This window comes from Tachypleus tridentatus, chromosome 8 (genome assembly GCF_004210375.1).
Source record: "Tachypleus tridentatus isolate NWPU-2018 chromosome 8, ASM421037v1, whole genome shotgun sequence".
Classification (NCBI taxonomy): Eukaryota; Metazoa; Arthropoda; class Merostomata; order Xiphosura; family Limulidae; genus Tachypleus; species Tachypleus tridentatus.
The window spans coordinates 24,299,817-24,418,204 of NC_134832.1; the positions used below are offsets into that span (position 1 = coordinate 24,299,817).

At 32.6% G+C, this 118,388-nt stretch overlaps 2 protein-coding genes across 4 annotated transcripts; one reads left to right on the forward strand and one right to left on the reverse strand.

The window, feature by feature from the left end:
* Window positions 1-463: 463 nt before the first annotated feature.
* Window positions 464-82,226, forward strand: LOC143258685 (uncharacterized). Of its 2 annotated transcripts, none has more exons than XM_076518099.1 (18): window positions 464-613; window positions 13,825-13,900; window positions 30,261-30,375; window positions 40,995-41,186; window positions 42,053-42,131; window positions 43,274-43,410; window positions 44,542-44,645; window positions 49,341-49,505; window positions 55,914-56,123; window positions 56,953-57,030; window positions 57,446-57,534; window positions 58,954-59,346; window positions 60,160-60,205; window positions 62,454-62,567; window positions 64,437-64,639; window positions 66,272-66,668; window positions 73,903-74,077; window positions 78,960-82,226. In XM_076518099.1, exons 2-18 carry the CDS (start codon window positions 13,847-13,849, stop codon window positions 79,142-79,144), a joined length of 2,736 nt encoding a protein of 911 aa, XP_076374214.1. In that variant the 5' UTR covers window positions 464-613; window positions 13,825-13,846; the 3' UTR covers window positions 79,145-82,226. The 2 variants fall into 2 exon arrangements, with proteins under 2 accessions (XP_076374214.1, XP_076374215.1); XM_076518100.1 differs by lacking the exon at window positions 78,960-82,226 and adding an exon at window positions 78,419-78,558.
* Window positions 82,227-82,436: 210 nt separating this feature from the next.
* LOC143258687 (tumor necrosis factor receptor superfamily member 16-like) lies at window positions 82,437-107,334 on the reverse strand. 2 transcript variants are annotated; one of them, XM_076518101.1, is made up of 5 exons: window positions 107,143-107,334; window positions 98,096-98,585; window positions 86,148-86,459; window positions 85,322-85,438; window positions 82,437-83,537 (listed from the first exon to the last, which is right to left on the reverse strand). In XM_076518101.1, the coding sequence occupies exons 1-5, from the start codon at window positions 107,185-107,187 to the stop codon at window positions 83,419-83,421; spliced, it is 1,083 nt and encodes a 360-aa protein (XP_076374216.1). In that variant the 5' UTR covers window positions 107,188-107,334; the 3' UTR covers window positions 82,437-83,418. The 2 variants fall into 2 exon arrangements, with proteins under 2 accessions (XP_076374216.1, XP_076374217.1); XM_076518102.1 differs by lacking the exon at window positions 86,148-86,459 and having other exon boundaries at window positions 83,269-83,537.
* Window positions 107,335-118,388: the final 11,054 nt, after the last annotated feature.

Consider the following 118,388-nt stretch of genomic DNA (forward strand, 5'->3'; position numbering starts at 1 on the left):
GAACATGAAAACTAATACTATTAATAAAACCCACGTCACAATCACAGTGACTTAAGAGACATTTATGTAAGAATGTTAACTTTATGAAATATTTCTGATCATCTGATTAAAAAAGGAAACATGAAGTTAAACTTTCACTTTAAAATGTATAAGCACTTTCGTGAATTCGAAAGTACTGTAGCTGTATATCTCAAAAATAACCTGTGCTTGGCAAGTTCGCAATATGCTGGTCGTGATTTCGAATCTCGTCACCAAACATATTCACTGTTTTAGAGGTTGGTGGCTATAATGTGACGGTCAATTCAGGTTTTAGTTAGTAAATGAATAATCCCAACCTTAGGCTCTAATCCATTGCTTCTAAATTAGAGATGGTTAGCGCAGATATGTCCTCTAGTAGTTGTACACGAAATTCAACAAACACACACATACAAATAAACAATTTAAGGCCTAAATAATGTTGTATATAGATAGCGCTACAGTAGTAGCATGCAGCCGGGTGTACTGGTAGTGCGTGAGATTGTGGTATTGACCGTGACTCGTGAAGTTCAGTTCACGTAGCGGTACAAAGTTAAAATCAAATTTTCCAAAAAATAACGAAGATCATCATCTTCAGGTAACCTTAAGATGCATATTTTTTTATCCTTATGTTTGTTTTAAATTGTTATCTTATATTTTAATTAGACTTGTAAATGCTGTTTTTTTAGGCTTAGCAGTACTAGGTGCTAACGTAAGACATAAGGGTCCATGTTACTTTAATATGAATGTTGTATAAATCATGTACTGTTGCACGTTCGCATCCAGTTATGTGGATTTGTTAGGCCTAACTGAGTGAAATGTCTCGTTAATTTTATATTATGTTACTATTAGTAATGATACTATCCCAGTAGTGCATGTAAAATTGATTGAAGTGTAGGCTTAGAAGCGTATATTGGTCGCCATATTTTTCAATATTTTGTCTAATTCCGCAGATTGCGTCATTATATACTCCTTTTTAGTACTAATATTGAGTAATAACTTATGATTTGAAATAAAAGTGGTATTTTATTTAAAACATTTTTTTGAAAATATTTATAATTATTCAAATTGATTACATCAGGCAATCTTCTAAACTCTTCTGTAGATAGGAAATTTAGCAGTTGTTAACATTAATAATTAGAATAAACTGGAACAACCTTCATTGGTAATGCTGTGGTACTTTTTATTCAGATTGTGAGAATTTTCTTAAGGTAGTACCTTCAAGTCTTGACTTAAAACTGTGAGAGAGAAGGAATGTCTAATAATATTAATGAGTTCTAGAGAATTAGTTTCTGGCCACAAAAGCATGTGATTGTAAAATCACAGTTACGAATATATAAATCTCGCATAACCAAGATGTTAATTATTGTACACTAAAGAACAAATAAAAATGTCTACGGCCCTAACATATGCTAAATTTGCATGATTTATGCCATAGCAACTGTACTCTTACTAGTTGGAAATCCACTTTAAGAACATTGCAATGATTGCTAAACCCATTGCTCACTACTTTTTCATTTATCAGTGAATGAATGTTAAAACCAAAACTAACGTGTTGTTGGTTCCTATTCACGAAATAAATAAGAATCAGTGACACATCAGACAACAGCTCTCTTCATGTTCTACTTTGGTCTGGACATTTTTATTAGATCCAAAAGCATTTACTCTTCAAAAACACACAAAGAAAACCATTTAGTGTGAATGCAGAAACCAGTGTATAAATGTCAGCCTAATTCAAACTGACATCATGTTAAAAAATGATGAATGAGGATTGTAAACAGCCTGGAAACAATTTTTTTTATTCCATATTATCAGGCATAAATAACTTGGTCTTAACAGCAGTTTACTCTGCATAATATTGTTGGGTGTGGCTACAACTGTGTGCTACAATAATCCATGATAAAAGTGTATAAATGATGTATCAGTTACATTATGATATGATGTAGAATGGGTTGTTGTTACTACTGTTAAATATTCAATCACAGTATTTCAAGTTTACAACTATTGTAATCATTGAAAGCTTTCCTATTCTTTCAGAGGAATATGGGTAGGCTCATACTTGATTATAAATACATGGTTCTTGTCAGTTTTCATTACAGTTACTTATATGCAATGAATACACATGCATGAGTCTAACATTGATGCACTTTATTGGACTACATTTTGTTTTGCCATGTGTGTTCTGTAGTAACAAGTTACTAGGTCAAGCAATAAATTGCTGATATTTTGTTGACATTATTCTACTAGGAAGGTAGCAGGGACCAAAAGGCCATGTTACTAGTATGAGTTTTAGTTATTTTTGATTAACTCTTGCAGTGGGCCATGAATCAAAGGTTATGTCATCATGCTGTTGACTTGCATTAAAAATTTTATTTAACTGCTATTTTATTAATTTATTTCAATAAGTTTCAAAATTTGATATTGTACTTTAATTAAATTTTTAATTTAAAAGTAAATATTAAAAGGAACACATCTAAATATAGGTTTTTGTGAGCTGTGATATGTTGAATGTAACACTGGTACAGTTTAGATGTTTGTGATGTAAAAATATTGTGTATAAAGTTTCATATGAATTAGAAACATTACCAATGCTGACATGCTAGAATATAAATAATAACCTCCTATCTTTTCTCTTTGTTGAGATATCTGTTTTCAAATATAGTTGCATCATCTCTTTCTTTTGAGACAAACCTCCATGCTGATGAGTTGTCTTTAGCCTGTTTAAAATTTCATATTTTTTTGATCAAAATACAGCTTTGTTACTAAACTTAGTAAATTATAATGGAATTCTGTGGTACTGATACAATAATTTAAGATTTTTTTTAAATTCAGATGTACACCCTTGTGCAAATTAATTGAAACCAGACGGAAAATTACTATTTTTTTCAATTTTTTTGCATTTTATTTCTGAGAATCCACATATTACTCGCAAATTAATACATGATATGACCACCTTTATTTTTCAAAAGATCATTAATCCGCTTTGGCATCGAGTCCACGAGTTGACTGCAATCTTTACTAATTTTTGGATTGCGGTACTACACCTCAATTAGTTTATCTTTTGTAGTACAGTCTTTTCCCTGAAGTCTTTCTTTACAAATTGCCCAAAGATTTTCAATAGGATTTAAGTCTGGAGAGTTTCCAGGGCAGTCCAGCACCTTTATTCATGTTGTAGTCGTAAAATTCTTCACAAGTTTCGATGTGTGGCATGGAGCCAGATCCATCTGAAAATCTTTTTTTCAATTCTGGAATGACTTTTCTCTGCAAAACTTTGATGTACTGTGGTCCTCCCGTCATACCTTCTATGATATGTAAGCCTTCAACGCCATAGTAACTGAAAAAGCCCCAAAACATCTTCAAGGGATATTTCATGAACTGATTGATGTGAGACTTGAAGTTTCTCACCTGGAGATCTGTGAACATGCAGACTTCTTTGACCCTGTATAAAGAAATGAGTCTCGTCACTGAATAACACCTTCCTCCATTGTTCTTGCGTCCAGTTCTTGTATTTCAGACCCCATTGATACTATTTTTTCTTCATTGAGTTGGTAAGAAGTTGTTATTTGACTGGTCTCCTTGCCCTTCTAACGCAATTTTGAATGACGTAATATTCCTCAAAATTTCGTCGTATATCCCAAAAATAGATTGACTGTACTGCAAAACACAGCTAATGATGCCGTTTGTGTGAAAAAATAACTATTAAAAAAATCAGCGGGTCCAGTGAGCCTACACTGGCAGCCATGCTGAAAATATTGTAAAATGACCATTTGTTTCAATTAATTTGCACAAGGGTGTATATACCAAACCTAAAAAAGTTTTTGTTTTACATTCTTCACACGTGAAATTTTTTAGGCTTAGCAAACTGTGATAAACAGGAACTGAATAAAAGGATCATAACTGGAAGAGATAATTGTTTGATTTATTTTTTATTTACTGACCTATTTTTTAAGAAAAATAAGTTTAAGAACTTGTTTGTAAATAGTAATATATACATGTATAGTACGTGAGTGTATTTTACAAAACACAGATGCACTAAAACACAGGTAAGACAGATCACTTTGGAAAGACGAAAGGTCAGTTTTATATTATTTTGTATAGTAACATGAGTACATGTGTACTACATAATTCTGACTTCTGTGTTGTTAGTTAGGTGTGGCTAGAAGGTCAATATAAAGAAAAGTGTGTGTGTTTATATGAATATATATATTGTTACGAGATTTAAGCTATTTGTACTAAACATTTCTGTTTTCATGTTATAATCTGTAGTCATTCTAGAATGAAAAAAGCATAATTTATATTTATTTTCTTAATTTTTTTTATGGTGGTTATAAGGTCAGTCAAATTTAAAGACCCATGTTGTTAGGGTAGAGAGAATAACAGACAAAATATAGTCTTACTGAAAACAAATGTTTGAAACATTTAGGATGAGCTAACAGATTACAAAAATTATATTTGAGATTTTGGGGACAAAGAATAGTTTTTTTATCATAACATGAATCACTTTGTGCTTTGCACAAAACAAATTGACTATTTTCACAAACAAATCTTTGGTAAAAATACTTCATGAAAAAAAAATTGATTTTTTGTGTACAAAAAAGTTGCAATCTTTCCTAAAAGTTTATTAAAATTTGTGAAGATACAGATAATGCACCAAAAATTACTGTATAAATACTTACTTTTATTTATTATACCAAGCCTGTTACAAAAGGGTTAATGATGAATATCATTATTGACCTTGCAGTGTAAATCTACTAATTTGTCATTGTAGAATCCAATCGTGTCAGTTTTCATTGTTTAGAAATCATTGAAACCTTTAATAATAGTAATATTTGATGGGAGTGGGAATTTATATACATTAACCATATCCAGTATTTATGCTACAGATGAGGATACAAGTATTCGTCTCTATAGCTTGTAATGAATTTTATTTAACCATAAATTTATCTTGGTAATTGGATTTATGATTTTAAGGTAATCAATGACAAACATTTATAGTCCTGGATCATTATTTCCATTATTTGATAAATCCCAGTGTTATATATATCTTGCTTTCATTCACAGTTTATATAATTTCACTTGTTTGTAATGTATTCAAGCTTTTATTAATTTAAAAAGAAGTAAACTGTTTTATGTTTTAAATTAATGGTAGTTCTTTGGCATTTACTGATAATCATTTTTGTAGTGTATAAGTATAGAAACAAAGTTAATGCTATCTAAAAAAGGTATTTTGCTTATTATTATTAGTTCACAATGTCTTTATCCTATTGATAAAATATTGTCACTCTTGTTACTTTGAATAAAGGAACCTCTGATCAGTTTAGATATATGTTAAGTGTTGTTTGTATACATTTAATATTTTAAAAAGTCATGTATATGTTGTTTTATCTATTAGTTTTCCATTCCATGTGTTTTAATTAGAAAATTCTCCAGATACTGAGACTAATGATTTTGTTTTAGTGTGGTCAAGATTTTAATTTTTTAAAGTAGGTGGTTAAAACATAAGCTTTGTTTGTCCTTTTGAAAATGACAGATTTTTTCATGACAAATGCCAATTTCTGTCTAACTGAGGTATAAATGTATTTAGATTTTCTCAGTATACTTGCAGCAATTGAGTGTAGTTTATGGACAATTTTAAAATAAACACCAGATTTACTCTAAATCTCTAAAAATAATTCATACAAACAAGATATTACCACGCAAAAAAAAATTAATTCCATAGATTAATCAGAATGACAAGCATGGTTGGCAAAAAGTAGTATACTTTTATGTTTTGTTAGTTTTATTTTTTGTGCCTTATTATGCTAATGTTATTGTACAAGTCATTAAGAGAAATATTAAATTGACACATAACTGTACAAAGCATTGACAAATATTTCACCATATACAGTGTCCTGTGTATATTTAAGTTTTTACTAATGTCAATTTAACTCTTTAAAATAGCTCACTATAATATATATTTGCACGTTACCTGTTTAAACTGTAACTTCTGATGCATTGTGTATCTTTACAAACTGATAGATTTTTAGTAAATATTGAATGTTTTGTACACAAAAAGTCAGGTTTTTTTTAATGAAGTAATTTTACTAAAGATTTGTTAAAATATCAAATTGTTTCATCTAGTCTGAGTGTGAAGTAATTTTCATGTTATGATTAAAAACTATTCTTTGTCAAATAAATCTCGCATATTTATGTAATCTATAAACTCTCCTAAATACATTTCAAACATTTGTTTTAAGTTAGACTACATTTTCTCTGTTATTTTCTCTACATTAACAGTGTGGGTCTTTCAATTTGACTGACCTTGTAATCACCAAACAAAAAGAAAATAGAATGTTTTTTTCATTCTAGAACAGGGGTCACCAAACGGCCCTCAAGGTCATTTTGCCCGGCCCGCCAGCAGCTAGCCGCTTGGAAATAAAAAGTGACATTTCATCAAATGTCTGACTGTCACAACAAAATAAATCACATCGATGCTTGCTTTAAGCTGGCAACACAAGATGTTATGATAAAAAGAAACAAAGCTGTCAGGTACATTTTTAACCAATAGGAAAATTCTTCTTTCGTCCTTGCTGCCCGTGTATTCATATCGAGGCACATATCGATGAAAGCATTAAAATTCTGCAAACAAGTATAGACTTAACCCTCATCTTATCATCCTATTTGAATCCATGAAACATGTTTTTGAATCTCTTCACGAGAAAGTTTGCTGAAAATGAATCTGTCGCTCGTACAAGTTACAAAATAGTGCATAGGATGGCAGAGTGATGAAAACCTTTTACTGATGGCAACTTCATCAAAGAGTGTATGATGGAAGCAGCAAATGAGCTTTGTCCTGAAAAAGCCAATTTCTTTGAAAGTATCAGCCTTTCAGAAACTTCAGTTGTATGGAGAGCAGAAGAACTTGGAGAGAGCATCACATTACAGATATGCCAAAAAGCTAGAAACTTCCTGTGGTATTCTCTGGCACTGAATGAGTATACTGATCTCTCCACTATGTCACAACTTCTCATGTTCATTCGTGGAGTTAATTTGGACTTTCAGATCACGGAAGAGCTGGCATCAGTTTGCAGCATGCACGGAAGGACAACTGGAGAAGACATTTTCATGGAAGTGCATAAAACTTTACAAGACTATTACCTTCAGTGGAATCAGCTTAGAGGTGTAACAGTTGATGGAGGAAAAAACATGGCTGGAGTAAAGAAGGGTCTGATGGGGCTGATCAGGAAATAGTTGGAAGATCTTCAACTCCCATGCACTCTGTTCATACACTGCATCATACATTAGCAAGCACTCTGTGGAAAAGACTTAGATATTTCATTTCTGCAGTGAACTTCATTCAGGGTCATGCACTTAATCATTGCCAGTTCAAGGCAATTCTTGAAGAAATTAATTCAGATTTCTGCGACTTGCCTTATCATGTAGCAGTGAGGTGGTTCAGCTGCGGTAAAGTCTTGCCTCGTTTTTATAAGCTAAGTAGAGAAATAGATGTATTTCTTATCGAGAAATATAGGGCCAATCCACTTCTTTCAGATCCAACCTGGTTGTCAAAGTTGTCATTTTTGGTCTTTGATCTCTATAGAATAATTAAAGGATTTCGGAGAAAGCTGTCATTGTTTGAAGCACATTTGGAAGGAGGAAACCTCATTTTCAATGTTTCAATGAGTTTCATGCTGGAATCACAGAAGATGTCAACCTGGAGTTTCAGAAAAAAATTATTGGTGATTTAAATAAGCTTTTTTAGAGAGATTTTCAGATCTCGACAGAATCGAAAGTGACATTCTCCTTTTTTCATAATCCTTTTGATTGTCATTGATGATGTGCCAGTGGAACTTCAGCTGGAGGTCATCGATTTGCAAGGAATTGACTTATAGAAAGCAAAATACAGAGAGGGTTAACTTATTGAATTTTACAGCTGCATACCTGAAGATGATTTTCCAAAGCTGAAGCAGTTCGCATCTGGTGTGGTATCAGTGTTCGGAACAACTTATGTCTGTGAACAAGCATTTTCAAAAATGAAGTATGTGAAGTTGGTACATCGATCAAGGTTGACTGATGAACATTTGAAAGCAATTCTAATGATTGGATGCAGCAATTCAAAACCGAACATTGAAGATAGTTTCAAAGCTAAACGCCAATTTCTTAGGTCTCACTAACATTTTTTCGGCTTAGTGAAATTCATATATGTACTCACTATGTGTGATGTGACAACTGTTTTTGCTAATGTCACCTTCTTTGATAACCTTTTGGTAAATAAAAATGTTGGTTGTATTTCTGTTTGTTTTTTATCATATATGTGTATTGCATGCTACTCCCACATGGCTAATGTGGCATCCTAAACTTCATGTTAAGTCTTTTACAGAGAGCTTTGGTTCAAACTTATGAGTATTGAACATAATGATCATGCACCCCAAGCATGTAATCTGGCCCCCTGTGAAAAAAGTTTGGTGACCCATGTTCTAGAATGTCTGCAGATTATAACATGATAAATGTTTAGTCCAAATAGCTTAAGTCTCATAATGCTACATATCTTTTTTTTTTTCTTTTAATTATACTGACTTTCCAGTCATGTCTAGCTATTATTAAAGAATTTGCATGTACACTTATTACTGTATCCAGTAATATAAAATTGACTTTTAGTCTTTAAAAAGTGACTGTTTTGGCTGTGTTTTAGTGGACTAGTAATATTTTGTAATATACAGTCGCTTTCAATTTTTATACGTTATATATTATTACTATGTAGAAACATGGTATTAAACTTATTTTTTGAAATATTGAGCAATAAATAAAGAAGTAAAGCAAACAATGTTCTGTTCTGCTTGTGACATTTGAACTTGGTTGATTTAGATTGTTAAGCGTTTTGATATTTTGCATGTGAATGATAGGAAACAAAATGTATCTTTTTAGATTCTATATGTTTAAGAGGTTTTAACAGATTACAGTGGCTGATAAAACCACCAAGAGGACATTCTGAGTGTTGATTGGTTATTCACATTTCATATTTAAGTAAGAGTATATGAGGGACTGTTTCCATAAATGGTGTGTTTGATTTAGTACATAAACCATATCTCAGTAAAAGAAAAAGATAAGAGGTTCTTATTTTATATTTTAGCATGTTAATATTAGTAATCTGATTTTTTAATTTGTACAAAAATATATGTATGTTGACATCACCAACATCTAATTGGAAAAAGTGTTGCATTCAACATATGTAACTCACAAAAATCAATATTCAGGTGTGTTCTTTTTAGTTTTAAATTAAGAAAGTAACTAAGGTATAATACCAAAAATTGAATTATAATTTACAGTTTGATCCCAGACTTATTGATGTAAATTCATAAAGTAGTAGTTCAATAAAATTGAGTGAAGTCAAGAAAAGCAATGACATGGCCTTTGACCTGTGACCTGTTGCAATAGGGCTAATAATAGAGATAAAAGCCTTGCATATTTTCTCCCAGATAGTTTATTTTAATTAGAGATTAAACCTCCGTCAGTATGTAACTTTTTCTTGAACATGTTCTAATGACAAGTTAAAATATGAACAAGCCAACTTGTACCTCATTAACTGCTGAGCATATATCACTAAGCCAATAAATAGACCTTTGCTTCTAATTCCATGAATTGTCATAATCTATTACCTCAGAGCATTCTGACCGTTCAGTACTTGAAATTATGATCAATTAATGCCACAAAAATAATCATTTAATCCAAATTAGTGTTTCCAGGTATTGTTTTCAATTATTCCAGTCATTCAGTAATCAAAATATTTTGATCATAATTTTTATCATTATTTTTGATAAATTCAGCCTAACTAATAAATGTATTGACTTACAAAAATAACCAACCAATTAAAATTACAGTTTCCAATCATTAATATATTAAATTCTTATTGTTCAAGTAGTTGGAGAGTGCACTAGTATTTTCTATGTAATAATGCTATATTTAATCAACACACAAAGCATTTATATTTTCTTCTCTACAGGTCTACAGAAGCTAGGTATGAAGAGCTACGTGATATGGTTACTTCATATCTGGTGTATATGCCAATTTTCAATTATCCATACCTCCCAGTGGCACAGTGGTATGTCTGCTGACTTGCACTGCTAGAAACTGGGTTTTGATATCCTTGGTAGGCAGAGTACAGATTACCCATTGTGTAGCTTTGTGTTTAATTCTAAACAAACGAACAAATCAATTATCCAGTGCATTTCTGTGCCAAAACAGATATCTCTTATTTTCATTCATCATAATCTTTCTTCAACAGGTCTAGTACCTACCAACTTTTTGCAATATTTATAAGTTAATCATTTGATAGAGCCACACAGTCTTCATATTCTCTAACCATATATTTTATTATTTTTATATTAAAAGTTTAAAACAAAAAAAAATTGATTCCAGCATAAATGATTTTATTACCCATTGAAGTTAACTTTCATAGAGAAATTACTAGTCGGTAGTAGTTGAACATTAGATGACTGTAACATATAGAATACTCACTACTCCGTATACTATATATGGTGTATTTAAGGAGCCAACTGTTTTATTAATATGAAGTAAAGGAGTAGAAAAAAATTAACACATATAGTTGATCAGAAGCTAGATACGAAGCAAAGATCTCCCTGGCAAAAGAAACAATCAGAATTTCTGATTGTAAAATCTTTATTGTCAATTAGTCATAAAAATAGTATTCCAAAGTTAACTAAAGGAAAGGCATAATACTAAAAACTGATATTCTTTTTACGATAAAGTGGGAAACCCAGTAATGAGGGGATTGTATTCTCTATGTGAAGTTAAGACAGTCTGCTGTATCATCATTAGCTGAACAAGTAATGTCCATTTCCATCCCTATTGTATTTGGCTTCTTTATTTTAAGTTCAGTAGCCAGCCCTACACATCTTTTTAATTTAGTGATAAAGTTTGTTTTGTTTTTTTTAAACTTGTAAAAACAGATGCTAACAACAGTACGTTTGTTGTTAAGCACAAAGCTATGAAATGGGCAATCTGTGCTCTGCCCTCAACAACTATCAAAACTAGACTTTTAATGTTTTGCTTTCCAACTAGCTTGAAAGGCAAATCAATTAATGAACCTGATGATTAACAGATTCCACTAATTGCCCAGCATTATCAACAGAGCAAAGATTCACACACATTGTTAGACAACTAATATTGTTACACAACCTCAACAGTATTGTATACCTTGTTGTTACAGATGAAGAAATGACAAAAGAAGGAAAAAAATATAATGGGTGCAGTAAGGTTGATTTAAAGAACTAATGGAAATGGGCTGTGCATGTAGCTACCTTAAGGTATTTTGATAATTGGTGGACATTAAGAACAATGGAATGCCAATTAAGATAGGGAAAGATATAAGGGAAGGCAAAAGAGGGATGATATAAAGGTAGAAGTAGGAATCATATGAACATATGTTGGACAGTACTGGCCTGGTCAGACAGAGCTTCATCCAACAAAGAATGACTGGTGCTTAGATAGATAGATGTGCCTTGTAGTTTTCAATTACTTTTAAGTTTCCTTAGTTGACTGCTGCAGTTCTACCTAACTAATAACTTTTGAAATAACTAGAAACCTTATGTATGATCATCACAATTTTTAAAGAATTATATTAATTTCAGATCCAAAAAAAACAAACTAATGAGAACACAGAGAGAAAATATTTATAATATACATCACAGTACTATATTTGTAGTTCTGATTGACAGAAATATTTAGTAATGGGACCCAAAATATCATTCAAAATAACCTTGACTATATGAGTCACAACGGATAATATGTGACTGGCTGTCTTTAATGGTAGATTCGTGCCTATTTCATGCACAGCAGTTAAGCTTAAGACATCCATTCTGTTATGTTGTTGCCATTTGAATTTGCATTTTTCTGTCTTTTGATTGATAGATTTTAAGCAACAACTTATGAAAAATGTGGTTAGAAACAGCAATTTGTTTTTGTGTTCATGCTAAATATGGAAATGGGAAAATTCTGAAACATTCGTGATCTTTATTCTGTCAACAATTTTATGATTTCAAATTTGCACTAAATAAGTCTGGAGCTTACATGTGCTAACACTATCATTCCAACAATTATCATTTGATACCTGTTTATCTGGAGATGTAGTACATACTTCAAGGCCTTTTACTTATGTATATTGCCAAATCAGTGGATTTCCCATTTCACAACAAATATTTTCTGGAGGCAATTTTTGACAAAACTGAGGTGATATAGTAGCATGACTTCTTGCTGTAAGTAAATAAAAATGGAAGAGATGGATTTTCAATGACCTTTTCAGGACTTTTAGATAAAAAGGCATCAATTTTATTAGAATTATATGATTTTCCAACATGTTCATGGCATTTGTATATCCATTCTAAAGTTTTCATATCCAAACAAAAGCTGGCTAAATAATTGGCATTCTTTTTAATAAAATTAATTTCAAAATAGCCAGTGAACTTTGCTGGACAGTAAATCCTAATGAGAACCATGGTGGCTTACAAACATTGAGAGAAAAATATATTTATATTGTGTTGTGCCGGTAGTGCAGAAAGATGGAAATTTTGCAATTTTTAATTGCATGTTCCCTTGAAAACACCACAAGACATTGTGGCATGCCTGTGACAAAAATTTGTATGGGTAAGCTTATGTGTTACCAAAAGTCTTTCTGATGCTTATGCTTTGAGTAATAAAATAATTCATTTTATTTTTGACCAGAAGGTGAAGGTCAAAGTGCATGTCAGGACTTTTACAAAGCTTGGTACAAAATTTAATTAGATTACTTTATTACAAATGTATGTCAAGAAACTTGACATCAAAACATAGTTTATAATTCAGTTTTTAATCATTGTGTAAATTTCAGTGTTTTGAATTGAAAAAAGATTTAAACAAGTTCTTGATTGCCACATTATTTTATGAATTCTTCACTTTAGTTTTTTTATTCTTTTATATGAGTTTTAAAATGTTCAGTTAGATAACAAACAATAGATACTAAAAGATCAGAATTTAAAATAAGAACCTCTCACCTTTTATTACCCATATTAGCCATCTTGAGATACATTTTTACTTCATGTGGGTTTCTTATCACAAAAAATCTCCCACCTTCACTTTATAAGATTTCAATAAATTTGTAACACCATCCATAAAAGTTCCTTCTAACTTTAGAATTTCTAAAATATTTACTTGTACTTGTCAGTGATAAATATGTATAACCAATAGAGAGATGATTGTGTAAACTACATATTCAGCTTCCCCAGCACAACATGCATTAGTATAAGCAGGAAAAATAATTCAACACAATGTCTCAGATTTAGGACAGTTTTTTTTTTATTGTGATTTAAATTTTAAATGCATCAGTGCATGATTTGAAATTGAAGGGTTTTTTGACAGTGGAAATAAGGCTGATATACAGTGCCAAAATTGGCTAAGATAAAATCTTGAAACCCATCAGTATACATTGTGTGTGTGTTTTTATGTTTTTTAAATTTAAAATTATGTATTGTTGGATCAGGTTTACAATTTAAGAAGTTTGGCCAAGAAAAAAAAATCCATTTAAGATACAAAGTAAGATTATGCATACAGACTGTCTTAGAAGCTGTTTCTTTCCTGATATGCTCAAATATAAAATTTTGTGGTATTTTGGAAAAGGTGTTGAAAATTGTAAATATATATCAGAAAAATGTGCATTATCTTCTATAGCTATGAGACAAAGTAAATGCTTACATTCATCTCACTGATAGGTTTATTAAAAGACCTATCATAAATTAACTGATCTAAGCTTTAAAGCAAAAGTTTGTGTTTCATTTGTAGTAAGAAACAAACCAGCAACTCCATGACCTCTGATCCTGGAGACACCAGAGAAGTGACTGTGGAGTTGAACAATATTGTAAGTGAATCATTCTTTATTTACAAAATAGGAAATAGTTTTTCATAAATAATGTTCTAAAATATTTCTGTAAAAATAGTTGCTAACACAGATTGTATTGTATGTGTTTGTTAAAACCTTCTGAGTCAACAAAAGCTTGAAATTAACATTTTTGATGTGTCCATTAACCCTTTTGCAATGAACTCAGTAATAATGTACACAAGTTTGTGTACACATTTACATATATTAAGTATTTGTACTATAACTTTTGAGACATCATGTGTATCATCACAACATTTGGTAGACTTTTAATAAAGATTACAAGTATTTTGTACAGAAAAATCTGATTTTTTAATGAAATATTTTTACTAAAGATTTGTTTGTGAAAATAGTCTATTTCATTACTTGTCTGAGTGCAAAGTGATTTCATGTTAGGATTAAAAAAAACTAGTCTTCATCCCAGAAATCTCAAATATTAACTGTGTAATCTCCAAAACCTGAATACATTTCAAATGTTTGTTTTCAGTAAGACTATATTTTATTCTTTTTTCTTGCTGAGATGATTACAAATTACAACACAAAAATACAAGTTTAATATAAGTAGGTTAAGTCTTGTAATGCTATATATTTACATATGTTTTTTAATTTTTACTATATTGACCTTCCAGTTACGCCTAGTGAACATTACCAGGGATGCCAACCATTACAATTTTGGTCTATACATTACGACTATACGCTTATACAAACAAATATTACGACTTGTTGCAACTCCCAAATTATTATATAGGCCTATACAATAAAGTGATAAATTGTTCCCCCAGGGCTTGAAAGGGGTGAAAAGAAAATTTCTAGTGAGATACTAATAAATTTTGATAATGGCTACTTGCGATAATCATGTTTGTGCTTGAAATAATAAAAAATATTTGTATCTCTGGCGTCTACCAATAGTTTGAGTGTGGTGCTTCTCCATACTGGGTATGTGGGGGAATCCATAGTTACGTCATCAGTGCTTGTCATCCAATCAGCGCTCGCGTAGATGGGTATTTCTTGTTTTCTAAGAGGCATAGAAACACCAATGCGATTGTTCACAAGATGAAAAAAAGAGGCCTCATTCACCAGATTTGTCTTGTTTCTGGCAAATCTAAAAGGACTGAAACTGTGAATCAAAAATTTAGGAAAGAGTATAGTGCAAAATATGCGGTCATTGCATCAAAAGTCAGTGACAGTCTTGCGTTTTGTACAGTTTGTCACATCGATTTTTCTGTGAAGCATGGCGGGATAAACGATTGTTCCACGTACAAAATCGGCATCTCACCAACAAAAGGCTGAGGCAAAGACAAAAATGATGCAGATAATGACATTTATGAATAAGAATTCAGAATATAAACCATAAATGCAGAAGTGATGTTCACACAATTCGCCATTGCTCATAACTTACCCCTAGCTGTAGCCAATCATGCAGGACATCTATTGAGAAAAATGTTCCCAGACTCTGATATAGCAAAAAAATATGGCTGTGCTAGAACCAAAACTACAGCCATTGCACAAATGTTGGGTTGTGAAGATGACAAGATGATTTCAAGCATACTTACTAACAGTGTTTACAGTTTAGCCACAGATGGATCCACAGACATGGATGACTCATGTCTCCAGTCATGAATGAGCTATTTATAGCAGTAGTAAATAATAATAGTTATAATAATAAACAGCTTAGAGACATTGGTCAGGCCTAGTAGCTGCAAATGATAAAGGGTTCTGTCTACAAATCATTATGTCAGTTATTTGAAATAGCTGGCATCTCTGCATTACATAACTTAAATTGACGTGGTACATGTGCACTCGTTACTTATCCAGTAATATAAAACAGACCTTTAGTCTTCCCTGTTTTGGCTGTGTTTTAGAGGATTAATGTATTTTGTAGTATACAGTCACATTTCAGTTATTATACATACATATGTATGTATGTATATAGATTACTACTATTTAGAAATCTATTATTAAACTTGTTTTTCTTAAAATATAGAACAAGAAATCAAGAAGTAAAGCAAACAAGTATATCTTTTTGCTATGCCTTTGAACTTGGTTGCTGCTGGACATAGGTTGCTTAGCCTTTTAAAATTTTGCACATGGATAATATAAAACAAAAGGTTTTTTCAGGTTTTATATATACAGTTGAATAACCAATAAAGCATAAATACCTTCTTGAAATCTTAGTTCAAAAGAATGTGGTTCCATTTTCACAGATTAAAATGGTTGAGAAAACTGTTATGGGACATTCTAAATTGTGACTGGTTATTTACATGCCATATTGAAGTAAGTGTTTGAGGGACTATTTTCAGAAATGGAAAGAGATGAATTGGGCCACTATGTTTGATTCAGTACATAAGCCATATCTCAGCAAAGTAAAATGATATGAGGTTCTTATTTTACATTCTAGCTTTTTAATATTAATAGTTTGAGTTTCTAATTTGTACAAAACTATAGACTTGGTATTTTGACATAAATATCTAATTTTAAAAAGTGCTGCATTTAACATACCATGCGATTTACTAAAACATACATTTAGGTATATTATTGTAATTTACTCTTAAATTACAAATTAACTCATATATATGCAATATTTAAGCATGAATTAAAATCTACAATTTAATTCCAAACTTATTAAAATAAATTTATAAAATAGTAGTACAATAAAATTTTGAATACAAGTCAACAAACGCAATGACGTGGCCTTTGACTGACGACATGTTACTGAAGGTTAAACGAGAATTTTGTATGTGTGGATTTCTGGTTAACTTTAGGGATTTGATTAAAAAGTGATAATTGACAGTTTTTGCTGTTGGAAAAATATTTAAACACTACATTATATAAGATATAGTTTCACATTTTTCAGTAAAATACGTTTAATAGCAAATTCAAGAAAGACGCACGGAATGCAACTAAACAAAATACTACTAAAAGTTAAAAAAGCCAACACAATTTCAAAAACACTTTATTCCTACATATGCAAGACCGACTCACATACACCACAAATATATGGCATCCCGAAACCTCATAAACCAGATTGTCCATTACAACCAATAATGTCCATATATGAATCATTTAATTACAATCTTGGTAAATATATAGCATGGGCATTCTCCAAATATGTAACATCAGCCAGCTCATTTGATCTGAAACTCTTTTAATTTCTAGTCTAACCTTAATCAACTAATCGTGAAGCCTTAATGGCCAGTTTCGATGTCATATCCCTTTTTACAGAAGTCCCAACTGCTGAAGCCTGCAAGATAGCCTTAGAACTCTATATCCAAGACCCTAACCCATCAATAGACATTCCCAGCAACCAATTAGCACACCTCATAGAATTCATCATGATGAAGACAAACTTCATGTTCAACAACCACAACTATATACAAACAAATGGTCTAAGCATGGACAACCCAGTATCACTAGTTCTAGCCAATATTTTTATGACACAAGTTGAAACACAAGCAATTAACACAACATTACATCCACCACTATACTGGTTTAGATATGTAGACGACACGATTGCGGGATTCACATCTACAGAACACACACTTAATTTTTTCAATCACATTAACTCTATACATTCTAACATTAAATTCACATGTGAACAGGAAGAAAGCAATCATATATCATTTCTTAACCTCAAAATTACAAGAACTGATACACAGTTTAAAACGGGAATCCACTGAAAAATCACCCATACTGGACTACACATTCCTTGGGACTCAGCACATGAAACAAAACAAAAACTCAACATTACTAAGAAACCAAATAAACACAGCCTTAAAACTATGCTCACCAGATAAAATTACCGATGAATTAGACAAAATAAAACAATACTTCATCAACATCAGTAAGTTTCCTCCATAACTGTAGAAAACTGTAGTGTGGTATTCTGAGGTGAAATTAATTTTTGCACAAGTATTAGGTGGTCTATTTATAGTGGGAGGAGTGATTAGGAAAATTGTTTGGTAAATCTGAATTTAGCTGAATGATTGAGTTTTAAACTAAGATAATAAATCAACTAGACATGATATAAAGGGAAATGCAATATTTATTGTATTTCTTAACCCTTTTGTTATGGGTCCAAGATCAAAGGATATGTTATCGCATTTGCTGTCTTAGTTGAAAAGTTTATTCAACTACTGTTTTATGAATTTATGAAATATTGTGTCAAAGTGTAGGTTGTAAGTCCAGCAAAAAAGAAAAAAAGTGAAATATACTTTCCTTAATGCATAGCACTTATCATGATGTATGGGTGAGGCAGCAAGATGGTTTGGGGTTGCTTTTCAGATGTGGCAACAGGTGGTATTTTTAAAATAGATGGAATGACGGACCAGTACAAGTACCACCAGAAACTGATCCATGATGGTATACTCAATTGTTTGCATATTACTGGTAAAGGATTCTACTACCGAAAAGATAATTATCCCGAACACTTGTTCATTTCATGTGGAAATTACTTTGGTCAGAAAGAAGCTGCTGGAATCATTCAACTGATGCAATTGTCCCCACTGAGTCACAACCTCAATCCAGTTGAGCAGATCTGAGATTTGATAAATCAAAAACTTAATAAATCAAAATTTACTTCCAAATAAACTTTATGGGAGTGTGTTAGATACATTTGGAGTAAACTCTCAAAGGACACTGATTAAATATTTTGCAACAATGCCTGAAAGACTGTCTGCAATTATGAAAGCAAAAGGGACACACAAAATATTAATTGTTTAGTGAACTTTAGCACTTCATCTGAGTTTCTGTTGTACTAACTATGAAGATTAATAAAATCTTGATGTTTCACCTGTGTAACATTCTTGATCTGCAGAACTACTGTTCTCTGAGGTATAATTTCATTTTGCCTTTTATAGGTTTTTGAGGCAGTTTGTCTTCACATTCTGTGAAAGGAATTTGGTTGATGATAAATTGAAGGCTATATTTTTCTCCCACTTCTATTCTTGAATTGTGTAAAAAAGCATTTGAGTATGCCTTTGTATCTGTTTGCATGTAACATATCTCAGAAATTTTAATTCTGTTTAATTTCTAGTTTCGTACTATAAAGAATGTGAATGAAATAATTAGAAAAATCATGTTTAAAATATTCTAATAGATTTAAGAACTACAAAGTTTTTCTTTAGCACTTAACAATGGATGTATGTTAGAAAGGGAAATAGACATTGTGATACAGTATTTGTTTTTTTTACTTTTTATATGTTAACAAGAAAAATAATTTTATATTAATAACAACCAGAAAGGTTGGTGAGATAAAATATTGATAGTTGTTTATGCAAGATAAATTAAGGCCTGTATCAGAAAATGGTAGGTAAATATGATTGTAGAAAATAAATAAAAATATATTTCTTCATGATAAGAAACTCACTTGAAATAAAAATGTATCAGAATAGCTGGTGTGGGTATTAACACTTTTATTGGTAATGTTTTGACTTTTCTAGGTTATCTTCAGAAGAAAATATATTTCTGTAATTTATTAAATTTTCACAATAACTGGTTTTATTTCGATCTGTCTAAAATAGTAGAATTTTTATGTGAAATTAAGACTGACAAAATCATTAACAAAACCTTAAGCCTCATTTATTGTTGGAGACTGTCTTCATTGAGCTTATTTTAACCTGATCTAATCACTTAAGTTCTCATATGAGCATGACAAAATAAATTGAAATGTGCCCTACAGTACAGGACTAGCCTTAATACTGCATTCCAACATTTATCTTAGTTACATTAGCATTAGCCTAACATCAGTGTAAATTGTAATACCCTTATTGTATGAGGCATGAGACTATAAATTTACTACCTTGTTTTTAATAGATTATTTTGAGTTTTAAGTCTGAAAACATGGGTAGGCTAACTTGAATTCTAAACTGTCTCTATTGTAAAATAATTATAATAATGTTGATTTAAACAGCTTTTACTATTACTTATTAACAAAGTATTTATAAGGATGAAGTTAACCATAAGATATTTGTAACTGTTGTTTCTTATATTTACTTACAATTTCTTCTCTTCTGCACATTTCCACATGTTTTAAAGCAGTACTCGTATTTAAAATCCAAAAATGTTTTCCATCAGTAACACACACACACACCTTGAGATTAGGCAGGGGTTTGTCCTTCTTTTGCCTGCTAATGAACATATTGGAAATGGCTACCCTTTTCCAACACTGAAATTGGAAAAATGTCAAGTTCGGGTTTTGATGCAGTATACAAGAAAAATGTTAGTGCATTGATAATTTATAAAAATTACCTAAATAGTTTATTTATAATAGTATTAATTTATTATAAGTGCAAAGTACTTGCTAGTTGACACAACTGTGGTGATTTCAGTTACACTTCAGTCATATGGATTTTAGAAATACATAAGCTGAGAACAAAGAAATGTGTCTAAATTAAAATAAACAAAAGTAGACTAAATTAGGGATGGTATAAAAAATAACAGTTAAATAGCCCATGGTACAGTTACAACCATTGCATGCTTTTGACCTTATTGTGAATAACAGATGAGCAAAAAAACTGCAAGAAGACACTGTAACTTGCATCTTGCAGTAAATTATGTTAAAGTGGAGACTAATATTTATTGCAGTAAATTCGTACATTAAAACCATAATGGGTAATAATTTTGTAGAACATGAAATCTAAGGAAAAATATGCAGTGAGAACACCTAGACTTAAAATATATACATAGTTTTACTGTGTTTGTTGTTGAGCTTGAAGTAAGAATAAAGAGTAAAAGATTATCATTTTCTAAGAAATAATCTAGATTCCAGAATTGTCTTGCATGAAGGCTTAAATGTGTTCAGATTTTTTTTTTTTTAACTTGTGTACTTTGATTATGGAAATTAATATTCAACTCAGTTTCATTGGTGAACTAATCATTTTGTTTTTGACCAGCCACACACTTAACCCTGTTAATAAATTTATAGTGGACATTTTCTTCAGGGTATTGTGTTGCCACTCAACTTGTAATCTGATAGTCATGAGTTCAAATCTCTATCACTCCAGTCATGAGGGCTTAATGGCTGCTAATTCATATTCATAACAAGCTATTCAAATCATTTTTATTTTGACAAGCATGAGATGTATTTCAAAACTTAAGTTTACAGTGTTGAATAATTGGGAAATAATTGAGGCAATGAACCATAAAACTGGTTTACATTACTACTCAACCATGCGTTTTTACAGAACTTATTTTGGAAAGGGTTTGTTTAAGCATGCAGATCTAGCACATAACATATAACATTGTTACAGTAGAAATAACTGTTAATTGCATCTTTTTCTAACTAGTTTAAAATGTATCTGTAAATTTTGTAAATTTACTTGGTACTCTGTATATATCAGGTCATCCCTTAAGTTCAGAAAGAGAAAGGATTTCAAATGTTTTTAATGTTATTTAATTAATGTATGTTCCATTATTACTGATTACTTCCTTCTGAATGCTACTTCTATAAAATTCTTGGGGTTTGGAGAAAAAGAATGTAGAAAGGGTAGGTTTGACATCTTCATGTGTTCCAAGCTCTTTTCCATCAAGATAGTTCTGAAAACTTTGGAATATATGATAATCAGATGGACCAAGGTCTGGAGAATAAGGAGGATGTGGAAGTTTTTCCCAGTCTATCTCTTCAATCTTTGCAGATGTGATTCTTGCTGTACGAGGTCGTGTATTATCCTGATGTAACACAACACTTTCACAATTGATCAAAGCAGGCCTCTTTTTCATTTAGTACAACATTTAAGCTCTCTAACTGTTGACAATGGAAGTCTGATTTAATTGTTACATTGAGTAACACCAACAATATCTCACCAAATGCTTAACAGTTCTTTGCTAGGGTGGAGGTCCATATTGGGCTGTGCTTTAGCCAGTTTACCTGTACTGAGCAGCACTTAATATTTTTATAATATATCCATTTTTCATCTTCAGTAAGTAAACTGTACAAAAAAGGTGATTTACATTCACAAGAGTGCAGAGAAGTGCAAATGTCCACTCTTGCACTAAGATTGACTTCTGTCAAATCATGGGAAGCCAATTTTCCAAGTTTTGACACCTTTTGAAGCTGTTGCAGATGACAGTGAACTGTTGAATGGGTTGAATTAAGCTTCTGTGGTAGTTTTTCAACTGTTAAAGCACAATCTTCATCAAGTACAGCCAGCAGCAAGTCATCATTAAACTCAACAAGACGACATGAATGTGGCTCATCACTTAGTCAACTGTAGTCACCTGATCTGAATTTCTGAAACCACTTTTGACATTTTTTTCATTGAGAAACTCTGCATAAAAAAAAAAACTTGAATGTTTTGTGTAGTTTCTGTTGCGTTGTTGCCTTTTGTAAACTCATAAAGCATTATATGCCTAATGTACTCCCCAGACACATTCATCGTTATAAGGGTTTATTTGGTTAATGATCTGAAAAAATGGAGTTTGGTTAGTTTCTTTTATTTGTCTGAACATTTTTATACACGTCCCACTACATATTTTAGTTATTAAAGCCTTCTACAAAGATAGAAATGATGATGTATTTTCTGTATTAAATTTTCGGACATTACTTATAGGATGACCTGATACTTATCCTTGCAAATTATACAATGAAAGGTCATAAGTATTTTCTAATTCATTTGCTTAGGTAAAGATTACATACAGTAATGCATATCTCATGAAAGCTTGTACTAATTTTACCTTGTCTTTGTTTACTCCCTGTGGCAGGGTAAGCCCATCTCAGGAGGGGAGGGACAGATATTGTGCATATTTATAATAAGTGTTAGTAGGTTAATTTTGAAACAACATTCATATCTACTACCATTTTTAAGATACGTAAAATATTCTTTCTTTCCCTTTCTGCTGTTCATTCTCTTAGTATTTTTACATATAATTCAAGTACAATAAGATATATTTTGGTCCATCTAACCTGTCCTGTCCATTTTTCTAAATTGTGAAAAAATAAGACACTTAAACCAGCTTTTATTATTCAAATATTTATCAAGCCTTCCCTTAAACTCCATTAATCCTATCTCTACTGCCTTTGTGGATTTCACCCACTACATGATCCTTAAGTTTTAAACCCATTTGTATAGCTCTCCTACATCTTTCATTGGAGGATTTTGTATATTTCAAGGAAGGAATCTTGTATTTATCATATTATCAGAATGGATCAGGCATCACTAGTTTTGTTTACAGTATTAGACTACCATATGATGAAAAGCCAAAAAGGAAGTTAGTGGGTTTGCATTGCAAGAACAATCAAATAGCATGGGCATAAAATGAATATTTTTGGTCTGTAATGCTAGTCAGGGGAGTTTTTTTGAATAATCCTACTTGCAGAGTGCATTGCAATCATTTACAGTGACAAAACCTTTGCACAACTTAATATTTGAAATTTTTGTTAATTATTGAATGAAAATTACTGGCAAAAGTAAGTGAAAAAGTAATGCACAGCAAGTATGTGACTCAATCTCATCAGACTTGCAAAAAACTGAGGCAAGGTGATTAGCTGATTGATAATTGGTGGTCTTCTGTCTTATGAGGGAGAGTTAAATATTCATTTAATGTAGCAGGGTGGTCATAATTGGGTTACATGTACTCATCCTGATCAGCTCCCTGTGACTGTAAAATTCGGTGTAATGAATATGCCTTTTGTGTAGAGAGCCTAATAGTTTGGAGAGCTCCATTGAAACAGTGAATTGGCCATGATCATTACCAGTTATTTGTATTTAGGTAGTATAGGCCTCAAGTTTCATTGACATGTGAACTAAAAGTGAAGCAACAATTTGCAGTTAGGACATTTAAGCTTAGAACTAAGCATAAACTTAAATGCTGTTAAAATTTATACCAGTTAGTCCAGTAGTAGATTCCAAAATTTGCTCTGATTTATTTAACTCACAATGTTTGATGATCAAAAAGTAATCTTGCAAGGGTAAACATTTCTCCAAAATTGATAATTGTACAGGCAAGATTTTTTGGAATTTGAGAGCAGATATGGACCAGGTCTGGTTGAGAAAAATTATAACTGGAGCCAAATGAAGAGGAATAGAGGTCTGTAAATGAGGAAGCCCAGAGTAGGGTGACAAATGTCAAACTGTGAATAAATCCCAATGAATATCTGGGGGTACAGAGACCATTTTGTTGATAGTACAAAACTTATTCAGAAAAGTGGTTAACCGACAAGAATGAATCTCCTGGCAAATGATGAAAATGGGCAAAGTTGTTTATAGATGATGTCCAAAAGCAAAAAAATAGACCATGGAAAAGCTTGAGTGGAACATAACCAATTTAATCACTGGAAGGAGCACGAATGGGAACATGTCCAACAAAGAGAAAGTTGAGCACATTGATGGAGGGTATATACTATTCAAACTCACAAACATCAGTAGATCTGCCCTTATGAGAAATGTACCTTAGTCTGAGTGAAAAGCATTGAAGATGTGGTACATCTTGTTTGAGAGGTAAGGAAAGTAGGATGAGCATTGTCCAACCACTGTGACAATTCCTAGAGGAGATGCTTAAAGGAAATAAAAAGAGGACAGAAAACACAAAAAAGATGTCTGCTATAGAAAATGCATGAGGGTATGCTCCAAATATAAGAATTCAAGAGAAGTTAGATTCACCATCAGGTAAAGATTATTTCATGCAAATTTATAAGAAGTGTAAAATCTGGGGATCAGATAAGCCAGGGGTCACCAAACTTTTTTCACAGGGGTCAGATTACTTGAGAAGTGTGGGCTGCATGATCATAATGTTCAATACTCATAAATTAGAACCAAAGCTCTCTGTAAAAGACTTAACACTAAGTTTCGGAGGCCAAATTAGCTATGTTGGAGTAGCATGCAATACACACATGTAACAAAAAACAAACAGAATACAACCAACATTTTTATTTACCAAAAGGTTATCAAAGAAGGTGACATTAGCAAAAACAACTGTCACATCACACATAGTGAGTACATGTATGAATGTCACTAAGCCTCAAAAAAGTTAGTGAGATTTATGAAATTGGCATGTGGCTTTCAAAATATCTCCAATGTTTAGCTTTGAATTGCTGCATCCAATCATTAGAATTGCTTTCAAATGCTCATCAGTCAACCTTGATCGATGTACCGACTTCACATACTTCATTTTTAAAAATGCTTGTTCAAGACATTAGTTGTTCCAAACACTAATGCCATACCATATGCAAACTGCTTCAGCTTTGGAAAATCATCTTCAGGTATGCAACTGTAAAATTCAATAAGTTAACCCTCTCTGTATTTTGCTTTCAACAAGTCAATTCCTTGTAAATCGATGACCTCCAGCTGAAGTTCCACTGGCACGTCATCAATGACACAATCAAAAGGATTCTGAAAAAAGGAGAATGTCACTTTTGATTCTGTCGAGATTTGAAAATCTCTCTAAAAATGCTTATTTAAATCACCAATAATTTTTTTCTGAAACTCCAGGTTGACATCTTCTGTGATTCCAGCGTGAAACTCATTGAAACACTGAAAATGAGAGAGGTTTCCTCCTTCCAAATGTGCTTCAAACAATGACAGCTTTCTCCGAAATCCTTTAATGATTTGATAGAGATCACAGACAAGGTTATTCTTCCCCTGAAGTTTCAAGTTCAATTCATTCATGTGGGATGTGATGTCAACCAAAAATGACAACCAGGTTGGATCCAACAAAAATGGATCGGCTGTATATTTCTCGATAAGAAATAGATCTATTTCTCTTCTCAGCTTATAAAAATGAGACAAGACTGTACCACAGCTGAACCACCTCACCTTCGTGTGATAAGGCAAGTCGCAGAAATCCGAATCAATTTCTTCAAGAAATGCCTTGAACTGGTGATGATTAAGTGCATGACCTCGAATGAAGTTCACTGCAGAAATGACTGGTTTCAGTACGCAAGAAATATCTAAGACTTTTCCATAGAGTGCTTGCTAATGTATGATGCACTGTGTGAACAGAGCACTTGGGAGTTGAAGATGTTCCAACTGTTTCCTGATCAGCCCCACCAGACCCTTTTTTACTCCAGCCATGTTTTTTCCTCCATTAACTGTTACACCTCTAAGCTGATTCCACTGAAGGTTATAGTCTTGCAAAGTTTTATGCACTTTCTCGTGAAGAGATTCAAAAACATGTTTCATGGATTCAAATAGGATGATAGGATGAGGGTTAAGTCTGTACTTGTTTTCAAATTCCTTATGCTTTCATAGATGCGTGCCTCGATATGAATAAACAGGCAGCAAGAAAGAAGAATTTTCCTATTGGTTAAAAATGCACCTGACAGCCTTGTTTCTTTTTATCATAACATCTTGTGTTTGGCAGCTTAAAGTGACCATCAGTGTGATTTATTTTGTTATGACAGTCGGACATTTGATGAAATGCCACTTTTTATTTCCAAGCAGCTAGCAGCTGGCGGGCTGGACAAAATTACCTCGAGGGCCGTAGTTTGGTGACCCCTGAGATAAGCTATAGTTCATAAGCAAAGAAGATAGGCTCAACTTCAGTTGACATCTCCAGTTTCTCCATAATCTGGCTTTCAGTGTAGCAATCTCTGCTTATCAACATTCTGGAGATGTCCACAGCTTTTTGGAATTGCCAGAATCATCAGTTTTAGACATGTTATCTCAGGACAATCCATTTTTAAACTTCTATGGTTGTTTCTTGTATCAGCCACCAGAGAGACATCCACTTTCAAGGCTGGTACTTTACCTTCCTTCTTATCATTACCTCTTCCTTTTGTTTCAGCCTTTTTTTTTACATTTATGTGGTTGTGGTCTGTCTTTCTCAAATGTACAAGAGCACTGAACATCCTCCATATTTTCTCTTTCACCACTTGGGTAGTGGATCAACGTTCTATGCTAAAGATATATCGTACTCTTATTTGATTGAAACTCAACTATGGATCACTGGTCTATGGCTATGCCAGATCATCTGCCTTAAAGATGCTAGACCGTATTCATCATCAAGGACTTCAGCTCTGCACTGGGGCATTCTGCACTTCCGTAGTTCACAGCTTATACACAGTCTCATGAACCTTCTTTTCACCTCTACCATTTGCAACTGTCTTTACTATATGCTTCAAAACTTTGATCCCTACCAAAGTATCCCACCAAGGAAGGAAAACACAATCCCAGGTGGGATGCTTTGGTAAGGACCAGTGGATACATCAATGTTATCCAAGGACAGGCCCATCCCACCATGGCTTCTTACAGTCCCCAAATGTGACCTATCTTTAAGTCATCTGAGAAAAGCAGACACTTCTGATTGGAAATACTGTCTGTTATTTGCTGAACATCTTTTGAACCATCCTTCCACTCCTATTTATACAGATGGTTCAAAATAAGGTGACTGTGTGGGCTGAGCCATGGTTTGTTGTGGTTTGGTGGTTGCGTGCAGTATCCCCTCTACAGCTTCTGTATTTACTGCTGAATTGTGTGCCATTTCTCTTGCCCTGGATCACATAGAAGCTAAGCAGTATTCAAAATGCACTATTTATACTGACTCGCCTAGTTCTCTACTGGCTCTGGAATTGCTTTACGTTAGTTCACACCCTGTTCTCGCTGATATTTGAAACCGACTGGTCCATTTATCTTTAACATCTATTTTTTCCATCATTTCTGGATACCTGGCCACATTGGTATTCATGGGAATAAGCTCCCCAATGCTGCAGCAAAATCTATCTGCTCTGGCACTGTCACTGCTGTGCTTGTTTGATACATAACTATGGTCTTGTATTCAAGGCTTGGCTCCTTGCCATTTGGCAATTGACTTTGAATGAGCAACATGATGACAAGCTTTTCCAAATAAAACCCTATATTGGACTTTGGCCATTTTGCTTCCATAATGATTGGAAAGATGAAGTTGTTCTAACTAGACTATGCATTGGTCACAGTTTTTTAACTCATCATTTTCTTTTATCTGGAACTGATGCACCATTGTGTAGTCTGTGTGACACTCAGGTCACAGTAAACCACATTTTTCTTTCTTGCTATTGTTATGACTGTCAACGACAATGACATTTTCACCATATTCTGTCCCAAGGTTTATCCATAATGTTAGATGGTGTTATTGGTGACGGTGATATTGTCTACCTTGGAAATGTTTTTAGTTTTTTAAAAGCCATCAATCTTTTTAATGTTATTTAAGTTTTTTAATTTATACATTTGACCTTTTTTTAATGAGATTCCCTTTTAAGAATCACAGTCCATCTTGTTCGATTTGCAATTTGAAAATTGCTGTAAAGTCAAATAACTCGAAACCAGGAATTGAAAGGCCAACTTCACGTGACTAAAGCTGTTGTTCAAACTACCTGTTAGTCATCCTGGCAAGTTATTATTAAAATTTTGCTACAAGTCTTTTAAAACTTTTATTACCTTTTGAAAATGGCCATAATGTCAAATAACTCAGAACCAGGACTGGAAAGACCAACTTCAGGTGAATGACAGTGGTTTTTTACTTACCTGTTAGTTTTACTGGTGAGTTATGATAATTACAGTTATGCTACAGAAAGTCCTCTACAACTTGTATTACTGTAGTTTTTTTTAATGTTGTAGACTAGATGTAAACATAGGTTTTATGCCTTTTTTAACTTTTGTTTTATTTTACTTTAATTTCCTACTTTAACTTTTTACTGGATTTTTGGCACAGATAGCTTAGCTGCTTTGTGCCATAAAACACCAATATCAACCAACCAACCTGTCTTTCTCACTTTTGACATTCATGACTTCTCCTACTCCCATCCTCTATATCTGATTACTATTTTCTTCCAATCACTTGGGTCATCAGTTGTTCCATTCTAACCATTTTTTATGTCCAGTTAATTTTTTTAACACACATTTGGTTGATTTGACAGACTGTGTGACTGCTTTGACTTATTTAAAGTCTATAGTTATGATACTATTAACATTTATTATAGTGTGTATATCTTCACAAAATTTGGCAGTGTTTCGGTAAACATTACAAGTCTTTCACATACAAAAAATCATTTTGTTTGTGAAGTATTTTTAATAAAGAAGATTTGTTTGTAAATATAATGAGTATTGTTTTTGTCAAGTGTTGTGAAAAGTGACTTTCATATTAAAATTAGAAATATTTTTCTTCATCTCAGATTTCACTTGCATAATCTTTAGTACCTCTTAATATATTTTAAATGTTTATTTTCAGTGAAATTTTATATTTTGTTATTTTCTCTACTAGAACTGTGTACAATATTGGCCAGAAAAAAATCTAAAGAAACCTAAGATTGTAAAATGAAAACTACATATATCCTGAGTAGTTTTAAACTCACAACAGTGTGCATTTGTTTTTACTTACATTTTATTGCCATTTGGTTGCTCTTTCACTCATGTCTAAATACTATTTGGGCCATTAATAGTTGCAAATCACTTGTGGAAGGTGGAGTTCACGTTACCTTATTGAATTACATAACCCATGAATTGCTCATGTGCGTGTGTATTGTGAAACATTTTTATTGTATTTATTTATTTTCCCTAATCTAACCTTAATTAACTTAGAGATTCCTATTTTTACATTTCAGTTGCTTTTATAATAATAAATAAATAAATACTGTCATTTATTCAGTATTTATTTATATATAAAATCTGAATTTTATATTCAGATCATGTTGCAATGATCTTGGCAACATCATTCTTGTGTGTGTGTGTGTGTGTGTGTGTGTGTGTGTGTGTGCATGTGTAAATATGTATCTAAACCTCAAACTTCCTGCACTGAAACACAAATACAGCTGTATTCATCTTGCATGATGGTCAGATAGAAGAGCTAGATATTTATTATGATTTAGTGAAGAGTTAATTTTCAGGCTGATTAATTTATTACATTCAAGTAATTGATTATTCTCACATGAGCACTGGACAGTTGGATAAATGAAAAAAGTGATCATCAGAAACTTTTATTTTGATTAGTTTATTAGTTTTATAAGCCATGACACTACTCAATAAAACTAAATAACCTTGAATTAATTTAAAATAAATTGGAGAAATAATAATGGCAATATTTTTTTTATTATTTGGATAGTTGAAGTAATCAAAAACAGTAATAGTCAAAAACACTAATTTTGATTAATCAGTTATTTTACATAACACTAATTAATGTAATTGCTAATAGATAATCATATTTATTAGTTGGCTCTGTCATCAGTGTTTAATCTTTAATCATCACTACTATTAATAATCACAGAACTTATGAACCCTTTATAAAGCACAGCAAAAAGTTGATTTTTAAATTATTTGTATGCATTTTATCCTGAAGTAAAAATATGCTTATTTTAAAATTATGACCAGTGTTTTGTACAGTACTATTTACTGAATAATTTGCAATGTATATACTTGCTTTTTTTCCCTTTCATACACAGGCTAAACCTGATGACCCTAGCTTGAATCCTGATGCTGATATCTTTTGTAGCAAGACAGAAACCAACTCACAAAATACCTGCACAGTCCAAACATTAGATGAAAGGAGTGATGAAGGTAAGTGAATAGTATGTTCTTAGTTCAGAAAAGTGGATGTCATGTTATAACATGGTTAAAAATATGGTTATTTATGAATGTTGTTTTGAAATAACTTTTCTGTTGGTGAGTTTAATTAAATATTTGGTTAGCCATTTTTCGGTCATTCATACTGGTTTTTTTTCTTTATGTTGTCATTAAAACATTTTACATTGAGATTTTATTCCTGTATTCTAGTGTAGATGACAATAAAGTATACTTTAAAATTAATTCACCAAATTATTTTACATGGCTGGAACTTTATTGTGTGGATTTCTTTTCATAGTTTGGAACTTTGAAATGAATGATATCTACATGAAAATAGTTGGTCTCTGTGTCTGAGTATCTTTCTTTTTCTTTAGTAAAAAAAATTACTTGGCATGTTAGTCAAGATATTAAGACAAGATTTTTTGTACAACTTTACTAAATTTTTTCATTTTTTTAGTATTTTATATTACATAAGTTAAAGTATCAAAATATACATGAATATGCCCTTTTAGTAACATCTGTAAAAAAAAAAAAGACTTCTTGGAAAAACTGATTTATTTGAATGAATTTATTTGCAACATAAAATATGTGGAATATCATTTGATTCCTAAGTGCCAAAATTTAGTACATTTTATTTTAAAAATATGGAATATGTAAAAGGAAAGTAATTTGGAAAGAGAGGAGCTTAAATTATAACATTGTGAATGCATCAAAGTATTAACATTTCTTCTCTTTGATTCAGAAAATATTTCATCCATTTGTAATTCTTTCAAACTTTGCAATATTTTTTCCTTTGTTAATTTTATATTCACTTGGTTGTATGATAAAACTTATTTTAACAACATTTATTCCCTGCATAAAAAATGATCTAATTCACTTATAAGAGCTGGGCAACTTTATTTATTTCCTGTTAGCAGCAATTGTTTTAGTGTGTCATAAATTTATCAATTAATGTTATGAAAATAATAAACTAATCAAAATTACAGTCAACAATAATTCCAACCCCTTAAGTTATTGAAATATTGTTTGTTTATCAAGTGTAAAGCTAAATAATTGGTTGAGGTGGATATCATTATTTAATAGTCTCTGGCTCGATTCTCATTGACACTAAACTTACTTGCTTTGGTTTTCTTGTTAAGCTATTGAGGCTGCCTTCTGCTCTCATTAAGTTTGAACTACTGATTAGAAGGAATGCAACTGGCAGTCAGCACTCACCACCAGCTTTCTGGTTACTTAAGTGTTAAATAAAGTGTAAATCTATGTCTGTGTTTTTACAGTGTTACATTTCTAATTTATAATCAAATAACTGTATTCTTTAACATTGTATAAGCAGGTGCAGACCTGAGGGAGGAGCCCATGAGATCTGTGCTCCTCCATCCATTTTTTTTTATCCCCTGGAAATTAATAACTGTATTTTTCATATTGTATAAGTTGGTACAGATTAATTTATGTTGTATAAGTTGTAAATCTCAAGTAAGGGAGTTGCAACCTTCCCAATTTTTTCAGGAATTAAGTTTATTCTTTTTGTGTTTTATAAGTAGACATTGATTTAGTGACTGGGGGTGAAACAAGCCAGTCTCTACTATCAGCAGTCATTTTGTTTCTGAAGTTTATTATTATTTAATGTTTAAGTATATCTTGGTCAGGTACAAGCAGTTTATGTAAATTAAGGAATATATATTCACATTTCACACAGTAGGAAACAAAGCTACATAACGAGAATTTGCTTATGGCTTAATATAACTGTCTTGTTGATATTTAGCTCTTTGTTTGAAATTATGGTACTTTTAATCGATATACTTTGCTCTTATGAAGTTTGCAATGTTTATAACATGCATCTCTTATTATTTTTACTAAATAAAATCTTCAAAAATGTACTCTACCTCCATCTCCCACTATATCTATTATTAGACTGTCAGGGTTTCTTCCTTTCCTCATCTAAGCATTGGTCTGATTCTTTATTGCTACCTCCAGTCTTTTATACCCAGTTAATTGCCCTTAGTGATATTTATCTCATGACACTCTCTGCATACCTCAGTGTGCCAGTGTCACACTGGTACAGTGTGTCCTGGTACTATATATGAGCACCTCATTCAGATAATTCTGTCACATTTTCTTGACAAAGCATTAACTCTTGTTTCTCTGTACTACAGTCATTGAGATGTTTTGAGTGTTCTTTGTGCAATTTATTTGATTTTCTTAAGAAATTCATTTGGCAAGGCAATATATGGCATGAAATTCCATTTTAATATTTTTGACATGAAGGCAAATCAGGTCTCTCTTATCCCACCTTTAATATCTAGTGTTACTCAACAGTCTAGGTTTGGTGGAGGAGGAGAGTCACTGACTGCATTTGAGGGTGATTCTGGACATTCTGGAGAAAATGCATAATTGCTTGTTCCTGAAGGCAAATCAGGTCTCTTAACTTATCTGTGATATGTAACGCCACTCAACAGCCAAGGATGTTTTGGGGATGAGAGTCATTGTCAGTTGAGGTGTCTGTGATCTTATTCTTAGTGAGATGGAGACGTATTTAGTTTGTTGGTGTTCCTCTGAGAGGCTCTGAGGCTGCAATTGAGGGTGATTGTGAACATTCTGAAAAAAATGTACAACTGCCTGTTCCTGTGCTCTTTTATTTTTTTGGCTTTTTAGTATGTCACTTTGAGATAAGCTGCCTCAGGCTCTTCTTCAGTTGGTTCATCAAGCATGTGATTTTTTAGGTCTCTCTCTCTCCCTTTCCCTCCTCAGTTGTTTTTGAGTCTGCAGCTTACTTGATGGCTGAAAGGTGTAGGAGCAAATACTTAACTTCTCTCTATCTACTAACATGTGGTTCATGCAGGAAGTTTACTGCTCAGTCACATGAAGGAATGGCTACAATACATTTGCCATGGTTGTTGTAACTACATGCTTAAGCTTGCCACTGCCAGGTTAAAGCATATTCTGACTCAAAGAATATCTCTGCTCCTGGAAGTTAGGGATTCTAGAGTGGAATATATAGGTAACCTAAATTTATCAATGTCCCCTAGTGGGACAGTGGTAAGCCTACCTACATACAATTCTAAAAACCAACATGTTTTCCTGAAACTTTGTTGAAAGACTTTCATGATTGCCAAGACCAATAATAATGAGGTAGAATTCTTCACATTGGCCCCTCACTCTGCTGGTACCCAGAATAGATTCTGTCCATATTCAAGGGTTTCTCTTCTTGGTCAGAATGCCATTAGTGGTGTCAGTGACTACTGTATGCCATTGGGGTCTGGAGGCTCAGCTCTGAAAATATCTACATGTGTGGTAGGTAAACCTTAACCATTGATCTGTTGCACTACATACTTGTCAGGATTTAATCATTCAATTCACATCTTTATCACAGTTAGCCACCCAAGTTGGATTTTGGAATCTGTTTCTAGGGCTATCAAATTTTGGTTGGTTTTCGGGTAGAGATAAAGCTGTACCAGTTCTTATAAGGTTTTATTCCCATTGGTTTTGTTGGGTCCATTAAGACAGGAGTTTAGTATTCAGCCATTGATCTAGATTTTCCAGGGTTCACCAGTGACTTATTCTTCACTCTGTGTTGGAATTTTTTATTAGGATTTTTGATGTCAAAGTTTGATATATTTGTTCCCTATTTGCACATTGTCAGAGTGGCAGTATGTCATAACTATCAGCATTTTTTGTTCACAATGGTCAGGTTTAGAGTTTTTATCTTCAGATTAGCATTGGCACCAAATGGGTTATGCCAAATCTTGCAAGCTTTTTCCCTAGCCTAGTGCACATGCTGTTCCATAGGTGATTAGTCACTTCTGTCACCTTTTTGTCAGTTGTCAAAATGGCTTCATTATCACATCTGTGACATCTTTTCTCCCTCTAATTCAAAATGTTATTAGTCTGTGTATTTTTTAATCACATATTTCAGTCAGGCTCAGCTGACTTTCATCAGGGTCCATGCTATAGAACAGGAAGTCTGACTCTTACTTCTTTTACTAGATGGAGCAGGGGTTCCCAACCGGTAGGTCGCGAAGCCTTGGCAGGGGAGTCGCGTAGCCTTGTTAGAAATAGCTTGGGATAACATTAATTTTATTTCATCAATTACATTTTCATGCTCTTACATTTTTTTTTGTTTCGGTGCAAAGCAAAACGTGCTACATTAGTTCAATGTCATTAGGTGATATTATGGGTGTATGTATGCGTGCCTATGAGTGAATGTGCCTGTGTGAATGTGTACGTGTCTGCAACTGTATGTATGTGTGTACTAGTGAGTAGCGAGTATGTGAGTGCATGTACGTATGCTTGTGTGTCTGTATAGCTGTGATTAAGTGTGTGTGTGCTCGCTGTCGACACGTTAGTCACATGTCCGTTGATGATTGCTGGATGACGAATCGTGCAACTGGCCACGCTCCCTTCCCTCCCAATACTTACCCCATCATTACTCTACCTGCACCCCCCACAAGTAGTCAGTGTAAGATCTACAGTTGCCAAAGCGTTCATTATTCAACAATTTTATTTTATTTTAACAAGGAGATAAGTAAGCAGTAGAGGTGAGTTGTGTCCATGGCTAAATGGGGCAGAATGCTACCTCAACATTGGCTTCACCACTGTGCTCGCCAACGATGGCATCGAGAAACTACAGTGTGTTTTGTGCCATGTTGTCCTGAGTGCAGAGTCAATGAAACCATCAAAACTCAAGCGTCATCTCGAGACGAAACATCCAGAACACGCAAAGAAGGGTTTGGATTTCTTCAAATGACATGAACGGTGTCTTAAAAGCCAAAGAATCGATAGAAATGGGTCGTTTCAGCAGCAGAGTGCAGCCGTAGTGGAAGCTTCATATGAGATTTCATTCGAAATTGCTAAACAAAAAAAGCCTCAAACAATTGGAGAAACACTTCTTAAACCCTGCATGATGAAAGCAGTAAATCTTATTCTTGGAGAAGCCAGTGCAAAGGAGATGCAGCAAGTATCCCTGTCAAATAATACTATACAGAGGTGCATTTCTAAAATGTCTATGGATGTGAAGGAACAGGTTTTGACTGAAATCAAGGGTTCCCCTTTGTTCTCCTTTCAGCTCGACGAGTCAACAGATGTAAGTTCATGTTCTCAGTTGCTTGTCTTCGTGAGATACATTATTCAGGTGACATCAAAGACGAATTCATATTCTGCCGTGCACTTGAAACCACAACAAAAGCTGATGATGTCATGGAAAAAGTTTCAACTTTTTTTCAAGATGAAGATCTTCAATGGGAAAACGTGTGTGGGGTTTGTACGGATGGGGCACCGGCTATGCTGGGATCAAAATCAGGATTCCAGTCGAGAGTGAAGAAGCTAGCACCTCAAGCAAAGGGCATCCACTGCATGATTGACCAATATGCTCTCTCCAGTAAGACTCTCCCTGTCTCTCTGCAGGAAGTGCTTGAATCTGTAATCAAAATTGTAAATTATGTGAAGACTCGAGCACTCAACACTCGCCTATTCAAAGAACTATGCAAAGACATGAATGCTGACCACGAAGTCCTTCTCTTCTACACAGCAGTACGTTGGTTGTCGAAAGGAAACGTTATTAATCGTGTCTTTGAAATGAAAGATGAAATAAAGGTATTCCTGGAGACTCAAGAAAGGAAAGATCTTGTAGCTCACTTCGAAAATGAAGCATGGAATAAAAGGGTTGCGTACCTAGCCGACATTTTTGACCAGCTGAACAAGTTCAATTTGAAGCTTCAAGGAAGGGAAATGCATGTTCTCCTTTTTCAAGATAGTCTTCGGGTCTTTGTTTCCAAACTGCAGAACTGGCGTCGGTAAACCAATTTTGGAAACATCACTATGTTTGAAATACTTTGTGGAGTGATGGATGAGTCTCAGATCCAACTGGATCAGTTCCTCAAGGATGAGATTGCCGAACATCTTCAGTCTCTAGAAAAGGAAGTCGAGCGTTACTTCCCTGAGCTATTACAGGAACAGGAGGCCCTGGTAAGGAACCCATTTTGTACTGAACTTGATGTATCCAGCATCCCAGATGATATCCAAGATGAATTTCTGGATCTAAGGAACAACTCTTCAGCTCGTGATCTCTTCAAGGTGAAATCCGTGACTCAGTTCTGGTGCGCTATGTATCAGTCATACTCCAAAGTCAGCATGATAGCTTTACGTGTCCTTGTTCCATTTGCTTCTACCTACTTGTGTGAGGCAGGATTTTCCACTCTTGTCAATATAAAAACAAAGAATAGGAACAGATTGGATGTTGGAGATGACATGAGACTGGCTCTAACAAATGCTCGGCCATGAATTTCAAAGCTTGCTGCTGAAATACAACATCAGGCATCTCACTAGCTGGGTTAGATAGCTGTTCAAACAATTGTTAATATTATTTTAAGAAATATATGTTCTTTTTGTGAATTCAGGTTGGACCAATGTGATTTAATTTGCTAATAAATAATTACAGAATTTTTAAATATTTTTTTTAGATGTTTCTTTCCCTCTCCTTCACATAAAATAAAAAAAAAATTAAGCTGCTGATAGTAAGCCCTAAGTAGGGGGTCACATGGGTTTCAAACTTTTAGGTAAGGGGTCACGAGTGCCAAAAGGTAGGGAACCTCTGACATGGAGGGTTCTTTATCTTTTGGGTTTGTGGGCATCAGTTAAATATCCCAAGCCTTTAGGATGAGCACATAAAAGGTCCTATCAGTGGTCTCTATGTGACCAGTAGATCATAAACACCAATTCACTGGATTTCCAGTTTCCTTATTCAGGATCATTCTCTTTGATCTCAAAAGGTTGTTAGATCAAGACAGTACTAAGATATGGGTTCCTTTGTTGTAACGTTATCCACAAGCTCATCTCTTCTCTAATGCCTTTTCTTCAGAGGTGATGTGCATATCTCCACAGTCAGGAATTCGAGGGTCTATGCATGGATGGCAAGGATTCTCTACTAAATGTTTTAGACCTTCTTGCTCTTCTTGCCTTATGGTCTGGGCTTATTAAGGTGAAAATCATCATGTATTACTCCAACAAATCCAGGATGCTGTTTTGTACCATTCATCAAGTGGGCACTTGGTAAAGACTGTTTTCAAACCTAGAATCTCCTTTCTCAGGACCACTCTTATCATATCTTCCTATTAGCATGCCATGTTCTACAGGTGATAAGTACAGTACCAGATCAGTTGTCTTAACCCAAAAAGAATAGATGCTGCATCACAAGGTTTTTTGTTGGTTTGGTTCTCATTTTGAAACACTAATGATTGGTGGGTTGGACACTCGCTGGAACATCCAACCACAGGCAATTTGGTCACCAGCACCTCACTCTCGGGCTTTGGCAATGGAAAACTTTCATCACGACAGGACAGAATTATAACTTGGGGCCTTCCTTCCATTCTATATGTTACTCAGGGTACTGACTATAACTTGTTCCATCCCATTGTTGGTTCCTGTTGATAGTACCAGATTGACAGGTACATCCAGTTTCTGCATCTGTGATATCTTCAGGAGTGTCCACCTCCTTCACTTTCTTCTTGGCCATCTCTGTGGAGACAGCCATGATCTGGCAGAGCACATCCAGCTATCCAGACACTCAAGCAATGGTCCACTGAGAGGAGGTTGAACCCACTTTGATCAGATGTGTGAACTATAACTTTTTTTTTTTTTTTTTGGCAGGGCTATTTTTAATAAGGGTTTTGTATCTTCCACGGTCACTCTTTATAAAATTTCCTTTCTGGCTTCCTCAAGTTCTTTTAGGTCTTCTGTCAGAAATGACCAATGCAGTTACCTAACTGGTTTATTAAATATTAATGTGGCATTACATGCCCTTTCTCAACACCCGTTTGAGAACTTAGCCTCATGTCCCATGTTTCTCCTTTTCCTGAAGGTTTACTTTTCACTTTTGCTGACATATAGATGTTGCAGATTGTAGTGGTTTGTGCTGATTGTGTATAGTTTGCTTTATCATTCCATTTTTGTCTTCAGATCAATTCTTTTTCCCTTTTCACCAGTTCATTTTATCACTATTTCTCATGTTTGTGGCTGATCAGATTTCAATCATTTATGTCCAGTGAAAGTCTTGAAGGTTGTTTTGCATATAGTAATGCCTTTAGAGATGCTAGACAATGATTTTTTTTTCACTTGGATCATTCATTTTCCCAAGATTTATCTCAAGTTACATTGATGAGGTGGGTATGACATTGATCCACGTTACCTATTCTGGATTTTCTTTGAAAGCAAAAGAGACTTCTGGAGTCATGTCTAATCAGATTTGTCTCATTTTTATGTCCTTAGCAGCCTTTGTGAATTGCTTGCTAGAGGACATTGTGCACACTGATATGTGGATCTCCTCCCAATACATTTATATCACATTATTTAAATGATCTGGCAATATCTTCATCTAAGGGTTTTCAAATACCTTCTGTAGCTATCTTAACTGGGTGTGCTTGTGTTAAACCAGTTCTATACTAAAAATTGTTAATTCAATATACTTTATCTAGGTTGCAATGGTCTGTAGAAATAACCTATTCCATAAGACAATCTAGAGGTTAATAGAATAATATTACTATACTATTCTGGACTGCCATTATCATAAGTAAAGTGTAAGAGGATCATGTCCTTCCTTACTGATCATTGGATTAAATAAATTGGAGTGAGTTAACCTTTAAAAATTTAATGAACTCATAATTCTAAACTATGAGTGGTTCCATCCTGGGTCCTTATTTGATCACAGTTTTTCCACATACTCTCAGAGACAAGAAAAGGTTAGTTTGCTGATTGGTTTGGAGTGAAGATTGGTGTTCATAATTCCAGACTGGATGAGTTCTGTTTTTTCAGGTTGAGTATGGCATACATATCTTGTCATTCTGAACCTGGGATATTGTCTTCTGGCTTTTTAAGGTTGAGAAGAAGGTTTGTCCACATTGGTGTTACTTACATTCTTGTCGTGATTCCAGTGGCTCAGAATGCACCACTCTGTGGCACTTACGAGTGTATTTATATATATTGCAGTCCAATTACCCTAACCACCAATTTGAAATACAGACCATGGCCCTATAATACCAACCCTGAGCAGACTCTACTGTCTGGTTTGGGCCTAACTAATAGTGATGTTAAATTAGGTAAAATTCTGCTCATAGTACATGAATTAAGTTTGGAGTGAAGAGCGTACCTGGTTTGGATGTAGTATGGTTCACCCACTAGGATACCAATATTTTATTAACACCACCATGTTCTATGCAGATATTGTCTGTATGATAATGCCCTCACTGGCATATTCACCTTATCAGTCTGGGATTCTAGCTGGAGTGTAAGAGGAGGTAAGTATGCTTTAGAAGTTAACATTTTCTTAAATTGAAAATGTATTTCAAATAATATTTACCTCCTTTCACACTTTCTACTCAGAGCTGGTGGTAGAGACTTTGGATTGAATCGATCTCATAGTGATAATATTACCTGAATGAGGTGCTTTATGTACAGTACCAGGATTGAGGGTGCATTGATGTAGGTGGAGACTATCACCAGATAAATATTTCTAAGAGTAATTAAGTAGGATATAAAAGATTGGACAGAGGAAAAAATCAGACCAATGCCTAGATGAGCAAAGGAAAAAACATTGGCTGTTGAGATTAGGTAAGTATTATTGGAAATATATTTTTGATCTAAGAAATGTTAACATTCATCAATAACATAAGTTTATTTAGTTTTACTGTTTGGTGATTTAAGTTGGTGAGTACAAAATATTTTAATGACTCAAGTTTTACTGAATATTATTTTTGTGTTTATTCTGTTTAAAGAATGTGCATAAATAAATTGACTGGTTGGCTGTTTGATTATTTTGTAATTGCATTATGATTGTTTTAAACAAAAACATTATTACCATTATTGTTAACAGGAAATATTTGATATGAGAAAAAAGGCAATTCCAACATTATTTAAAAACAAAGAATTTGAATGAAAATAGGAGGATTAATACCATGTTAAAATAATTTAATGGGTAGAGAATGTTATAACTATAGTTAGAAATTAATCAAAATTTTTATTAATCAATTATTGGAATATTTGAGAATGGTAATAATTGAAACACTAATGTCAATTAGCTGATTATGTTTCTGATAGTCAATTTAATTTTAATTTTGATTAATCTGTTGTTGGAGTAAAAAAAACAGTGGTTATTAGAAACACTTATGATTAATTAATCTGATCACAGTTTTGACTTATCATTTAGTTTACAGAAACTTATCAAAGTCATCATTGCTCATAGTTAATCAATTATATTAATTTTTCAATTCATCTATATCTATTGGTGATTAAAAGGTATTTGGATTGGATAAAATCTAACTTGACTTGTACTACTGGTAAAAATGTACTTTATTTGCCTTTATGTTCATAAAGTTTGGTCATTGATGCATCTTCATTTAATAAATATTTAGTAATAAGAATAGAAATGTGAACTTTTGTAAGATTTTAAAAACACATGTACATTTGAGGAAAACATATATTAACTGTAATGTTGTGTGTTTTCTTTATAATAGAGCAACCATGGTCTGTTTTATAAATTGTGAGTGGTAGAAATAATTGTGTGATAAAAACATCGCAGTAAACTTTACAGCTACTCCTGATATTTGATACTTACTGTTTTGTTACAGACAGAAAGTATTTTAGTGTCAGTCAGGATACTGAATTTGAAGTAAACCAGAAAGATGATGTAAACAATTTTTTTATTCATAACGACTTCGAAAATATGAATTGCACGACTTCTGTAGCCAGTACCACCACTTTTAGCAGAATGGACCATTCTCACCAGGATCAGACATTTGATTCACCATACATACTTTCTGGTGAGAAGTACTTTCTGTAGGTAGACATTATAAAATTAAGTTAATTAAGTAGGTGTGTAATCAATTTGATTTGGCCAAACTATTCTATATTGTATTCCCAAATTGACTTGTTTGATATAATTCTGTATTTATTTTATATTCAAATCAGGTATATATACCTCTTAAATAATATAAGCCTAATCTCTTTCTCTGCCAACAACCACATAACCTTTGAAGCTGAAAGGCCTTGATGCAATGGATCACAGTCAAAATTATACACTCTTCCACCTTTCGTGTAACTTACTGTACAAGTGCCAGGGAAACTACACAAATTCAGCCTTCCTCTCACAAGCCAGGATTTTATCATTGACATTGATGCTGTAAACTTTGATGCTTCATTTGTTTTGCTCATAGATTCTTTAACTCTTTTCATTGTGGGTATTTTGGCGTACAGTATTACAGAGGCAAGTACACGTAACTTAGGAATAAAATAAATTTCTGGCAGGTATTTAACTCTGAAATGTATTACCACACACCTTCCCACAACCACAACTTAATGTGTTATAACTGTGCAGTTGCAAAAAAGTGAAATATGAAATATGGCAGGAAAACTGAACGTGTAGCTCTGGCATTTGTGAAGTAAGTCATATGGAAAGTGGAAGAATGGATAACTTTGAGTAAGATGACATATGCATTTCATCAAGGACATTCAGAATCAAAGTTCTGTGGTAGCTGACCAAAAGGCTTAACAAGAAAGGCTTACAGTATTTAGAAGGTAACTACTTGGACATCAGTTTCATTTAAAATTGTAAAAATTAAATAAAATTACATACAGAAAAATGTTGTTTTCTTGATAAAGGAAGTGATGATACTTTTTTTCTTTTTAGGTTCTCAGACAGAAGGAACTCCAGCTTTACAAGAGCTGAAGACTATGTTGCAGAGACAGTTGGAGTATTATTTCTCAAGGTAAGTGGAATAGTACTCAACTCTTGGAAAAAGAAATTTTCCATTTTCACTTGTTGAGGAATATAATTTTATGATTTATTCTGTCATTTGTACAAGAAATTTTATTGCTTAACATTTGCTTCACCACTGAAAAACAAGTGTCCCTGTACCAGGATTTAATGTTTTATATTCATGAATTTGTACCATAGAAGATGACTATGTGGAAAGATTGTTAACAGAAGTTAAAATATGTTCAATTAAATTGTTTGATTAAATAATTTTAAAAAAAATTCTCAGAAAATGAAGCCTTTACTGAATGTAAAATTTTTTGGTTTATGTATACTTTGAAATAAAAGAAAAGTACAATATTGAAGAAGGAATTATGATTACTGGTTAAAATTTTAAACTTTTTGCCCAGATTTACTAGTTTTTTATTACTGTAATGTTTTCAAACTGATTTTTGTCACTTATTTCATGTCTAGTTTAAAGTAATCTTTTTTGGGAACATTTAAGGTCTAATTTTTGCTGAAAAGAGTGAAGTTTGAGAGAGTTTTCTAAGTTGTTAACAGATTAATAATTACAGCTTTGGGTTTTGTATTATAATGCAGCTGTTTGTTGTTACTGAGGTTGTTAGTTTATACAACAAATGATAAATGTTTTGAAACTCATGTTAATGTACATATTTTGTAGGCACACATTCAAAAACTGTACAGTTTATAAAGAGTTAATAAATGGTTTCACAAGCAAGTACAAGAATGCTGTAAGAGAAATATGGTTTTGAACTTGCATAGTTGGCAGGCTTTATTATTCTTTATAGTTAAACTGCATAGACATCTTGATTTATATTTTTCTTTTAAGTAGTGATTATTTCAAGTTTTAATTTACATTTATTTGGTTTTTATCTTTAAATGTAAATAAGTTTTTGGGAATTTAATGAAAATCAAGTATGGTTTGCTATTATGTTTTTAACAGTTTTCCTATTTCTTCAGGCTGTTTTATGAAAGGATTGTTTAGTTCAAAGTAATGTCAGTGGGTGATTTCTTTTATCTCTCTCGCTTTCCATTAATGGATGTGTGTGTGTGTATATATATATATATATATATATATATATATGTGTGTGTGTGTGTGTGTTTGTATCAACATATCATTCAATTGCATTACAGAGAAAACCTGGCTCATGATACTTTTCTCGTGTCACAAATGGATAGCGATCAGTATGTCCCAATCATAACTGTTGCTAACTTTAATCAAGTGAGGCGTCTCACAAAGGACTTGAAACTTATTGTGGATGTGTTGAGAGGTGGGTTCTTTATAAGAGTATCTATTTATAATAATAAGACTTTTGTTTATTACACCTTTCTTAAAACCTGTTTGCAAAACAACTGAAACTAACTTTTACAAAATTTTTAAAATTATGATAAATCTTTTAAAGATGTAGATTATTAATCAATCTAAAGTTATATAAGAGAATATTATCTGTAATTTATTAAATGAACATTAAGAAATAATTCATAAAGTAATTATACTTTTTATTGTCTAATTTTCTTGTTCATATCAGATGTTTCCTGATTTAAATGTCTTAAGAGTTATTTCAGTGAAAACATTATTTTTTTTACTTTTCTAAAATATATTGGCTTTAGTATTTTTATGTTAGCACATTGTTTTTTTGTTTTTTCTCAGCATAAGTAATTTTTTTTATTACATTGTATTAGAGTGATCCATTAGAATCCTACATAAACTGTTTTGTTTAGAGTTAAATATTTCTAGATACCTTTTCACACTGGATGATCAACATTTGTTACCTTTATGTAGAAGACTGTTGTTTCTTGTCTCATAGACTTGCTCACATAAAAGCACACCAAATAAGAAGTATTACTCCTTGAATTCTTTGACAACAAATAATATTCCTTGTTCTACTTAATATCTACTTTACATGTATATTGTGAAGGTAGTTCCAAGTTAGTGTTTATTGATGGAGTTTTGGTTAGGTGAGTTCAATTCTCTCAAGAGCTTGGACATAAAATATAAATTCACTCATTCAGCTGTGACATGCGAAAGTGAAATTGGTTTGAACCTATGAGATTGTAATTCAAAGAAAAACTTCTAAATCAGTTTTTGTTATACACTCGTGATTAAAAGATGTGGGAGATATATTTGATTTTTAATTATTATGAAGCTTTTTATCTTATAATGAAGTAAAGCATTGTTAGATATGTACAAAGCTTTAGTTCTATAATATCTTGCATGGTCATCATTCAATATGTTAATGAATTAGCTTAAAACCTTTACTTTGAAAAAAAAAGTCATTTAAGTTTAAGTGCAGAATACAGTGCTATGAAAAATATTACTTTTTATTGTGACCTCATGAAAAACTCATTAAACTACTATAATTAAAGCAAGCTATAAATAAGTTTCACATTTTGAAAACTAGAATCACCAAATGTAGAAGTTGATGAAGCTGGTGAGAAGGTTCGTCCAAATTACAAATGCTGTGTTTTGATTCTTCGTGAAATACCTGAAAATACTGCAATTAAGGTAATGCATGTGATAAAATGATTTAAGGCTATCTTTACTTGATCCACATAACTCTTAAAAAATTGTTCAGAATTTGGAATGCTTAAAACTACCTTCGGACTACTTAATTTTATTTCATAAGCTCATGCATATATGCTTATTAAAAATATAGAAATTTTAAAATAATTATGAATTTGTTATACATTAATGTACGTAACTAACCCATTCACTATGGGTTACAGGTCAAAGGCCATGTCATCGCATTACTTGACTTGCATTCGAAATTTTATTGAACTACTGTTTCATGAATTTATCAATTTGTAATTATAATTCAAACTTTAATATTATATATATTAGTTAATTTCTTAATTTAAAAATAAGTAGTAAAAGAACAATCTAAATATAGATTTTAGTGAGTAACGTGGTACATTTAATGCAACATTGTTTAAAATTAGATGTTTGTGATGTCAAAATATTAAGTTCATAATTTTGTACAAATTAGAAACTCAAATTACTAATATTGACAAGCTAGAATATAAAATAATAACCTCATCTTTTTATTTTGTTGACATGTGTCTTATGTACTGAATCAAACATGGTGGCCCCATTCAACTTTTTCAATTTTGTGAAATGGTCCCTCATATACTCTTACTGCAGTGTATGATATGTGAATAACCAATCAACAGCTTAGAATGTCCCCCTTAGTGGTTTAATCTTTGTAAAGGCTACCGTATCCTTTTGATCCAAGACATTAATGATGTAGGTTGTGTCTTTAGTCTGCTCAAAGTTTCATATTTTTTAAAACTTAAATATATCTTAGTTACTAAGCTTAATAAATTATAGTGGAATTCCATCAGTGTAGCTACTTATGACTTAAAATCTTACTGAAAACAAACATTTTAAACATATTTAGGAGGTTCTTGAGATTACACAAATAATATTTGAGATTTTGGGGGCAAAGAGTAGTTTTTTTTTCACAACCTGAAATCACTTTGCACTCAGATTAGTAACAAAAAAGACTATTTTCACAAACAAATCTGTAATAAAATATTTCATTAAAAATGTGATTTTTTTGTTTATAATATACTTGTAATCTTTACTAAAAGTTTACTAAATTTTGTGAAGATACACATGCTGTATCAAAAGTTATAATGCAAATACATAATGTCTATAAATATGTAGATGAATTTGTGTAAATATACTGAGCCTGTAATGAAAGGGTTAATTATTACATGAAGCTGTCAGTTGTTACTTGAAATAAATATTTTCCAATATGACACCTTACTTTCACTCGTATATTAGCTTTTTTTTTTTATTGTTATCACCCTCTATATGCTCAATTTTCATTCACCACTTGCCTTCATACTTCCACATGCTTTGCCATTATACTGTTGTACTGTAGCATGCAACAACCCTCCACCAATAGCAGTACAACACACACTAGTGCAGCTGACACCCTGTATGCTGTAGAACCTATTCTTCATTTCTTGATTTAGCACTCAATCATTTGGTTGCATCTCTTGCCACTCTTCGTCTCATTTTTGCAATATTTTTAAATCTAATTTGTATTTCAATTTTTTGCAATTCATTATAAATTAAATTTCTTTTGTGAATTTTTCTTTTCCAAACCATAGTTTTGCAATCAAGGAGGTTCACTTGCAGTGTGTAATCCACTTGTTTTATTGTGAGGAATTCATGAGTTAATGCTACTACAACTGCTATCTATGTCACTGTGGCTTGTGGTTTATTGTTATTGGCTGAAAAGGTTTTGATCTTCATCCATCAGAAGTTGGAATCTTTCATGCAGTCTTAGGATTCTTCTGAACCTTAAACCAGTTTTCCCCTGCCTTAAGGATGCTGGACAGGATAATGAAGATTTGGACAGTCTTTTGTTTTTTTGTCCCTTTTCTATGCAGTCTTGACAACACCTGTTGATATGCCCCAACATTTATCTACTTTTCTGAACTTGGTGACACAGGAATATTATGTTTTGTATTTTTCTGCTGTGTCTTGTAACTCTTTTTCCATTTACACAACTCCCTTTCAACAATTTGGTTTGTTTTTTTTCCAATCTTCTGATATTTGGGTCCATGTTGATCAGTTATGTTTGTGGATCAGGATGCCTCTAAGTCTCATGGGTTGGCTTATCACTGCTCTACAGATCTTTTCCTTGACTTTCAGCAGTTGGATTCATTAATCCCTGTTTATAGTGTGGACTCTGAGACATCAGTTACTTTTTCACAAGCTCAATTCTCCTGCCTTTGTTTTATCCTCATAACTCTCCATTGCTTCCTCTCTTAAAGCTATCCATCATTCCCTTGAGGGATTTTCAGTGGATATACCTTTTCCCTCTTTTTCACCATGTTGGTGCATCTGTTTTCACCAGACCTTTCCCTTCACACTTAACTCCTTGGTTTTTAGGATATTTTGCCCATGTATGTCTTCCCCCTCCTTAATGTATTCATGTATGTATTCATAATTCTCAGTCATTACTGTTGAGATGGAGTGTTCCACAGTACTGTTTTTAGGTTCATCCTTACGGTGTATTGCATCATAAGTATTCCCATTCTAGACCGTACACTCATGTACTAGCACGAGTAAAGTAGGGAAGAAATGGTTGCTTATCCCTGACTAGATTAAGGTTTGGGCTGCTTCTAAAAATAAACTTCTGTGGTCATCCATTGCACTTTCTTCAGTGTTAGTCCTCTGGACTTCTCAAAACTCTTCCCTTCCACCTTCAATTGGAGTATGTGAGTCTTTGCCACTTATGTGTTTTTAGCAGCTGGGGTGGTGAATAATGGAGGTTTCTGCCTGTGTGGGCTCAGTTCTACTCAGTTGAGAGTAGGGTAGTGGTGTTCTGCCACTGTAGATGGAATCTACTCTCCTTCTACCATGGACCTGATGAATAATTTCAGACGTTGAGTGGTTTTTAACCATTTGAAGCCAGCATATGCATCTTGTTTCTACTGATACATGTATGTCAGTTTCTGTATGTGCTGGTTGGAGGTGGACTTTGTAAACATATGGTTGAGCTGGGATTCTCCTTTTAGTGTGGACTGGATGATATGTTCCCAATGCTGCATCATTTCTAACTGGAGTTGACTTTCCACATTGAATTTCACCTCCACACTATTGCCAGAGATGTTGGATTTCCAGGTTACTGGTGTTGGTTGTGTACTAGGTCTGCACTTATGTTTCGGCTTGGGTTCTCAGAACAGAAGTCTCCTTTCCCTTCTTACTCTTGGGCTTGAGTACTTGGGCTTGAACTGTCCTCCTGTTGTGTCCTGGACAACCCATTCCCAGTACCACAACTGTTGGACTGGAATTAATCCACCAATTACAATCCAACGTGTCTAGGTTGCCTGTGTGATTATTACATATGCTCAATTATCTGCCTATTTGGTGATATATTAATTCATTTTGCGTTAGAAATGTAGTTGGTTCAGATGTGGTGCAGTCTCCCATGTATGTTTCCTCTGTGACCTCTTCTTTGAGGTGTCACATTCCATGGGTTCTCTTCATATGCTCTTTGGAGGGTGCTCTTCTTGGTAATTTTGCACTAGTCTTTCTTCTACATCAGATTCTAGCTGTTATGTGAGAGGATATAAGGTATTGTATTGAAAATTATAATTTTCATATGCTGACAATGGTATTTCTTGTAGCTATTATTCTTCTCTTACACTTCCTACCTTTCTTCCTCTGTGCTGTAGAACCCAATCTTTATTTGATACTTCTTTGGTGCCTAATCTCAACATGTAGATTGGGTTCTACAACATAAAGGAAGTCAGCTGCAACAGGAGGGTTGTTACATAGTTATTTACATGCTACAGCACAGCAGTACCATGTCAGAATATGTGGAGGTAAGTGAAAGTATCAAGGCTAGTGATGAGCAAAAACTGCACATATATGTGGGCAGTGATAATCAAGAAAACCAATTATATGAGATGTAAATATCAATCAGTAATACATTTTCAATGTAGGAAAATAATTTTGCTTGTATATTTAAGAAACACTACAATCAAGATCAAAATTCCAAATTTTCACCAAAAGGTGTGAGAGGCCACAGTTTTAGATAGAAGTACATGAACAGTACACTTTCACACTTTTCGTTTTGCCAAATCTATTTGTTTTGTTTATTTCTCAGGGTTAGCTCTTATAATAAACAAATGTACTTTGACTCAGTTAATCAGTACTACATAAAATTATACCTGTTTTTCTTTAACCATTAAAATTCTCAAAAAAGTTTGATAAAAAAAACTTGTGATTTCTTGGAAAAAACACCCTTTTTAAAAGTCACTGATTTATAATACTCCAACATTATTTATAAGAAGAAAACAAATTTAAATTTTTGGAATGCTACAAAAAAAAGTATTTAGAATAATAAAGATCTACACTTTAATGAATTTATTTAATTTGTAAGGATAGATATTAAGTCTAGAATATCATAATTTATTTCAAATCAGTTGTTAAAATGATTATTACAAATAACTGTTGTAAAAATAAAGATGAATATTGCAAGTCTGTCATGCTATAAAAGAAGCAGCATTTAGGTTATACTGAAACTAATTTCTTATTTTCCTAATATTATTGCAGTAGATTTATTATGAATAAATGTAGATTGTTTAATGTATCTATTATATTATGAGAATCTTAATTTCAAACTTTATTTTTTTATTTTTTGAATTAATCCTTATGCTGTGTGTTATGCATTCACAGGATATTGAGGCTTTATTTAGTGGCACAGAGTGTCCTAAGTTTGCAAAGTGCGAGTTTGTCCACAATGATAGCTGGTATGTAACATTTGATTCTGATGAAGATGTACAAAAGGCGTATCGCTATCTTAGGGAGGAGGTCCGCACTTTTCAGGGTAAACCAATCATGGTGAGTTGAGTACTATTTATATGATCTGTAGATGCTTATGCATGGTTTTTAAACATTTGTAAACAAATATTTTAGAAAAAATTCTCATGTCATATAATTATTTCCTAATGATTATGAAGTTACTATACTTTCCTGTGTTTGATAAGTGAAGTTAGAATTTGTTGCATTTAAAACAAATTCATTTGTGTATTTGTAAAACAAAATTACCAAAATACCAGTGATCCATTAAAGAATCTTGGAAACGAGAGTTTTAAACATCAATTTACATTTGGCAGCTTGCCAATCATGCAAAAACAAAATTTTTTGAAATTCATATTTTGGTTAGAAAATTGTGATGTAAAAATACAGTTCAAAATGTTTTAATCAAATAATCTGTAATTGAAACTTTTAATAAAAGTAAGTTAAATATAAGACTTGTATATTAAGTTTGAAAGTGTTTAAACTGTTTAAACCTTGACAAGAGCTTTTAGAAAAATAATGCATTTAATTTTTTTTTCTGTTATTTCTGATAAAAATTCATTGTTCAATTTAATTAATTGCACTCATCCTCTGAATAGTTTGTATGCAGGGTGATTTTCATTTTGAGTACACAAATATTTCATTATCTTTTCACATTTCATTTGCGTAATATCCAGAACCCCCTAAATGGTAATTTTTTATATTTTATTTTCCAATTTGTCTACCATGTTACTTTAGCTATTATCATCATCATACAGTGCAATGGTTGCTTAAACTAAAGAAATAGAAATATATACAAACCTTTTAATAATTTATTGAATAATCTTAAAACATTTTCTTTGAGTCATATGAATAGTTTTGTCTTTACCTTTTCATTTGTAATTTATTTTATTTTAATTTTATTTTATTTTAAAATGTTTTATTTTACTTTCCTGTGCGTTACTCTTGATGATTTATATTAACACATCAAAGTGGACCTGTAAGCAACAGAATGGTATGAATGGCAAAGATAGCACAGCCTTGTGCAAAATCTTTTTATACATGCATAGTAATAAAGTTTTGCAGGAGGAGGAAAAGTTTGGATTATTTTATGAAAATTAAACCTTTCAAATGTGAATTTTGAAACAAATAATGTGTATTTAAAATATGAAAGTAAAACCTGAATACATTTTGACTATCTCTTTAATTCTAAGATATTTAAATAAGAAACAGCTAAATACTATCATGAATGAAGCAGCTAATAATAGTACAAGTAGTTACATCTATCCAAGAATGACAACTTGGCACCAATTTCAAAATAACTGTTATTAGATTATAGTGCAAAATGAGCTTTTAATGAATAAAAACATGCCAGTGTTGAACGTTCGTGTAATTTTTAAAACTATTATAAAACTATAATTAGACTATAATAGGTGGGTGTGGCTCCTGTCAGGGGTTGACAAAATTTTTCTTGTTTCAATTGCAGTACAGCAAAATGCTTTGAACCATATGTGTCAAAAGGACAAGTAAGCGACATTTTCATCTAGACTTTCATGAACTTGACTATTGCCTTATATTTCAAGCTATGCTTCACCAAATTTTGACATTATTTATACCTTGTATATAATGTGATACAAACCTGAAAAATACTATTGCTTCCAATATCTCTTTTGAAATAAAATTTTGGACTATAATATACTTGAATTATAATAATTTCATTAAAATATGTTGATAGTAAGGTAGTTTAAGTATTCAATATAACTAAGTGACATGACTAGAAAGGAGTTGAAAAATATGTCATTGTTGAAGGGTTAATTCTGAGGTTGTTATGAAAACATTTGGAAGTTTAAAGAATGATAAACTTCCTGGGCTAGATAATATTTACCCAAAGGTTTTGGTTGAAGGAGGTTGTTGATTGAATATTGCAACAAAATCTCCTGTCCCCCACTACTGCTTTCGTCTTCTGTTTTGTTTCTTATACTTCCAGTGCTACAGTAATAATTTGGTTGCTATTAAAACTGCTTCATTTCTACCTTATATTTTTTCCACATCTTATTTTTTCTTCATTATTCTAATTCTCACCACTGTCTAGTCCTTGTTTAAAGCTGCTTTTACAGTTGAATTAATAACCCTAGCAAACAAATCAACATCTAGTCTGTTGAAATGTAAACAATCAGTTTTACAAAGCACAAGTTTCTCATTAAATTATATCAAAAATTCAACCAACCAATGTTTTTATCTTTACATATTAACACTATTTCAATGGATCTTTCTATGTTCAAGGATAAATAGGCATGTCATCAGATTTGTAGAATTTCATTCAATATTTTATTGGTCAACTCTCATGAATGTGTGTCAATAAGTATGGTACCAAATTGAAGATTATAATTCAAATTTTAGTACTATACATTAGTTAACTTCTTATTCTGAAAGTGAATATTAAATAAAAATTCATAACTTGATTTTTGTGTGCCACATGATATGTTGAATGCAACTATGATCCAAGTAACATGTTTGTGATGTTCAAATACAAAGTCTAGCATTTATTTCAAATTAGAAACTCAAATATCAGATCATTACAACCTAGATATTATGTTTAGCAAATCAACCAAACTGGTCCAGCTCACTTTTTCCATTTCTGTAAATACTTGCTTATGTACACCTACATCTGTGCAACTATTTTGTATGTAAAACTAATTAAAAGCTCAGAATGTCCCCCATGTGGTTTTCTCAGCTTCTGCAAAGTGTTTGAGGGATTTTTTTTTTTTTTCATGGTAAAATTGAAGCAGAAAGGTAAGAGAATTTGGAGCTAAATATATTGCATTTTCTTAGACCCAAATACAGCCTAGCTACTAAGCATGGTAAATTAAAATGGAATTCTGTGGTTTTAATACTTTATAATTTTTTGTTAATTCAAAATCTACAAAATTTTGTGAAGATATACCTATGATATTAAAAGTTATAGCATGAAAATTATGACAAGCACAAAATGGTTTTGAGGATAGTCGATGCAATCAGGCCCATAGCGGGAGAAATTAACATGAGTCTTATATTCAACTGTAATGACCTAAGTATAATTTCATCCAACAATTAAGTCTTTGCAGTATTCCTGGTAGAATTAAGCTATTATAGCTCTTTTCTTTGAATGCTTTTATCAGTGGCTTGTACTTCTCTAGCCTTTCACTACATCTTATATGTGCAATACAGAGATTGCATCAGTGCTAGCACCCTTAACTATCCCACTTACCTTCCCAATTATTTCCTTTCCTCCTGACCTTGAATAACATAACCTAATTCTTTTCTCTCTTTTTGCACCACAGACTATTCCACCCATGTTCTGTACTAAAGAATTAAATACAATAATTTGTTTGTTTCATTCCCTTTCCTATCTACAACTACACTAGTTTCTCATCTGGACAAGCCAGTGGCTAAAATCTGTTAATTTAAAAAATATATATATTGTAGAAAAAAGAACACATCAGGTACCTTGAATAAACTTCAAATTAAAACAACTCTCCAAGTATGAAAAGAAAAGTTAGCCCATTGTATTTAATCAAAATAATAAATATATACATTGATGTGTTGCTATATGGTGACCAGTGTCTGTTATGACTTTTAATTTTTTTCTAATCGCTAACAATTTTTTTTTATTTTACATTTTGATCGTTAATTTTGCTATCATGCTCAGAGAAGTACTGAGAGGGACTGTTTTTGTGTTTGTAGTGGACCTTTTTGATAAGAAAGGTTGGTGATCTGTCTGCTTATCTGGAGTATCCCATTGGGACTTGAATGCTTTAACCCTTTCCCCTACTGTTGCATTTCATCTCTCTTCAACTAGAGCAGGACATATATGCAAATAACATACAGTAACTCTGAGAGCTCCTCACAAAATCTCAAAATTTTGTTGAAGTTTATAAGTATTTTGTACATAAAGAATGACATCATTTTAATTATGCCTTTCTAGTAAAAATATTATTTATCTACTGTAACTATTTGCACTTAAACTGTTAAAATAGTTTGAGGGTCAGGTAATTTTTCATTTTAAGTATAGAATACATTTCTTTATCTTGTAGTTTCCTTAGAATTTTCCAAATTAATATTAAGGTGTTTTGGTAAATATCTTATTTTTTATTTTACCTACCACATCACTAACTTTAGCTATTATTGTCAACATGAAATGAAATTATTAAAATTAAAATTTTTTATAGAATATTTTTAAATATATTGCTTTGGCTACATTTATAATTTCATGTCTTTTCCTCTTATAGTTAATGTCCAATGTTTTATTTTCCTTTCTTGTCCTTTATCTTTTTTTTTCCCATCTAAACATAAGTCAATGTTGCTTTTGGAACATAATTATAGTATCTTTAGTAGAGATGCATTAGCCTTAAGCAAAATTATTTTCTGCAAGTGCCTTGAGAACTGACATAAAGTGTGTTATGTATTAAAAAAAGTTTAAATCTTTCAATTATGCATTTTAAGACATTACTACTATATAATTAACTAAAATATAAAAGTAATAATTAAATACAGTTTAAACTGCATCTCTAACTAATATATTTTTGTAAGAAACAACCAAGTGATATGGTCAGTCAAACAGCCAACAATACTACAGTTTGTTGCATGTATTTTGTGACCATAGTTGCACACTACTTTCATAATAACCATTATTAGATAATAATGTAAAATGAGCTCTTTCATATAGTCTAGATGTACATCTACACAACTACCATTGTATTATTGAAAATAGAGAGTTCCAAAGTAGAAAATTTTCATAGCTTGTTGGTCACATAACAATACATCTGAAGTTTTAAGTAGCTTTATAAAGGTTTGATTTGAAGTAAAGGACTTAAAAGGTAGTTAACATAAAACTTTTAATCATAATAAACACATTGCTCCACACAGTGGTAATAAAGGAGTTTAAATTTTGAATGTGACACAATAATTTGTGCAGAAAAGTGTTTAATTCTTTCCACACGTGCTCAGTGAAATTTGCTAACTGCATGATCAATTTGTACTTGTTCAAAATTGTTTTAGTTTTGATATTACTAACTTTTAATATAGTATGTGTATCTTCAGAAAATTTGGCAACGTTTTTCATTCTGCTTATTCCTGTAACACTTTTAGCTTACTTACCTCTTCCCTTTTTGCATTCAAGACAAAAAAAATATATCATGGTTGAGACAAGATGTTGTCTCCCACAGGTGTGCCGTAATAAAGCTCCTGCCATTGGACATTATGCTTTGTGAAATTTCCCTTTGGGTCCATTCTGAAAGGAATTCAACTATTTTTAGTTTTGCTTAGGCCCCTCCACGAATTTAACATGGAAATCTAGTTATTGTGTGGGAAGGTCAGGTTTGGTTTAAGAAACTACACTTCTGATAGATATCTGCATACATTTCCACCTGTTCTCCATATATTTTTTTTCCTGCTTCCTCTAAGAATGAAGTGTTTTGTCTCTTTTAGTGCAGATGTTTAAGTTATTGTTATATTAGACAAATAAAAGCATATGGTTTTGAAAACTGACATGAAAGCTGAGGATATGTGGTTAGGGTATATATTTATTGTGGGTTGTAAAAATGTATTTATCTCCCACTACAGCTGTAAATCGGACCTTGGAATTTATTGTAGATTACATCTAGGATAAGTCAATATAATTGATATAATACTGTAGCTATAGAAACTAAAACAAAACATATAATGTAGATGCATTACATGACATAGAAATGAAGATTGAGAACATATTTAAATATTTTATTTTGAAATTAAGAAATTAAAACCCTTGATAATAGAAAAATATGAATTATAACCTACACTCTGATATTGATTTTATTGACCCATATTTATAATAGTTATTTAGTTAGATTTATAATGTAACTGTGTGAAAATAGAAAAGTGACATTTATAGAAGAGACATGTCTGGGTTTAGAGGGTTAATCAATACAAACTAGAAATGTGATTAAACGTATGTCTATGTTTGTTGATTAACAGTTTCTTTTATTAACAAGCTTAATGTCACTTATATGGAGTTTAGTGTTAGATAATCTTTGTGATCACGAATAGAAAAAGTGCATGGATTTTTATCATCTGGGATTTAGAACAGCTGTTATGAAGTAATCAATTTGTTAAATGATTGTATAGGCTACTAACCAATGACATCATTTGATATCTGATCACTACAGTCTTTCTTTAAATAATTATTAATTTGATATGTTTTAATGCTATTACTAAAAAAAATGAGCAATGTATCCAGTTAGCTTCAAACATTTTTCTTTTGAAACTTTTATAAGATTATCATTTTGTTGCAGTATTTACAGGAAGAAGCAATTTGATGGAAATAATTTGTGTGTGTGTGTGTTTTGAGGACCTATTGCATTGTTCTTTCCTTCAGTACATTGTCTCAGAAGAATCTAACTCTATTTCAAATTTATTAACAAAATTAAAAGTAAAAATGGTTCTCTGATTTTATAGGCAAGAATCAAGGCCAAACCAATCACACGGGCACCACTTATCCCACATTATAAGAATGGCTTGAGATATCAAAACCCTATAATTCCTTCTGTTAGTGGTCAGCAAGAGCCTGCCACACCTATTCAACAGCAGCAGCAGCAGTGGACAGAACAAACACAACAAGGGTTACCTTATACCAATGAACCTTCTGTTCCTTATGGCAACCAACAGGTTAGTCTATCATCTTCAGAATATGACCCCAAATTGGTTTTAAACCATTTAAATAAAAAGTAATGTAAAATGAAACAGAAACTGTTAATTTTTTAAAAATTAACCCATGGTCAGCATTTTTGTGCACTTCAATGTTGGTAGAATATAAAATAGGTAAATGGGCATATAAAACTGTTCTCAAAAATCTTTTATATATATAAATGAATTACAAACATTGATATATATGTTTTTATGGATATAAGGGTTGAAAGTAAGGTGTAAACATTTTGTTTTTATGATAATTATAAAAAGTATTTATATTTCTAAGTTTCTTAAAGAATTGAAAGGAATGTGAGTGAAGTTTCTACTAGAAAATTTTAGTTAATGGTAGGCAGCCTAAGTATGTTAGTTAAAAGAAAATTGCATTGTTAACAATGATCTCCATGAAGTTGTGGCTGAACATGTTAGTAACGAAAGTTGTATGAAGATTCTTGTTAAAGCAAGCTAATTAAAGTCTTGTTGAAGTTTTTGGTAGCAGTAGGTTAAAAGAAGGTATATATGAAAATCTTTGTAAATATAGATTGAATAAAGTTTTTCCTGAAAATATTAAATAAAATAGTAATTTTTGAAGAGTTATATATTGTATAGAAAAAAACATTTCAAGGCCCAAAGATTAGCATTTTAGTTTTGTGCTTGTTTTAAAATTTGTTCATTTGTATGTGTGTGCAAGATCTCCTAATATGTTTTATAACTGCACACTTGTAGGCTTGGCTTTAAGTGTTTGTACTAGATGTTCTGTTGTAAAATGTTTTTTTTTTTACAAGCTGTAAAATAATTTCTTTCCCATTAGGTCTTCCCTCCATTTTATCCTCCTACAATGCTTCAAGCTTGTGCTCCTGCAACACCATCAACATTTGAATTTGGAACAGTAAGTAGGAAAAGTTTTTTTTTCTAATTGTTAGTATTCTGACATGACACTAACTGTGTACCTGAATATTTTCTTGACAAATGCTCAAGGACTTTAGAATTGTAATATTTCATTTTTTTAGACCTGAAAAATTAATCTGCTTTACAACACAACTGTTTGTTCTTTTGGGTATTTGCCTATAATTTTAGATAGTTGTAGAGGAGGCAGCAGTTAAAACTTGCAGACTAGGATAAGTTTTGATTCCTATTTGATAAAGGCAGTCTTTCAAACTGTAATCTTCAGTTGATAATTTAAAATTGAATTAGTAATTGCATCCAAAGATTATTCATCTATTCTTTTCTTGAAGTAAACATTCTACAGTTGTATCAAATATACAAGAGAATATGTTTAAAGATTACTTTCATGTGTCTTGTAGATATTCTTGATGAATGGCTTGCCTCCACAAGCAGTTTTCAAGTCTCTGAATGGAAATGGGCATCATGGATTACATGTTTCTCCAGGAAGGTACATAAACTGTTGTTTTCATATTAATTTGCCATCACCTTTACCAAATGTTTTTTCTATCACTTTCAGTTTTTTAGTCACAAAATTGTAAAATAATTTATACATTGGTGAATTGTTAAGACTTGTAGGGGTTAGTATTTCTTTATTGTTGTAATTAAATATATATTAGCAAATTTTATATATATACATTTATTTATATTCATAATTTCAGAAGTCACATTCTGAACTTTTAAAGGAGATGATGTAGGACATAAATTTTACATTTGTTAACTATATTGAAAAATTTGAATTACAAAAAAACTAGTTATTGCAAATAACATTATTATTAACTTGTATGCCTTAAAGGATGAGAGTACAATGCAGGCAGAGCACTTTCAAAAGAACACATTTTTCTGTAACTCTTTCTGGATCTGTGAATATATTTAAGGTGTTGAAAAACATCTGCATATCAATTTTTAACCTTCAACTAAAAGTAACGAATCTAATGCTGTTTGAACACTTTTTAATTCAAAAATATTTTACAATAGCTATGCTGTAACGTTTATTTAATATAATTCACAAGCAAAAATTTAAAACAAATGTTCATGTTTTTATTTCTGTGCAGCTCTGAAGGAGTCTTGCCTGTAAAAATTATACTTGTCTGTTTCTTTTCTAAACATTGGAGAGAAAGGCTTTAAATGCAGTGAAAAATCATCTTGTGATTATACTAATTACTTGATTTTCAAGCATTCATCTTGTCTTTCTGCTTAGTTTTTTATATACTAGTCTTGGTTGTCATAGTTTTTGATGTCACAGTGAGTGATTTGATCATTATTAATGAGAGACAGCTTTTGAAATAGCTATAAAGAAAGTTTAAATATAATTTGATAGAGCAAGAAATATTTTCAGATCATAGTAGGGAAGGTAAAGTTTCTGGTTAAATGGGAAAAGTACTAGCTTAAATTCTTATAGCATCCAGTAGGAATTTCTGGAGACTTGGGAAAAATAACACAATTGTTTTTTTGTGTAGTTTCTATAGACATTCTTTTCATTTATGAAACTTTTGCATATTATTGTATCTAATAGAAAAGTATATGAATTTTATCTTATGAGGTTTGGTTAGTGTGGTAGGTACTGACTACTAAAATTTTTTTGTTGAATGTTATATTTATGTTTACTGTGTTCAAACTTACCTGAGGAAACTGGCTGGTTAAGTATTATAATATATATGAAATAGAAACTTTACTGTTGTAATTAATACTAAAATAAGTTTTCATAATTCAATTTTTACAAGATCATTGTATGATTATTGCATATTTGAAAGATTAAAATAAAATGGTAACTATGTGGTTAATAGTTAATTATGTTCATTTACAAGTTAGGAGATGGTCATATTTTATCATAAAAAGTTTAAGTGCTTTTCATATGTTTTTCTTTAAGGAGTCACAAACCTCAGATATATCGGAACCAACACAAACACAACTCATTAGGCTTAGAACAGAAGGAAGCCATTCCATTTGTGCCAAGTCCTCCACATGGAGCTGCTCCAATGTTGAACCGTGGGATCAGTGGATTTGGTTATCTTCCATACCCTTATGGCAACCCTTATGGTCTAGGAATGGATATGCAAGACTTCTTTTCATATTCTAAGCGGTACTCACACCATAACAAGCAAGGATTAGGGAATTTGAATCCTTCCTCTTCAAATTATGGTGCAAAAATGTCAAATAGGTCTTCAAGTGGAATCAAAGAATCCATAGATCCCAAAATAACAAACCAAACTAAGTCTTCAGCTGATCTCCAAGGAAAAGATTCATTAGCAAAGCAACAAAGGTATGTGCTGTGTTCATTTACTTACTTACCTAATATTTATTTAGTAAGTTGACAGCTTACAAGGATGAGGAAAGGGTACTTTAAACAAGTGTCAGAAATAACAGGGGCAAATTACTTTTTTCCATGAACTCGTTCTGTAGGACTGATGCACTATTTGAGCCAGTTAGTTAATTTTCATGCAAAAGTAGAGTAATTGCTGTACTAAAAATATACAAGCAGATTTTTGCATCATGGTTCCTTATGCTGTCACCAAATATAATGAAAGATGCAATAATTAGGGCCATAATTCTGTTTTAAAGTCTTCATTGCTGCAAATTATTTTCACTCAATACTATTGAACATTTTTTTCTATTTCATCTGTAATACTGTTTTTTAGAATACTTACAGACCTCTTGGGGTCTGTAGACCATATATTGAGAATGTAGGTGTAAATGTATCATTTCAAAGTGATATCTTTGTTAAAATTTGAAGTTTATTTAATTGTTTGTATGTATGTGTGTGTGTGTGTGTGTGTGTGTGTTCTTAGTTTAAATACACAAGATTTAGTTTAGTATTGTTTTTCTTCCCTTTATTACATATTATAGTTAAATTTCATAGTATTATAATGTACAGGTTAGACAAAGTGAGTTAAAGTTTTGATTTGTTATTGAGTGTTTGTATATTTCTACTTTGTTAATGTTTATGTAGTGAAATACATTATTATAATTTTTCTCATTTTCATAACAGATTAAGTTTCAGGTTGTTTGTGGCTTACACTCAGCAGTTGGGAAACCAAAACAGTTAAATGTTACTTGTTTGGATTTACCTTTTCAGAAACCATCCTAGGAGAAAAAGAAAAGAGGAAATGAACACAAAATCTGTAAGTTGCAGTTCTTTTCTGTGTTTGTAATTTCTTTAATTACGTTGACAAAAGTTCTACAATATATGTGTATATAGTAAAAGATTAATTCAGCATGGTAGTTAACTGGTAGTAATGTTAACTGTTCTTAAAGAATTATATTATTTATAAAATGTTTAACATGTGAACTGTGTGAAACATATGCAACATTATACCATATGCTAAACATGGTTTGTAATTATTGCACCACACATACAATGTTATACTGTGCACTAAGCATGGTCAGTAATTGTTGTACTGCAAATTCAGTGTTATACCTTGTGCTAAACACAGTCTGTAGTTGTTGTATCACACATGTAATGTTTTATCATGAATGTGTTAGACATATCAAACATAGTAAATGCTAGAGTAAATATATATATATATATATTTCGTAGTGATGGCAGATATATCAGTTTACAAATTGTATAGAGTTACAGTAATGTGAATTTCCTAGGTGCATCTGTCTTAATATTGAGGTTGTAAAATATATTACAAAACATGACTTTAAAGTAACTATATTGTCATTGTTTGACAGAATTTGGATATAATTTGATTCAACATTTTTTGATATTTTAAATATTCTATAGAATAGTAATGTTTTGTGATTGTGTTTTTATTATTGTAGAAATTGAACAATATTTGTGAACTTTAAACTTTAAATTCTTCTAAGAAAAACTAATAGTAATAACAAAAAACACAAATTCAGTGTTAGAATACTACTCAAAGTTAGTGTCTTCTTTAACTTTAAATAGGTTTATCATTAAAACCTAAAATGAATTATGAAATTTATCAAAAATTACAATAATAAATATTGCTATAAATGTAAAAAAATGGAAATAAAAAGGTTTCAATTTCCTACCTACTGATTCTGCCTTTTGTAGTGTAATGCAAAATATTTCAACGATGTATATTAATTTTTAAAAGTCATGGAATAGTATGACTTGGCTGTGGTTTCGCTAGATAGTGGATAGGGACAGTGGGAATCTCGTTAATCCATTCATGCGCGTCACTAATAGATGACGAGGCATTTGGCTACCTTAAGAGAGTCATAGTCAAAATCTTACAATACTGTCTAATGTGTCACCATAACATATTTTTTTTAAGAAAATGTTTTTTGTAAATCCACAAAATTGCTATTTTTGTAAACCATTCATCCACTTTTATATATTTCAAAGATGCTTGTAATTTTCATCTGTATGATGATTAAAAAAATTCATCTCTTTATACAAACTTATCAGAGAAAATTTATAAAAAAAACAATTACATAAGGTAAAATGCATGATCTGTGGTAAGCTTGCATACAGGAGATTTTTTTTTTTACTCATCATGTGGGAAATAATCATGATATTTGGTGAGTTTGTAGAAAGGAAATATTTGTCTTTATTCAACACACAGAAGGATATTCATGATCTTTTGTGATTATACAAGGATGAGAGCATATGCTTTCTAGTCCTTTCTTTTACCAGTGTTGGTGGTCTGTGTGATCATTGTTGCTCTACAGTGCATTTCTACTACAGGACGCATTTGTCCAATATATAGGTTCTTACTTTCTTTTAAAAGTCCATCAACCATGAATTAACATTAACTTCCAAAGATGAATTTGATAGAGTAGTAGATACAAAAGTTAATGAGAGAGATCTGTAAATGGGGTAGACTGAATTCTCATCTGTAATTTGCATTTTGCAAAAAGAACTGGCATTCTCATTTAGACATGTGGCAGAATTTTTGCCTTATTGGCATTCATTCTGCATGTAAATGGTATTTCTTTGCAAGTGTAATAGAGTCAACATTAAGTGAAATTATCTGTTTCTTCAAAATTATAATATTTATTGCTTTGAATGTTATAAGAACAAAAGAGAAGATCTTCACATCGGAAAGTACTCTAGTTGAGCCTACAAGAAGAGTTTAATTTTAGATTTTGTTATTTACATTTTTAAACTGACACACTTCAAGTGAATTACCACAGAGATGGCTTGGGACAGAGTAACTGCAATTGCAGATTGTTACCCTAAATTATAAATAACCTTTTGTGGTAATTATGATAGTTGACATAATCTGGTTTGGGTTACTTTTTAAGTGTTGTATTAACAGGACTGTTCAAGTTTAGGTTCTTGCAACCTAAAATTTTACTGTTTATTGTAGTTACAATAACAGTAAGATGCAAGACAATGTTGTTTCGCTAACATACTGATTTGACTGTTTACGTAGTCTCCTTGTATTTAAACAGGAACCCAGAGGAGGAAGTAATGGCTCTAAAGGTCCTGACAGTAAAGATATCAAACCTGATTCAGCTAAGTTTGATCTAGAACCTGCTTCTTTCCCTCCTCTTCCAGGCTCACAAGTAAGACTTCTGTTTGTGCAGTGTTTTCAAATAATAATGCTGCTGTTGTAATTAATTGTAAGTTTTTAAAAACATCTAATATGCCAATGAACATGGTAAATTTCAACCCATTACTTAGTTCCATTGCAAAATGACTGTATTGAAAATAATCATAACACTTTTTTCATATCCAGTCAATATTTTAAACTTATTTTACAATGTTTAAAACAGGTAATTAATAAGTAATAATACTTACTGAGATGACTTTTTGTATCTTACCTATAGATTTTATTATTTAGATGGTGTCAAGAAATTCATTCATTCGTTCTGTTTTCAACTGTTATCATAAAATTGCATTCACCAAGCAAATAGCACTAGCCTCTTGTTTTCTTCAAAATTGTAAAAATAGATGGCATTGTACAATAGTAGTATTAGTAAGAATAACCAAAGTTTTGAATACTTTTTTGAGGGAACATGCATCCATGGAAATCAACTTTCATGTTTTTATTTCATAATTTCATATTGTTATGGTATTAAAATAAACAAACTTTGAAACTTTTCATTCATTATTGTTGTAACTGTCAGTTCACAAGGAAAAGATACAAGTCTAATTTCTTGAGGTTTTGCAATATGTATATTGAAGTTTATGTTTATAGGTATAAACTCTGCTTCATGTGTGTACTCTTAACCCTCACTACAGGCAGGTGTGCATGTGTTACTTCTTAAAGAGTTGCATTCATACTTTAATTAAACAACTTTATAATCATGATACACAAATAAACTCAGCATAAAATTTGATATTATATAAATTTTAAGTTCTTAATTTTATAATAGTGTTTTAAAAATCCTTGACTGTCTCCTAATATGAGAATTGTGACATTTGCTAAGAACCCTCTCTTTCTAATTTATATTCCACCTCTTCAAGAAGTATGAAGTTTAATGTAAATTACTCATTATTATGTTTTTACAGCTTTCAGTTGCTTTTTATTACAAAGCTATAAACAGAAAATTGAACTTCTCTTGGTATACCTATCTATAACATTCTCTTTCAGAAATAGCCAGTAGTTCTGTTTGACATTTAATACTACATTATTTTTAACCAATAGAAATCTATCAAATGACTTATTAAATCATGTTTGTACAGAGATTTGTTTATTTCATTTCCAATTCAAACTTCATTCTCACAGGAAATGCAATGATGAACTTGGTTGAATTTTTAATGGGTCTTACAGCATGCTTAGAAAGCAAAAACAATTAGGATAGATATAGGATATTGTCTGTTTTTTACAGATGGTTAATTTTTGTTCTTAAGTGCATTATTTAAGCAAAAATCAAATGTACTAGTACCATTAGTACTAAAAAAAACAACAAGGTTAAGTTCCATTGACAGTGAACAGCAAAAAAAGGAGGCCTGAGTAAATATTCCTCGTTTTACATATCTACTCTTTATTAATTCAGTTAATTGAAAGGGAATTAATCATCTGATTGACTAATACTTGGAAAAAAGTTTATAAATTCATCATTTCTACACTTAGTGTTTAGAGACATCTAAAAACTGTACTGTGTTTATACATTTATTACTGTTGTTTACTTATTGCAATAAAAATACATGCTCAGTAAACTTCCCTGGTTGTGCTTCAGATTTTGTGTTAAAAAAAAGGAGTGGCTATCATTTTTTGAAAATTTTAATAATTAGGGAAACACTAAAGAAAGTTAATGCTTGATGAGGATATTTTGTGGTAAGTGAAAAGTTTTGACAGCAAATAGATGACATTTTATGTTAATCAGTTATGTGTAATACATCTTACAATTTCCTTTTTACATCTCTACACATGAATATTTTTAACAGGTTTTACTTGATTACTGAAGTTGTGTTTTTAAAACTTTCAGGACTCTGCTGTTTCTGATTCTGATTTGTTTGAAAGTCGACTTTCAGATGTAGTTAAAGGTACATCGAAGCTCTCCAGTGGTGACAGCAGAATCCAAGTAGAGGGAGTATCTGACCAGACATCTGCTGTTATAGAAGATAGTCACAGCTTAGCAAATGGAGATCTAAGTCAAGCGATACTAACTCCACCAGCTTCTCCTGTCATGTAATGATCTTAATTATTAATCTTAAGATGGTGTTTTGTGATCTGCTCAGTTTTTATTTCATTCAACACAAATATTATTGTATTTGTGATAGAATTTGTTGAAAAGTGTAAGATGAAAAAGATTTGAAAGAACAAGTCTTATTTATGATGTTCTGTCATCTTGCTTTTTAATACAAACAATGTTTAGAATTTATCAATATTATAGTTCTTCCCAAAGCTTTTATCATGATACCATGGCTTTTACCTTTTACTGTTAATCAAATTTTTCATATTTGTAGGCTGAAGAGGTAAACATTTTATGTGTATTAAAAGAAAAGCATTGATTAAAGTTTGAATATTAATTTTTTTTTTTCAGTAAAAAGAAACTAAGTCAGGCCATTATTGTCAAATTGAAAGAAAAGTGTTACAGTATAGATGAAAATTCTTATTACTTCAAAAACGTATTACAAAAACTAAATACTTTTCTTTTTTTCCACCTGACTTTTGTTGTGAAGCTTATAGCAACTCCAAGTTGCATATATTCATGGTAACTCCTTGGTTCTCAGGCACACTGATATTCGTAAGGTAGTACATGTATCTCAAAATACAGGTTCCAGAAATGAACCTAGGCATCAAAGAAGATATAAGCACACAAGGATACACATGAAACAATACCTTTATTTATATAAATAGAAATTATATATGCAGGTTCCTGGCTTAATGGTTGACTTCTAGTTCATTATGTAACTGTACTAGATGTTGAGGTGAGGATTCGGATTCGGAAAATGTCTGCACTGTACAAGAACCAAAACAAAAATATTGAAATACCACAAATTCAAATCAAACCAGAGTCTTAATGAGGTATTCCACAACATTTAGATTCCATTCAATTGTTGTTCTAAATCACATATACAAAAGATAAAACTTTTAAATCCATATTAATTCAAGGGAGCAAATTCAGAAGTACATTGAAGTAAGCATAAGATTTATGAAAAACTATTGTAGACAGTAACTTTTATCTCAGCAAGAGGATTAGTGCAAATTTATTTCTCTGGTTTACCAGGAAGGTAATAAATTGATGTAGTACACCTTAAAATCTAGAAACAGTTCAGCACAGCTTAACTGTGATATGTTCTGTTAATTATAGAATAGCAAAATATGTTAATATTGCAATATATTTGACTATTCAGGCATATCCTAAATGTGTTGTACTTTTTTTTTTTTTTTTTTTAGAATAATTATAATACAGAATTTAACATTGTTACTAATTACATCTCATTTCAATATTACAGATAATAAACCACAAAATGTTGTAATATTTGATAATTTAATAATGCTGAACTATATGAGATGTGTTTTAGGGTAAAGTCATGTTAGTTATAGCTTCTTTATATGCTGAATAATATCTGTTAAATTGAATATTAGCAATTCCAGAATGACTGGACCAGGCTTTAAATTTCACAGTTGTAGTTACACTTACTCAGTAAGGGAAGTGATTTTGATATCTAAATGTTTTTTATATGCCAATGTTATACATTAATATAACTTGCAGCTGGTGAATGTAGTAGTACTTAACATTTAAGAATATGTGTAAAATCATTTAGTAAAGTGTTTGGTTTGCTGTTAATTATTGTTTATTTGTGTATCTCCTAGAGATGAGAGGCCACTTAGCTGTAACAGTTTAGCTGAAGGTGTGTGTCCTCCACATCCTGAGCCAAAACAGGCAACTCCAGATGCACTCAGTACTCATGCTGAAATAGAAACCAAACCTCAGTCAATTGTTATTCATAACAGTATTAATACAAACAGAACTGTTTCTGTGAGTGTGGTGAGCAGTGTTCACACAGTGTCCCCAAACCTCACTGGTAGCCTTAGTAGCTCAACTTCAACTACATGTTCCTCACCTTTGCCTACTGTTGTTTCTTTAGCTCCCACAAAGACTATGAGTATACCAATCATAACTAATCAGTCAGTTCCAATGTCCAAACAACAGGGATTCTCCCAGCAGGAAAGTACAAGTTCTTTGGTCAATGGAAATATTGAAGTTACTGTAAGTGCCTAAACATACCTTTTAACAAGAATTTTTTTTCAATTTAAAGGCTTTAGTTCCTTTTGATGTAAGAAGGTAGGTGCCCTAAAATTGAGAAATACAACTAGACCATGTTTATAGACGTTGGTGTATCATTAGCTCTTAAATGTCCAGTGCCACATTAGCTACCAAATAGTTCTTCTTTTCCCCAGAAACATTCTGAAAGAAAAAAAGTCTTGTTTCATATTTCAGAAACTTGTTTTAATACAGTTTATGTGGTCTGTACTTTTTCCCTTATAAAGTAGGCAAGTTTAGATTAGTTTAAGCTTCTAGTAATGATAGGTGACCACTTTGTCTAACATAGGAATAGGACTGATTTTGGAAGTACTGTTGCTGTAAGAGATTTGTCAACAATGTTTCTTAGAGTTGAAATAGTCTCTTCAAGTAATGAAATTGAGGTCTTTCTCATACATCTTACGAAATATTAAGATTTAGAATTTATTAGATTCAACCAGTGTTTGATGGTGATAGTTTTTTTTACAATAGTTGAACTTCATAAACAATTTTCTTGCTATTTTTATTAAGGTTATTAGGTCACTTTCAAACAGAGAAAGTTTGTTGGTTGGCTTCTTTTCAAAAATTATATATTTTAATATTTTTAGTATGGGCATCTTTTTCTGTGCTTGTTATGAGGTTTTAATGAGTTTCATTTAAAATTTATTTAAGGGACTTTAATACCATGGTATATGAATTTGCTTGACATAAAACCTGGCTACTAATCCAGCTTTTAATGTCATACAAGTTATAAGTTATTAATTTTATAAGGTAATTAGTTTTTTTATTAAATGGTTAATTATCTCCAGTTTGAGAATTGAGACATTTGCTATCAGGACTTTTTTGCTTCTCTTAATTTATTTCCCACCTCTCCAATAAATGAAATCTAACACAAATTACTCATTATAATGTTCTCATTGCATAGGCAAAATCATACTTTTTACAGCTTCTAATCATATTTGGTTACAGAGCTATAACCTAGACGATCAAACCCCTTCTTGCCTTACTTACCTGTTACATACTTTCTTTCACAAATTGCTAGTTGTCCTCTTTGATCTTTAGTAATATTTTTATAACATATAGAAAGCTCAGGATTTAATCTTTCAAATTATATATTTTGTTATTTTTTGTACAGAAAGTTATCTATTTCCCTTCCAGTTCAAACTTTATTCCCATGAGAAGCACATTGATGAGATTAGCAGCTCTTTTAACAGCTCCTGTTGTACAGAAAATCACAAAAATTATGATATTTATGGGGTATTGTTTGTTTTTATGAGTTATTATTCTATGTTCTTTGGTGCATTATTTAATTAAATAAACTTAGTGTAGTAATCCTATTAGTAAAAACAAAAAGTAGGGTTAAGTTTCATGGAGAGGTAACAAACAAAAAACGACCCAGTTAAATACTCTATTATTTGTGTTTCATGTGTAATATTTATTTACTATTATAAAAGTTACTAAAATGTAAACATTAGAAACTTTTAGGTTAGATTAAGTAAAAATAACTAATGATAATTTGTCATAAGGTATGCTCATGAGCAACTAGTAACTAGTCTGTTCATTAGGTAATTTAAAGGGTAATACAAGGTTAACACATTAGAAACTTTTTACGCTAGATTAAGTAAAATTTAATGATAACTTATCATAAGGTATGCTTATAAATAACTAATAAGTAACCTGTTCATAAGGTAATTGACCAAATGATTTTGTGTGTAGAGAATATTTAGAGATGGTTCAAAAGACAACAAAACAAAAATATTTAAATATAAGCAGAGGTATTGTTATTTGTTTAATATTATTTAGGATAAATAAATATAGTTTTATTTGCAATTTGAAGCCATTATAGAGAGGAAGTAAAGGGTAATTGTGTTACAGTATCTCAAATAACAAAAACCTTTCTTGACTTGTACTGCCATCTGTCAATGCAAGTTTTCACTTGCCACTAGCCTTGATACTCCTGCTTTTACCCTCTTGTATGTTAACATGAGATCTGCATACTAACAAACAAGTAATTATTTAGCCACCCTTCAAAATAGGAGTGTGACACTACTTCTATCAAAGCTTTCTTCTTTGTTTCTGGCATTACAGATCAGGCTTTTCTGCTGTTGGCATTTTTTGGCTAGGACACTATTTTCTCTGGAGTGTCTCATTGTGTGAATTGTGTACTGCACCCTTTTTTGCATCAAGGGGTGTTTGGGAGTATCCCCAACTCATTGGAGATGAGGTTTGAATCAGCATGTTTGCATACCTCCCTTTTCTCCTTTAGTTTATTATTTATCCCAAAAACCCATTTCCATTCCAGTGCCCCCACCCCCTCTTGATTCTGATGCTTGCTGTAGGTATTCAAAGCATCCAGTGGAAGTGTGTGTGTTCTCAGGTCAGGGCTGGTGGGGACTAGACTCCAATTTTCCCATGTTTGAAGGTCCTTTGCAGTCATTTTTAGAGATATGGATCTTCAATTTCATTCATCACCCACTTTGTCTCACACTGTTGTTTTTTTCCCTCCTCCTCAGGATCCAATTTCTTGTCAGCATTTTTCTGAGGTGGTTTGGGACTTACCTTACAAGGGTACTACTGAACAAGGAGGTTCATCTCCTTGGGAAATGTATTCTCACCTATTTGTTGTTTCCAAAAAGATGGGAGTTGGTGCCATGTCAATGATGTATTGTCTCTGAACCTCTTGCTAGTCATTCCCAAGTTCACCATTGAGTTGTACATAACTCTTTATTGGGTTTTCACTCACATTTTGGATGACAGAGGTTTATGTGTTAGATGCATATCTCCATTACCCCCTTTTCTCTGTATCCAGACAGTAGACTCATTTTGTTCATCTCAGGTGTGTGTTTCAGTTTCATATACTTTTGTTTGGACACTTGCCTTTGTTCCTTACCTGTTCTGTCAAGTGGTCTGGCTGTTGTTTGCATGCTTCATTCAGGGGCCTTTATTACTATCATTATATGCCTTCTCACAAGGTTACTCGATCCTACTTGCACACTTTCTTTTCCAGGAAGCTGCCAGGGATGGGCTGGCTTGCCAAAGTCTTTACTTGCACAAAATTTGATGCATCTTGAGGTGTTTCTAAAGTTCCTCTTCAATTGGGCCCAACCTTCTCCAGTTTGGCTGACAGCTATGGAATGTTTCATATGCAGTATTTTATCCTCCTTTTTTTAAATGTGCAGAAATCTTTCTTTTGGTGTCATCTCCTCCTCCTCCTCTTCTATTATTTCCAACACTTTTTCATCAGCTCCACTTTGGCACTCATCATTTGTCTTCACATGTAAGTTTTGTCCTGTCCCTTGCCAGGAGGGCTGGATTTTTGCAATGTGTATAGCTTCCTTGATTTCCTATTTCATTTATCCTTTCTTCATGATTGCTTACAAAAGTAAGTGGTACACGTAGCCTTGTTAGTCTGTCTGAAGGGGTTATTCTCCTTCCCATTCTATTGTACTTTACATAACATTCTTTTTGACAAGAGCCTTTTGGTTTCCTTTGTTGCATGCTGTAAGATAGAATTATTTGCCATATGTTGGTTTACCAAATTTATTTGTTTTCCAGTCGTCAGTCTTATTTGTACTGTTTTATTTCTTACACTTTTTATCCTCTCCATTCTCTTCCCTCCTTAATTGCAGAACCTTTATTTGGTTCTCTCTGTGATTTTTCTCATCCTCTATTTGTTCATGTTGATGTGTGGACATTGTCACTTTGTTATGTTTGTATTGATGTTTGTCATGTTTTGTTTTATAGTTCCTGTATTTTTCTCTTTCTTAACTGTTCCTTTATGCCAAAGACTTCAGCTGTTCAAGAGGATAATTCTACCATCACACCCATTTCCCTTTTTTACATATCTCTGTGACTGTTTTGGTCATAACCACCACCTTTGCCTGGTTAGGGCTGTCCAGTGGTATAGTCACAAATTTCTTCCTTTTTGTGTGTTCCAAGTTCATTTGTTTATTCTGTTGAATCCTAACCTCTTACATTACCATACAGGTTGGATTTGCCTATCATATTTTTCCCTTTTTCCCAATGATTATCATCTTTTTTATGTTGATTCTAATCAGATCCTATACTTTATCATACCTTTGGCTGCACATTTCTATCTTCTTTTGGAAGACATCATCAGTGTTGGTATGTTGACAACTGTGGATACCTTTACATTACATTATTTCAATCACATGGCCATTTCTTGTTCATTGGGTTTCTGCTTATCTCCTCTTGCATTTTGCACATCTTGTTTTCTCTGTGAGTGGTTAGTACTCTTATTTTCTTTGCAGGGACTTTTCTTGCATGTTTGCATACCACTCTGTGGTGATTGTTGCCTGACCAGGTATACTTAATCTTAAATTTGTACTGTATGACGTGTTCATATACATGCTAGATGACTGCGATGTTGAGGCTTTTCACGCTGTAGACCTGAAGTACAGCTCCAAATACTGCCAGGTGTTGGTTGATCAACTCTTGTCAGTGTGTTCTCTATGCTTTCAAAATACAATGTCATAATACATGATCAGGTCATGTTATCTTTGCTGTTGAGATAGGGTGTTTCATTGCTGCCATGTTCTGAACTGGAGATCAGCATCCACCTGATCCCTCATCCTTCCTACCATCCATCAGATGTTGGCTCCTGGTGGATCTGATGTTGAATATGTTGGAGGTGGGTTCTCAGTGTGGAAGCTCCTTTTACCTGCCAGTACCTTTCTTGAAGTGAAAGGTAGAGTATGCTTTTCTTACTTTGCAACTGTTGTTGCTTCTTTGTTTTTACCCTTTTGACAACACATTACTAATGGGTTAAGAGTATACCTAGACCAGAAGTGGTGTAATCTCCCATTGGTGTGATGCATGGGTTTTATATACACTGCTGGCCAAAATCTTAAGGCCAATGAACATAAAGAAAAAAATATGCATTTTGCATTGTTAGACTCAATCACTTATTTTGAGTAGAGCTTCGAAAGATGAAAATAAGAAAAGGGAAAATAGAAATAAAAAACTTTTTTAGCATTTAATAAGGAAAATGTGAACACTATAAACTTAGCCTAAATACTAGCTGCTCAAAAGTTTAAGACCATACCAAAAAGAAGTCCTAAACATGGTAGGAAATGCCCAACAAGAGGTCTCAGTAGTGAGGTGCACAGCCGTCATTGCGAATAACTGCAAACATTCGCTTTAGCATGGTCAGTATAAGCGTTTGCAGAAGGCTGGCTGGAATGCTATTCCAAGTGGTGAAGATGGCTTCACGAAGATCATGCACTGTTTGGAATTGACGTCTATTTCTATAGACTTCTCTTGTCATCCACTCCTAAACATTTTCAATGGGGTTCAGTTCAGGCGAACATGTTGGATAGTCCAAAAGAATCATGTTAAATGCCATGAAAAAGTTCTGCAGGCATGGTGGATTGCAGCATTGTCCTGCTGAAAGATCCAGTCATTTCTACACAAGTGAGGGCTTTCAGACAATAAGGATGCTCTCTCCAACGTGCTAGTGTAGCCAGCTGCTATTTGATACCCCTGTATAACCTGAAGCTCCATTGTTCCATGGAAGGAGAAAACACCCCAGATCATGATAGAACCTCCTCCACTGTGCCATATAGAAAATGTCTCCAGTGGGATATCCTTATCATGCCAGTAACGTTGGAACCCATCTGGACCATTCAGGTTAATTTGTTTCTCATCAGAGAACTAAACCTTCTTCCACTTCTCTACGTCCCACGTTTGGTGCTTCTCAGCAAAGTTTAACTGAGCTGTTTCGTTGTGTGGAAGGAGGTGTAGCCTTTGAAGACGTTTATGGTTTTTAAAGCCTTTCTCTCGTAGATGCCGTCTTATTGTTCTTGAGCTGCATTCTGCAGCCATAAGGGCCTTAACCTGGTTTGACGATCAGCTGGTGTCTTGCCTGACAACCCGTTGAATCTTCCTGCTCAAAGCTGGCCAAATTTTCTTGGGCCAACCACTTAATTCTCATTCAGTATTCCTCAGGGTCTTGAGAGAGACCTTGCTTTTGTAACTTGACAATTCTGCCATGTTAAAACTCTGTCAACTTTTTAGCCTTTGCCATGTTTGTACCCAGTGTAACACAGGAGATGTTGACAATGCTAATGCTTGAACACAAATGACTAAATTTTGTTGCGTGCTTACCGATTAAAGCTTTGTTTCAGTATGGTCTTAAACTTTTGACCAGCTAGTTTTTAGCTTAATTTCATAGTGTTCACATTTTTACCTATTAAATGCTAAAAAAACTTTTTTTTATTTTAATTTTCCCTTTTCTTATTTTCATTTTTTGAAGCTCTATTCAAATAAGTGGTTGAGTCTGACAACGCAAAATGCATATTTTTTTCTTTATGTTTATTGGCCTTAAGATTTTGGCCAGCAGTGTATATGTATGAATATACACTAATTATATATTGTAACTAAATGAATATCATAATATAAAGGGTTACTCTAAATTATAGTTACATCAATTATTTTCATAAAAATAAATGAAATTAGTATTTCCAGTCATTACTCTTTAGGTTAATTTAAAGGTGCTCATCTTAGTTATTTACTTGTTGTGGCTTATGAACAGAATCAGCTAATGAAAGTTAATGTGTTTGAGAATTCCCATTATGAGTTTCATGACTGAATAATTGAGTAGTTCAATGTAATCACTTAAGGAGTCCAATGATTAATTGATTAATACATCCCAGTAATAGTCCAGCTCTAGCTCATAGCTTTTCTGAAATTTATGAACATGTCTGTCTTTTTGAAAGAATTACAATTGGTACTTCTGAGCACTGAGACTTACCAAAGAGGATAAAATAAAAATGTGATTCCAAGGAGTTTTCAGTTATAATAAAGGGAACATTTTTCTGTGTTTTTTAAATTTCAACATACAAATACAGTACTGTATGGGCTTTGCTTCATTAGTGTGTGTATATTTTCAGTGTTAATACATAACTTTGTATAACTTTTCAACAACAAAATGATATGTTTACAGGTCTGTCATTTGCAAAGAATGCATGAAAGTATTCAAATATCTCTTTGTAGTTTTATATTGAAATTTTTAAAAATATTTTTATGATTGAAATAGTCTGCATAACAAGGTTAAATTTCATGGTTTTTATGGAGTTTAAAAATATTCAGAATTACTTTTATATCATTGCTAAATTTCTTTTAAATAATTAAAAGCAGTTTAATTATATTAAACTCAATATTTATCATTTAATGAAAATAGATTGTTTGTGAAGAAAAGGGACGAAAACTAACTTACTCTGAAGTTGCACAGCGAGCTAAAGAATCAGTAGAAAAATTAGCTCTTGAAATAAAAGAAAAGGAACGACAAGAAGCAGCAGCAAGACAACAACGTCATGTGGATGGTGCCTCAAGTAAACACCAGGCTCCTACCCAAAGTAAGTGTGTGTATTATTTCAGTTAATAAAAATTCTGCTGCTCTCAAAATATATGTATATATGTACACACACACACACACACACACACACACACTTATAATACTGATATAATTACATGTAGAATGTATTAAAATATTCAGTGGTCATTGTTGTACAATATGCTTAGAATTTTAGTTTACTTTTTCATCATAATTTGTTATTTTGTTAAATTTTACACACTTATTAAAAATAGATAAATATTGTCTTTTACCATATATTCCAGGTTTTTTATGTAAACGTTTTTTAAATTTAAAAAACAAAACAAGCATTTGCATGTGAAGACCATTAAAAACAATTTTGTAAAATGCTAAATAAAACTAAAGATGAAATCAGTCTAATGGAGAAAAATGGGTATTTATAAAACTGAATGTGGATGTGGTGATGTTTACATTGGTGAAACTAGAGGAAGTTTAAAATTTAGAGTAAATGAACATGAGACAAATGTTAAAAAACAAAAATGAAAATTCTGCACTAGCTGAACATATAAATTATACTAATCATGTTAGCCAGTGGGAGAAAAAAAAGCTTACTTTGGATCAACAAAATAATATTACAGCTAGAAGTATTAGAGAAACCACAGAAATAATGAAGCACAGTAAAAGTAATTTCATTTTGATTAAGGAAGAAGGGTTAGAAAATTAGATATTAGATAGATGTAATATATTTTAAATCAGTAAATTAATATTAACATGACCATGGCTTTTGTTTTGTATTTATATGTTGCATAGCATTTGTTTTTCACACACCTGAGGATGATGTACACAATGCCAAAATGTAGTGTACATATTTTGACTGTTGGCTGTTTTTTTAAAAATAAAATTTTAATTGTATATTTCATAAAATTAATCATTGAGTAGTTTAATATATTTTAAATATCTGTACAAGTTTCTGTGAATTTTATCAATGTAAACATTTTAAATCATGTTATGTTTAATCCCTCGCTGACCTGTATATTTTAGGGTAGCATAAGTAATGTTTAGGCTGTGGACAATGTTTAACCATTACACATCCTATACTATGTAGCATAAGATATGGTGAATGTTCTACTTAGTTTAGAATAGGCACAGTTCATATTTCAAACAATGTAGCACTGAGAATGCATCATTTAGAGTACAAGTAATAAAATGTGGAATGTGTACTGTTATGCTTGCTCTTCTGTAAAGCATAAATAACTCAGAAGTTGAACACATACAGCAAAGCATAACAGTAATAAAATGTGGAATGTGTACTGTTATGCTTGCTCTCCTGTAAAGCATAAATAACTTAGAAGTTGAAGACATACAGCAAAGCTTTAGCATTACTTATGTCCTGAAAAACATGAACTACGTAATTTCCTACTACAGAATGTAGTACTACAGAAAGTGAAAAGAACTTTAAAGCAACTTGCATTGAAAAATAAAGTCAAGTAACCAATAGAATTATATGGTGTGTACCAAATAGGAAATTGTGATGGTTAGTTTAATTGAAGGCATGTAATGAAGCAAGACTTCTGATGTTGTAATTTAAAGTTTAGAAATCTTACAGTCAAAGGAAAAAAAATGTATTCAGCAAATAGTTTGTGAGAAAGAAAATCTCAGCTTTTAGAATGTATGTTTATGAGTTGTCAGTTCTAGTAGCTTTGAAGTTGTAGAAGAGAAAACTTTAGTCAGTTGAATTTTATGGTTTTTGACATCATTAATGTCCAAAAATTCACTGCTTCTGAACTATTTGGGTAAAATCAAAGGAACAAACATGCATCAAAGCCACAGATATGCAGCTTTGTTTCAATATGTGGACAAGCTTTACCAACACAGGTAGCACATTTAAAAGTATTTTGTACTCCCTAAACAGAATAATAGGGAGAGGGTCAAAAAATTGGATTTAGTTAGTTGTTTGAATTTTTTTAAACTAATTTATCTGAATCAAGTTTAAATAAAATATACAGGATAGTGCAGATTTATTTTAACATCTCAAATACTGCCATTTTAGGAGCTTAACTCAAGCTCAGCTGTTTTGACCAGCTTATTACATTAAAAGTTAGTGTTTACTGGAAACCTGTCAAATCTTGTGAAAATACACTACAACTTTTCTATACACAAAAAATCAGGTTTTTTTTAGTTAACCATTCTTACTAAAACTTTCTGTGAATTTACTCATTCGGTCTAAATGCAAGATAATTTCCATGTTAAGATTGTTTTTTCAGCTTAATCTCTTGAACCAAACAAATTAATATTAGAAGTTTTTTAATTAAACTTTATATTCTGTTATTTTCTCTACTTTAATACTGTATCTTGACATTTTTTGAAAAAAAAATAAATGTAATAGGAAGATGTGGGGTATGGGTTTGACTCTGGTTTATATCTCAGTACAATGAAAAAATTGGAGGGTATAACTTTGCATTATATGTCAGTATTGTGTAATTTATGCAAAACTTAGAAAGTCATATAAAGGCAGAAGGAAAATCTAAGATGGTATTTTGGAACAAAGAAGTATCAAGTAATTTGAGAGAAATGGAAATCTTATTAAAATTTGAATTATAAATAACATTTTAACCCCAAGCTTATTCACATACATTGTTAACAAAATAGTTTAAGTTTTGAATGTAACTCTGTAAAAAGGTTATGAGGTGCACACTTTTAGACCTACCCATACACATAGGGTTAATGTTCAAAGTTATTAATTTCCTATATAAATTAACCTGTAATTATAACAGTTAATCTTACAGGAAACTGTTACAAAATTAACACTCAACTAATGTCCTTAAATTTGTTTAATGCTAATATTTAATGTTGCCACCTTTGGCACCAATAACAACTTGGAATCTTTTTGGAATTGTATCTTTATTGTTTTTCCAAGTCTCTAATGTAATTTGATTCTAATTTCTTGAATCTCTGTCCAGAGGCTTTCTTTATTACAGTTGGTATTTTTCTCAAGTGTGTAGTCCAGCAAATTCCAGATTTCTTCTGAGGCATTATGGTAGTAGGTATTTCATTTATCAGAGATCTGTGTAGAATAAGTTTGGCATTTCTACGAAATTTGCTTTGGGTCAGTATTTTCTTGAAGTATCAAATTCTGCCCATTCAGCTTCTTTTCATATGATATAGCTTTTCTGAAGGTATCAATACAATTTTCAGGTATTGTACTCAAAGCTGTTATTGATCCTCCAGTATGCTTGACAGTTTGCACAAAACATTCCTTCTGGAACCTCTCATTGACTCATGTGTAAACATATATATATGTGTTTATTGGAATTATGACTTTGTTCTTATTCCCATTTCCATCAAACTTGCTAACCCTGTCTTTGATATGGAAAAGCTACTGAGAATTTAAAGTACTTTTTAACTGATGACTAGAGGAAAGTCAACTGGCTGCTGTCCTTGTTGCCCAGTGTTTGTTTATGTACCAAGGACCACTTAATGGGGAAATCAGTTTATCTGCATATACCACTAATAGTCCAACGTTGCTTATTTGTTCACGCATGAAACACTCAGAATATGAAAATCTTAAATTTTCATGATAATTGAAAACTTAGTCTTGTGTGACAATGTTTCACCACTTTAGATTAGACTTCTTGAATATATGTTAAAGGATTGATTTTCTCCTCAGGTTTTAAAATAATTAAAAGTTTTATGTATTAAAATCATGGACAAAATGAAAAGTTGATTTGCCATTTTCCAATGTATTAAACTACATTGTGCACAGATATAACAAAACAAAACCATAACAAAGAATGTGAGGAGTTATAATGAATTTGCATACTACTTTACATTAAAACAATTCTATTTGTGTTTCAGACAGAACATGAAGTACTTGAGTGGAAAGGGTTTTAAAATGTATGTTTTATAACATTTGTCAAAATGTAAAGAAACGTACTCACTGTTTAATTTCTTGCAGTTATATAAGAAATATGAAAATGTTTTAATAAATAAATCCTTCATAATGAAAATATCTTTTCTGGCACTAGAGGTACTTACGTACATTACTAAAATTAAATTTATTCAGTATAGCAGGAACTGAAAAGACTAACTTCAAGTAACTTGGTTGGTCTCAAATATCTCATGCTATACTTGAATAATTTTAGAAGAGGAATATGGACTACAAAGAAAGTTGAGGTAGAGTATATAGGTCATTTTAAGATTGTTTATAGTTTACTGAGTAGTTTTGTTATCTTTTTAGAAAAGTGTGGCAGTTGGAAGAAATCTGTTGCAGAATTTTTAGTGAGGTTTTACTTATTCTTGTACTTTAAGGAACTATTAGAAATTTTTAATGGTGGACAAGGAAAGGAACTTTTAGTAGAAATATATTTGGGTGTTTTTTTTTAAGGGTAACTGCCTTTCCACAACTGGTTGCAGACAGTAAAAGACAACAGAAGTTGAGATGTTGTGGGTATAAGCACTCAACTCCACATCCTAATTTGATTTTCCGTGACTGTTAACTGGTTTTTTCATCTGTGTTTGGATTTTGTCTGATAGATGAGATATTGCCAATTCTTTTGGTTGTTGCTTCTGCAGGCATTACCCATTATGACTTTAAGGGTATGTCTTAAAAAATGACAATGGAATTTTAAAATAAAAATGATTTTAATGCTTAATTTATATTAAATTCATTATTGTTGTATAATGCAGTTTTAATTGCCTATTTACAACTAATGCAGTTAATGTAATAGTTTTGAAACTGTTTTCTTTGTGTGTGTGTGTGTGTGTGTGTGTGTGTGTGTGTGTGTGTGTGTGTAAAATAATTTTGACTAATTTAAACTGTCCAAATTGTTAGGGCATGAAAGCTAAGTAAAACAGCAATTAGAATAAATGTGAGTGAGCATAAAGTACTTTGTAATTTATCTAATAGTAATGATATTTCTTTCCAGAGCCTGTCCAAAAAGATTTTACTAAACCGAAGACTACTGAACAATTAAGCAACTTTAAAGAAAATGAACGTAAAACAGGAAATAATGGATCAGGAATTGTGGAAAGAGAACGTTTACATCGAATTTCTCCAAGATCTCCTCGTGAGGAGAAGAGAGAGGAAAATGTTAGCAAATTGGGCAAGTAAAATGTGTCAAACATGACAGCTATTAAAAGATTGGAGAGAGAGTAGCTGCATATGAATGACTGTTGACAAAGAACACACTTAAAAAGTCTGTTTAGCAGCTTTGATAGTATGTTTATGTATTTTCAAGGCTATTTGGATGAAACACTTGAAAAGCAGTTACTCTACTTTATTTTATGTGTTACTCTACACACACACATACATATACGTACACAATATTTATACAGCCAAGTTATTGTCATAATGACACAACGTTTCTCTGCCAGCCAGACACACACTATTTTATCTGCCTAAGATTTATTCTGTGTTGTTTTATTGAGCTGGCTGTATTTGGAAGTCTTTGAAGACATACCAGATGTTTGTTTATTTGGCTTCAAATACTTCTTGATCTTTAAATGGTGCAAGGTGAGTTCAGTATAAAATTCATACCAACAAACATTGCCACATGCTGTTGAAGAAAAAAAGACTTTAGTATGGTGCTTTACATGATAACAAAGTGGTACTTTAGTTAGTTCTTCTCACCCTTATTGTAACCAGTTGAGTTATTTTTAATCTGGTTGCTGTCGTTTTTTGTGTTTTTTTTTTTTATCTTACTGCTAGATTACTTCCCAAGACCTCTTCTGTGTTCAGTTTAATATCCAGACAGCCATTTGCACATTATTTTTAATGTAATGTTTCTGCTTATTAAATGATAGTGATGGCCAAGGAAATTGGTGTTCCTATTTTGTTGTCTGTAATTATCTTATACATTACATTATTATAAACTTGTATCCAAAAAGCAATTAGTGCACAAGGTGTTCTCAAGTTGAATACCACTTTCACCCAGGAGACATGTTGGCTGAGTATGGGAATTGCTTTTCTTTGTTTATTCAGTCACTTATTGTTCTCAAAGGTGAAAATCTATTGTGATACTCACCTCAAAAGAAAGCTTACACTAATCAGCACAGAAACTATATGTGATTAACCTCTTGTTTGAATTTGTAGTCTGTGTCTTGGCTTATGCATCAGATCATTGCCAAAAACTCATCATCGTCATCTTTTCCCATCATAGTATAGGTGTGATGAAGTGGGTTGTTGATTGTGTGAAAAATAAATAAAATACAATTTAAAAGTATTTTATCATTTTATTATAGTCATAACATGTGGGGAAAGAGAAACTTGTGTAGAGGAAGTGTCCCAAAATGTTGTTGTTCTTTCTGTTTTTTGGTTTCAAATACAAAAGTAATTAAGCTGTTGATTACTGTCAATGTGTATTTTATTCTGTATGTGATTTATTTGGAATATGATGAATGTTCTTTGTCTTTTTTGCCAGTTAACAACATGGAAATATTTCAAGTAAAGTATAAAATTTTTTAACTTGTTAATCCCTCAATCAATTATTTCGTATATGATGTTTAAGTAGTGGAAATAAAAAAAAACCTTTTTGCTTTGATAAACTATTCATTTCTGTAAATATTTAAACCTGGAATTATAAAAACTTTCAAAATGGCAAATACATCAGCTTTATGACCTTTAACTTTTTTTAACAGTGAAATTGATCTCACTGTATAACAACAGTAGGTTGTTTATTCAAGCCTTTACCAGAATCATCTACTAAATAGGTGGTAGATGTGTTTGTATACAGCTATTAATATCTTTTTATGTGTGTGTCATATTTATTTTTGTTTTGTGAAACATTATTAAGACATACAGAAAGTGAAACATTTGAATGTTAATTCATAACTGTTACTCTGTATTCACAGAGTATATATATTTTTTTTTGATGGGTATTCTCAAGACTCCTGCCAGAAGTGCTTTTACACCAGTTTAAGATGTTGAATGAGGCATTAATTTATGAAATGCGAGAAAAAGTGCATTTTAAAAAACAAACAACATTGGATTGGTGAAATTTAAATAATGTTGGTTATTTGAAGGGCTCCCATAAGTTATCTGTCATCTGCATATATATATGCAGATGGATAAATATATATATAATTGCATTGCAAAATGTCCATACCATTTAATTGAGGTGTAGATGTTAGTTTGTAGAATATAAGTTACCTTACTTCAGTGATAAATTTTGTGTAGTTTGGATATGAGAGTGTTTAGGTGATTAGGCCTACATGTGCAGGAGAAATATGAATGTGAATTTGTGTGCCCAAATTGATCACAGTATGAGGCTTTATTTTAGCAAGTGACAATAGAATGTTGTACTCTCAAGTGGGATCATCAGCTACTGTACATTCTTAGTTATAGCTGAATACAGTATTAGTGTTAAAACAAACACTAAGGAACTACATATAATTATAATGGAATTGTAAAGTCACAGCCTGATTGACAAACACCACAAAAATTGAAGTTTATACACTTTCCGTGTTTACTTCATTCTGTATTTATGTGGATACTAAAACTTAAATCTCATTTAAGAAAGTAAAACACCAAAAATATGGACAATTTTGCTCCTAAAGATACCAAATATGCATCACAGCAAAATGTTACTGCTTTTCATATCTTCTGTGGAACAGTGTTTTTAGTTTAATTAGTATCAACTCAAAAAAAAAACTGAAGAGGAGAAAGGTGCTTTACAGACCACTGTTGTAATAAGTTTTCTTTTTTGGTCCACAGATGTGATTTAAATAAAAAATGTTTGTTGTAGTTTGGGATATCAGCTCCATGATCTTACTGACTACAGTGTGACAGGATAAGAAAATCAGAAGTGATTGGTGACTAGTCCTTATAAATTGTAAGCTCAGACAGACATTACAATAAACCTGTGTGAAAATAATGTTTTTCATGGTATCCTAAACAGTTAATAAATGTGTACTTACATTGAAATTAAATACTTTTTTTTCTTTCCTTTTGTTGTGATATAAATACATATTAAAGAGAAGGGGAGAAAGGGGGAATATGACAGAAATGCACCAATTAAACATGAAATGATAATACACAAATTACAATATAAACATGCCCTGTAACTTATCCATACATAACTTACCATAGGTTTGGTGATGAAGGCAGTTATAAGTATTTTATTAAATTCAGTCTTTGGCCTTGTTAAAACTTTTTAGGTTGATGAAATTGTTCAGTAAAGTATTTTGGCATTTGATTATTGTGGTTGTGGTCTTTTTATTTTTAATAGTAAAATAGTTTACACAACAAAAAATTTTAGATGAATATTTTCCTGTTGAACCAAATGTTTGTTACATAAGGACAAAGCTATTAGAAAAACCTGTAAGTCATTATATTAAACAATGCCCATGATTGATTGTGTATGTATAAATTTTATTTTACAGTTATGCACAACTGAAAACAAGTGTTATTGTTTATAAACTTCAAGTTTTATTCCAAAAGTAACACCAAATATAACAGTATACAACATTATTTATAATAGTTCCATACTTTCCATATGCTGAATTTATTTTGAATGTTATGATGGTAAAATAAATCACTAAGTTTGCCAGTGCTACGCACATGTAAAACAGTTCTTTCTCTCTCTCTGTTTTGTTTTCTGATAAGGTTATTTATCAAGTTTTAATCAGTCATGGTTGATTTAAAAGTGATGTAAATGGGTAACTGCTGAAAATATCTACCACAAAGTTGTTTGAACAGTAATTATGTTTAAAACTTTAAACCTGGTTAGAGTTATTTCTGATGTGTAATCAGTATTGTAATAGTTATATTGAAGTATAATATTGCATGAAAATATAATAAAGTTAATTTAGTTGCATTTAAAACATACAGCTGAATGTGAAGTGTGAAGTTGATATTGTAATCCATCTAATTGAAATTCATACTTCAGTGGCTTAGAAACTTAAGTGACTTGCATTTGTATACCCACCACATTGTGGTGATAATTTAAGGTAAAGGAATAGCATCATTATTTATTGACTATTGATATTGTAGAATGTTATTTGTAATGAAATATTTGAGCATACAAGTAACACAATTTCTTTTTTGAAATGAAGTCTTGGAAATATACTTTCAATGTGGGGAATTTTATGTTTCTTGGGTGAAGAGTTGATCATTTCAATTCATGATTCTTGATAGTGTTACATTTTGTCTCCATGACTCCTAAATGTATTTCATTACAAGACTGATCCTGTATCAACAATTAACAGAGACTGGATCTTTTGGCATTCACTTGCACATTTGGAAGCTATAAACTGCATACGTGTTTTATATATATATATATTGTTTTCACACTATACAACCTGGCTGAAGAGGTGGATAAACTCTCTCATATGTGGGCTGGGTAAGATGAACTGTGTCCATTCGACCCAGAGATACCAAAGCTTGTGTTAAAGTCTCCAGTATGTAGCCCCTTTTAAACAACTCCAGTCAGACAAAAGATTATGTGTAGGCCCGTATTTCTCCTTTCTTAAGAATTCAAATGTTGAGATGTGGAAAATGGAATAACCTGAATGAAAAAAGTTACTTGTATAAAACACAAATACATAGCACACCCTCATGATGTGGGATTCCTAAAGCTTGAAAGTAACAAATGAAATGTGACTCTTGTGTTATATACAAGATTAGAAGTGATTATCTGATCATTTTTTAGCTTTTTTTTAGCATTTGCTGTATAAAGTTAATATATGTTCTTGGTAAAAGCATGTCATTATTTGTACAAAATTGTGTATGTTGTAGCGATTTATAATATGCAAGTTACTAAGTCACCTAACATTCATCACAAATATAGTCATGGTGAAATATGATATGTAAGAAATACATTTTGTCGTTTTGTATATAGTGTGATGCCACAGAAACTTTTATTACTTTTGGAAAGTGCATATAGTGGCTTTTACAATGCAAAATATGCAGTCAATTCACAAAGGTATCTTCAGTTTGAAGAATTTTCAAGATGGAATATATTTTGTACTTCATAGCATTACAAAAGAAAAAAGTGTGAATCAACTTGGGAAATTAGAAAAATTACAGAAATAAACTTCAAACAAATTGTAGCCTAACTTTGGTAAGTGTACCATCTGGTAAAAGAGAATTCATGAATGCAAAATCAGTAATATGAGCAATCAGTGTTCCAGGCAGAGTACATGAATAAAGAAGGATCTCTGTCTGGAAAAGTGGCAAGTCGTATGTACCTGAGTTGTTTTTATAGCTTTTATCTGTTCAATAGTTTCATATTTTAAACAGCTAAAGAAGGAAAGTGGTATTCATAATATTCGTTACAAAAATATACGAGTTACGTCACGTGATGCAGTGTTATATGGATTTCTATGTGATTAGACCACTGATTGGTGGGAAAACATCATTTCTGTGCACCAGATTGGTTATGAAAATCAGCATTGAGAAAATGTGCATCTTAGATATGACAGCCTTTGCAATGGAAACTGTAGCTGGACTGATGTAATGATTACAGTTATCAGATAAAGAATAACTGGATGTAGCAGCATGGTGAGACTCCTAAGTAATTTTAATGTTATGTATTCAACTTCTTTAATGCAGACTTTTCACAGTTTTAGAAGTATCTGCTCATTTCAAAAACATCTTATAATAAATTAGTGAAAAGCTTGTGGAAAATATTAGAATTAGCACATCTTGGAAGAATATTACCTCTAATTTATATGCATCACTTAAATGTTATTTTTAGGACAGTTTCAAAAGACATTGATTTGTTCAGTTTGTGTCCTTACACCATGTTGTATTGCTCTAAATAGTGTTTTTTGGGGGGAGGGAAGCCATGCTGTGCTTTTTGCAGGGAATCTAATCCCCAATTTTAGTGTTGTAAGCTCATAGATAAGGTTACATTACTTTTATTTTTACAAGGTAACTGCTATATATTCATTAAAATTAATTGTGGCATTGGAATAATCCAAAATTCATTAATGAAGAAATTCAGAATACAAGAGAATTTAATAAGTTTTTATTTTAATATTGGAATAAAACTTATTGTGTTGTTTTAAGTCTGTTAGTGATCTCCTAATGGCACAGTGGTATGTCTGCGGACTCGCACCACTAGAAACCAGGTTTAATACCTGTGGTGGGCAGAGCATAGATAGCCCATTGTGTAGCTTTGTGCTTAATTCTAAAGAAACAAATAGATTCCTGAGATGCATTTGTTTAAACACAATCACGTGTTAAATGCCCTTAATTTTTTATTGGATGCAAAAGTATTGTTTTTTGTTTTTTTACAATAAATGTTCAAAAGTTAATTGTGTGTGTTTATATAAAACAAAAACTTACCTAATTGACGACATAATCCTTTCCAGTCTTTTCCGTCATCTCGTTTGATATCTAATGCTGCTTCTAATTCTCTTCGTTTAGCAAGGGAAAGCTCTTTAAGCTCTACTTTCTGTGTCGCTAGAAAACAGGGTAAAAACATCATATTGTCTCATGAGATCATTCGTTATTTGCTAATGCAACATTTTTGAAATACCCTACTATTGTGACGTAATGGGCTGTATTGTACTATAGTTCGAAATTAGTTACTACTACTAACCTTTTTTTATATGTTACACGAATATTATGCGTAGAGTGTGTATTAGTTATACAGTAAATTTAGTAATGTGAGAAATTTTAAGAACTTGTATGTGAAAGCAAAGGAAAATATGTCAGCCACGCTATATTTGCCATGTCGAGTGCTGACAATATGTCAACTACACTATCTCTGTCGTATTGAATGCTTTTCGCCAACTGACAGAGCTCACCAAGGAGGCGAAAGTACGACAGGCATAGTAGTGGTTTAGACTGGCATGTGTGTATATACTCATTTATGTAAGTCATTTACAAATTAGAGTTTTAAGGTAGGAATTATTACCACAACGTTATTATATTATATTGTTTATTAATATTAATTATTTTATATGAATCAACTTTACTATCATCTACAAGAACTGGCAAACCAAAAGCTAGTCTTGTTCACAGATAAGGCGAAACAACCATTATATCAACAGAAGAAAACTACATTACTAATTCTCAGAACTCATGAGTGAAAGGTCTGGCTACTAATGTACGACTGTAACCACAAAGACAAAAGAAAACCTTTATTAAAGTTATTGTTAAAACGTACTTGTCTGCAGGGGCTGAACAGTGACCAATTTCAATGACTGGTCAGAATCTGATATAAGTACACTTTTACTACTGTGTGATGGACAGCCTTGGCTATTTGTAGAGGTTACTTCACTGCAGTGAGTTTCCTTCGTGCGAGTCTGTCGCGAAAGTCTCCACCGAAGTATAACGAACACAAGAATGCCCAGTAGCACTGCCACTAAAATTGTGCAATATACAGGAATCACATTGTTTTGGGTGAAGTTCACCACCTCATTGGGCATTTTTCCTCGTTCATCTGTTGGTAAATGTCTTCCTCGGTGAAGGTTTTTATCTATCACGATTAAATTCATGAATATTTATAAAATATTTTGTTGTAAAAAAAGATAAATACTTATCTCTCTGTTACAAGTTTCGACAGTTTTTTTAATCTGTATATAAAATGATATTTTAACCTCAAAACATTTTTTAAACTTTAAATCTTAGTAAATTTTCTGTTTTGGAGAGCGTAATATTTAAGATAAAATCGCGTAACTGCAGATGCAGATATATATGTTTTTTTCACATTTGCCTGTCCACAATAAAATTAGGGCACACTGTGCATCTGTCCTATTGGAGTAATGGGGCACTCTTCACCATTTTGTTTACAGCATGAAAATTGTATTTTAATGGTTTTGGGATGTAAATGCTTGTAGGTTATATTTTCCGTTTCAATTCGAATTGCGTTGTTACCCTATTTACTGTTTGTATGTATTGCAAGCTACCTGCCGATTTATATAGTTTTCTCCTCTAAAAAGTAAGTCTTACTGGCGTTAACTTCTCGGATATTTCTCGCTATACTGAGGATGTTGAGGTACTACAGAATGACCCATCATTTGTTTCGTAAGTTACCCTTAATTGTAGTAAGTCCGAGGTAGTGCATTAAGTTACTATAAATTTTAATATGAATGAAAATCTACTCAGTAGCGATTTATGAAAATGATTGTGGTATAATGGTAACAAGTCGCACATTAAAGCAGTATTATGTTATTAGTGGTAAACGTACAGCAGTGTTTGGATGTGTTTGGACGTATATCCTTATATTAAAACCACTAATCCGGCTTTACTAGGAATATTGTGTACAGCTTCGGCCTTCTTATCTGCAAAAGGATATTGACTTATTGTAAGAGGTGTGTGTGTTTTGTTACAGCAAAGCAACATTGGGCTATTTGCTGAGTCTACCGACTAGAATTGAACCCCTGATTTTACCGTTGTAAATCCGTAGGCTTACCGCTGTCCAAGCGGGGGAATTTGTAAGAGGTTTATATGATGATACAAGAATGATTTCCCGGTGGTAAGGTTATCTTACGATCCTTATTTACTCTGGTAAAAGTGCTGATAAAAAGGTCGTCCTACTCAAGATCGATAGGATAAAGTTCTCTGCTGTATCGAGTGTAAAAAATGAAATAAAAATACTTTTTTACTCTATCGTAGCACAGCGTGACAAAAATTAAATTATAAACAGTTCTCTGCTTTCACTCTGCTCTATTATGAAGGTAAAAGGACTTGTTTTCTTGTCTAGCCTCCTTGGCACAATTTTTATATTTCTAGCAGAGTAACTGGCTTGTGAAGTGAGATGCCGTAAGCTATAGTGGAGGCTGACTCTTTGTAGAAGTTAAAATGGGGAATCGACGACTTCCAGAAAAATAAAGGATGGGTTTGAGTTTTTACTTTTCTCAAGGACTTCTTTGAAAGACAAAGTAATTCCATGCATTTTGTGTTTTTGTTGTTTCTTTTCTCAAATGGCCAACCATTACCGCAGCATAACGGTAAGTCTGAGGGGCTTACATCGCTAAAAACCGAGTTTCGATACGCGTGGTAAGGCAACACAGATAATCTATGGCGTAGCTTTTGTTTAGTTCCATACAACCAATTTGTTAAAAATACTAAGTCTTTTGGTTTCCAATATTTCATTATTTTTCGATTTTTAAACGATAGTGAAGAGTAAGTTTGAATTCCTTTTGTTTGTTTTATATTTAACTTGAAGTAAAATAGAGCTTGGTAAGTTTTTTAGCCGCACCTATCGTCTATATTTTATTCCTCCTTCAATAAGGTAAATTGTATTAAAAATATGAATATTAAGTAGTTTATTGATCATGTTAGGTAACAAAACCAGGAAAAGCTCATGCATGAGTACAATCTTCAGTTACTTCAAGTTAAATAGTTTCTTAATACATCTTAATTCTGCTTGATAGGAGATAATCGAAGTAAAGGCAACACCTTTTCTGGATGCCCCTCAGTGGCATGCCCATGGACTTCATAACGCTAGAAACAGATTTCAATCACCGTAGTGAGCAGAGCACGTATAACCCATCGTATAGCTTTGTGCTTAACTACAATCATTGCTTGTAAATTATCTTAAAAACGTTAGCTTCGCTTAATTAATACTAATTGGAAAGAAAAATATTAAATGAAAAAAAAGTTTACTTTTTAGATCATGACAGTGAAAGTCACGTCATTTGTAGAAAAACGTTTAATGTATATTCTTTACAGAATTAGAGAACAGAGAAAAAGTTTGTATACCACGCTTTTGTAAAGTATAATAACTCTTTCTTCTTGTTGCCGTTCCCTCACTTGTTGTAAGTTTATTTTACATTATAAATGGATCTAATCATATTGAATTTGCACGTACTGGTATAATTTCTATTGTTCTTTATCCTCACACACTATTAAAGACTGTACATTTCTCATTCAAACGAGATACTTCCAGTAGCTTAATGATAGCTTTATTTTTATTATCTTACACTACACCTATTATCGTCTAGAACAGTTTGTAGCCTAGAGGCTCGACCAACGTTCATGACGATTTAAAAAATTAATAAGTATTTTTTTTGTTTTCCCCGTTTGCAAGCACTGTTGAACAAGGACCAGTTTTTTTTTCTGCAGACGTAAAACAACGAAATTTTTCTATTGTCAAAAAATTAATAAAAACCTTTCAAAAATAACATTAACCTGTGGTGCTCCAGGCACAAGTGGAACGCCAGTTTCTTCTCAGTCTAGTTAACGATTGTCGGCCGACTATACGAAAATATTCTTTTTATTATGATAATGTCGCTTTGATCCATACGACAGCTGGTATAATTAGATACGTTCGAACAATCCCAATATAAATAGCCCGACCTCTTTTTGTATTCCATATTTTTTAAAACTAATTACGGTACGATTGTTTTCGTCTCCACGATTGGCGACATCTAATACTTTGACAATAACAGCATGTTTACGTGGTCCCATTTAAATTTAAAATAATGGTTGTGTAGTGAAAGAACATCAAATTTATTTGATTTACTGTTTACGAAATGTATAAGAAAAATCATTTGACAATCGGACTAAAACGTTTAACTCGAAGATAATGAAATTATTCTGCCCACTTATTTATCAAAACCGTTTTCGTTTTTAAGCGATGTAATACGTTTGAAATCCTTTGTTTATAAATAATTTCCTAGAAAAATACTGAAAAATTTCCTTCCAACAGATTGTTCTGTTTTGTTGAATACTTTCTCTATAATAGATACTTAAACTTCTAGGATAATAGCACTAAATAAGCCGAAACCGATTTTTTTCAACTACTGATTTATTTTAACTATTATATTTCTAGTTATAAATATATTAAGTCTAGTAAGTTGAAGTGATTTGATTGCCCGGCATAGCCAAGTGGGTTAAGGCGTTCGACTTGTAATCCAAGAGTCGCGGGTTCGAATCCCCGTCGCCAAACATGCTCGCCCTTTCAGCCGTGGAGGCGTTGTAATGTTACGGTCAATCCCACTTTCGTTGGTAAAAGAGTAGCCCAAGAATTGGCGGTGGGTGGTATCACTCCAATTTTATAGCCTCTGCTACTAAGATTCTATTTCGTTTCACACTAAGAATACTTTAGCAATAACAATAAGTAATCATGTTTAAATGGTAAACCTCTATGTATTAATATCCCAAACTTTAGTCACACTATAAAAGCTACTTGTAACAGAGCTTGTGACGTAGACCATGTACAATGTTCTTGGAAGAAACTGTTTAAATTCAACATGTGCGATGTTGTTGTTGTTTTTTTTATCATAAAAATCTTAATTTACTCCACTAGATGTCCCTATCCTTTATTAACTCAGCATATAACATTTAATCAAATCAGTGTTTTGTTTTTAAATTTCGCGCAAAGCTATACGAGGGATATCTGCGCTAACTGTCCCTAATTTAGCAGTGTAAGACTAGAGGGAAGGCACCCACCGCCAACTCTTGGGCTACTCTTTTACCAACGAATAGTGGGTTTGACCGTCACATTATAACGCGTTTGAGGTCTCGCATGTTTCGCACAAGAACCATTTAAGATTAAAATACCTATTGTCTAATAAGATGGTTCTTCTACTTATAATGTGTCGTATCTTTTGTTTTTTTATTTTATGAATACTAAGATGACATCATCTGGTATCTGCACGGAGATTATATTATTAAATCTAAATGTTATAGAATAATGTAATTGTGTGGGTTTTAATTTAAGAGTTTCACGCTTGAAATGAAACGCTACAAATGGTATAGGAATTTGACTATCCTGTTGTTACATCATATACGTCTTCGAGCTTATATTTTATAAGTAGTGAACTTATAGCACATGTTCAAAAATCATATACGTTGGATTAAACAGATGTGGCATAAACGCAATGTTTAAATACATAGAAAAGTGAATATGAATTAAAAAGTGGATTTATAGGTGTAACTGATCTTGTTAGCAACTATCAACCATAAAACATGAGTAATTTCCACGTCTTTATAAACAGTTTTTATCAGTGCTGTCTATTGCCGAGTTTTATGTGGCCAGGGAGTAGTCAATTATATTTTAAATCCAGTGGCGTAACTACGAAAAATGCCCATGAAAATGAAAAAGAATTGAACCCTACATTCATTTCCCTATAATCAGGGCTGTATTTAAGCATAGGCCAGTTCAGCGATCGTCTAAGAATCCGCACCTAAAATTTTGGGGATGAAGCTTTTGCTGACTTCTATATAACTGAATTTGAATAGACAAATAGATCAGTGGATAGATAAATATATCATTGAAAAGTTAGATATATCCACTATTATCGTCGCACGTCCAATACTTCTATTTACTACTGCCAAATCATAAAGAAACAAAGAATAACCAGTCGCTACATTATACATGCGAAACGGAGAGCCCGGCTTCATATTTTTATATGTATCATGTAGTTTAAATGTTAGTATGTTTGAATATACGTATATTTAAATTTCTGACATCGTGGCTAGGGGTGAACGACATATTGGCCGCTCATACTTTAATGGACTTCAGAAAAGAACGAGGAAGTAAGAACTGGAAATGAAACAGGAAACTGGAAACAGTCAAACAAATAGAAAAATTGATGAATTTTTCGTGTCTCGAGCAAGTTGTTCATATAAAAAAGTAACTGAAGAATCAATAACACCTGTAACAGACGGGCTGCCCCAAAGTATACAAAAACACCTGGAAGACAGTCTGTCAGATACTGAGGTGCAGCATCACAACTAGCAGGAAAGTAGTTTTTTCTATTGAAAAAAAAGCGATGACATTTCCGAAGGATCCAGCCCTGTGCAGTACCATAACAGGACACTTGCGTGCTTACTTTTATAAGATAAAACTTGGACAGGACTTAGATGTGCTTAATATGAAAACCTCTGTTAAGGCTTCGAGTGGTGGAAGAACCAGATATTTAAATTAATAATATTTTATCGAAAGTTTTCTAATAGAGAAGAAGTGAAGAGAAAGTGTACGATCTTTTAAGAGTCAAGTGGCATGTTTTTTTTTTTTCTGCATTTGTAAACCTATCTATTCAATTGCAGAGATTCAATGACTGGTAAATTACACCTTATCTTTTAGAACACAAAACAGAATCTTATATCAAGATTCTACTTTTGGATTTCTCTTGAAAATAAACTAGGCGTGTAGATAAGACATTGTTTCTGCAGGGAGGTAAAGAACAAGAGTACTGGAAGAATAGATTGAGAAGAGTGACTTCTGTCATAAAAGTTTCAGCAAAAAGAGGACAAGCTTTTAGAAGTTAAAATTAAGACATAGCTTACAGTAACAATGGCAACTTTTTTGGAATAATTGAATTGCTGGCACAGTGTGATGCTTTCTTGGCAGATCATCTGAACAGAATTAGGAATGCAGGATGTGGTATACCTTCGTATCCTTCATCAACAATTCGCAATGAGTTTATACAGTTGATGGCAAAACAGTGTTTAGTTGCTGTTGTATATGAGGTTAAATCATGAAGTATAAGTATTGATTCGACTCCAGATATAGATTTAGATTAGTTAACTTTCATATTGTGCTACATGAATGCAAATTGATGCCAGTTGAAAGGTTTCTAAAATTCATTGTGACCGAGGGGCATAACGTTGAATCTCTAACAAATTTCCTTTTCTTACTGTAGGGGTCGAAACTACGAAAACGTCAGTAACATGGTCGGAAAGTATTCAGAAGTTCAACAAAGGATAAATATTAAATCTAATTGCAAATTTTGTTCTTTGTTTATCACATTACTAACTCTCGTTGGTTCATGTACTGCAGAAAGTTGTGTCAATTCTGATTCATTTTTTGGATTCTATTCATGTATTTTGCAATTTCTTTTCGGCGCACACCCATCATTGGAAGCTATTCGGAGATTCGCTGTGTAGTGTTGTTCCCAAGTCTGTCGGGTACAAGATGGTCAGCCAGTTATGGGCATTGAAGGAAAGCTATAAAAGCAGTTTTTCTGTGCTGCAAGCTGTTTCTACAAAGAAGATGACACTCTTCAGATATGCAGTGAAGCTTCAGATTTGGCCAGCAACTTGGGAAAATATGAGTTCATCATCTTGTGTATTGTGTGAAACACAATTCTGCATCAAGTTAACACCACAACCAACACTGCAAAGAGAGACAGCCGAACTGTCCACAAACATTAAACTATATGAAGACTGGGTAACATTTGTAGAATCTTCTCATATCGAATATGATGACTTTGAAGAATAGCCTAAGAAACTGGTGGACAATCACACGTGTGAGGAAAGGCTAACAATAAAAAGGTGTTTATTTGATTAAAAGAAGGACAATGAAGGTGAAATTAGCTAATCTGCAAGAGAAAATTTTTGCATAATGACCTTTGTATTAATATTGGATTAATGGATTGCTGAATTTAGCTGCAGAAAATAAGAATTCGCAGTATTCCATGAACAGTTTGGTCTCTTTGAATTTCGAACACTTTGTACAACTTGCAGAGGTTCTACAATTCAGATGTGAAAGAAAGTTTCATGATAAAATCATTCATATCTCTGGTTATCTGTCTAAGATTAACAAAGATAATTCACCTTCTCAGAAATTGTAAAAGCATATTCGAGAATCTGTGTGTGTTTTCCTTATAGCAAAGCCACAACAGGCTATTTGCAGTGTCCACCGAACGAAATCGAATCCCTGATTTTAGCGTTGTAAATCCTTAGATTAACCGTTGTTTCACCGGGATTTTCGAGAATATGAAATTGGCGGAGTGTTTTTCAATTCTCAAGCATGCGAAAAATAGGTTACTTTCCACTGTTGCTCAAGATCGATTGTGGGACCTTTCTATTTTGGCCATTGAATCTGCCATTTCTCGAACATAGAATTCTGATGACATTATACACGATTTTTATTATAGTAAAGCTCATAAAAGGGCAGTCTTATCTGTGCTGAGATCTATGTTTGAGAAGTATTTAATTATGTGCGTGAATTTAAACTTATGTTTCAGGGCAGGAAATGTTAGTAAGGACGTCCTAAGCAGGATATTTCTTTCTTTCTTGGCTGTGCTCACCTCTAGAGTCAGAAGTAATAGCGCTTTCTTTTATAGTGTAATAAAATGGTTGCACAGTTATGACCTCTCTTTCTCGGTCTCCCTTAAAACATTTTAAATGACCTAATGCCCCCAAACTCTCAATCCGGCTCTCTCTATAATCGTAGTTTTAATTCTGGCTGGTTAGACCCCATTTTAGCTAGCCGCCCTCCTGTATTTGCGGATGAGGGGGAAGTGGAGTCTGTACGGGCGTAGTTACTCCAGTGTTCAGTTCATTATATAGCGATTGTAAATGCTTATACATCCAACATTTATATAGGGTCATCGCTTAAGTAATGTCCGATTTTAGGTTTAAAAAAAAGAAAGGATTTCTTACGCTTTTAATGTTGTTTAATCAATAATGTATGTTCCATTATTAGTAATTACTTCCTGCTAACGATTCATAAGCTTCTGAATGTCACTTCTTTAAAATTCTTGGGGTTTGGAAGAAAAGAATGTATAGAGGGTAGTTTTGACATCTTAATGTGTTCCAAGCTCTTTCCCATCAAGATAGTTCTGCAAACTTCGGATTAGCTGATAATCAGATGGACCAAGATCTGGAAAATAAGAAGGAGTTGGAAGTTCTTCCCAGTCTATCTCTTCAATCTCTGCAGATGTGATTCTTGCTGTACGAGGCCGTGCATTATCCTGGTGTAACATAACACGTTTACGATTGATCAAAGCAGACCTCTTTTCTTTTATTGCAACATTCAAGCGCTCTAACTGCTGACAATAAAAGTCTTATGTAATCGTTGCATTGAGAGGCAGCAACTCTAAAGTGGATCAAACTAACAATATCCCACCAAATACTTAAGATTTTACCTGCACTAAGCCATTGTCTGTGGCACTTAACATTTTTATAAAATATTCATTTTTCATCTCCAGTCACTAACCTGTCCAAAAAAGGTGAGTTACATTCATGAGAGTACAGAGAATTGTAAATGTCCATTCTTGCTCCAAAGTTGACTTCTGTCAAATCATGGGGGATCCATTTTCCAAGTTTTGACACCTTTCCATGCTGTTGTAGATGATGGTGAACTGTTGAATAGGTTAAATTAAACTTCTGTGGTAGTTCTTTAAATGTTACAGTACAATTTTCATCAAGTGCAGTCAGTAACAACTCATCATTAAACTTAACAGGATGACCTGAACGTGGTTCATCACTTAAGCTGTAGTTACGTGATCTGAACTTCTGAAACCACCTTCGACATTTTCTTTCATTGAGAGATTCCGCATAATAAACACCTTGAATGTTTCGTGTGGTTTCTGCTGCACTGTTGCTTTTTTTAAACTCATAAAGCATTATATGCCTAATGTACTCCCCAGACACATCCATCTTCATAAGAGTTTATTTGATTAATGATCTGAAAAAGTAGAGTTGAGTTAGTTTCTTTTATTTGTCTGAACATTTTTACACACCTACTACATATTTTAGTCATTAAAAGCTTCTACAAAGATAGAAATGATGATGTATTTTCTGTATTAAATTTTCCGCTATTACTTATGGGATGATTTGATAATTACAGCAGTTTAGTTTTTTATTTGATGCAATATGGGGCACTCCCATAACTAGTTGAACGTTTATTTCATACCAAAACGAAACGCATTTGATTCACGCGTTAACAACTTAGTTCCTGTTATTGTATGATCAACTTTGAGCTTTGGTATTTTCAAAGTGTGACAAAAACATTTATTTTTAGTAAACTGGTGAAAGGACAATATCTTTGTGTGGCGCAAAGATCTTAGTTCTGTGTTCTATGTACACTGTATATATTGATGAGAACCTAACTGATAATGCCAACCTTAACATCTCCTTTTCAAGTGTGCAGTAATATATTACACGGCTCTTTCTGACAAATTTTAGACAACACTGGTTCTTCATATGTGTTATTACTTGTTTTATTTGAAGAATGTATGTACTGGTTTTAGAGTAATCCATCTAGTTGAATGTCTACTACGTTTATAAAGGTTGTTTTTTGTTTCTCACATGATTTTTTCTAATGCAAACCCACCCAGCAGCGTCCAGAAAAGAAGTTAGAAGCTTGATCGACACTTATTCAATTAATCTGTCTTGACGCGTTTCTATAAATTAAAAAAATTAAGGATATAGGTTTAAAGTTACTGCTTCTTTCTTATAGAAAGAAGATGGCGTATTAATACTCTTGCTGTTTTGTTGAGAATACGTGCGCACTCGAGAAAAGAATTATATTAAACAAGTCTAACGGTTGATGGTGGGTGCTGTTACTTTGTTTCCTTTTTTGTAGTCTGCGAGCTCAAAATTAGGGAAGACTATGTGCAAATAGCTCATCTGTAGTTTATCGAAAACTGCAAAACAACAAACTTTCTCGCATAAAGTTAAACGATGACCACTAAACTTAATAATCGACACAGTTTAATTACATCAAATTGTTCGCCTGCTTTCATTATACCAATATCCGGTTACTTCGTGAAGTTACCAACAAATTGCGAGAATTCCAAACTAATAGCTTAGCATCAAACAAAATTCGTCTCGTCTGGTAAATCACGTTTGTTCAGTGTTGGTATACTTTAAAGTGTCAGCAAGTTCGGACGTCTGTGAATATTAATGGTTCTTAAATGAAAACACTGTAGGCATCACCTGTGATTTTTATATCAATGTATTGTTCCAGCAGAATACTAATCACTGCTACAAAGCATATAAGAACGTTACTGATTTCAAAGTAATATTTAAATATCGACATTTTAGAGAGAATCTAGGACTTAACTTTAAAGGAGGTGGTCAATCGACCAAAGTTTGGAAATATTAATGGTGACAAAGTGCACCAGATAAGTGTCAAGACGTGGTTGAGAGCATGCCTTGTAGGGCAGGAACATTTATTTCGGAAAAGAGCTGTGCTATGATGTTCGGACACTGACCACGTTTCCACACAATTTGAAAACCAATTTCGGATTTTTAAAAGAATTAGAGTAACATGTGTTCGAAGTTTCTTGTAAGATGAAACCTAAAAGTTCAGTTTCTTACACGATTATCCAGCTCGCCAGCACACAATGCTTTCAGTCATTCGCACCGAAAGTACACGTACATGTTTTTTTTTATTTTTTTGTATTTTAATTTCGCGTAAAGCTACAGGAGAGCTATCTCCGTTAGCTGCTCCTAATTTAGTAGTGTAAGACAAGAGGGAAGGCAATTAGTCATCACCACCCACCGCTAACTCTTGGGCTACTCTTTTATCAACGAATAGTGAGATTGATTGTGACTTTATAACGCCCCCAAAACTAAAAGAACGAGCATGTTTGCGTGAGAGGACTTCGAACACCTGACCCTCAGATTGCGAGTCAAGCGCCTTAACCACTTGGCAACGCCGGGGTGTTTAGATTTTGTCACAAGAATAATGTACAATTTGATATTACTCTATTTTTAACCTCTTAAGTTTATGTACCATTGTCTTGAATATCCAAAAATATGTTAAATAATAGCAGTAGTTTCAGTGTCGATAAATAAACGTAAGTTATGTATTTACATAATTTTTTGTCCTTGTTTTATTAGAATTTCACGCAAAGTTACTCAACGGCTATATGCGCTCGCCTTCCCTAATTTACCAGTGTAAGACTAGAGGGAAGGCAGCTAGTTATCACCACCCACCGCCAACTCTTGAGCTACTCTTTTACCAACGAATAGTGGGATTGACCGTAACATTATAACGCCACCACGGGGATTCGAACCCGCGACCCTCTACTTTAATCTTGAAAGCATGAATTTAAAAAAAAAGTCTCAACTACGATCTTAATATTTCAAGATATGATTTTTCGTAAAATGTTATAAGCTGAATGAAAAAATATGATATGGGTTTTCTGCAAAATGTTATTTGTTTTAACAGTTATTTCCTACTTTCATGTCCTCCCTGTGGCACAGCGGTATATCTGCAGACTTAAAACGCTAGAAACCGGGTTTCGACACCCGTAGTTGCCAGAGCACAAATAGTCCATTGCGCAGCTTTGTACTTAACTACAAAGAAACGTAACTTCACAAGCTAAAGGAAAAAAAACAACACTAAATTATTACGTCTGGTTTTTAGAAAAACATGACATTGCCATGAAATACATATGTAATGAACAAATCGTTGAGTCTTACCGATACATATAGTGTCTTGTATGGGTGTGCATTCTTGAAGTATAACTTGGCTTTCTCTGCAAGTGATGCACAATTCGCAACCCAGAGTACCACTCAAAAGTCCAGAGTAAGTTCCAGGAGGACACTTGCGACACACAGTGTTTATTGTTGCGAAGCACTGTCTAGCTACTCTCCATCCATGAGAGCACAGTTCACAGTGTTTGCAAGCTTTCTCCTTAGTGTCCATATAGAAACCTTTCTCACAAGCACATTCTACGTCATGTGTTGCATTACATTTTTTTACCAAACGCGAATTTTTTGGACATTCACTACATTTTACGCACACTGTCTCATCATCAGAAGCCGTTGAAAATATATCTCCAGATCGACAGGGGACACACTGCGTTTCTTCAGTACTGGTGCATTTATATTTTACACCAAAACCTGGTGGACAAGACAGGCAACCCGTCACTTTGGCAGCTGATTGAATTTCACATAGACTATATCGAATCTGGAAGAAATAAAAATAAAATGCCAGGACATTGATCACATAGTCACATCATATGAGAATGCAGCAACTATTAGAACGAAAAAATTATTTAAGAAAATCAAGAGCAGGTCCGCATTCATAAATGGGAGGGAGGGAGTTGGTTGCTATATATTTTGCAAGAACATACCCTAAAACTTGTTTAAATTCGTATTTATTATTAGTTACTGCTGAAGTCTACTGCAACTGGTAATTTTGCTGTTAAAGTCTGAAAAGACATTCATCCGGTAACAGGAATCTGAAAGGGACTTGTCTACCGTATAAATTGCGTCTACGAGTGTTTGTCGGAGTTTAACTTTTAAATTTACCAAAACAGAAAAGTTATACGAAATCAAATTTTATTCTTAATCAGCCCGACAAACATCATTTATTTAATATATTTATTTTATTTGCTATGGTTTTCGTACCTTAGCGTTTACTTTACTTTAAAAACAACATATTCTGATATTCTATCATTTTATAAAGCAAATTTCTTTTTCTCATTTCTTCATGTGATGAAAAACAAAGCTTTTACAAAAATAGCTAAAACATTATTAGTCCACAAAAACTTAGCTGACGTCAATCGTTATTAAATACTTGTAAAAATAAATAAGGATTCTTAAATTTAGTTATATCGGACCATTTGCGTTGTTCCCACTATTATTTTAACTTTATTTTTTTCGTAAGTAAACGAAAAGAAAAAAAAATGTTCTACATATTTTTTAACAGTAGAGGTAGCAAGAGAAACATCAAAGCGAATTTCGTCTTGTAAGTTCACTGGCAAAGCATATATAGGTTCACGTCGCAAGATAGACCATGCATATAGCTGCGAATAATATAACTTTAATAAGTGGATTGACTGAATAGCAATTATTTTTACCTTGCAGTGACCGTGTAGTGAATTTCATAATGAGACTTGAAACGTTCGACTTGGTCAGTGACCTATCTATTAATGAAAAGTATACAATAATTATTAAGAAACACAAAATATAACAAAATATCGGCCATTAATGTACATGCATACTAACGACATAATTGTTAGCAGCAAGAAGGTAAAAAACATTCGTTAGAGAACAATCCTTGGATTATAATTTAAACGACTTATTTCTGTGAAATTCATTTTATGTTTTAATTCAAAATTATTATTAATTAGTAAGATTCTGACTGTGAAACAACAGTTGTATCATGGTCGTAAAACTTCAGAATAAATCCAGTTTCAAGGCGTTGAAAAGATAATTTTGTTGATTTACGATCTGTTGTTCACTTTAACAAAATGTGAAACTTGCAAACAGGCAAGTCGTCGCTGCAAATGTGCCTCGCGCAGTGTAGAAAAGTTTGGAGTTGTCCATATTATAGCTGTTTTATTATCTAAATGGTCGTTATTCGCCCAGGCAATAATCTAAGACAGCACAACGAACCACTTTAGTTTCCCTTTCAACAAATAGTTTCAACAAAACTATAATTTAGTACAAAAGTTTATTAAAGTCATCTACTGTTTGAGAAAGTATCTACTTTTATTTGAAATGCAGCTTTCTGGGAGACTGATAAGATAGATAGGATGATCTGTCAAAACAAATACATCTGTAGAAATGAGAGAGAGAAAAGAAAACTCGACCTTAACACAAGTAACGAATGTTAGCTTATTCAAGTTCAATTTAGGCTTACTTTTTAATATCTATATTCCATAACTGCCTGCTTTGAATTAGCGAATTTTAACCCAGGGTTTTGATTTAGTGCAGAGGTATCGGAACTGGAGGTGTTATAGCAATACCGCTTTTACGTATTTGGCTTATATAGGAAATATAAACTATATTATTATTTTAGTTCTTTGGGGATATATCCCAGACGTTACTTATCATTTCAATCTTTCATTGTAAAAACTGCGTGTCTAGTGAAGCACCCCCTACTTTACAACTCCTTCCTACATCACCATTGTGGACAATTTTCCATTATATGAAGTTATTATGGTTGTAAGAAAAAAACTATATTTGTTTCAGATATTTGTGCAGATCTACACATAAGGACTGGGTGTTCCTAATTTTGAACTGACAAACTGGAAGGAAGTATGCTAGTCAACCGCGTTCATCATAACAACTCAGGATAAACCAGTTAGATATTAGGATTGTATCATTACTCTTATAAGGCACGGATGGCCTCAAAGTGTCTAGCACGATTTTACGGCGGCGGAATATGAACCACATATCTTTGAATTTACGGTTTAGCTTTGCTAACATGTAATAAGGTCTTCTTCAGACGGGCCTTGTTGTTACCCTTCATTACGATGGTTAAGAAATACTGCATTTGAATATCAGGCAATGTTTACAATGAAGAATGACTATGTTAGGACTCAAAAAAATAAAAGATTAATATTAATAACATAACATGCATACATCCAGTTTCTGAAGATACTTTTTCTCTTACACGACTTAACCATTTCCTAGAAAGGAAAGTTTTTCGTAAAGGCATTGTATGTAAATATTAGTTATCTAAAAAATTTTATGCTCTCATAAATACTTTTAACTTTCGTTAAGTTTTACCTCAAATTTCGTAGTTTTTTAGCTGTCGCCAAAATTAACTAATTACAGATTGCCGATGTTATTATTTTTGTTCATAAAAGAAAATTTTCTACTCTAATTAAACCGGTTTCTGAACACAACAATATGAAGTAATGTTTTTTTTCCAACTCACTCTTACGCAACGAAATCATTGATTAATTCTCATTTTGATAATGAAAATCTGCATATTATGTTACAAAGCACTAAACCTTTGTTGATGCAAAACATGAATATGGGGAAGGGGTGTTCACATGAAACTGTGGGGATTCTTGATTAGACACGGATCGAGAGTAAGGTCATCGATCAACTCACTTGTCAAGTAACCTCACGAAGGAATAGAATTATGTAAGAATACAGCTTAAAGTCTCTCCAAACTTAGTAGCGAACACAGGATATTTCCGAAACCATGCCCACGTTTGAGAGGCATGTAAAGCGAGAATAAATACTTTTATACAAAAACACTAAATTTTGGTGTACTTATCTCCTCACGTCAGTAAAAATGTTACTTTAAAACCTAGAAAAAGTTGCTCGTGGAATTATGGGTGTGATAATAAAAATAACCAAAAGGTTTCAAATACAGATCAAAAGAAAAAAAAAACGTTTTTTTTTGTTGTTTTTTTTTTGTCAAGTACTACTTGCTAGTTGAAACAAATCACTTTCGAATTAAAACGTACGTTTATAAAATGTATATATTTATATTCAGTATTGATTCTGTTTACGCTTGTAAGAACGGATTTTGATTTTTCACATACCTCTGCTCAACAACAAAACAGAACATCTTAACGTAGCCGGATCAAAGTGTACTAAGAGCTATGTAAACACAGGTATTGTCATATTTCGCCTTGTAAACATCAGCTCTTGACATACGAGTAATATAAATATCCGCGTTTGCATAATGGCTTTTTAAATGTAGACATTTAACACATATATAGTTCTTAAACATTAGTACCTGTGAGATTAAGTTTGAAAAGTGTCTTCTGTATGGTGATATAAATGTTATTGTTTCGCACGATTAGTTTTGCATTTTGAACTTTTATACCTACGACTCTTTCACACTTGGTTTTATAATTTGGTCTTTTAAATGTATGGTTATATAAATGTTAGTGAGTGATTGTAACATTTAGTTTCTTAACTTGATCCATTGCATTTGTAGTTTCGTAGAAGTATTAATTGTTGTCACGTTTATCTTTGTGCATGTGAGCCTTTGTTACAATACTGATCTATAAGATTCTATATATTGTATTTATTGAAATATCTTTATAATTTTAGGACTATATAGATACCCTTATATTTGGTACTGAGAGTAACCTCAAGTGAGATATAAGAACATTTTAAAGATTTCGTCTTCAGTCTTCAAAACAATCTAATCTATGGCGCATATCTTACTGACCTCAAATACTGTAAAATGTAAAGCGACGTAATTAATGGAATATTTATTAAACTAGGAAAAAAGTCTTTAACTTTTGCCATTGACCTGAAAACATTAAATAGTTCCATTATGAGTGATATAAGATATTTTATTAGAAGTGCGGTTAAATTTGCTTGATGCTACGTTAACCGCAACGAATCTAAATTTATTTTCTCCATGCCGTATAAAACTGTCTATTCAATCATTTTTCAATTTAATAAAATGAATGAACATATTTGGAGTCTTTATACACAGAATGAAGTACAAGGTTATTATTATTGTTATTATTAATATTTTACACAACAATTATGGTAGTAATAATTCTGAATTGAATTATTAACTTTGCTTGACCGTATTAAAATAATATTCACTATTTTAATTATGAAGCAGGCAGATATCACATCAGCTATTCTCTGAATTATAATTAGTGAGACCGTTGACATATAAATTATGATTACCTTCTTATTTTTATAGTCGGCCCGGCATGGTCAGGTTGTTAAAGGCACTTGACTCGTAAGCCGAGGGTCGCGGGTTCGAATCTCCATCACACCAAACATGCTCGCCCTATCAAACATGAGCGTGTTAAAATGTGACCGTCAATCCCACTATTCGCTGGTAAAAGAGTAGCCCAAGAGTTGGCGGTGGGTGGTGATGACTAGCTGCCTTCTCTTAAGTCTTACATTGCTAAATTAGGGACGGGTAGCGCAGATAGCCCTCGTGTAGCTTTGCGCGAAATTCAAAACAAACCAAATTTTTAAAGATATTTTTTTTCTTTCTCATTAATCCACTAGAAGGGGGATCTATAGTTTTTGCATCATTCATACTTGTTTAGCCTTCCATAAAAGAATAAGCAACAACTTTTTTTCCTGAATAACTGGTGAAAAAAACGCCATGAACAAGAGACTTATCTTATCAGATGATGTTGGACATGGTTTCCTGAGGACAGGTGCCAAACCGTAATAGCGAGCCGCTCTTGCCTCTGACGGTGAAAGATACAGGTAGCAGTAATATACAGAATGTTGTCTACAGGTTCGATTAATACAACTGGTGGTTTAGTACTAAAAGCTATGCAAGAAATCTTTAGTGAATCACGTTCATACACACGCATATATATTAGTTAGAAACGTGTTTTACTCAAATTATTTAAGAGTCTTTCTTTATTTTTTGAAGGCTAATTCCGACATACTTTATCAGGAAAAAATTCACAGACTTACAACTGTTAAATGGTTAGTTAATTTTCTATAAAATCCTAGTCTTTCCCTCAGTCTCATTTAGACGTACTGTCCAGCTAAAGTTACAATAATGTAAGTTTTAGAGAAGAAAAAAAAAAGTAGTTTTGTCACAAGTAAGTTCAAAACTTCTACGTACTTCAATTTTGTTTTGATAAGAATTTGATAACTTATTTACCCCCAAAAATGGTCTTACACAATGAAAAGGTTTGTCATTGGCATAATGAATACCATAGCAGCAAGGAATGCAACAACTGGAACGTAGTTAATAGCGTGAAATAATTTATTATGCTTTATAGCGCAAGAGTCAAGTATATTGATAAAGTATGAACTTCAATAAAAAGAGAGTGTACTCAATGGCTGCTATTGTAATTAGATCTCAAATTGGTAAAGGCTATATGTACTCTTCCCGTCTCAGGTATCGAAACCCGCTTTTTAGCTTTATAAGTCCAAAGACATTCCTCTGTATTACAGAGGGAATGGGCAAAAAATTGGTATCAATAACAACAAAAACGTTTTAAAAGTATTAGAATTAAACCAATAAAACGACTAAATCTGTCATATTGTAAAGTAGCATTAAGAATGGCCATGTGGTTAGTGCACTTAACACGCAGTCTGAGGGTCGCGGGTTTGAATCTCTGTTACACCAAACATGCTCGCCCTTTTAGTTTTGGGGGTGTTATAAAATTCGGTTAATCCCACTATTCGTTAGTAAAAGAGTTGGCGGTGATGATTCGCTGCAATTCTTCTAGCCTTACACTGCTAAATTAGGGACGGCTAGCGCAGGTAGCCCTCGTGTAGCTCTTTGCGAAATTCAAAAAACAAACACTAGGAATGTGGCAACAGACGAATTGATTTCAATGTGAATAGTTTATATTGTTTAAATAAAGTTGTATGTTTACGTTAAATGTTAGTTTTGCGCCTGTATTGATAACATGCCATATATAACTATTCTATATATAACTATTCTATATATAACTATTCTCTTTCTCCTTTAAATATACGTACTTAGTATTTAGACACACATTATTACGCGATGCATATTACGTATACTCTGTACAACAACGTTTTTAACGCGACTCAGTTCTAACTAAACGTACCATGTTAGTGATACTAGACTGTTTTTTTTCTTCTTTATCATAATTACTAGGATCTGTTGGTCTCTAATGTTTCTCATTTTATAGGGTTAAAAACTTTCAATTTAAAGTTTTTGTGCTGCAAACATAAATAGTCTCTCGTAGTTCAACCCGTCGCCTTCCATGTTAATGACTTACTGCAAAGTGTGTGCGTGTTTAGTTATAGCAAAGCCGCAACAAACTATCTGTTGTGTCCGTTGGGGGGAATAACTCTTGATTTTAGCTTTACAAATCCAGGAATTTATCGCCGTCCCATCATGGAGCGGGTGAAGATCTTATCTTTCAAATGGAATTAGAAATCTGAAATAAAAGTAAAATTAGGAGGAATACTAAAACAAAAGTCTGTAGTTTAACTATGTTTATATCATTATAAGGTCTATTATATACAATGTTTTGCAACATTCAGGCATTCAAAATCGTAAGCCTGGTTTTGTTTACATACAAAAACAAACCAAACTGTACATCGTTAAAATTCGTAACACAGAGAGAGGTGTCGCTAGATACCTAGGTTCCACAGGAACGAGAATTTTTGGCATTTCAGTGTGATACAGATAATGCTTTTCTATTTATATTCTTATTTTTAAGACACCAGCTGGGGATTTGGGGATCTGTCAAATAGAATCGAGGCACGTGCTCCATATGACAATGCCTAGCGACATCTTTGACTACAGTTAAAAAGTTCTAACTCGTTATAAATATCTACGGGGTCTGGTATGGACAGGTGGTTAAGGTGTTCGACTCATAATCCGAGGGAGGCGGGTTCGAATCCTCGTCACACCAAAGATTCTCGCCCTTCCAGCCATGGGGCGTTATAATGTTACCGTCAATCCCACTATTCGTTGGTAAAAGAGTAGCCCAAAAGTTAGCGGTGGGTGGTGATGACTAGCTGCCTTGTCTATAGTCTTACACTACTAAATTAGGGACGGCTAATGCAGATATCCCTCGTGTAACTTTGCGCGAAATTCAAAAACAAACAAATATCTACGAGAGAATTGTTTTTTATAGAAAAGTACACACGAATCTATGTGATCTGGCAGTGCTCACAGAAACAACATCGCACGTGATGTCAGGACACCACTACCTGTTGTTATAAATACAAAGTTTACTAAAGCTGATTCTATATGGTAAAGTAATTAGGAAGGAAACGTGGGAGTAGTGAGCTCTACCTCTTAAGAGTGTTTACTTAGTAAATACTTTATTCTGTACAAAGGTAGAACTACTTATATAACCGGTTGTACACAAGCACTGCTTTTCCTAACATTAGCTTTTTCAATAGATTCACACAGTAAATAAAGCAAAATTATGAAAACAATTATCTTGGGTACTGAAATTACAATACAGCAAAATAAAGTTTTCACCCCAATAATACGTTTAGTGCAGCAGTTTTGTTTCAAGTAAGTTTTGAGGAAAAAGTAACCCGGAGACATGAATTTCTGTGGTATTAGTAAATTAGTGTTAACGAAAAAAAACAGAAGCTGATTTTGCTGAGAGGCATATTTATCTAAATAATCGGCTAATCTTAAAAGAAACCATTTGTACTATCAAGCATTTATGGAATAATGTATAAGCGAGTGTTTCACACGATGTTTTTATGTTTTACTTCACTACACAGTTAAGAAGGTAACAGAAGTCTCTGTCTATCATATGCAGTTGCGTGTATATATAACCAAGTGGAAAGGTTAAAAAAACCCATTAATGTACGAGCGTAAAATATGTTAACATTATTTTATCGAGGCTCGTTTCAATCTAGCTACTTTTCCAATTTCTATTACAAAATTAAAATAATTGAACTTGATTTGTAAATACGATAACTGGCAACTAGATAAAATAAAACAGAGAACGTTATTAAAAACACTTTGTTTTACAATTATATTTTGGAGCGTTCAAGCGTATACATAGATATAAACCTCTTTTACTGTATAAATATACATTGGTTTTCTATAGCTCAGCGGTAAAAATAAGGGTTCCAACGCTAAAATTCGAGTTTCGATGCCCACTGTGGGCAGAGTGGAAGTAATGTGTTGAGTAGCTTTTTCTTTAACAACTAATAACCTACACGTATTAAGAACTTAATAAAGTAACGTGGAATAAGAAACTCCAGCCTTTTGATGCTGGACATCATTTGAAACAAGAGTAATCGCTATTTTAATACTTTCGCTTGTTATTTGTTTATTACATATGTAGTATAAAACTATGTACTTTAGTACTACTCACCCAGTTCAACAGGCTAAAAACCAACACGTGTAACTTCATGATCATGTAGATTATTGGATCTTTCTCGTATCGGTGGTGGTAAAGGAGTATTTGTGTATTGCGGTGCGTCAGTATTTTTTCTTCGAGTATGACTCGCAAAACTGGACTTTCAACGTGGTTAACTCCTGAAAATAAAAGCCTGAGAGAAGCTTTTATGGCTGCGCACCTACCAGACAATTACCCCTACAGCTCTCAATAGAGACCCCTAATTACTAGTTCAGGGAAGATAGTATATGTTTGGTGTACGTGCTGAAAACGAACATGGTTCTGTCTAGAGCTCCGCGGCGCAAACAGTGAAGCTTTAACTCAAAATGACTGCTTCAGTAAGAAGCAAGCAACTATATACCTATCATCATTGTGTGCCTAAAGCTAACCATAAGCAATTGAAAGTGTAATCTTTTTGTATGTTGTATTTCATCCTAACAAAAGAAGGGAAACTTAAAAATCGTAACATCGTCTACGAAAATAATACGGAATTTTAAAATAAATATTTCTGTATTTGACCATAGCAAAATCAGTATGTTTCAGAAGTTACACGTATTATATTATGTTTTGGATTTTTTAAAAACCTAGTCTTGTAATTTTAAATCCCATTATTTTAAGTTAGGAAACGGCAAATGTATGACTCAGTTGTAATTACCTGTTTAAATATTACACTGATGAAATAAAACTTCAGGTTCATTCATTTTGAGAACCATTTCTGTGTAGATCTAATCGACTTAATTAGACCGTATCAACTATCGTATATTTAAGAGGAACATAATAAACTCACCACTTTCTTTTAAAAGCAAAATGGCCTGGCATGGCCTAGCGCGTTAAGGCGTGCGCTTCGTAATCTGAGGGTCGCGGGTTCGCGCCCGAGTCGCGCCAAACATGCTCGTCCTTTCAGCGTGGGGGCGTTATAATGTGACGGTCAATCCCACTATTCTTTGGTAAAAGAGTAGCCCAAGAGTTTGCGGTGGGTGGTGATGACTAGCTGCCTTCCCTCTAGTCTTACACTGCTAAATTAGGGACGGCTAGCACAGATAGCCCTCGAGTAGCTTTGTGCGAAATTCCAAAACAAACAAACAAACCTTTAAAAACAAAAAAAAATCCCAATTTTGGTCCTCACCGTGAAACTTTTGAAAGATTAAATAAAATACATTAATTTTAAATGTTTTGAAAGTTAACTGAAGTAAACATCAAATTATTAAGCGAAACGAATTCTTAGAAAGTCTGTCAAGAAGTGTCGTTTCAGAGCATGATTATTTTGATGTTCTCACTGACACTCATATCTCCAGCAGGTGACAGCAGTAATATAGAAGCGAACTTCTGACCAGGTAAGAGTTGTAGGACATGAGCAGTATAAAAAGCAATCCCCCGCTGGAACAGCTGTAAGTCTTCGGATTTACAACGCTAAAATCAGGGGTTCGATTCTCCTCGGCGGACACAGCAGATAACGCAGTGTGGCTTTGCTATAAGAAAAACACACAGACACAGAAAAGGCATATGAAATAACTCCTGAGTAAGATGGACTTTATTTCACAAACCAAAAAACTAACCTCACCTCAAAGAGCTTTAATCGTGAAGCTAGCATTACAAGATAATAGATAATATAGTCTTGTTATTTATCACGTTTATGACATGACCATAGCAAAAGAGGTTAACCTCTGGACACTGAAATCCAAAGAATCACTGGAGTTAAAGATCACTGCATTGACTATACGTTGCGGCTGCTTTCAGGTAAGATGAACTGTGCTACTTAAGCCAAATTAAAACACAAATTATGAGTTTTCAAGAATCACATTTAACTATGAGTGCAAGGATTTTAATTAGGACATTACAATATCAAAACCGTTTTGATTCTCGATTAATCTATTTTCACCACTTAATATATAGGGTTGAGTACTTTGTATTAAAATTAATTTAGATTTCCAATCAGCAAGACAAATGGCAGCAGCAGCCGATAAGAAGTCGATGTGAAACGGGACGTATCAGGACTACATTTTGAGATTGTTTCGCTCTGTGTAGATAGCGTGACACCGCCAAAAACTTGTTGCTCTTGGGAATAGTATGTAACAGTTCTTTTCAACGCAAAATATTCATACAGTTAAAGAATAAAAATGTGTTCAGATAGGGAATTTATAATTACCAATATGGGTATATTCGTCGTATCAAACGGCATTGGAAAACAAAATAATGTGGGGGACTAAGACCACTTGAAAAGAAACCTGCAATAAATCATGTCTCAATTGTGGTAAAAAAAATGTGGCGTTTGGTAATAAAGCTCCACGAGCATAAAAAATTAGTACCGAAAGCCGTCCATTGTCATGGACGGTAGAACACAACATAAGCAACAAGGATTTCTTTCTGGAAAAGTGAAGCAAGCTACGTGTACACAGTTTGCTTTCACGACTCATATTGAAATAGCTAGAAAATGAAACGCGTAATCATACTCTTTATTACCAAGACTTGTGTGTGAAGTTTTTTAATGCAACACCTATGGATTTACGTGCAACTGGACTGCTGAGACGATTGCCAGGAAACTATCATCCTCATACGCTGTATGAACTACGGAAAGCAAGCAAACAGGAGTGATTTTAGTTTGACATGACAACAGTTGTACAGAGCATTTTGCAATGGAAACTATGTTGCAGAGCTATTTCAAGGTGCATGGTCTTCAGGTAGAACATCATTAAACATTTAAACATGGCAATATTAACTGTGAGACGTGTTGAAGCTCATTTCAATATAACATACTCAATCTTATGTGCTTGCAAATTAACAAGATATAGCTTCAAAACCCGCAAATGGTATGGTTTTTAAATTTGGTTTTCTTTTGTAATTAATTATTCATGAAATTTGATACGTTTATATAGTTTGACCTTGTTACAAGTACGGGTTTCAGGTTTTAATTTCACCCTTGACATTAAAGTAAGTCCAATATATTCTGTGACCATTTTTGTGTATAGATATCATAATATAAATAGGAATATATAACCTTTCTGATCTCCTGAAAATGAAGACATTTTCTACCGAAACATGTATAGTTTTACTTTTAACTTTATAAAAAATTATTGTGTGTGTTTTAAATATTGAATGTTCTGACATATTTTATTTAAATAAGCTACAAAAATATTTGAAGAACAACTTATATCAAATGAAGGATAGCATGAATTTCACAAAACATGTCCAAACCTAAGATGAAATGTAATTAAATTAAATCTTCTGGAGAAGAAAAAGAAAAAAATATATACTTCCAAAAATATAAACCCAGACACAAAACAAATATTCAACACGTGGTAACAAATCGTATATTATGTTTATAAATGTGCTTATCAAAATAAATATAATTATTTTGTATTAAATATGTGTATATTTTAATTATTAGCAGTAAAAGTACAAGTTTTTACTTTTCTAGGTAAATTAATGAATTGATCTCTTAACGAATTTATCACAAGTACCAAATCATTAAGTTCTACAGTTGTAAATAATTTAGTGGGCCGGCATAGTTAGGTGGGTTAAGACGTTCGACTCTTAATTTGAGGGTCGCGGGTTCGAATCCCCCCCTACCACCAAACATCCTCACCCTTTCAACCGTAAGGGCCTTATAATATAACGGTCAATCCCACTATTCGTTTGTAAAAGAGTAGCCCAAGAGTTAACGGTGGGTGGTGATGACAAGTTAGTCTTATACTGCGAAATTAGAGACGGGCAGTTCTGCGCGAAATTCCAAAACAAACAAATAATTTAGTGAAATCGTATAACTGTTTTCATTTTCTTTAAATAACTAACAGCATCAGTTACATCAAGTTTGCCAGAAGTAATTTGCTTAATAAAACCATAGTTTTTTTACCCGGCTGGGATAGCGGTAAGTCTTCGGATTTACAACGATAAAATCAGAGATTCGATTTCCCTTGGTGAACACAGCATATAGTCAAATGTGGCTTTGCTATAAGAAAACACATATACTATAGTTTTTATCGAACTAAAAGTAAAACGAAGTTTATGCAATTTAAGTATTGCATATGGATTTGATTTAATATGAAATTTTTCACACGTTTAATAAAAAAGCTCATAATATCTCCTTTAGACTTATTCTATAATTTTAAAGTTTGTATAATCTTTATTTCATTAATTATAATTATAATTTTTGTATAAAAACATTTGCAAATAAAGCCAATATAATAATTTGACTTTATCGACAGGCACAATAATATATTTCTCTTGCATTTTTACGGAGTTTAGTTTTAAATTGAAAACAAATGTTATATCCAATGAATATTTATTTAAATTAATAAATGTCTAAATTATTTTAATTCTATTAATCATATAGTATCTCTATTCTAAAATTAATTTAAAAGATATTGTGTAGAACATGACAGTTTTAGAATAGAATTATCTACATTTTTCTTTACAGAATTTAAAACGCCGTTGCTTCACATTTTATAGATATTCTGTATTTTGTACGTCCATTGTCTCTAGATTTTCCAGTATTAATAATTTTATGAAAAGAATCTACAAAATAATTTGAGTAACAATCATATGGTAAATTGCATACATTAGTTACATTTAAATTAATTTAAAAATTATCATAATTACGTGTAAGTGATCATATCTGAATTCCTTACTTAAATCTGATAATAGATTTTTGACATTTTAAAGGAAAAGTATTTTGTGTTACAGAATTCTATAAAATTTTAAATTTTTAATTATATCATTAAAATTGCTTACATTAAGTCTAAATTTATAACCTCGGAATTTCAATGTTTAGTGATTAATTTCGAAGTTAAAGTTTTTGTTAATACTTTCAACTTTGAATGCTTTAGTTTATACAAAATATTTGTAGAAGTAACTACAAACGTTGGAAAGTATACAAACCTTACTGTCTAAATCCGTACAGAAATTTATAAAACTGAACTGTTTTATTCTACTTTTACTTCTTCCAACATTCATTTTTAATTTTTTGTTAATACTATCCAAACAAAGGAAATTACCAATACAATTCTTATTACTTAAATTTATAGAAGTAGTACCATTGTATTCTTGATTCATATCATAACGATAAAAAGTTCTGTATTGAAGAATGTAAAATTCTTTTTTTTGTAACTTCGTTCATATATTAGCGATTTCTAAAATTGTAGCAAATTAATGAAAGCTGAAGTGCTCCAACTGAACCAATTTACATTATTTTTATTTTGATATCCATGCGGATTCATAGAAATGTGAATGCTGATAAATAATTTACATTATTACTTCTTATATAATTATATATAATCGGATGAAAAGAACTAAGAGAAGGACTATGAGGCATTCCTTACTGTCCCATTTCCTCTCAGTGGCACAGTGGTATGTCTGCGGACTTACAACGCTAGAAAGTGGGTTTCAATACCCATGTTGGACAAAACACCGATATCCCTTTGTGTACTTTTGTGCTTACCTACAAGCAATCACACTTTATAGCATTTATAGCCAGTAAAAAAAAAATAATAAACAGCTAGACTGGCGAATATAGTTGACAAATGATTGATAATTAGTGTCCAGAAGTTAAATAAATGGTATTAACGAATATTAGTGCATTAATTTACACATAAGTCCATTCATACCCTTCCCAAAGGCAGTCTGTTTTCGATGATATCATACTACTTACCTAACAACTCTCTTCGACGCAAAATATTCAATCAACTCATGAACATTTGTTGATATATAAGATTGTACTTTGTAGTTAGTGGTGTTGGAAAACAAAAGAATATGGATACATCTGACTCACCAGGACCATTCAGAAAGACACCAGCAACAGGTTGTAGTCCCACTGTCTTGTAATACGTGAGAATCAGCAAACACAAGGGTCAGTAGTAAAAGCTGTCCTCATGCCCTAGGCAACATAATCAACATGAATCTCTATCTAAAAAAACAAAACAAAACAAAAACATAGTTTGCTTTCACGACATATCGATTCAATCGTTGCATTTCTTGAGTAGCTAGAGAAGGAAACTGATATTCATCCTACACCACACGAAGACATACCTGTTCAGTCTGGATATTTGTGCAATTGGACTATTGAAAAGAAAACAAACAAAGAGATGTTGGGACAAACGTTGTTCTCGTATATTAAAGAGATTAAGGATATTCAGCAGGGAGATTGAGCATGTTTAAGCCAAAACAATGGAAACACTACGCTCCAGGACTATTTTATCCAGTTGCATGGTCATCAGATAAGGCATGACCGCATGTGGTGATATAAATTGTAACAACGTGGTGAGGCTTCAAGATCATTTTAATATAACGTACTCAGCCTCTATATGATACAATGAAAGAAATAACTACTAACGTTAGAAAGTATACAAACCTTACTATGTAAGTCCGTACAAAAAATTATAAAAGTAAATAGTTTTATTCTATTGTTATCTCTTCCCCTAAAACCTACTTTTTAAACTTTCTGTTAATACTATCTAAACAAATTAAATCACAAATACAGTTGTTATTACTTGAAGTTATAGCTGTAGTAACATTGTAATCTTGATTCAAGCTACATGAATTTAAAATTAAGCATTTAAGAATGTAAAAAATGTGAAAATGCCTTGCACGTGTCAGGCATCGCTTACTGTTACATAACATTTGTAGTCAGAAGAAAAAATAATAAAAAGCTAGCTAGTATGAGTATAGTCGAGATATAATGGTTAATTAGTGTCCATAAATTAAATAAATATGAAATGAAAAGGAAATCGGCGTATGTGTAAATTAATACAACAATTAATAAATACTATTTATTGAAGTAAGCTATAATTTTTTTAAATAGATTAGATAACGTGAATTAAACACAGCATGTTAAAACCTGAAGAAAAATATATACTTGAATAACTAAAAACATATGCATAAAACAATTATTTAAAACTGTGACACAAATCACAGGTTGGGTCATCATGTAGTGTGCCCTGGTTTTTTTGTGGTGCTACCGAAAATAAGACTCTATTGCGTTTGGGGTATAACATATATCCAATTTGAACGGTCTCACATTCTTAGAACAAATAAACGGAGCAGATGTGGGTACTCAAGTTCACAACGTTCGACATCTTTACAGACATAAGTCACAAAGGAGCTTCTTACAAAAAAAAAAAGAAGGAACAAATAGTCAGAAAGAAAATAATTAGAATACTATGCATGTCAGGCTGGCGATATTAAAGTTAAACCAGATAATGGGGTAACTGCAGTGAAATTTGGATCTTATATGCCTAGGTACCACAAAAATCAGAACATATTACATAATGGCTCACGATATAATTTCTGCCCTGGTGCTGGATATCTGTTTCATGGTTGTGTTTCTGTTTTCTTTTTTTTTCCAGAAAGGTAAATCTAACAATATTTTATTTGAGGTGTTTATATTCTACATCGACACTGTCCTTCTTTTTTATGTATATATGTTGTGAGAATTCTGTAGGTTATTTAAATATGTATATACATACATGGATTTTTGCAAATGTTTTGATATATACACAACCAAAAATTGATAATTGACAAACTATCAACTAGAAACGAAATATTACGTACAAATGTTTGGATGACTGCTTGAAGTTATCAAAGAAGGGTAATCTCACACCTGATGTACTAACACATAAGTATGTAAGTATGAAGATGATAACTATTACGTTATCACTAAGAAAGTTATGTAATATGTATAAACATGCTAGAAAAATGAAAATGGCAAGGCTAAGCTGTAGCTCACTTGATTTTACTGAGCCTGTATAATAGACCCCTCATGTCAGTGGTGAATCTATGGCTAGTAACAGTGACTTTGGACTTTTCTATTACCTTCCACATCGGTGCTAGTTTGTACCACAGATGACCTCCCTTATCTTCTAACATCAAATGAGAATCTATATGTTTTACCTGCCAGTCTTTCTCTATGATGTAAAGCACCGATGCTTCTATTCAACTTCCAGCTTAGACTTGATAATACTGCATCTGGATAGGAAATTGCTGAAGAATAAGGTGCACTGTTGTTTTGATTGAAATGCTTTCTTTCCACTTGTAATTAAACCGAAACAAAAGCTGCTTGAGTATTGGTGAAAATAGATGCCCCTATAACAACATTGATAGACGTTGTCAGCCTTATCACCCGTGGCTGCTAACGATGCTAGAGCTCGAAACACTGTAGATAATTTTTAGCCAGTCTTTAGCTCTGGAAATATCCTCTTTGGCTTTGAGATATAGTTGCTCAATAAAAGATTCAGGCACACTAGATGCTGTTGGTGTTATTTTTAGTGTGCATTTTTTGATGAGATACTTCATGATCTTCCGTTGGTGTCATGTAATCCCTGTTAGCTTTAACATGATCTGGTTTAGTATAAGCTGTAGCACTGGGCACGTTACTTGTGACCGGAAACTAGGTTCCAAAAGCATGTTGCTAGTGTCTTTGTCATACTTGACATGTCTTTTGGTGATCTGGAGGTTTAAACTTTTACACCAGCTACAAAGCGCCTGGAGCTTTCAAAGATAGAGTGTTCACAGCTTTTATCAGAACCTTTAACGTACCTTCATTTGTGGGTTCTTCTCCCACCGGCTCAACTACCAGTATGGTTCCAGAAATTTGGGGGCTCACTAGATGGTCCGTGATGTCTCACAGGTTTCTGAAACAAAAGAAAACTTATGAAAAATAAATAAGAGAAAAGTGAGTACCCCAGTGTGTCAGTGGTACGTTTAAGGCTTTAAAACCCAAAAGTCTGGAAGTCGATTCCCTATGAGCGGATAAAATAACCTTGCTCTCTCAGCTTCACTAAATAGATAATCGCTTATAGTGTTAGACTAAACGAAGACTTTGTCGGCTTACATTCCTTTGACCAGAAATAATATTCTTTCTGCCATTACTATACATATCAACACACATACAAACAGACATAGGCTAGCTACAGTTTTCCACAATAGAACACATCTAATGACCTAGATGGCTACAAACACAAATAATTGAAGTATCATAATTTTGTACCGTCATTCACTTTCTATACTTAGCATAACAGATAAATAAAGTTAGTCAAAATCCAGTGGAACAAGCATTCTTCCACTTAGATTCATAAATACCTGAGTGGTATTTATTGTGGATTGAGAACATAACTTCCTGTCATTACATGTAGGGCATATTCACTTCTGTCAACTGGATGGACTTAGTGAGCATATTATGGTGTGCTCTGCAAATGTTCTGCTATTACTCAGCTATGTAATGCGAGTGATTCTTCCAAGATGATAAATAATCATTTTGGCCTAGAGAATTGCTCAGTATTTCAGAAATTAATAGTCATGATGACTTTTTTGCTGAGTTTTTGAGCTATTAGAGATTACCCTGAACCACACAAACCAAATATGTTTCTCGGTTTTACTACTATTAACATTAACTATCCTAACTCTGTAATAATTGAGAAGCTACCGTCTTATATGCTGTACATATAAATCAGTATGATTGTGTTTTATAGTTTGGAGAGTAAGAACCAGAATTTTCGTTTAGTCTTAGTAATTTCACAATAAACAAACAACGATAGCTTTGCAATAATTAACAGGAAATCAAATAATGTAATGGACATCTTTTATTGTTAACAACCACTTAATAGGTCGGAAAAGATGTACAAAATCATTTCCTTTCACACATTGGCAGTTAATACCAACCATCTTGACCTTGAAGACGTTCATTGGAGCTGTCTTGCACTTCATGTAGAGATGATTTCTCATCTGATTCATCACACACAGTCTTACAACTTTTCCTAACACCTTCATTCTCATCAGCTGAGTCAAACTGATACACAAAATACTCTCACTATCCTGTGTCTTATCTATCTCTAAATTATGTGCTTCAGATAATTTTAATCTTAAACACTTTACATATTTCTATAAACATTGTACCCTAATTTCTTTAAGTGCCAGTCATTCATCATATCCTTAAAAAACTGTATTTCCCTAAGAAAGATGAGCACGTTTGAAGAGCAACCAGTCAATATCTATTCATTTGTACAATATGTCATTATAACATACTGCAAATGCTTTTCGTAGTTGGTTATTTTGGGTTTAATTAACTTTGCAAACAAATGTATGATAGTTTGTTTTGCCTAAACAATCGCATTAACAGTAAAGGATGATAAGGCAAAGTATATGTCTTCACCACACCTAATATTTTTGCATACCGCAAATTATAGTTGGTTGTTTAAGTTGGCTCTATCGTTCATATAAATTTCTTTAGGTGCTTTAAATCATACTGTCCGTTTTTCAGTAAACATATCAGCAACAGACTGTGATAATGTTTTGCCGAATTGATAATAACCATCACATATTAATTTCTTCATTCAATCTCTGAAAGAAGACCAGTAATAACAGGGGTTGTATTCTATTTCATCATTAGCCTTGGCTAATTCCATTCACTTACCATGCTAGTAGTCATTCCGGAAGGAAGCTGAATGTTTCTTAATTACAGAGCACTACTAGGACTTTGTTACCTCTTAGAAAGGTAAGAGGTTCTCTTAGCTTGAGCTAAGACTGGCTGCCTTCTAGCTAAGAAACATGACATTCCATACATTGGTTCCATCACTATGTAATTAGAATTTGTTCTTAGTACACTGTGAAATATCACTTCTCTCTCTGGTGGTATCGTGACTCTTTCCTTGACATGTACACTGTTCAGTCACCTTAACACTGGGCGACTCTTTCACAGAAATAATTCACTTGTTTCACAGGCAAAACTGGCTGATAACTTATACGGTACTTCCATATCACGAAATAGTGAAATTTAAGATCGCTACCTCTGTTTTGTGGACTACATTTCTTAAATATAATTAGAACTGCGTTTTTCATTTACGTCTAGTGGTTCATCATTTGCATTAATAAAGTCAGTATCACCTTACCAGAGTGGTAGCTTCATTCTACCACTTGAGTGCTAGCTCAAGTATTAAACGAAGTGTATTTTTTATTAGCACATATTATGCACTGTCTGTCTTTCCTTTGAGAACCAGTTTGACCACAAAACGTTTGGAAGTAAGAAGGCTGCCATACTTTCCCACGGCAGCGACCAAATACGTTGTTAGTTATCCATATCTATAGTAGTAGCGGTTATGGCTTGCTGATGACCATTTGCACTATCTATAAAGTTAAATCACGTGAGTACATTTATCCATAAGTGAGATTTAAAATTCCAACAAAAGAATGTATTATGCTGTGTGTATTCCTCTGAAAACAAAATTTAGTTAGAGACA

Bases quoted from the DNA above. Each gene is read 5' to 3' on its own strand.
- LOC143258687 (XM_076518101.1), bottom strand. From the start codon at position 107,187: ATGATCATGAAGTTACACGTGTTGGTTTTTAGCCTGTTGAACTGG. The intron at 98,586-107,142 runs GTGAGTAGTACT...TATTTCTTCCAG, and splicing joins TTTTTAGCCTGTTGAACTGG to ATTCGATATAGTCTATGTGA. The intron at 83,538-85,321 runs GTAAGTTTTTGT...TTTTTCATTCAG, and splicing joins AGGATTATGTCGTCAATTAG to GTTATTCCATTTTCCACATC.
- LOC143258685 (XM_076518099.1), top strand. From the start codon at position 13,847: ATGACCTCTGATCCTGGAGACACCAGAGAAGTGACTGTGGAGTTGAAC. The intron at 43,411-44,541 runs GTGGGTTCTTTA...TTTGAAAACTAG, and splicing joins TATTGTGGATGTGTTGAGAG to AATCACCAAATGTAGAAGTT. The intron at 59,347-60,159 runs GTATGTGCTGTG...TTACCTTTTCAG, and splicing joins TCATTAGCAAAGCAACAAAG to AAACCATCCTAGGAGAAAAA.